General features: G+C 36.8%; 1 protein-coding gene across 3 annotated transcripts; it reads right to left on the bottom strand.

Annotated features, from left to right (window-relative positions):
• Positions 1–27445: 27445 nt before the first annotated feature.
• On the bottom strand, positions 27446–109901 carry Scn9a (sodium voltage-gated channel alpha subunit 9). Of its 3 annotated transcripts, none has more exons than XM_027420262.2 (26): positions 109644–109901; positions 107902–108020; positions 107511–107600; positions 106522–106650; positions 104947–105038; positions 103791–104003; positions 92221–92284; positions 90929–91070; positions 88992–89198; positions 85360–85647; positions 82534–82905; positions 79645–79774; positions 78475–78713; positions 76543–76716; positions 75463–75819; positions 73301–73768; positions 59013–59133; positions 49647–49801; positions 46076–46249; positions 40747–40869; positions 36347–36628; positions 35608–35661; positions 34613–34750; positions 31223–31327; positions 30639–30909; positions 27446–28638 (listed from the first exon to the last, which is right to left on the bottom strand). In XM_027420262.2, exons 1-26 carry the CDS (start codon positions 109899–109901, stop codon positions 27446–27448), a joined length of 5958 nt encoding a protein of 1985 aa, XP_027276063.1. The 3 variants fall into 3 exon arrangements, with proteins under 3 accessions (XP_027276063.1, XP_027276065.1, XP_027276064.1); XM_027420264.2 differs by having other exon boundaries at positions 82567–82905; XM_027420263.2 differs by lacking the exon at positions 104947–105038 and adding an exon at positions 104743–104834 and having other exon boundaries at positions 82567–82905.
• Between the last annotated feature and the right edge of the window lie 34278 nt (positions 109902–144179).

The following is a 144179-nucleotide window of genomic DNA, read 5'->3' as shown; positions in this document are numbered from 1 at the left end:
TACCTTATAGAAGCTTCTCAGTTTCAGGAGGTTTCATTTATTAATTGTCAATCTCAGTGTCTGTGCTACTGGTGTGTGTTCAGGAAGCAGTCTCCTGTACCAATTTGTTACAGGGTACCACCTACCTTATCTTCTAAGAGGTTCAGTGTGGCTGGATTTATGTTGAGTTCTTTGATCCATTTGGACTTTAGTTTTGTACATGGTGATAGATATAGAACAACAATGACTATGCTGGAGAGGATGTGGAGAAAGAGGAACACTCCTCCACTGCAGGTGGGAGTGCCAACTGGTACAGCCACTTTGGAAATCAGTATGGTGGTTCCTCAGCAAAATGGGAATCAATCTACCATGAGATCTAGCAATTCCACTCTTAAGCATATACCCAAAAGATGCACACTCATACAAGAAGGCATCTGCTCAACCGTGTTCATAGCAGCATTATTTGTAATAGCCAGAACCTGGAAGCACCCCATATGCACCTCTACTGAGGAATGGATGAAGAAAATGTGGTTCATTTACACAATGGAATACTACTCAGTGGAAAAAAACAACGGAATCTTGAAATTCACAGGCAAATGGATGGAACTAGAAGAAACCATCCTGAGTGAGGTAACCCAGTTCCAAAAAGACAAACATGGATATATGGATTTTAGATCTAGAGCAAAAAAGTAGCAGCCTACAATCCACACCGCCAGAGAACCTAGGAAACAAGGAGTACCCTAAGAGAGACACACGTGGTCCCCTGGAGAAGGGGAAAGAGACAAGATATCCTAAGCTAATGGGAATGGGGAGGGGGGAGGAAGTTAGAAGAAAGAGAAGGGGAGAAAAAGAGGGGAGAGGAGGACAGGAGGGAGCAGGAAGATCTAGTCAGGGGAGGAACAGAGGAGATCAAGAAAAGGGATACCATCATAGAGGAGCCATTATAGTTTTAAAGAGAATTATGGCACTAGGGAAATGTCCAGAGATCTACAAGGTCAACCCCAAATAACAATCTAAACAATAGTCTAGAAGCTACCTTAAAAGCCCCTCTCCAATAATGAGATTGATGACTACCTCATATGCCATCCTAGTACCTTCATTCAGTAGCTGATGGAAGCAGACGTAGACACTCACAGCTAAACACTGAGCTGAACTCTGGAATCCAGTTGCAGAGAGGAAGGAGTGATGAGCAAAGGGGTCAAGACCAGGCTGAAGAAACTCACAGAAACATCTGACCTGAACAAGGGATTGCTCATGGACATCAAACTGATAGCTGGAAACCAGCATAGGACTGTTCCAGATCCCCTGAAGGAGGATGTTAGTTTGGAGGTCTGGACAATCTATGGGGTCACTGGTAGTGATCAGTATTTACTCCTAGTTCTCAAATGAATTTTTGGAGCCCTCTCCTCATAGAGGGATACTCTGGCAGCCTAGACACACTGGGGAGGGTCTAGGCCCTGCTCCAAATGATATGACAGACTTTGAAGATCCCCCAAGGAAGGCCTCACCCTCCCTGGGGAGCAGAAAGGGATTGGGATTGGGGGCTTGGTGGGGGGCAGGGGAAGAGAGAAGGGAGAGGGAACTGATATTTACATGTAAAAGAAACTTGTTTCTAATTTAAATAAAAAACAGCAAAAAAAAGATGGATCTCAGAGTAATTTTTATTTGCGTTTCCCTGATGGCTAAGGATGTTGAACATGTTTTTAAGTGTTTTTTTTTTTTGCCATTTCACATTCCTCTATTGAGAATTCTTTGTTTAGATCTGTACCCCATTTTAAAAATCAGATTATTTGGTTTGTTTATGTCTATTTTTCTTGAGTTCTTTATATATTTTGAAGTTTAGTCCTCTGTTAGGTATGGAGTTGATGAAAATATTTTCCTATTCTGCAGGTTGCCATTTTGTCCTATTAATGGCATTCTTTGCCTTACAGAAACTTTTCAGTTTCATGAGGTCCAATTTAATAATTGTTGATCGTAGTTATTGGTGTTGTTGTTTTGTTCAGGAAGTTGTCTCCTGTGCCAATGCATTCAAGACTATTCCCCACTTTCTATTCTATTAGGTTCAGTGTTCCTGTTTCACATTGAGGTCTTTGATCCACTTGGACTTGAGTTTTGTGCAGAATGATAGACATGGATCTATTTATGTCTTCTACATGCCAATATCCAGTTAGATCAGCACAATTTGTTAAAGATGCTTTCTTTTTTCCATTGTATATTTCTGGCTTCTTTATCAAAAATCAGGTGTCCATAAGAATGTTCCTTTACATCTGGGTCTTCAATTCCATTGATCAGTCTCTCTTTTTATGCCAATACCATGCTGTATTTTGATTACTATAGTTCTGTAGTGCAGCTTGAAATCAGGAATGGTGGTATATCAGGAAGTTCTTTTATTGTACAGTATTGTTTTAGCTATCCTGTTTCTTTTCTTTTTGCATATGAAGTTGGGTATACTTTCAAGTTCTGTAAAGAATTATGTTGGAAATTTGATGGGGATTGCTTAAATGTGTAGATTGCTTTTGGTAAGATGACCATTTTTACTATGTTAATCCTACTGATCCATGAGCGTGGGAGACCTTTCCATCTTCTGATATATTCAATTTCTTTCTTCAAAGACTTGAAGTTCTTGTCATATAGGTCTTTTACTTGCTTGGCTGGAGTTACATCAAGATGTTTTATGTTATTTGTAGCTTTTTTTTTTGTGAAGGATGTTGCTTTCTTGATTTCTTGCTAAGCCAGATTGTCATTTGTATACAAGAGGGCTAATGATTTCTTTTTAAGTTAATCTTGTATCCAGCCACTTGGCTGAAGATTTTATCAGCTGTAGGAATTCCCTGGTAGATTTTGGGGTGACTTATGTATACTGTCATATCATCTGCAAAAGGGATACTTCGATTTCTTCCTTCCAATCTGGATCCCCTTGATCTCTTTTAGGTGTCATATTGATCTAGCTAGAAATTTGAGTACTGTATTGAATAGATATGGAGAGGGTGGACAATCTTTTTTGTTGGCACCTAGTTCTATGAATTTTCCTTTTGCTGGGTGTAGTAGTCTGGTTTGGTATTTGTGGTGTCTTAGACTCTGCAGGACATCGGTCCAGGCCTTTCTAGCTTTTAGTTTCCATTGAATAGTTGTGTGTAATTTTAACTGGTCTGCCTTTATATATTGCTTGCTCTTTTTCCCTTGCAGCTTTTAATATTCTTTGTTCTGTATGTTTAGTGTTTTGATTATTATGTGGTGAGGGAACTTTCTTTTCTAATCCAATCTTTTTGGTTTCTGTAAGCTTCTTATACCTTCATAGGTATGCCCTTCTTTAGGTTATGAAGATTTTCTTCTATGATTTTGTTAAAAATATTTTATGGGCCTTTGAACTGGGTTCCTTCTTCTTCTATTCTTGATATTATTTGATTTGGTTTTTTCATGGCGTCCTAGATTTCCTGAATGTTTTATGTCAGGAATTAAAAAAAAATTAATTCATTTTACATACCAACTACAGTTCCCCCTCACTCCCCTAGGGGAGCCTGAGGGAACTGAACTAGGCTCTCTGCATGTACGTGAGTGTCTTTGTCTGTTTGTGGGATCTCTGGCAATGGTAACAAGATCTATCCCTGGTGCTTAAGCTGGCTTTTTGGAGCCCGTTCCCTATGGTGGGATCCCTTGCTCAACCTTGATACAGGGGGGAGGGACTTGGTCCTACCTCAACTTGATGTGCCAGGCTTTGTTGACTCCCCATGGAAGGCCTTACCCTTTCTGAGGAGTTTATTTGCCATTTTCTTTGACCAATGTATTCATTTCTTGTATTATATCTTCAATGCCCAAGTTTTTCTCTTCTATTTCTTGTATTCTGTAGTTCCTATTAGCTTTCCTAGATTTTCAATTTCCAGAATTCCCTCGGTTTTGATTTTCTTTATTGCTTCTATTTCCATTTCCAGGTCTTGAATAGGTTTATTCATCTTTTTCTTTCAACCACTTGTTTTTTTTTTTCTTGGCTTTCTTTAAGGGATTTACTCATTTCATCTTTGTGGACCCTTATCTTCTTAAAGTTGATTTCAAGGTTGTTTTCTTGTGCTTCAGCTGTGTTGGAATATTCAGGGATTGCTGTAGTAGGACAGTTGGCCTCTGGTGACAACATATTACCTTGGCTGTTATTTATTGAGTTCTTATACTGTAGTCTAGTAATCTGTGTTTGGAGTAATTATAGGTCTAGGTGTTGATTTCTGAGTTTGTCTTTGTTGGGTGATTGTTTTGTTACTTGGTTTGTGTTTCCTCCTTTGTCTTCTGGTCATTGGGGCCTGGAGTTCTAGCAGCTGGTATGACCACTGGTGCAGCAGAGAGTCTCTCCATCAGAGTTGGGGGGAAGGACTTCTGGTGGCTTTTGTCCTGCAAGGGTTCTCTGCCCAAGTTGGGGGTAGATCACAATGAAGAGGAGTAGAGTGAGGATAGTGACTAGTGTCTGGTGGCACTGAGAGAGTGTAGGAGGTCCTTAGGTGGGTCACCTATATGGAGTTCTGGTGGCCTGTGTGGACTCTGGTCCCCAAGTGAGTCTCTGCCTGAGTTTGCCTTTCTGTTCTTCTGGCTGGTGTGGTATGTTTTTCTGGCTGGTGTGGCCTGCACTTGTTCTCCTGACTGGCATGGCCTGTAGTTGTTCTTTTGAGTGGCATGACCTGCACCCGAGTAGAGGATATCTGCCTGGGGTGGATAGGGATGGGACATAGCAGCAGGGTGGGTGGTGAGGTCAGAAGGGGTAGCAGTGGGTTGGGTCAACTTTGCTTCTGATTAGATTTGCTTGAAACTCTACAATTTTTAAAATTAAAATTTAATTTTATGTGAATTGGTATTTTGCATTCAAGCACATCTGTGTACCGCATTCTTTCCTGGTACTCGTAGAAGCCAGAAGAAGGCATCTTATTCCTTGTAATTGGAGTTACAAACAGTTTTAAGCTACCACATACATGCTGGGAAATGAACCTAGGTCCTCTGGAAGTTCAGCTGGTGCTCTTATCCACTGAGCCATCTCTCCAGCCTATCATTGAATAATTTTAACTGAGATACATCTTAAGTTAACTCAGTATATTTAATGTAATTTTATAAGCATTTTTACAACTATTCTTTTGGGTAAGGACACATTTGAGGATTACTGAGCAGGTCAAGGAGACCCACTTGCATGCTTAGGTAGCCTACTTGGGTGAAGAAGACAAAGCATGGGCCTACCTGGTGCCTTGTGTCACTGGGCAGTTGGGTGACATTATGGTGGGCAAAGGTATGGTGTGGTGTGGGAGAGAGAAAGAGACAGAATTGTTTGTTTCCTGTGGTCAGAGGAAGATATAAGGAGGTAAAGGCAATCAGTAGTGTGATTTGGTGGATGACTTGCTTACTGCCCAGAGGCCATATTGATAACCAGCCTAGGCTGCTAGCAGGGCCCATGTCTGGATATATAGCCCTTCTGCAGCCTTGGTCTCCATTGATATCTATCCATGGTTCCTGATAACATGAAAGGCTGAGGATAGGGCTGCTCAGATTTGGTCCCTCTCCTCATGGCTGCCATACTAGGGGGAACTGGCCCTGCCCCCAACCAGCTCCAGCACTCGGGAGAGTGGGTTGCACATTTCTCCTGGGTAGCAAAGTAGAGTTGACCCTGTTGACAGGGGTGTGGGTGAACCACTTGAGAATGTGAGTATGGGCTATTTGGCCCTTGCCCCTCATTTGCCTTATGGTGGTGTGGGTGATGGAAATATCCCCTTCCCTTCCACCCCTCACCACCTGTGGCAGTGGGAGAGCTGGCCCTGAGGTCATGAGAGTGGGAGAGCTGTCCCTGACCCTAATCAGCTGCAGCACTTTGGAGAGTGTCCCTTATACCTTACCTGGGCAGCACAGTAGAGCTGGCTGTGGTGGCGTAGGTGTGGGAGAGCTGACCCTGAACACGTGAAAGCTCCTAGCTGTATAGGATGAACTAGTTGGGTCAATGCTGGAGGGCTCACCCTGGTGGTTAGGACAGGGGAGACCTGGAGGGGTGACTAACTTTGCAACTACCCAAACCCAGAACCAGGGTTATGACCCACCCCAATATCTACCTCATTTATGATCTGCTGAAACTCTTGGAGGGGCACATCCTGCAGGCCCAAAGCTGCAGGATCTCCATGACACAGGGCAGCAACAGGATGTTCAAGAGGAGCCACAGTGAAGGCCCAGTAACTATGGTATATCAGAAACCAGAGGCCTCCAGCCAGACCAATAACTTTTAATGAACACTTGCAAGTAAAGATATATGGAAAAAGGTAAACTGTGTCACTCACTCTATCACACTATAGCTTCCATGATGATATTTTTCTTTCTGCTTTTTTCTTTTCTCTTAAGTTTTATTTTATTTTTAGTTTTTGGGGGGAGGTTGCAAGGGCAGAGGGTGGATACAATGGGATGGTAGATGAATGGGATCCAGATGCATGATGTGAAAGACACACAGTAAATAAAAGGCAAGTAAAACAAATCACATATTTTTATACCAGATTCAGTGGCAGATGTAATAAAATATATAATCTCCATAGTGAAGAACATTTTACTGTCCATCTAAAAATGGCATGTCAGACATCTGTACAAATAATAAATAAAAGCATAAAGGCTGAGTTAAAATAAAACCACAGTACAAATACAGTTTATGGCAACCATCTGGCTCATTCCCAAACCAAGGGATACAAACCCCATGATGTCAGAGGCAGCTACAGAGCACAGCTGCTGAGGCATTCTGGGTAGATCCTGGTGGAGATTATATTGAACCAAAACAGGATGGATAAGGCATCAAGTTGATGTCCCCTGATCCTTCAAAGCATGTTATACCACAGTGGCAATTGGAGAGGACATATTGTCACAGTACTGAACTGGACTGGGAAGCATGGATGCTGCCATGTGTTGACTTTCAATTTGCTCATATCATCTCACTTAATGACTCATTTGATCAGACTTCAGAGGTTTTGCTTCTCCCACTTCCGTTCAATCTGGGAATTGTCTGTTTCCAGTGACATTGATCTGTGAGTATCTCCTTGGCCATGACTTCCAAGTAGCTTATCTCTGATGGAGAGCTGCCTTTTTGAGCAACATGTCCTGGCTGCATGCCATGCTTCTCCCTGTTACAATTTCCAAAGGCTGTACTCAAATGACTGGGATGGCTGGGTGGGCAATGGCAAAGGTACTGAAGGATGACAAAGTACTGACAATATAGACAGCCAAAGGTGCAGACAGGCATACAAGGTGGTATCACAGACTGAGATTACTGTATTGAACAGGGGAATTGTGGAGGACTGAAGTGATAATGACAACTGAAGTTAGTTTGTAAATGAATAGCACCAGAATAATTAGCCTGTATTAATCCTGTTTGAAACAGGAGATAATTAAGCACCTTCAGTTGGTATTATCTTTATCAATGTTGGGCACAAAAAATATATTAATTTGTGAATGCTATGTATAATACATTGAAAATAGGAAGGCTGTGCCATAACCCAGACAAGAGGAAGTGAGAACCTTGGCTGGGATATTTACAGTGAATATAGAAATAAGAGACTGACATTGAAAGGCATAATGACATTACTTAGAGTGACAAATGGCTTTTCTTGTATTGTGTTTATACAGGATGGGTTATCACTGATGACTGTAGATTTCAGATCAAGTTCCAATAGTAGCCAACATGCCTCTCACAATTTCATTTAAACTACTTGTCAAAGGTAATCAGCTCCATTAAAATTTTTTCCTTGGCCCTTTTTAAAGCAGGTGGCTTTTGGTTTGTTCTCTTGAAATTGGATTACTTGTTTCATGTCGGGTAGAAATGAATGGTGACAGTGAGCACACTTGTCTGGTTCTAGTTCCTGATGTGATTGTCACCTGACATTTACACAAAAAGCTCTCAACTTCTCTCTTTGGGATGATGCTAGCCATGTCTTACTCTACCTTGTCTCTATTTTGCTGAGACACATTCCTTCTATCCATAACTTGTCAAGATTTATCATATCATAGACAGGTGTATAAACCTCAAAAGTTCTAATATGCTTACTGGGTTCAGACCTACTGGGGAATCTTGCTTTCTGCTAGACATTGTTTCTAGACAATATATATTTATTGGCATGTCATGGTACTTCAATTCTATTTTAGCAGGAAATTCCACAAAATGTGTCCCTGATGAGAATGAATAGTCTGTAAGAAAGTCTAAAAAACTGTGGACAAAGCAAATCTGCCTAAACTTTCAGGGGCATCAACAGCAGGATTCCTGAGGGTCCTGGGAAGAAGTACCAAGACATAAGAGTGGGGAGATGACAAAGGGTACAGAGGGGACAAAGCAGTCATATAATATATGGCAGGATTAGAAACACGAGATGACTGAACGGCTAACAAAATAAAAAAAGGATTGTCAAATAAAAGTGTAAAAGACAACTGTACTCTTTTCCTGACACATTACGCTTTTCTTTATGGAACATGAAAACTGACCTCATTCCGCCAGAATCAAATAGTGTTTTCCTGCTGCCAACTACACTTTGGATGCTGAAACTAGCTTTACGGGCCAGCAGATGGCGACATTGTACAAAATTTGAGCATTTTGAAGCTTGTAGGTCACACTAGAACCACAGTTTCTCTCTGTACTAACTTATTACCTAAAGAGTAACAATGTATTTACTTCATGTATAAAGACTAATACATTGTTATAATATCAGATGATTAACAACTGGTGGGGATGTATGGGAACAACCCGTTGCTTCTGTTTGTGGGAGGTGAGTTCTGTAAGAGAAGACACAGGTAATCTCTTTGGTTACCTTGGACCACAGGGAAACTCATGAAGCCCCGGCTTCCCTAGCACTGGGTCTATGAGCTTGAGCCACAATTGCCCCCACCCCCACTTTAACATCTTTCTTTGGAATCCTTCTACAAATAGTCAGTCTGGGAGTATATTTTGAAAACAGGAGATAATGTAATTTTTTTTCCTTATTGTCCTATGTCTAAGCACCAGTGTCATTGGAGACATTGATGCCAACCCACTGTGACTTTCCATTTCCCTTTTACATTTTTCATGTCCTTTATTTACTCTCCAGGATAATCCATTCTCAAAGACAGAGAACAGACAGAAGACAATGTCCTCTGGTTATTAAGGCCGTCATCACAGGACAATAACCTTCAGTTATTTCTCTTCAATATTTTTCCTTTCAGTCTGGACTTCTTTAAGTCTAAGTCATTAAAATTGTATGTGGTTTTTTATAAATGGAAGCAAAGAAGGGAAGAAACACTAGTATACAGTGCAGTGCCAAGATTTATTTATTTATTTATTGGTATATCCTTCTCTGAATTTCTATTTTGAGGATTTCATTCCAATGAATCATATACTCCACAGATAGGAATACATTTTGCATCATCTGTGAGAGGGGCAGTATATTTAGAAAATTGTGCTGCTATTCAGAAGCAGCTTAATGCTTGCATTTTAAAACATTATTTTTCAAAATTCTTCTGTTGTTCTTAGCTCTTTGGATTACCCTCTCTGACACACTGAAAGGTGCAGCCCCTCGTATGAAAGAGATCTGGGTTTAAGTCTTGTTTTGTTCCTTTCAGGAGGCATTCTCTGGGTCAGGTTACTAAGGTTATTTCCCCATTTCTGACATGTGACTACAAATTGATTTTGCGGGATTGTGGTATAAGAGAAGAGATAGATATAAAATGTTTCACTGCATCATTGGTGCATAGGAGATGTGTTGACTTCAGTGTGAGGGCTGGGTCGGGCAGTGGTGCAAGGCTCCTCCACACTTTATAGCTGGTGACTTCAGCTTGATTGCTTGAAATTGGCCATGGTGTATTTGCATGATCAAAATTAGCAAAATGTACATACAATAGAGCTTTATTGCCTAATATGATCAAGGACCCATGTTAGACACCCATTACGTTAAAAATTTCCTTAAATAAATATACAAATTGAAACTTCATCCTCCAGGAGAGCTGAATATTAGACATTTTCCAGCATAGCCAATGACAGAATTCATTCTTATGATTGTCTGCTGCTAAGCTAAGTTCAGAAATTATTTGTTTTTGTTTCATGAAGCAAACAAAATTAGCAAAGCCAAAACCCAGATTGGTGATATGATCAAAACATGCCCAGGAAAGCCCTTCACTGAGATTTCTGTCCAACCATGTAGGAATTTTGTTAATCTACAATTTTTCTCTTAAATTTCATTTGTGAACTATGTGCAGATATCAACTTGTAATTTCTCAGGGGATTGACCCATCAGGGATTCTGCCTTTGTGTCAAACTGCTTGAGCTCATAGCTCTAAAATTCCATCAGTGCTGGATAATTTTATGACAACTTGACACAAACTAAAGTCATTTGAGAGGAGGGAACCTCAATTAAGAAAATGCATCCATAAGATCAGGCTGTGGGCAAGCCTGTAGAGCATTTCCTTCCTTCTCCCTTCCTTCCTTCCTTCCTTCCTTCCTTCCTTCCTTCCTTCCTTCCTTCCTTCCCTCCTTCCTTCCTTCCTTCCTCTCTCCTTTCTTCTCTCCCTTCCGCTTCCTTACTACTTTTACAACCTGGCCAGTTTCCTCTCCCTCTTCCTCTCCTCCCAGTCTCCCATCCCCAAACCCTCTCTGTCCCCACCCCCAAATCCGATCCTCCTTCTGTGGAAAGGACATCCTGTGGATATCAATAAAACTGGCCATTTTCTTAATTTGTGATTGATGGGGGGAAGGCCCAGCCCATTGTGGGTAATGCTTTCCCTGGGCTGATGGTCCTGGGTTCTAAACTAAAGCAGATTGAACAAGTCATTAGGAACAAGCCAGTAAGCAGCACCCTTCCATGGCCTCTGCATTGGCTTCTGGTTCCAGGTTCCTATCCTATTTGAGTTCCTGTTCTGACATCCCTGATGATGAACAGTGATATGGAAGTATAAGCCAAATAAACCCTCTCTTCCCCAAGAAGAGAAGCTTTTGGTCATGGTGTTTCATCATGGCAATGGTACCCCTAACTAAGTCACCATCTAGCTATATGTTGAGTATCTTCTGGCTGTTTCACCATCTTGGAATGGAGATAGCTTCAACAGATCAAGTCTGTGCCTCATGGCACCACAATTACCACTGATGTGAGAATACAGAGCCATGCTAATCAAAGTACACTACGTTAAGATTATGTTAAAATGTGAGATGAAAATAAAATACTTTAATGATAAAGTAACTGGGAACATTTGGTAGGCTGATTAGGAAAGGCCTCCCAGGGGAGATATTTCTGAGCTGAAATATAAAAAGATGCTTCTGTGTTTAGAACATCCTAGGAAATCAAGGGAAAAATACTGGGAGAAGAATGGACTTGTTGGACCCAAGGACAGAAAGACCACTGCATGCAGAGCACTGTGAGTCTAAGAAGCTGAGACATGGGGCAGGATAGTTAAGTGGGGATCTGACTAGGGAAGGACTTTTAGAATACTAAGAAATTGGTCTTCATACCTAGTGACATAGGAACTTCTGAAAAACCTTAAGAAGACCCGGGGTTCACTGGGAAAGTGCTCAATCTGAATTTATAAAGATCACTTTCATTTGATGGAGAATAAGTAATAGCAAACCAAAGGGAAAGTTGAAAGATCGTTAAGTATAACACATGCTAGTACCCGAGACTAGGACAAACTTAACAGGAATGAAAGGAAATGGATATTTGGGAGATATAATTTACAGGATGCAAAGACAGCATTTGCTACTGGGTCAAAAGTCATGCAAGGAAAAGAGAATGAAAACATGTCAAGTCTTTTTCATTGCCAACTAAAGTATAGACCTGATGTGTAAATGTAGAGTAGTAGTTCATTTGTAGTGTTCTAATTTAGACCAAGCGGTGATTGAAAATCTACATATTTTTTTGCAAGTGGGAAAAAGAGCTCTTCATGTTGCCTCATTTCTTTCAAACTTTTTGCTAGGATAAATGATAATGCATTTCTGATATTTCTAAGCTCTTAGATTTCTACATATTATTAGTAACACACAATATAAGTGTAACTAGAATATAATTGTTCAACTAAATTACCCAATAATTGCCCTAATATAAAACAATTAAAATGATATTTAAATTTACAAAGGTAATTCTCATTCTTAATGAGATTCTACGAGTCTTTAGCTTTCTATTTCCTTTCTGATTTTAGCCATTTTCAGTTTCCCTTGAGAGGCCTTAGAGTATTAGAAAAAAAGAGTGAAAAAATCTTTTGAAAGTCCAAGTTTTACTGTAATAGTTTTAGTGTTATGACTTTCAGGCAGCATTCCAGGAGATTCATGGGTGAGGGATCATTTAGTGACAATCTCATGTCTAGAAACTAGGTGATCAGATAGCTTGGGGGATGGTAAAATATCTGTGCTTAAAATTTAATAAATATTCTTTGAATGAAAGATTAAACTTTCAAGCAATTAGAGATTTCCAGGAAGCAAAAGCAAGGGAGAAATAATTCAGAGAGTGGTAGGTGACCTGCAGCTCTCATTAGCCTAGAGATGTGCTTGTTACCATTGTTGTTAGTATCTTACAGAGGTATGATAAATATCTACTGCCATGACAGATAACAGATATGTATTTGAAATATGAATATGTCTTAGTCACTCTTCTGTTGCTGTGAAGAGACACCATGATCATTGAAAAGAAAGCATTTAATTAGGGACTTGCTTACAGTTTCAGAGGTTTAGTCAATTGTTATGGTAGGGAGCATGGCAGCACACACAGAGCTGGAACAGTAGTTGAGAGGTACATCCTGATGTGGAGGCAGGCAAGCAGGCAGGGAGAGAGGGAGGGAGGGATTGAGGGAGACAGAGAGAGAGAGAGAGAGAGAGAGAGAGAAGAGAGAGAGAGAGAGAGAGAGAGAGAGAGAGAGGAGAGAGAGAGAGAGAGAGAGAGAGAGAGAGAGAGAGAGAGAGAGAGAGAGAGAGAGAGAGAGAGACCAAGACAGACAGACAGACAGACAGACAGACAGACAGACAGAGATAGACAGAGAGAATGGGCCTGGCATGGGCTTTTGAAACCTCAAATCCCACACTCAGTGACACACTTTTCTCAACAAGGTCATACACACTCCAACAGGGTCACAGCTCCTAATGTTTGTAATCCTTTCAAACAATTCCACTCCCTGGTGACCAATCATTCAATTGTTTGAGCCTATGGTGGCCATTCTCATTCAAACCACCATAACATACTTAATATGTTTGGATAAACTGCACAAAGTAGGTATAAAGCTTTTCAAATATTCCAAAGTTCTCCCTTATGCTCCTTCATCAATAACCACTCAAAAGTTATCACTCTTGTGACTTCTATTTCTCTAAATAAACTTGTCATTAATATAATAAATTACTTTATAGAATATGTAATCTGCATTCTAACTTCTGCTATCATTATATTTGTGCTTTCACGTTGTTGAATATATTAAAGATTCTGTAAGCTGTTGGCTTTTCTGATGTTAGTAGCAATTTGGTTTGTTTCCTGTTTGAGACTTATTCATAAAGCCTCTAGAAACAGCCATATACTGTTTTTTATGATACACATAAACATCTATTTCTTCATATATATGTATATATAATTAGAATTTATGACCATAGACTCTATATACACACTTAGTATTATTATTGACAAACATATCAAAGTAGTTGTAGGAAGGTAAAGTCTCACATACAATATGTGGGAGTTCTTTTTTCTTTAATGATTTATTGTTTTCCTATGTGTGTGTATTCCTGTGTGAGTGAATGTCACTTGTGTGTAGATGCCCATGGGACCAGAAAAGGGTGCTGGATTCCCTGGAGATGGAGTTAATGCTGGTTGTGAGCTACCTAATGTAGGTGCTGGGCATGGAATTCTGATCCTCCGAAGATGATCTTAACCACTGAACTGTCTTTTGTACCTGGGACTTCCTTTTATTGCTGTATCCTTGAAGACGTCCTTTATTATCTGGAAGTCTTTTCAAAAATGTTCATCTGTACGGTGATATCTTGTTGATTGTTTTCCTTTGGCAAATAATTTGAAAAGAGAATATTATTTGTATCTCAATGTATTGTTAAGATGGCCTTTATGTTGCTCATTCTCTTATTTATTTCTTTAATTTCTTGGGTCTTTTAAATGCCTTTATTCATCTTTGTTGATTTTTTCCATGTGAAATATTTTCCACTATCCTATTTTAATCTCCTTGTATTTTCTTTTACTCTACTTATTTTCTTAGTGTTCTTCCTGAGAATTAACACTGACATTTTAATTTATAGCAATAAAGCTGGCATTGGGACTCAGGTCACTTAAATAGCACACAGAACTTTTGCTTTTCTTGGTCTCTTTCTGCCTCCTCCCCATTGTGCTGTTGTATAATACATATAGCAGATTTATTCATTATGAACTCATCTTTACTGATTGTGCACATTGAAAACTATTGCTTTATATACTTGGATCTTAAAATCTTTGGAAAAATAGAGGAGTTAAAAGCAAAAGTATGTATGCATATGCGCAGAATCACACACTGTAGCTCAGCCTTGCTTGAACTTATTAAATATTCTCATACTTGTGGCAATTCCCATGCCTTAGTCTTCCAAGGGCTGAGATTATAGGAATGAGGCAGTGTGTGCTGATCTCTGCTCTTTATTATTCACCTGGTGAAGTTTACCAGGGATCCTTGTTTCTTCTCATGGTTTGAAGTTACTATCCAGTACCCTTGCATTTCATCTTGGAGACCAATTGTAGTAATACTTAGGGTTGGTGAGTAGCACATTCTTTTAGTTTTTCGATATTTAAAACTGATCTATGCTTATGCTTTGTGTATAAGTTTCCTGAGCACAGGTGTCCCAGCTGAGAGTCTTCTAGCACTTTGAAATACCCTTGTGTCTTCAGACCTCCAAGATGTCTAACTTTAAGTTAGCTGCTAGTCTTATCAGATAGTCCGTGTAAGTGACAACACCTCCCTGTTTTCAAAATTTGTCTTACTTTTGTCAGTGCGATGATGGCAAGTTTGGGCAGATCTCTAATAGCTGATGTATCTCATTTAGCTTCTGGAATGTGTTCACCTGTTTTAGGAAGCTGCCAACCATCATTTCCCAAAGTGTAGCACGAGTTCTAATGAGTCTTAATAATAAAAACCTATCAGGATAAATGCTGAAAGGTCAGAGAAGTAAAGGAGCCAGCTACAGGAGAGACCTCTTACCTCTACTGATTCCTCAGACCAAAGCATTGATCCTGTCCCTATGAATCCTCATACTGAATTGAATGGCTGGCTGCTCTGCCTCTGTGATCTTTCAGCTTTCACTCGCTAGTATCTGACTCCAGGTTTTTATTATTATGACCAATCAGAACTCATGCTACATCTATTCTCTTTCTTCTGCTTCTCTTCTCCCTCTTGGGTCTACTTGTTGGCTTTCTACAGGTGCTTGCAATTCTGCTCAATTTTCCCCATGCCTTTTCTTCTAACCATTCCTCAAATTAGAGAATTCTAATTGACCTTTTAGTGTAATGGTTTCTCTCTTTTACCAGCTTATGTCTTCTTTTGAGTCACTCTCATGAAACTTTCTGTCTTAAACACGGAACCTTTCAGTAGTCACTTCATAATTTTTGTGTATATTTATGGCATTCCCTCTGTGTTGAAAACTTGTTCTGTTTCGAACCGAGCTACATTTAGTTTGTAGAACATATTTTGAATATGTTTTGAAAAAATATTTTAATTCCCCAAACAGAATTTTGAGTTTATTGCAAATATTGTCTAGGGTATAAAGAATCTGGGATTACCTGGGAGAAGGTTATACCATTGGCTGTTTATTTTTCCTTAGATCTTTGTGAGTATATGAGAACTATTAGCAGTTAATGGTCCCTGAGGTGTCCTTTCCTTCAGTAGTGAAGCCACCATTAACCATTTTGTTAAAAAAAATGTAGACACGTAAAGTAATACAGTTCAGCAGCACTGGAAATCTGTTTTGCCAGCTGTGGCTGGATTGTGCTGTTCCTTTGTTTTGTTTGCTCCTTCTGCTGTTTGCTCTTTCAGAAACTTTCTAGGGCTAAATCCAACAATCTATGGTCCTGGCATCTGCAAGTGCTCCTTCAATTCAATCAGAAGTGATAACTGAGGACAGGTACTATTTTGGGATACTTGCGGGCTGGTACTTGCAGATGGTCTTGAAGATTCCAGAAAGAGCTAGTGTTTAAAAATCTACTACAATCAGTCATCTCATTCCCTAGCCTTTCTTAAAAAAAGTCAAGTACCTATTCTTATCATCATACAAATACTTTTTCAGGTTATTGTAAACAGGCCCAGAGTAAGTCTATTTGTCCTGGCTGATTTCTGATTCAGGCTGAGAAAGGTGGCCTTGCAAATGCTTTCTTCAGAGAATGTTTAGATAGATCAAGCAGTAACACTTTTTTGGGGGGAGGGTACTGTGGGACTCCAGGCTTGTTCTGTCCTTCCAGAAGGTTGGGGACTCAGGATTTTTTCAAAGGCTATTGAGGAACCTGCTGCTCTTCCCCAAAGTCAACGACTTCCCTACAACTTTTGCATAAATAATTGCCAGAGTTCTAAAAATGCTTGAATCATTAGAATAATTTTCACTATTTATAGAGAAGAGGATTTCTGGAAGTCTTTATTCACTTATTTTCATAAGTATCTTTAAAGTCCCAATTCATCAAATAAGCATTAATTTTAAATCACTCAATTAGGAACGAGAAGATACTATAAGAAAAAGCTTTATGGGAAGTGGTAGCGTACGCCTTTAATCCAAGCAATCTGGAGATAGAGGCAGGTGGATCTCTGAGTTTGAGAGCAGCCTGGTCTATTGAGCAAGTTCCAGGACAGCAGGAACTACACAGAGAAACACTGTCTTTTTTTAAAAAAAGGCTTGTGTGTGATATTTTTATGGTAGCATCTTCTAAAATATTGTAATGAAACCTACACAGAGTATTTCTAATTTAGAACACTGGGTAAGTCTCAGGCCACATGACATCTAAAGGCGTCTATCTTCTTAAGCAGAATTCTTTCTGGCACATTAGAATAAGGAATGTCATGTGATGAATTGGAAGCCCCATGCTGGAGAAGAATTGTATGTGGAAGGAGTTGATGAACTTGCCTTTTCGACATCTAAAATACAATGAAATATAAGTACAGATAGATGTACATTTCTCTCTCTCTCTCTTTCTTCCTTCCTTTCTTTCTTTCTTTTGGTTTTTCGAGACAGGGTTTCTCTGTGTAGCTTTGGAGCCTATCCTGGCACTCGCTTTGGAGACCAGGCTGGCCTTGAACTCACAGAGATCTGCCTGCCTCTGCCTCCTGAGTGCTGGGATTAAAGGCATGCGCCACCAATGCCTGGCCCAGATGTATATTTCTATATGCAATAAAACAAGGTAACATTTATTCATTAAGGATGCAAAAACTGACTTGAAACACTCTAAGATAATTTTTTTTTCTTCAGAAGAAGTTCCTTTTTAGAAATCATAAAACAAACAGACAAACAAATAATACTCTCTAATTAAAATGCAGCCTTGCCTCTGTGGTTATTGCACATAATTATTAGCAAGGGTGTTATAAGTCATTCATTTTTCATTCATTTATAGATAAAGCAGAGAACAATTGTCCTCAAATGGAGAAGATTTTTTGTCCCCAGAAAATGCTGGCACAGTCTAGAGACACCTTTGTTGTATTATACTTACAAGAGCAATCTATTGACATTTAAATCACAGACAAGGGATGCCAGAACCGTCCACCAGGTGGCGCGCTACAACAAAAAATGGACATTCAAAAAATGGAATTCAAAGATTAGCACTATAACTATTGAAAAGTCTCAGGGCAAGATACTTAGATTAATGTAGAATTATTATTTCGCTTTTGATGTTTTTTATTTCTTTCTTATACTTAAAACTATTAAGGAAAAGTTGTAAACTCAGTCTTCACAGCTATGTTTTCTCATTTTATGAGTAGTGCAGGTCAGATCCACATAAATATTTGTGTTAGAGCCTCTTGCAGGACTAAGTTATATGAACTATCTATGCGTGAAAGTTGTCAGAACCTAACTGTATTCACTTGTCCTGGTTTTAGTAAAATATAGATAAACACAGTCAGTAGTCAATGAACTAAAAGTTCATTTACATGATTATCTGGTGTTAACAGTCCCAAAAGACTCCTTGACCACAATCTCATAGAGGGTCCACCATGACCACATACACAAAACATCTTCTGCAAACACATTTGCTCAGTAACTTTCTGTTCATCCTCACAGTGGTGCCACCCTTATCATCCCTATTATTTAAGGGCTGCTATTTTTAAAATATTATTGAATTTTCTTGATTTTTGTCTTTTAAAAACCTGTTTGCCTCAAAGTTTTTGACTATATTCATAGCACCATGGCATATGTATTTCTACTGTTATGCTTTGCTGTTCTCAAATAAATAGCAATGTTTAAAGCAAAATCTCTCTCTGATTGTTACACAGGTTGATATAGGCATGTTTTATTGTTTGAAAACAAGGTAATATGAAAGAGAGTTGTTAAGATAGAGGCACACGTAACTGGTGGTGGATCAGTATTTACCCCTAGTACACAAATGAGCTTTGGGAGCCCTCTCCACATATAGGGATACTCTCTCAGTCTAGACACACTGGGGAGGGTCTAGGCCCTGCTCCAAATGACAGCCTTTGAAGATCCCCCATGGAAGGTCTCATCCTCCCTGGGGAGCAGAAAGGGGTTGGGATAGGGGATCGGTGGGGGGCAGGGGAGGAGGAGAGGGAGAGGGAACTTAGATTGACATGTAAAATAAGCTTGTTTCTAATTTAAATAAAAAGAAAAAAGATAGAGGCACACAGAATAAGAAGTAAAATAGGCAAATTAAAGGCAAGAGAAGCAGCCATAGCTTAGGCCTTGTACTCAGAATACGGTTTATTGACAAAATAAGTACAGGCTTCATACAATCATTGCTAAGGGTTTTAAGAGCTGATCATAATTGCAACAGAAAAATATTAGTCAATTTCAAGGGAAGAAATGACACAAAAATTGAAGCACATAAATAACATTGTTGAATAAATTCTGTTCTGGCTATGTGTTTGAATAATGATTTGAAAGTGTGGTGAGTCCACGAGTTGGGATCAAGATGTTATTGTATTGTGTTCTAAAGTGGGATAAGTGATGAAAAGTGGGGCTTGTCGGGGGGGGGGGCAGTGAGTTAGGCATTGGCAATGTAAATTAGAGTCAATTAATTTATTTACATTTCAAGTGTTACATGGGTATTAGTGAAGGATCATAGATGGGCAAGGGAGGAAGAGGGTTATAAGGAAAACAGGGAGGTGGGTAGTGAAATCAACCACCAAGAAGAAAAACGTAAACTATATTGTACATACATATGCTATCATCATTACCATGGGGCTAGCAGCTTTCTCAGAAGAGAGCAGAGATGCTGCTTTCCTATGAAGGCCAAGTGAGAACGCAGGTCTCTACCAGCTCAGAGCAGAAGTCTACCTGGGTGTGATGCTAGTCAGAAGCTGGCTCTTAAGAGTCTTCCCTCATGGAGCTATTAGAAATAGCATGCTTTGTTTAAGGTGCCCAGTGTCTGGTGTTTATTGTGACACTCTGAAGTAACCAGAACAGGAACTAACATGAACACAGTAATGCTCTGGCTACTTCTGTTATTCTAAGTGCTATGTATTCTTTGCTTCTACTCAGAAGTCTCACACCTCCTTACATTGTATAATATGCTAAAGTGGTGCTTGAAGGGTTAAATATACTTTACAACCCTTCTGACACATATTGACTTGGAAACATGTTTCTGATCCATGAGTGACATTTTGGGGCACATTGTTGCAGTTCCCTTTTTGGCTTACATTTTAAGCACATTGACTGTCAGGTATATGCCATAGTCTCATTGATCTGGATAAAATATCACTTAAAGTCGCCCACTTTCTTTAGGTTCTGATTATAAATTGATGAGCTGTCTTGAAGCCAAGAACAGAATGCACTAAATGGTAGATATGAAAAGCATGGTAACCAGGGGTGAAAATCTCCCCTTTACATTTCTAAGACTGACTGACATCTGCCTTGCATGAGTTTTGTTTTGTTTTGTGAGATCAGTGCATCAATCCTTCTCTCTTCCTCCCTCCCTTCCTCCCTTCCTCCCTTTCTCCCTCCCTCCCTCCCTCCCTCCCTCCCTCCCTCCCTGTCTCTCTCATATAGAAATTTAAGAAAATGTATTTGTCTTCAATTCATCATAAAACATCATCACAAGATTAGCAGGTTAAATTTATTTTCTTTGATTGCCCATCTTTTCCAGGTAGGGATTAGCGGTAGTTGGTGTTTTCCACATGGAGACTCATGACTTCCCTTTATTTTAAAATGATCTTTGAGTATTTTATTCATGTATACAAAGAAGTATGATACCTACCCCTATCCTCCTGACACATTCTTTTATATTCCCCCCAACACTCCTCTTGCCAATTTCATGTCTTTTTAATTGTGATTGCTCATCTTAAGTAAGCACAGTCAAGATGCTCATATGTACATTGGGACCATCTACTAGAGCATGGGTGAATAACCAGTGACTGTATCCTCCACAGAGAACGAGTCTCCCTTCCATAGTAATTATCTACTGCCAATATAGGGTGAGGCACAGACATCATCTACGGCACTTGTGCTCAGATTTTGTCTGGCATGATCTTGTATAAGCAGTCGTGAGATCATGATTTCAGTAGCCAGGTTATCTCCCAGAAAATGCAGCTCACAGCACTCTTCCACGCCCCCAAGCCCTTGTGTTCTTTCTTCCTCATCTTCTCTGATGAGCTTGGTGATGATGCTGTGGTTGATACAGATATTTCATTTAGGGCTGAGCACTGAGTCTTATCTCAGCACTTTGATCAGTTAAACATCTCGCCAAGGCCTGCTGCAAAAAAGAAGCTGCTTTGTCCAAGGTGGGGAGCATAGACATAAATATTTAGAAGGCACCTCGAGAGCATGCCATTTAGCAAAATAATAGGAGAAAGTTATATCCTTGGGTCTATGACCTCCTCAACTATAGGCTGTTCACAACGATTACTATGTTGCTGCAGGTGGAGCAATTAGCTACCCTAAAAACAGGGCCTCTATTGACCAGTAGGCACATTTTGACTGTAAGCTAAGTGTTTCAGTTAGGGTTTCTATTGCATTGATAAAACTCCATGGCCCAAAGCAACTTGGGAGGAAAGATTTTATCTCAGCTTATAGTTCTTCATCATAGTCCTTCACTGAGGGAAGTCAGGGTATAAACTCTTAAAGGGCAGGGACTTGGAGACAGGAATTGATGCCAAGGCTATGGAAGAGAGATGGTTACTGTCTTGCTCCTCATGGCTTGCTCAGCCGGCTTTCTTACAGAACTCGGGACCACTAGTGAAGGGGTAGTACCATCCATAATGGGCTGGTCTTTCTACATTAATCACTAATTAAGAAAATGCACTAAATACTTGACTATAGGCCAGTCTATGGAGGCCCTTTCTCAATAGAGAATTTCTCTTCTCAAATGACTCTAGCTTGTGTCAAATTGACATGAAACTAGTATAGTTGGTATTGCAGCACATATTGCTCAGCACTGGGTAAAAACATTGATGTCTTTTCTCTGACTTCATCCTGCATAAAATAGCATTTCTAACTCTACAAAAGCTGGCCAGTGGAAAGGAAATTTCCTCTTGGGTTTGAGATTGATTTTTCTGTATCCAGAATCCAAATTGTTTGGTGTCTTTAGCAGTAGGTTCTTACCATGTAGTTACATTGGGTAAGAAAGAGCAAAGACTATATACAGTGTCATTTTGGAGATTTCTATGATCTATTTGACCAATACGGATGATATTCCGTGCCTTGTATCACAGTTTGCAAGTAATGACCTATGTCTTCTGAGAGCAACACAGTTCAGTCATGACCAGAGATTAAAGAGATATGAACAGTCATATGTAAGTCCACCAACCCACAACCCAATTAAAAATGTGGAGAGTTAGTAGAATAATTTTGAAAAGAAAGAAAAGATAAGAATACTAGGGATTGAAGGACTAAGCAGGGATGGTGACAGGGGATGTGGTGATTAAGAGGTAGGATATAAGGTCACCAATACTAAGGATATTGATTTTGCTTCTTTAAGGTGAAGTTCCTGTGTTACAGTGGCATCAAATCTCTTATATGAGTGAGATGAAACTCTGATGTAAATACATTTCATTCTCAAGTTCTGGGAAAATCACGTATTAAAGGTTTTTTATTGAACACAAGAATGGGAAAGAGAATAACTCTTGAGATTCACAAACATCTACAAGATCAACCATAAGTAAAAGAATGCTTTCATTAAACCAGAACACAGGAAACTAGGTTAAATTTAAAAGTATTTGAAAATAATTATAATTTAAGTGGAGAATGTTCTTAATATTGATGATACATATTTTCTATAAGTTCCACATTTTAATGAATTATAATACAACTTTAGAGAATTAAATTTTGATAAGAGGTATATAACTTTAAAGATATTCTGCTTTGATAAGAATACCAGAAAATGTAAGACATATTAGCAAATTCTATATTTGGAACATGTAGTATTTTTGCTCAGTTCTTCTAGATTTTTTTGGTATTCATTGGAATCTCTGATCTTCCAGCCCAAGCACATGACAAGCATTACAGAAGTTAATCTTTTCAAATAAGCTTCCCCCAGACAGATCAAACACCACTCTAAGTGCAAGTAAAGAGTGATAGAAAATCGAGCTAAGTGAAGCATGTTTGCTCTCTTGCTTGCATATGACTATCAATTATTCATATTCTTCTGTTGTGTTCGTGAGTTGCTGTCTCAGCAGAATTCCCTTCTGCTTCAGCTGATGGGTAATTCCTTCCTCCCATGAGAGAGATTGCTATGGGTTCTACATCTCATTATGCTTGTGTTATGGATTAGTGTGATTTGCAGCATGGAAGATTTGAGCTTTTCTATTGGAAGAAATTTCTGTCTATATCAATCAGCCATGTTGGATGGTTTATGACATCATTCAGTGCCTATAATTTTATTTTACAGAGTGACCATGACAAATATTATTAACATTACAGAGGTCCCTAGGAATATTTTGAAACTATGTTGCATATTATTATATTATTTCCAATGTTGAAATAGTAACACAATATAACATCTATTATTTTTACTGTGTATTACTTGAAGATCATTAAAGATATTTGATGTTCACAGCTAAAATAAAATACAGTAGTTTGTATTAATTATATAGCTAATTTTTAGAACAAATATTCACAGTTTTAAAATGACTTAAGCTTTTGTTAATGTCCATGTTTTCTGATCTTAACATGTTATTCAATTCACAAATCATAAAATACCTAAATTTGAAATATTTCTGTATGCAGCACATCACAAAATATTCATTCTTTATAGTAGAAGGCATGAAACTCTTCTGGGAAAGTATTTATACATACTCATGCAAAACAGGAAACATTGTCATTATTGAGCATGTATGTGGGCTACATTTTGGTTCTGCCTAGCATCCCTGTATAACCTAGACTCCTAAAATCCTCAGTAGCACATGGAGTACCACCCTAGTACCACTACTGAGATCAGTTCTTGTCTCTGTGTTGCCAATAATAGCGGTAATTGCTTCATGGCATTGTCTTATCCTATTCTTCCTACCTCTCATATTTTCAATGAGAACCAAGGTCCACATAGGCTAATATATCCAGGAAATTCAGAGCGTCATGGTTGGTTTAGAATTCATATTTGGCTCTTACCCTGGCACATACACTATTACCTGTCATGCATGCTATGCAGCTTCTCCGTGTCAGAACAAAAAGAAGAACAAGCACAAGTTAGTGTTGTGTGGCTAAATGTTTGCCTTTGGTCACTTCTTGTCTCAATACAAAACTCCTCGTGTAAGTGAATGAATTACTTGGGGACTCCACACTTCTCTTCCTCAACTTTTGCATGCAGGAGTCATTACAAAGAAGATGTTGCAAAGACAAAGAAAGGAGAGAAAAAGAAACAAAGGAAATAATATCAACAATTATTAGGAGTGTATGAATTTACTCCTCGAAGTACTAAGACATAAAATAAATCTGACATCATTTTATTTTGGTGACTTTTATTTTAGATTCTATTAACAGTTTTTAAGTCTCAAGTATAGCTACAATGTAATTTTTGACAAACTCAAACATTTTGAGCATTCATGAATTTTGTAAACAGCATTCATATATACATGGCTACTTATTCATTTGCTGGGAGCAATTTTTGATTTTTTTCCTTGGGAAACTAATGACAGTGAAAACATATACTTAAAAATTGATGGCTCTAAATGTAAGTTCTAAACCCTGGTCAATTAGTGACCATCCTTACTTTTCATTACTCCCATTAACATTTGATGAATTTGCTAGTTTGGACTGTTTTATTTACATATACATTTAATTTCTACTCTTACAAAACTATCAAAATTCTACAAAATCATGCTAAACATTTATGATTGCAAAATGTGACAATTTGAAATTAGAAATAGCTCACAGATTTCTTTTACTGTTTACACAGAAAAAGAGACAAAAAATAATGAGATTCTCCTGTTTCCACCCAAATTATGTGCATGGATTTGTGTTCACATATGCTTTCTTTTATTTAATGCTAATTTATATATTCCAGCTAGTCAGCATTCTATGTCAATAGGTAAAATAATTATGTAACTAGTAGCTTCAGTGGGGTGACATTTTATAATTAGTACAAACACTAGCCAATATGAAAAGGGGTGTGAGCTTGCTTTAGGCTTTTACTAAATGTTATCCTAGTGTCAAATACCATTTTTAGACTGGATGGTGGCAGTGCATGCCATTAATGTCAGCACTCGGGCAGCAGAAGCAGGCAGATCTCTAGAATTCAGGGCCAGCCTGGTCTACAGAGTGAGTTCTAGAACTGACAGGGCTATGGAGAGAAACCCTGTCTCAATACCCAAACTGCCATTTTTTAATTGATACAATGTCATAACTAGTGATTTTGAGGATAAACATACATGTATGTATAAAACTTAATATCACACTTAAAATTATATAGTTTAGAATGAAGTATGCTCAGCATGAAGTAGAAAAAAGAGAAACTTTGTAACTGTTCCTTTTTGCAATGCTAAAAAATGTGTGTTGAGAAACCAGTTGCCAATATATTTTAAATTTACATAAAAATCAGCCACTGTAAAAACATTAATAGCAAATCACAGATAATCCATACCAAACATCTGCATATACTATATCCATAAAAATATTCACAATGTAGTTACATTTTTAATGGATGCAAAATAATGAAAAACTGATCTCAAATGTTAAAGAAGACTAATTTCTTAATTGAATGTATTAAAACTTGTTACAAATGGAAGGTTTTGTGCGACTCCCCAATTAAGTTGACCAAACCTATTCTAGTCCCTTAACAGATACATAGTGCTCTACATTGTCTAGCTGAGCACTGTTTGGAATCTTCCATAGAGATTAAAAAGTAGTTCCCCAAACCAAGTTAAATGGTTAAACAAGGATGTAGGGAACTGTCAGCCTTACACTTAATTTCTTATGTCCCTTAGACAAATGTGTGCTATGAGACTCTCCTATAGGATGCTGTAGAATGCACCACAGTGTGAAAACATTCTGAGGAAGTTTTGTATAATTATATCTTTGTTTTTGTTATTCTTGTAGCTTTATTTCTTCTCTCCCTCTTTACATCCCCCAGTTGCTATGTTTCTTCATCTCTCTAGGGATGTTTAAACTTTTCTTTTTAACTGGGCAAGAAATAAAGAATACGTATTTGATTACTTATATAAATACTTTTGTGTTACTTTTGAATTTCAAAAGCAAATTGATGAAGTATGTTTTACATATTTACTTCAAAGTTTCCTTCAGAATCTTCTAAATAAAAGCCCCCTTTACTTATGTAGTTCAGCTTTTTTTCTCTGCAAAGATAATGTGTTGGAGGAAGGATTTCATCTTCTCAGAATAAAATTATGTGAGAATGTGCTAGGAACACTTGCGTTTATCAAGTGCTTTAAAAACATAAAGTAGATTTCTAGTCCTTGTTAGGCTAGTTGCAACCAGCTCAAGACAAGTGTGCTTATAAAATGATAAACCGGGGCTATTTTACTGATCAACACAAAGCATATTTCACACTGCAGATTAGAATACTAAGGAGGAAGTGATATCTATGTTTTTATTTACAGATGAAATAATGGAGGTTCAAAGGATCACTTCCACAATTAGGGAAGTTAGTGGTAATAGAGCAAGCTGATGAAACTCACTCTTTGAATGCTGCTTCATTCATACTGAACACCTGGTGGGCAGGTATTAAAAGCCTAGTGTTCCTTGTAACTTGGGAACCTGCCAAACACATTAAGGATTGTAATTAAGAGATGCAGTACATACCGTGCTCTGGTCATCTGCTCAAACAAGTGCTAGGGTATCAAGTAGCTAATTGCATTTCAGGGTACATTTCATTAAAAGGAAAGCTTAAATTTGCTTAGAAATAAATTATGACAAACCAAAACTGTGTAAGAAGATAAATGTGGCAACTGGTGTTAAGAGTTGAGTCATTAGATGTCTTATTGGGCAATTCAGATAGAATAAATGTAAGTAAATAGAGAGTTGTAAATTAATTTTTCTGTTAATAGTCTTCATGTTTTTATATTGAGAAATGTGATATGTATATATTTCAAATAATTTTTCAAGGTCTGTGGTTATTGTACATACAAAGTGGGATGTAAGAAAGACAGGCTAGCTGTTCTCAGTGAACCTCAAGTTCAAGCTAAGTAGCTGAGGTGGGAGAATCATGTGAGCACAAGATTCCAAAGATGTCCATAAATCAAGGTGAATGCTAACCTATGCAAATGCAAGTGATTTCTTAAATAAGTAGCCTACATATGTTTTCAATCCCATGACATTTTATAGAGACCTATAAATTGCTTTTGATGCAATGTAGGAGAAGTCTGAGCACCTCAAAATATAAACTCAACTCTATTTTATGGATAAAGATTCTGACTCCCTAATAATATGTTTTGACAAAACCTTCATTGCTAATTACCATCACTTTTGCAGAGAACTTCATTGCAAACCAAAGGCAAAAACTCACACTGAATTCCAAATTATAGCTAATCCCATTTGTATTTGTGTCGGTGTGCATGTATTCATGTATACCTGAATTCCTCTATTTAGATGGGGGTACATGTTGAATTAGAATCTAGAGAAAAGATATGGAGGCAAATGAGAAAATGTTCTCCAACGTTTTCTGATTTGTTAAGTGATTAAATCACCCTTGATTGCAGTAATAACTATCCCCTCCAGAGTACATTCACAATTCTAATAGAATTTTTTGCCAATGCAAAAATAGCCATGTGTCAATGCTGCCCTCTGCTCGTTGGATCAGAACTAGTGGCTGTGTGCCTTGGAGAATATTTTGATAAAAAGAGTTTGGCATATATCTCCGTGAAAGTGTCTTATTAACACCAGTGAGTCACCTTCATAGGCTGTAAACAGTAGATCAGAAATGAAGCTCTATTCCCTGCTTTCTTTCCCATCTTTCCCTTTGTCTTCCTTCTCTGTTTTGTCTGTTTCATATTTCTCTTGATCTGGCTTTGTGACACTGTCATACGAAGGCGGAGAGATGGCAGAGGCAGTTGCATCTGTCTTTTCTGGACTTGAGTTCTCGTTAACATTATCGAAAACTATATCTTCTTTATTGGGCAAGTCATCATCCCTATCTCCATCTTTTATGTATATACTTGATATATTCTTGACGTTTTGCCGAAGGCGGTACCTTCTGTAAGCACGCTGAATGATAGTAGCAGATACATCCTCTTGTTTTCGTTTTAGTGTGGTTGTAATGGGCTCATAGGACACTTTAGAAGGATTTGCAGACATAAACCTATCTTCCATCTGTGAACGAAGAGAATCCATCTCTCCACTCTCACCAAGGACACGCTTTGTAAAAGCAAATAAGATGTCCAGGCAGTGGATGCGGTCTCCGCTCACCATGGGCAGATCCATGGCAATGAGCTGGACTTTGTTTGGCTTTGCGATGAGAAGGGGAGGATCCAGGGCAGCCGCAAAGTCAGACAGCTTGCAGAACTCTATGAACTGAGTGGCATCAGGGTCGAACTTCTCCCAGACCTCATAGAACATCTCAAAGTCGTCCTCACTCAGGGGTTCAGTACTTTCTTCAGTGGCAACGCTGAAATTCTCCAGGATGACAGCGATGTACATGTTCACCACAACCAGGAAGGATATGATGATGTAGCTGACAAAGTAGAAAATCCCCACAGACGGGTTCCCACAGTCTCCTTCCACTGAACTTCCTGGATGAATTTTTTTTGGGTCACAGTCGGGAGGGGCACTGTTGAGGATGGGGGCCAGCAGTCCATCCCAGCCTGCAGAGGTGGTGATTTGGAACAGGCAGATCATGCTGTTGCCAAAAGTCTCAAAGTTGAACATGTCATTAATTCCAGCTTCCTTTTTAACATAGGCAAAGTTGGACATCCCAAAGATGGCGTAGATGAACATGACCAGGAAAAGCAGGAGGCCGATGTTGAACAGTGCGGGAAGAGACATCATCAAAGCAAAAAGCAGTGTACGGATCCCCTTGGCGCCTTTGATCAGGCGTAGGATTCGGCCAATCCTGGCCAGGCGGATGACTCGGAACAGGGTAGGGGACACAAAGTACTTCTCTATCATCTCAGCGAGAAACATTCCTATGTGGGAGGGCAAAATAAATGGAAATATTTATATATCCATGTGGCACAATGTCATGAATTTAAATATCTTCATATGCCATGCCATCTGAAATTCAGAATTGCTGTTCTATCTTGAATTCAATATTTTAACAAATAACTGCTTGTGACATTTTCCTATCTTAACTAAATTCATGGACAATTTCCTCTTTATTTGTGTCTTGAAGATGCTTTTCATTCTCTTGAGACTAAAGTTGTGTTGTGAATAGAAAGGATTATGCATGCTCAAATATCTATATCCAAGACTCAAGGTGGAGCTCAGTGCTAAAGCCATCCATAAACTAGATCCTACTCGTAAAAATCAAGAAGAAGAAATAAAGGGAGGGAGACAATTAAATAAATTGTTAAAAAATTACAAAAATTTTCTAACTTTTTTTTTAAAGATCAGGTCTGACCATGTAAGCCTTGCCCTTGGCTGGACTGGAACTTGCATGAAGACAATGGCTGGCCTGGAACTTAAAGAGATCTGCCTGCCTGTGTCTCCCCAGTGCTGAGATTAAAGGTGCGTACCACTCCAGCTGCCCCATATTTTAAATACCATCCTTTGATTTTTATGGCTGTCAAACTGAGTAAATTACTAATTGTATATTAAAATCTCCTGTTTGGTTTCTCTTAATCCCTTGAACTTTATTTTTTAAGCACTGGCACAGCTATTAGCACTGCTTTGTTTTCAGTAGTCTTATGGAAATTATAAATTAATATCATAAAACTAGTCATGGAGGTTGGAGTGATTGCTCAGAGATTTTGAGCTCTTGCTGCTCCTGCAGAGGACCTGAGTTTGATTCCCAGCATCTGTATCTGGTGGCTCACAACTGCCTGTAACTTCAGCTCCAGGGGTTCTGACACTCTCTTTTGTCTTAGGTGGTCCCCGCCCCCATACACACATGAGATACACTCACACAGATACAGACCCATACTAGGAAAAATAAATAAAAGTTTTCAGGGAGTCATAATTTCAATGATAGCCTTTGTAACCAAGCATAAGATAATATTCAATTTTTCAGTCTTTTTTGTCCTTTAGTTATTTCACAGAAGTCTTCTACAATTTACAGTAAATTTATCCTAGACAGTTTAATCTTTTTTATTATAACTTTGAATTAAAATTTTGTCCAATATATCTTCTATTTTTGGTCAACATTTCAGAAAATTAACAATGTTGGTAGGAACATTTTATAGCTTTAATTTTCTGAACTCTGTTTTTTAAAAAGTTTGAGTTTAAAAAAAATTGGAGACTGACTAGGTAGCCTAGGATGGTCTGGAACTCCACATCCTCCTGGGAAAGCCTCTTTAATGATTGGATTACAGACAGGTGGTTCTGGATTATGCAACCTTTAGCTTTTATGACTCTGTTTGATCAGCTATGAGTTTATTCCACAATTTCTTCTCTCAAGAAATTTCAATGCTAAAAATTAAATGTAACTTTAAAATATTAGGTATGTAGAGATAGAGAACAGGAAAGAGATGGTGGTGAAAGGAAAGGACATATAAAATCTGTGTTATACAGACACAGCTGTTTGCTGACAAATAACCAAATTTTATAGACTGACCAAATTTTAAGTTTTAAGGGATGAAAATGGCAGTTTAGATATTTTAAGTTTGGGATGAATTTAACTGTCAAAAATATGCTGGTATCCCTAAACCCTTTAAAGTAAAATTAATAGTGCATTCTTCATTAGCTCCCAGGATGCATCTACAGATAGATATCCATTTGCAGGTTTCTAGAAGCTGACCTGGGGACTAGTCTCCATAAGAATTCTTTTTGACAGATTCAACATTTGGCTTCCAGGGCTTGGGCTTGAACTTGAGAATGCTGACATGGAAATTTGCTTTCTTTCTAAATCTCCTCAATTCTTTCATGCTAGTAAGACTTGAAGGTAAAAACAGATCTCAAGTATGTGGACACTTCTTTGAGCCTTGTGTACTTTATCCACAATTAAAATTTGATTAATAAATGGCCTTACCTACAATGGAGAGGATCACTACCACAAAATCAAAGATGTTCCATCCAACAGTGAAGTAGTAATGTCTGAGGGAGATCAACTTCAGCACGCACTCCCCAGTGAACAGGATAATGAAGACCATATTGATCCAATACAAAACATCAGTCATGTACCGACTTTGCCCTTCTTTTTCCACCATCATGGTTACCATGTTGAGACAAATAAGAACCATGATAGTGATATCAAAAGCTTGATTTGTCACTAAGTCAAATATACATCCTTGGAATTTGTTCTGCAAAACAAACCAAAAATAATGATACAGGTTGTAGAATAAAATTCCCAAGTGTTATCTGCATATTAAAATATACAAAAGATCTGGAAGGAGATATGGGAGGGAAAATGATCAAAATTTAATGTTCAAAAATTAAATAAAAATTTTATAAAAAGAGTAGAAATATATTACAGATTTAAAATAATCTGGCAATGAACACAGGAGAATATTGCACATGTGAATGTGTGAGTGTGTGCACATGCATGCGCGTGCACACACACACACACACACACACACACACACACACACACACACACATCTGTTACATATTTACCCCTGGTCTAGGAATTGGTTTTTGTGGTTTCTTGGATCCCAGCTTCTTCATTGCATTATAATATTTCTTCTGTTCTTCTGTCATAAAGATGTCTTGACCTCCAAGGTAAAGGAATAAAAGAGACATCCATTTAAAACCAGAATCAATATGCAGTTATTTTTTCTGATTCATAAAAGGGTCAAATATTTAAATATAGAGATGAAATTCACTTTGTTATATACCTAGGAGCTATACATAAGATGTCTAAAAGGAACACTAATGTATAAACATGGGCATTTAATGTAATTTACATATGTAATATTTGCATATGTAATAATTCATATAATAATGATTACCTTTCCATATACTAACCTGTGCTATTTCAGTCTATTTGCTGAGGTATTATTTACTCTGTTAGTTTTCTTACTAGAAAATATGTCTGTTAAATAATAGATAGATTGGGAAGATGTAAAAATGTCTTTCATGCTTTTGCTGATGTTTAGGGCTCTTATCAGGAGTACAGTTCTACAACAACAATTAACATCATATTAATTTTCTATTAATTTATATTTATTTACCCATGTCATTGTTTCATTAATGGAAAAAAGAAATAACAGACAATTCTAGAAAACTATGTCTAACAATGTCAATTGTGTGTGCACTTCAAATTTTACATGAAATTACCTTCATCTTGTGTATATAACATGTCTATGAAACATAAATGGCTGTCTTTTTCTTTTGGTATTTGTCTTAAACCCATAATATCTGATATGCATGTTAATATTTAAAAATCTAAGAAAATATGACATATGACACATTTGGGGCTCCACAATTTTGAATGGAGTATGTTTTAGTATAGCTGCTATTAACCTTCCTCATAAGGATGTAGTTGTTAAAAAAGTGGTTGGGGGGTGGGTTGGGAGTGTCAGTGGGGGGGCATGGGACGATGGGAGGAAGAGGGGATGAGGGATTGATATGTAAAATAAGATTGTTTCTAAACAGAAAAAAAGAAAGTGGAAAAAAGAAAAATGACACCAAATAAAGAAGAGCAAATCTGAGAGTTAAAAAAAAAGTGGGGGGTTGTCATTACTTAGAATTCATACACAGGTGCCCACATCCATATTCATCAACCGCTTCTTTTTAGTTTTCCATTCTATAACATGATCTTATTCACTACTTACCTACTCACCTTTAGTTGTACACATGACTAACTATAAAATTGAAATGTCACAGGAATTTTTTAATGATGAAGAGAGTACTGGGAGATGATGGATTGTTGAGAGAACTGGTAAAATGGGAGTGTGTTTTCAAAGGTGTGGGGAGAGTCATAAACCGAAAGTGAAGTATTTACATTTAAAATATTTAAGAAGCTACATTGAATTCTGGATAACGCATAGGTTTTGAACCAAACTGACTTCTTCTTGTGCTTGTGGTAGTGAATTCTGTGCACTACTAACATTCCAATGCATGCGCATATGTATCTACAGATTCCAAGCTGGAATCTGAGATAATTTTCTCTGGTTATCCTACTTTTAATTCTCCAAGGGTATCTTTTCCTGTAGGTGGTACTCAAACCATAGAAACTCAGTTAATTGTCAAGAAACTTAAGACATAGATTCTATTCTCTTGCAGTCCACAACAGCCATGTAGTCATTCTTTGATAAAATGTCTCAATTGAATATGTTGCCTTTACCCATGATCTATTGTCATGGTGGGCTATTTTGGATATTATAAAAGCAGCTCAGGTGACAGGGTCTCAGCTCAGATCAAACAGGTTCTGAACTAACTCTGAACTAACCTGAATTTTTGCAGTAACAGACAGATAATTTTTTGTGGAAGCCTAGTTTCATAATCTGTGACTGAAGTAACTCTAGGTCTTTGTTTATGATGAAGCTACTCTGTAGGGTCAGATTGTACAAATTTGGTGTACTCTAACTAGAAATCATTCCTCTAGATTACACACTTGAAGCATTTATTCAGTGTCAGACACAACAAAATCCCAGTAATGTTAGTATACTGCTTGCATGTTATTCCTAGTTTGAAATGCCCTATGACATATGAACAATATTAAATTAATAAGGATTTTCAAATTGGCTTTCCCAAAGCTGCAAACATCATGAATGCTTTTATTTTTCTACATTCAAATATAAATTCCATCCTTTGACCTCCAAGTTGCTGCATGTCGTCTTATCTACCTTCAGGGGATATATCAAATATCACACACAACCGAATCTGTTTTTCTGACTGTCCCTGTGCAGTTTTATGAAATGTTCTCATTGCATTTTTCACTATTTCATATATGCAGGTTCTGAAGCTGCAGTGTAATGGATGAGATAATAGAGTAGGTTAAATATTCAATAGCAGGCACTTGAATTACTGATTCTATTTAGTCTGTATTACTTATTAGATGTCTAATTTAGAGTTAATTACTTATCCTGTTGTACCTTTCCTCCCTGGATTTTGGATATTTATTTATTTAAAACTGTTTGTATGCTGGGACTAAACCCTGGGCCTTGTGCATCTTAGGTAAGCGATTTTGTATGTCAAATCTCCAACTCCACATATTCTTTCCTAGGACATTGTAGTAATAATAAATAAGGATATAATGGTTGACCTTGTGAGTTGAATTCTATTCCGTTAAATATGTATGGAAACCCTAATTCTTACTACCCCAGAATGTCACTTTGATTACAGATATTGTTGTTGCCTAGTGTCATTTAATTAAGAGGATGTCCAAGTGGAATAGAGTAGGTTAATAATATGATATTATGATATGATAATATGATATGATACTGTCTCCTTATAGAAGGAGGAGAAAAGCATGTGATGATAGATAAGTATTAGATTTACACTGCCAAAAGACAAAGACAACCTTGATTGACAGAATCTGGGTGATACAAAGATAGATCCTCTTCTAGAGGCCTGGACAAGAGAAAGACCCCTCTGCAGCTTTGATTTTGTTATTTAGACTTCTAGGGGGAATAAATTACTGCTGTTTTAAGTCATACTCTTTTTGGTGTTTTATTATGACATTCTAATGAGACATAGGTGACCTGAACTTAGCAGCCACATCACTGTGATTGTCACTTAAGCACCTAAGACACCATGGAACAATGGTTAGCAGGAAAAGAGAATGCCTCTGAAATAAATAAAACTGATTTGAAAGTAGTTCACTGGTTTGAATTAGTGATCAATTTATTGTCCAGACCTCTATAGGAAACATCTAGAAAAATAAATGATTAATGTAATGTTTAAACTATGACAGAAAAATTTTACATAGTAAAATTATAAGATTATGCATATATGCATTGCATACTTGATCAATATTTTGAAAAATAAAATGTAAAATAACTAATTTACATCAAATTAATTATTTTTCAGTGCAGTGAAGGAAACACTTAAAATACTTATCTTCTTTTTCTGTTGGTTGAAATTGTCTATGATGACACCAATGAACAAGTTCAAAGTGAAGAATGACCCAAAGATGATAAAGATGACAAAATAAATATACATGTAGAGGTTGTACTCATATTTCGGCTGCTCATTTACCTAAGGAAAAAGTCAATAGTGTGTTGATAAAATTTGTTATTTTCACTCTCACACGAGTTGACATGACTGCTATCCTAGAAAAAGTTATTATTTCAGATGCACTGTTAAAACTTAGTAGAATCACTCTTAAACATTTATTCAGTAATAACAAGTGGTTGGTAGATGCTTACTCTGCATATTCATGCAATCTTAAAGAGATTCATAAAGGATCTGATCATATTGCAGTGCTCAATTTCAGTCTGATAGGACATGTCATCAGCTAAATGAAAGAATACCCTTAATTTCCTAATGAAACTGTAAAAGTGGTGATAACAGATTCATATTAATTTTATTGTGCTTCTATTGGTTATAAAAATATCTACTGTATTTCACACGAACGTAAACTAGCCAATAATCTTAAAGTTTGTAGGAAAATGTTTTATTTCAACATGCTTTAAAATATAAAAACAGCAAAAATATGACTAAAAATAATTGCACTTTTATTTGGATGAACTAGTATTTGCTGCTCATTGGTTACCACTACTATGCTAAGTGCTGATTGGTGGGATCCTCACAATATACCCATAAGAGAGACACTGGATTATTTCATTTTTACAGCAGATTAAATTAAGGCTAAGACAGTGAAAGAACATTGCTCAGAGGTGGTTGAAGAATTTGCGCAATATAGCAGACTCAGAATTCACATTAAGGCCCATCTCCAAATGTTATACCTAAGCCCTTGATGACAGCAGGGTTGCAGCTTTTCATTATACTTGTACATAGCCATGGCACAAATGAGAGCTGTGGTTCAAAGTCTACTGAGCTAAACTAAAGATTGTTAAATCTGAAAGCTTAGTCATAGGTTGGTCAATACTTACATTAACAGAGTCAACAGCTGCATACATAATGTCCATCCAGCCTTTAAATGTTGCCTGCAAGTACATTTATAGAATTTCAGTGTGAAGCCAGACACTAAAACCATCATAGTTTTCTCTATTTAATCTTACAATATTTACCAGTGATGTCAAATTAGTTTTGTTCTGTTTTAAAATACTGATTTAACATTAAAAGTGTGACTTTTTAAACCAGAGCATCACTTACATTTATTTCAGATATAAAAGCCATGTTAAAAAACTGTTATAGCTTTTTAAAGAAGGACATTATCTAAATTTGTTTTCCTAGTTAAGCATTTGGAAATTGTTACAAATACTTGTGAATTTTACATATGAGCTTCTACTTTACAAAAGTGGAAGAGAATTTTATCATTAGGGCAGAAAATAATTTGTCTCCGTTTCTCAAGGCTTCTCTGTGCCTCTAGGAAACACTTCTCATCCTCTCATGAGATAAATACAGGAGTCCCACAATGACTACTTGGAGGTTAATATTCTGGTGATGCAGTGATGGGGGTTCAAGTGAAAACAAACTGTCAATACTGGATTAATAAATGTAAAATTATTCAAGAAACCTGTTAGCCATGCTTACAGGGCACATGTTCTAAGAGAAAAGCAAGTCTATTTGAAAAATCACATGGCATCTTAATTTCTAGATAATAGTTCATCTAAACAATGTTTTACACCCTCCAATCTGTACCAAGTATTCATGAAAGGAATCACTTACGACTTGAAGCAGCGACAGATAACCGAGCCCAACATTATCGAAGTTCACTTTCAGATTTTTCCATCGTACATCTCCAGTAACATTCATAAGGGCAAAACACTCAGAACGGTTTGCAACTTGAGTTGTAGGAAATCGTGTCCCATCGGTAGTGTTGACACACTCATAGAACTTGCCAGCAAACAGATTGACACCCATGATGCTAAATATTAGCCAGAATATAAGACACACAAGAAGCACATTCATGATGGAAGGGATTGCTCCTATGAGTGCATTGACCACCACCTGATACCCAAAAAAGGAAAGACTAGTTAGGATCAGTAGAAAATGTCAGACATCAATACAAAATTAAAGGGTTAAGACCAACCAACCAATAAGTGCGTACTGAACAGCTGATAATGTCCAGTATTGTGCCAAGCAATACAAGGTTTGGCCTAAGCCCTGTGATTTTTGATTTACCAGCTTTGTGATTAATAAACACATTAAAGCTACCAGCATAAACAGAAAAGTGGCCAAAATGACTATGTATTTCAAATAAATGAAAAAAAGGTAAAATAAACCCCTCCAAACCTGATGCTAGTAAGACAAAGTCATAAATAGATAAATTTTAGAAATGGGAGGAACATAACCATAAATGATGAAGACTAATGCAAGTGTATATTTAGTCTCACCATCCTGGAATCACCAGCATTCAGAAGACCACTGCTAGTTTGTATTACATTGGGTTAAGGTAAGGAGTCTCTTTAGATTTGCACTCTTTAGATTGTGATGATTCTACAAAATGGAGGCAATTTTCTTGCAGTTACTTCTCTAACTCTAAAAATAACTCTCATGTAAGTGCTTGGCCAAATATAGAGAGTGCTGGCCTCAGGTGAAACAAAGAGGAGGTGCGGCTTTCCTTACTACTTCCTTCATTGCTGCTGGGCAGCATTTTCTTTGCTATTGATCCATTGAGGTCACTGCATCTATTTTCCTACACCACAACTTCTGTTGTTCTCTCTCCCTAGGTTCTCTTAATTATCTCATCCTTCAAAAACCTGTCTTTCTTCTCACCCTTAAGCTCTCCTCCACATTTGAGCACCAAGGAGCTAGAGCTCATATATTAGTGTTCACTTTTTAGTTTAACTCATTAAGCAGGATCTCAAGACACTTCCAAATGGGGACACATGTAGGGTCTCTGACTACCTATGAAATAGTCTGGAATAGAGATAGGAAACAATTCTTAAATATCTTTAGTCAGTATGGGTTGCATGATCTCTATTGCCATTTTAGCCATCGGTCACACATAAACAAAGGGCTGGACTCTGCTTCAGTAGAACTTCCTTCATAGTAATTTCTGGACCCCTCAACTGGAACAATAAGAATTACTGTGGAGAGATTGCAGAGGAGAATGGGGGTGAAGATAGGAAAAGCCTTGTGGTAGCTCTTCATGGGATTCTTTATCACTCTATAGATGATCTCCAAAAGGGCAGGGAAGAACAGGGCTAGAGTGATATTTAGAGTGACTAGTTCCTCATCAGACTTATATCCTCTCCTCGTTTCATCTATTCCCCCTACTGTGATTATTACACTGTGCCTTGCAGTCCTTAGCCCCAAGGACTTACAAACCCATTTTTTTTTAAATCAAGCTTACAGTAGCCATGCTTGGAGTGCCTATTGTCCTGTGGCTTGTGGCTTTCTTTGATAGTTATGGCTCCACAATGTTACTACACTGTGAGATCTTAAACTGTCACAGGCAGACAAGCCCATGTGACAACCCTGCAGTATTGTATACTGTTATAGAGGTTCCACAGAATGATGTTCCCCTTACCTGGGACACTTAACTCACTGGTGGGGAGGTACAGTCTATTTACCATTATACTATTCATTTTTACCAGCACAATAACTGGCACATAACTGATGTTAAAATGTGTATTAATAGGGTGACGTGAAAGGGTCCGAGCCTCAGGACTCTGAGGAAACTACATCCAAATGTTTCACTTGTATTGTTTCCTTTATCCCCCAAAGTGACTCTGCCACTTGAAGAAATACTTCTCTTTTCAGGGTGAAAATAAATATTTGGATTCTGTAAATATGTTAAAATATTTTGAATTAGATCAACTTATAAGAACATGCAAAACCACCACCACCAACAAAAAGCTTCTGTAATTGTTAGACTGGCTTTATTAGCAAGGGAAACAGTTTTCTAGGCATGAACATGTTCTTTGTTTATAGATAAGCAAGAGTTGTTGCTCAAATCCATGAGACAATCATAGGTATGAATACAATACAACATTCTACTAATGCTCAAAAAATGAACTTAGAATTAAGACCTCCTAGTACTATATATGTTCATAAAATGAAACCAGAGTTTTACATTCTTACGGTGTTTTGCTTATGAATTCTTTTGAAATAGTGATCTCTCATAGACTTGGCAATTCTCAACTATATGCACGAGCTAGTAAAAGATTATAGTTATATTTAAATAAGCAGAGCTAACAATATAAGGGCTGAAGGTCATAACATTCTCTGATGATCGTATGAGGTTGGCTAAATCCAGAATATACCATTTAGCAGGATGAGTGGACCTAGAATGGACCTCAAGAGGTGTGTGTGTTGTGTACACGTGAGCGCCCATACACATTGATGCACTGGCTATCAATGATCTAGGTTCTTAGGAAGGTGGGGCACGTATCCAATCACTGAGTTATCTCTTTACCTCTTGTTTTTCTGAGATGTGTTCTCATTACATGCCCTAGACTAGTCTTAAAATCATGATCTTCTTTTCTCAGCTATGAAAGTGGCCAGTCAGGCTGAGTTAGAAGTCTGCATTTCTAAAAGTTCCCAGGCAATGATGACAGCTTGTCAGTATCCATACATCTAAAACACAGGAGCCAGACTAGTCTCCATGTTAAGTTGCTCTGAGGTGGCAAGGAGAGGAGCAAGTGAGTAAAATGTGAGAGAGTTTTGGGTATGTGGTCTTAGATCCAAGGACTTTGGGTATGTCTTGTGCTGAACAGAGAAGGTAAATTTAAATTCAAATTCAATTTAATGGTCAGAGGTACTTGTTTTTTTTTTTTTCTAGTATTTTTTTTTATTTTATATGTACAAGAATTGAGACTAAGCCCTCTCTCATTGAACCATAAAGAAGCTAACAAGGAAAAGGTAAGAAAACAACAAAATCTCACAATGCTGACTTTAATCAGCATGTTTTACACTGTTCAAGGGATTTCCTGACCGTTAGGGAAACCATGGATGACATTGGTTCTAATAATCAACAATGAATTACAAGTAGCTGTAGCAATACTCTAGAGCAAGCTGGGCACTGACGATGTATGCTTTTAATCCCAGCACTCAGGAGGCAGAGGCAGGCGGATCTCTGTGAGTTCAAGACCAGCCTGGTCTACAAGAGCTAGTTCCAGGACAGCCTCCAAAGCCACGGAGAAACCCTGTCTCGGAAAAAAAAAGAAATACTCTAGAGCAACATCTTATCACAACGAAAAGCAAGGTGACATAGGGAGGTGGGTGGATAGTGAGGTCAGAGGCTTGTATCGACAATTTGTTGAGTAGTATACTGAAGTTGGTGAGTTGGGGATGAAAACAGGAGATAGAAGCACTCCAATGTGAGAGAATAATATAGGTTGAGGAATCAGGCAGAAATCTGAAGAAGAAGAAATGAAAGAAGAATAGCAACAAATGATGACTTATGCTGAATGTAAAAAATATAGGCATTGTCTGCTATGGATGTTATGAAGAAGTTGCTGATTTAATACAGACTATAAAACCAGGTTGATTGTAGTTACTGTTTGTGTCAGTTTTTTTCTATGGAATGACTCTTTTGTGTTTATTATACAGCATATGACAAATGAACTAAAGTCTTAGGGCTTAGATTTCTTTCAATGCAATTTTGATACAATTAAACTGATTTTGTATCATCATTGCTTTGTGCATGAAATTAGATATGATGGCTAATGTTACCTTACCTTCCTATCCTTTCTTATATTCTCTACCTAAGGTTGTTCCTTTATCAAATTGTTTTGGATATCTGATGAGGCAAATAATTGATATATATATATATATATATATATATAATATGAGAAGTAGTATCAGGGTTAATTGTGACCTCATTACTTAACTCTAGTGTAGTGAAATCTCCACTTTGAAAAAGAAAGGCCACTTAATAGGATCATGTGATTTTTTATCTATATATCTTCTATATAAAGGGAGGATTATAGTATAATTTATTACTTCACTTATTAGAAGATACTGTGTGTACTTACTATATATAAACATATCACATGTGTATGTATATGTCCATATATGTATACAGTGATAGGCCATAATAACTGCACACTGTTTCAGAACTATTTCACCATATACTTAAACAATAAGGTTTTAGATTAAGGATTTTGGTATTTTCTTACCCTCATTCCTTCAAATCTAGACAAAGCTCTTAGAGGTCTTAGTGCTCTCAAGGTTCGCAGGGATTTAATGGGACCAAGGTCTGAGTAGCCAAGAGTGTTGGCTACTAAAGTAACCAGAGATACCTGCAAAAAAAATGACATCTTCAGTAACTATTTTAGTAAAGTGCAAAACACAGAAATGAAAATTCAATTTTAAATCACACTAAGAGCAAAAAGAATGTAATTTTCCTTATAAGGTTATTTAGTCAGCCTACTAGCTCTAAAACTTACCGAAAAAAGAAGTTTTTACACTGAGCTGAATACCTGGAATCCAGTTACAAAGAGGGAGGAGTGATGAGCAAAGGGGTCAAGACCAGGCTGGAAAACCCACAGAAACGGCTGACCTGAACAAGGGGTAGCTCACGGACCCCAGATTGATAGCTGGGAAACCAACATAGGACTGTTCCAGACCCCCTGGATGTGGGTGTCAGATAGGAAGCCTGGGCAATCTATGGGGCCTCTAGTAGTGGATCAGTATTTATCCCTAGTATATGAATGGACTTTGGGAACCCATTCCATATATAGGGATACTCTCTCAGCCTAGACACATAGGGGAGGGCCTAGGCCCTGCTCCAAATGATGATAGTCTTTGAAGATCCCCCATGGAAGGCCTTACCTTCCCTGGGGAGCAGAAAGGGAATAAGATAGGGGGCCAGTGGGGACAGGGAAGGATGGGAGGAAGAGAGAACTGGGATTGACATGTAAAACAAGCTTGTTTCTAATTAGAATAAAAAGTTTTTAAAAGAAAATAGATTTCATGGAAGGTTAATCAAGAGAGGAAATAATGAAGGAATAAAGGTTACTTATTACACATAAGTAGAAACAACACATATAACTTTATATTTAATAATTACTGGTTATCTATTTGCTTTTTAATACTGAAATTTTAATTACAGCAAGGAATAAATTGTCAATTAAAATGAAACCCATGGCAAACCTAAGAGTGCTTCCAATCTTCAACAAATGGTTCTGGCATAACTGGTTGCAGATATGTAGAAGACTGCAGTTAGACCCAAGCCTATCGCCTTGCACAAAACTTAAGTCAAAATGGATCAAAGATCTCAACATAAATCCAGCTACACTGAACCTAGTAGAAGACAAAGTGGGAAATACCCTTGAATTAATTGGTACAGGAGACCACTTTCTGAACATTACACCAGTAGCACAGACGCTGAGGTCAACAATTGATAAATGGGACCTCCTGAAACTGAGAAGCTTCTGTAAAGCAAAGGAGACAGTCAGCAAGACAAAATGGCAGCTGACAGACTGGGAAAAGATATTCACCAACCCCACATCTGACAGAGGGCTGATCTCCAAAATATACAAAGAACTCAAGAAGCTAGTCTCCAAAACACCAAACAACCCAATTAAAAAGTGGGGTACAGAACTAAATAGACAATTCTCAATAGAGGAATCTAAAACAGCTGAAAGACATATAAGAAAGTGTTCAACATCCTTAGCCATCAGGGAAATGCAAATCAAAATAACTCTGAGATACCATCTTACTCCTGTCAGAATGGTAAAAATCAAAAACACCAATGATAGTTTATGCTGGAGAGGATGTGGAGAAAGGAGAACACTTCTCCACTGCTGGTGGGTGTGCCAACTTGTACAGCCACTTTGGAAATCAGTATGGTGACTCCTCAAAGAAATAGGAATCAGTCTACCACAAGATCCAGCAATTCCACTCTTAGGCATATACCCAAAAGAAGCACATTCATACAAAAGGACATATGTTCAATGATGTTCATAGCAGCACTATTTGTAATAGCCAGAAACTGGAAGCAGCCTAGATCCCCTCAACCGAAGAATGCATAGAGAAAATGTGGTACATTGACACAATTCTACTCAGCAGAATAAAACAATGGAATCTTGAAATTTGCAGGAAAATGGATGGATCTAGAATAACCATTCTGAGGGAGATAACCCAGTCACAAAAAGACAAACATGGTATGTACTCACTCATATTTGCATTTCAGACATAGAGTAAGGATTACCAGCCTACAATCCACACTGCCAAAGAAGCTAGTAAAGAAGAAACAGCTGACCTGAACATCAGGGAACTCTTGCTCCCCAGAATGATAGCATGGGACTGATCCAGACCCCAGGAACATGGGTTTCTGTGAGGAAACCTTGGACATCTACGGGACCTCCTGTAGTAGTTCAGTGCTTATACCTAGCATAGGTGTGGACTTTGGGAGCCCATTTCATATAGAGGAATACTCCTTGAGCCAAGACACACAGGGCTGGGCCTATGCCCTATCCCAAAGGATACAGTAGACTCTGATGACACCCTATGGAAGGCCTCACCATCCAGGGGGAGCAGAAAGGATATGTGATAGGTAGGGTTTTAGTTGGTGGGGGTAGGGGAGGACGGGAGGGAGAAAGGAACTGGGATTGTCATGTAAAACAATCCTGTTTCTAATTCAAATAAAAAAAGTTGAAAAAAGTATGTTAAAAGCTTAAATAGAAAAAAAAAGCTTAAATAGATCTAAATGTGAGTATAACCTGTATTTGGAAACCACCTTAAGATTTATGACTGAGATGGGAACAGTTTCAAAACAATATTGCTTATAGCCTTCAGTTTGTCAAAACTGTCACAAAGATCAATCTATAATACTTCCTGGAAAAAATTTTGAGTTATATTGAACATAGAGTGATATTAGATGATTCACTGCTTAATAATCAACCTAAATATACGATAATTTCATCATGTTAGGTCTAGTAGCCATGAAGACCACCCTAGAGCAATGTGTGCTCTTTTCATGAATTATCTCAAGAGAAAGAACACTTTCAGAAAAGAAATCAACGTCCATTTTGGAACAGAACACTGAGTTCTTCTGTGAACCAAATTCTGTATCTCTTAGTGCTTTCAGTCTGTGACTAATTTCCGTTTATTGTTTACCACAGCAGGCACTGTGTCTCAGAACAATGTCTTCAACACAGCTAATGTAATGTCAGAGACTCAGTATTTTTAGAGAGGAGTGGATTCAGGTCAATTTCTATTTCATTGTTAGAGAATACAACTTGATTGCTTACAAGTTCACTGCTCCTGCTTGAGACAGGTAAACTGCTCTGTGGAATAAATGTCCTTGTGTAGTCACTTCAGAATATTTCACTAAGTGGAATATACATTTTTAATAACCTATAGGTAGTAAGTCTCACTATTCCTCTTCTCAAGCCTAAACTGATTCAATCATGCATGCCCATTATTTCCTACTTAAGAAAAAAGGTGTGCTATCTTTTTCATAAGAAAGATTCTAAAAATATTATGTAAAAATTGAACAGTCTGTAATGAAATAGTAGAATTGTTCTTCAAACTGGAGTTGAATGTTCTCATACTGAATATGTGATAATCTAGAGAAACACTGCACTCCAGTCCTTTGCAGGGAACACATATGTATGTCCTCTCACAAATCTTTTTTTTTTAAAAAAGGATTTCTTATATTTTTTAAATTATAATCATTAACTCATTCCCTGTTTCTCCTTTTTTCCCTCTAGACTTTCTCACATTGATAAATCAGGCTGTCTCCATCTTAAGCTTAAAAGCCATCTTATAATAAAGACAAACTGGATTCATTCTCATTTATGATTAAATCTTTTTCTCAAATCTGCTTTGAGTCACCTGTAACCTTATGTACTAATGGTTCTATACTGCCTGTTCTAGGAAACAGCAATCAGTCCTTTATTTCAAATGTTATTATGACCATCTGTTATGATGACCACCTTGTTTTGACATATGTTGTTATGACATTGTTATGACCATCGTGCAACCATGCCTGTTTTTCAGGAAGTTGTTATGTTCTGTTTCTCACCTATTTGCTAAATTCCACACTTCGGAATTTGGTAAATTCCTCTATGCCTGGACTATAAAAGCCCTTATCTTATCAATGTTCAATAATGATCTCTTGAGCCCCACTTTTAGGGACATACTCTCATGCCCGTGAGGGAAAAAATCTTTTCTTAATTAATTGCTTGCTTTAATTAATTTGGCCATGATGATTTTTTGTTGGTGGTCTTTTTTCCTAGCATCTCTGGTATTAACAATATACCTCTCCTCACTTTCTTTCAAATTCATGGCCACTTTTTTGTTAGTTGTTGTGTGTGTCTTCCCAAAGTTTGTAGGAATATCAGAAACTACATCAGAAAAGCCTTATCAACATGACTGCTTAAACTTATGAGCTGAACAAAGATAACAATAAGAGATATACTAAAGTCATTTGTGGGGGGCAGGGTGCTGAAAGCTCAAGAGCCCTTAACTCTACACAAAGAACTATAGGCAACTAAGGAGATAAGAAAGGGTGGTGAGTAATAAGTATACATGTGCATGAAATTGTTAACAAACTTAAATAATAAAGAAGCAATGACAAAAATTCACCATCTCTATTTTCCTGTGCTGAATCTTCAAACTAGTGCCTCACATATGGTATAATCGAGTTCTGTCTCCAGCCCCCAAATCATTTTGTCATATATTAAAAAAATAACTTGTGAAACAAAGTATTCTTATGTATTTCTATTCAATATGACTGAGATAAATATTTCCTAGACTTTCTTTCCCTCTAACATAAAATTAGCCTTAATCCTGAATTTTAACTTAACGTTTAGTTACTATGTCAGACAACTTGAACATCTCTGCTACATCTCTGAATGTTATGTTGTAAAAATTAGCATCATTTATCCCTTAGAAACAAACATTCATCTGCTCTTTTCTACTCCTACCTCTCAAGGATCTTCTTGTCTTCCATTTTTTTTGTTAATGTTAACCAGAATGATATTCAAATCATGTGTATTTTTAAGAAGATTATTTCTTTTCAAATTATGTGTAGGTGTTTAACAACATGTATTACTCTTCACCATTTGATATAGTACTCATGTAGGCCAGAAGAGTGCATCAGAGTGTCTGTTTCAGGAGTTATGGAGGGTTGTGTGTCACTATACAAGTGCTGGGAATCATACTGGATGCCATGGAAGAGAAGCCAGTGCTGTTAACCACGGAGCTATTTCTCCAACCTCAAATCATCTATGTTTTAAAAATCACATTTATTTTGAATTTTGTGAAATATATGCAAGGATAGGTTACAAGTGTTAGACAGAGTAGTTTGGAAGTAGTTTGGCTGAAAGGTCATTGCTCTGTTCATCACAGACATATTTCCATCGGCTGCATTAATATTCTTAGAAACATCTGGTGTTAAAGTAAAATAAGATGATAAAATGATAATATAGAAAAGCATTGGTGAAAACAGAATACTTCGAATAAATAATCCTTTACAATTTATTCTTAAATACTTACATCAACAATTAAGAAGTCCAGCCAACACCAGGCATTGGTGAAATATGTTTTATACCCATAGGCCACCCATTTTAGAAGCATTTCCAAAATGAAGATGTAGGTAAATATCTTGTCGGCATACTCCAGAATAATTTTAATGGTCTTTTTCTTTTCAATGTATATATCTTCAAAAGCCTGTGAAAGCATCATTCAAATTTCAATTCTTATACAATCCAAATTTATATTTCACTTGAGAAGCAGGAAATATAATTCTGGTGGGGACATCACAGAAAACTTTCCTCTAGCTTGCATGACGTTTAGTACTAACACTATTTTTCATTGTTACCAAGGGCAGACAGACTGCAAAAGAACGAAATTACATATTACATGGAATCCTCTGAAGAATCTCTAAAACATATTCTTTTTTCTCCATTCAAATGGAAAGAATCCTGATCCTTTCAGACCTCATTTCAGAGTCAGCCCTCTTGTAAGCCTTTGTAATCCTACACACTACTTCACACCCACCCAAAGTGTTAGGAACTTCTTTTGGTTTTTTTACTCTATTTACACTCTTCAAGAACTTTTAAGTAAGTGGCAGTGATACAGTAGTCATAGGCATAAGTTCTTTGGGAAATAATTAAAATTGATTTAGAGAGTGAACTAATGGGTGTATTTAAAATGGCTGCTTATCAAAATAGAGCTGAATTACTAGAGTTTTCTCTTTTATTTGGAAGCACTAATCACCATGTTGAAAAAAATGAGAGCTAAATAACATATAACTTAGGTGATTAATGACCTAATCATCATTCTTATCCCCTCTCTCTCTCTCTCTCTCACACACACACACACACACACACAAAAAAGTTTTTAAAATGACCCTAACCCTAACCCTTAACACATTTTTTCAACTATTCACAGCAATATTGAAACAAAACACTGACTCATGTTCTGAAAGTAATCAGGCTTGAAGTGTGTGTGTGTGTGTGTGTGTGTGGTTGAGGGTGTGTCTAACTCTCAAAGCTTTCCTGTACTTCCTCAAAGTTCTAGAAGACTCATGTAAGCTGACTAAACAGAAACTGTAACTCAAAAACATGGCAAAGAAAGGATTTGGTGCCAAAGAAAAAGTTGCTCTTAGAATTGGGGTACAGGTTCAGAGTGAGGACCAGTGAGTTTTGCTGATGAGATAAGATACTCCCGTTGGGAAGACCTCACTGTGACTACCTCAGAGCCATGGCAGGACTCAGATAGATGCAAGATCTAAGCTTCCAGGGACAACTTTCTGGATGTAGATGCATAAAGACAAGGAAGGATTTGAGATATAAGTATTATTACTACTCATTTCAGGTCCCACTTGTTTATTTCTTTTTTTTTTTTTTTTTTTTTTTAGTATATTCTCCTCTGCCTAGATTAAATAAAAAGTAGTTTTGAAGTAAAATCCTTGACATTTACTATATTTGAGACATTAAGAAACATTTTAAACTCTGTATTCTATTTCTTTCTTTTTAAGTGAGGAAAATTTTATACTTTCTCAGAGTTATTTGAGAATTTAATGAGAGAAATGTACATTAAAACTATAAGACATAGTAATTATTTATTATACCATAGCTATTATTTACATTTATTTTACAAACAGTGTAATTAAAAGTTAAAGTTAACCTGGAAGCCCCATTTTTCCAAGGACAGATAACTTCCTGGAACATCAGGGGCTATGGTTCTTGGGAAATAGCAATACATTTGTTTTCACCCCCCAAACCAGTTTGTTTATACCAGACGTGGTAGATCACATGTTGGTGGGAGGTACATAGGCAGGAAACACATCAGGATGTATGCTTGCCTCTGATTAGAACTCATGGGAAATGCCGTGAATTGTGGCTTTTGCCTCTTTAAACTTCTGCAAAACGTGACTCAGTGGCCATTTCCTGGGAACCCAGAGATGGACCTGGCCAGAATCCATTCACCTGGCCAGTATTTAATTAGAATTTTCATTAAATTTGACTCAAAATTGTGGAACTGGTTTCTCTCACACAAATCTCAGGATTAACAACACGAATTTCAAAGGGTTACCTTACTTGACAAAATCCTTGAGCAAAGGCATCAACTAACTGAGACCCTTTTCCGTTCTTTATGTAATTCATTTAAGATGCTTTCTTCCAAAACATCATTTCCTTTTTTTAGACATTTTGAGCTAAAATTTCTTTAAAACTTTAACCCTTTTAACTTGTTCTCTGGTCACATATGTGTCTTAGAATACATTAAACTGGAGAGACTTTATTAGTTCTTAAGGGTATGATATATAATATTACTAGGATTCTGACTTACATTCTGGTGACACATACATTTCTAATTTTAAGAGACTAGACGTGTTAAGAAAGGCACTATTTTGTGGTTCCTGTCCACTCTCATATTATATATCAAGAATGTCAGGTCCTCAAAGACATCACAGAAATAGAAATTACAGGCTTTCTCCCTGATAGACACAGATACAAAAAATCATCAGTAAATTACTTGCAAATGTCATCCAAAAATCGTATCAAAAAGATCATCATGACCATGTTGGCTTCATCCACAGATGCAGGGTTAGTTCAACATACATAAATAGACCAATGTAATTCATCAAATGAATTAGCTCAGGCACAAACAACATGAATACCTCAGTAAATGGAGAAAAATCTTTGACAAAATTCCAAATCCCTTCATGGTAAAAGTCACGGAGGCTGGGGATGGACAGGATATCCCTCAGCATGATAAATATTAGGAATTATAAACCTTGAGTCAACATCACACTAAGTGGAGAAAAACTCAATGTGCTCCTACTAGAACCAGGAAGAACACAAGCCCACACACTCCATTCTTATACAAATAGTGTCTGAAATACCACGTAAGCAATATAGTAAGAGAAGGAAATAAAAGGGAAACCTGAAAAGAACAGGAAAAAGCATTCCCAATTGCAGATGATTATGATTCTATGTCTAGCTAAATTTGCAAACTTTGCTACAAAGCTCTGAAAGCTGAGAAGCACTTCAAACAACATGGAAGAATACAAACTGAACAGTTAAGATCAGTAGCTTTGGGGCTGGAGAGATGACTCAGTGGTTAAGAACACATACTTTTCTGGCAGAGGGCCTAAATTTTGTTCATGGCACCCACAATGGGTGACTCACAATCACCTGTAACTCCAGTTCCAATAAATCAGGTGTCCCTTTCTGGCATCTTTTGTGCTCTTTCGGTGTCTGTCTGTCTGTCTGTCTGTCTGTCTGACTATCTCTCTCTCTCTCTCTCTCTCTCTCTCTCTCTCTCTCTCTCACACACACACACACACACACACACACACAGAGAGAGAGAGAGAGAGAGAGAGAGAGAGACGAGAGAGAGAGAGAGAGAGAGAGAGAGAGAGAGAAACAGGTAAATCACAAAATAAACCTTAAGTCAGTGGCCTTTCTATATATACCAATGACAATAGTGCTAAGAAAGAAATGAGAATGAGCCCCAGACAACAGTCTAATGATTAATTTTCAGCAAAGCTTGCCATACTTACTTTTCATATTTGCATGTAAAGAGATTAGTTTATGAATCCAGTTAGTAGCTGACCTACCAGAGCTCCGCTGCTGAGCAGGATCATCAGAACAATAAAGCTTTCAAACCAGCTGTGTTCAACTATCCTGTAGCAGGTCTTCCTGATGGTCCACCAGACTTTCCCTTTCCCGGAGTCTACATTAACTTGGCAGCATGGAAATCTCCGCACACAACCTGGCAAGAAAGACATGCATAGAACACCCTAATACTCAGAGTAAGAGCTTAAAATATGTCAATAGGGGGAAACTTTCTCCCACAATCACATCATTTCTATTTTCTAATGCTGCAAGATGCTACTACCTTCTTCCATTTTCTAACTTTGATGGCATTTCTTAGTATTTGTTGATTATTTTTTTAACTCAGGATATGTTGTCATCTGTAATTTTCTGACTTCTTCATTTAAATTTAAATTACTTAATGGGAAAATTTGTGAATGACTAGAACAAACATAACACTGAAGCAAAATTAATCTCAAAGTGTTTTTTTGCTTATAGATAATATAATTTAACATCTTCTACCCCTCAATTTAAAACTTTTTGAAGGACTGGGAGTGTGGTTTAATTGATGGAGTGTTCACATAGCAAGCATGAAGCTGTGGTTGGTCCCCAGAACTGCATATAATCAGCTAGAGGTGGTGAGACTGCATACCTATAATCCATGCAAAGGGATAGGAAGTTCAATGACTTTCTTAGTAGTACTTGGAATTTGATGCTAGCCTGGTGTACATGAAAACCTGACTCAACAAGGAAAGTAAACACAAATACAAAACATATTGAGAAAAGTAATGGGAAGTCTTGAAAGTAAGATAAAAAGGCAAATATTATTAGAAGATTCAGATAAATATATTTTTGTCTGTTCTAAGGTTAAAAGATATGAATTGGGACTCTTCTATTTAGATTATCTTACTATGAAAAACCGAGGACAATTTTATTTAAAATATTTGGGCTTACTTATTCATTTTTCCATCAAGTATTTTAATGTGTTCTTGTATACAGTTTCTTCTCCACAGGGAACTGGCTTTTGATTTTACTTAGGTTAAATAGGCACAGAAATTAATGAAATAAATGGATATGCAACTAAGATCAGATATGTAGAGGTCATTTTGGAAAAATAGAAGTACACATAATCTGGCTTGTATATTGAAAAAGAGGTTGTATGAGGTTCGCTGGAAGAGGCAGAAGACTGAAATGAATCAAGTTAACAGTAGGAAAAAGAGTTTAGTTTCAGTAAAAGCCAAAGTTTGGAAGAAGGTTCCTTGCAAAGGTGCAGCAAACAGTTATTTGTGGAAATTTTAACAGTTCGCAATTATGAAATGTGATATTCTTCCTCAAAGAATTAGATCATACAGTATAGAGATTGAAGAGTGAGTGATAGGTTATAAGGAAGGAATGATATAGGCATTTAACTAGAAATCCTCAACAGTGTATGGTGCTAGTAAGTGGAAGAGAAAGCCAAAGGCATAGAGCTTATAGGGTCCTAACACCATAGCCTTGTCAACGGGAAAGAGTAACGAATATCTAAAGCAACAACAGATTCAGACATTTGTTTTGTATCATCAGCAGGATATAGTGATGAATGTCAGGAATGAAATGAACTTCATAAAAATCTGAACTGCCCTGGTGGTTGATCAGTTAGAGATGGCCAGTAAAACTTCTCAGCGTAGTTGTATGGTAGATATCTGAGGTCTGAATCTGAAGGCCAGAGGGGAAATGTGCAGCAGAAATCATTAGTACATATATGCCAGAGGTTAGAACCATTTCATGAGGTCATACAAAATAATTAAGAACATAACACATCTGGAACACTTTGTGGCAAAATCACTAAGGGGCAGGATTCAGAGGTGTGCCAGAACCATACTGGCTCATGATAACTCCCTGTGGAACTGTCAGGGACTTTTAAAGTATGTTGTCTAGAGTCACTGTTATTACAGATTAAATTATATAAACTTAGAATTCAATACTTTAAGCAGAAATTGTTAAGCGTCTGTCCCTTCTTAATTATTGTTGTTCACCAAATATTAATGAGGCTGCATGTGGCTTTTCCTTTTGAATGGTGGAATGCATCACACTAGGTGGCTTCTATGTGGCTTCTATGTATCTTACACTCAGCAAGGTCACAGCAATGGTTTGAAACTAGTCTGGCAAAAGCCTTTACACAAGGAAAACCATCGTAGGTCATTGGTGGGGATGTGTGTGTGTGTGTGTGTGTGTGTGTGTGTGTGTGTGTGTGTGTGTGTGCACGTGCGTGTGTTCATATAAGAAAATGGTGGAAAAGTTAATGAAGTAGATAAACAGTGAGCATATGTTGTGTTTATGGAGATTAATCGCGGACAGCAGAAATCACTGAGAAATACTTTCTCATTATTCAGCCTCCATTGTGTGGTTAGTAAAAATTGCTCAAACCATTAATATAGGAGTGGAATTATGTTTGTTTCAGTAACTAATATAAATGATACTGACTGGTTTCCATGAGCTGTATTTGCTCATCTATTGTAATTATAGGCAGCTGGCAGAATTTAACAGCAGCATTCTGTAAGACAGTTACATATGTAGAATGTGTGATAACATAAGTTACATATAATAGTATTATCAGTCAATTTTCTACTTATTAATAACAGAAATTCTTATACTAAAATGTTGTGTGTAATCATATTATTTTTCTCTTAGACAACCAGTTGCTAAACTTCACCTGAATACCACTGGGACCAGTGCAAGGAGGAGACAGATTGGGAGTGGCAAGTGGTGTTCATGGAAAGCCAAGAGGCAGGGGTGGAGAGGAGATGGACAGGCAAAGAGAAATCTGAACATGACAGGCCATCAAGATAATCATTACAAAGTCTGAAAACTTATTAAAATGTTCAAGTTGTTAAAAAATAAGTAAATAACCAGAATTACTTGAAAGATAAGAATTGTTGGAGAAAAGTTAACTGTAGTCAAGATTTGATTTCTCAGATGTACTTTTTTATTTTTTCCTTTTTAAAATTTAAATTGGAATTTAAATATATATATGATTGTTTCTAATTAATATATATATTATATATATTATATAATTTATATATATATATATTATATATATATATAATTTATATATATATCAATCCCAGTTCCCTCTCCCTCCCATTCTCCCATGCCCCCCCCCACACTGATCCCCATCCCACCCCTCTTCTGCTCCATAGAAATGGTGAGGCCTTCTATGGATCATCAAAGTCTGTCACATCATTTGGGGCAGGGCCTAGGCCCTCCCCAATGGAGATTTTTTTTTCCAGTCTTAAAATTAGAAGAAATGTTGTTTTTTATGACTACAGAAAGAAAAAAACACTCTGCATTGTAATTAGAAAAGTAAGGAAAGTTTTGTCTGAGGCAAGGCCTCACAAATACTGTCCCTAGGGTATATCACACCACAGAGAATTTCTCTTTTATTTGAGCCAGGAGTGCTCAGTAGCCTGCCTGACTTTCATGCAAAGGCAAATCCCTAGGGAATTCCAAACTAGCTGGTTAGTAAGGTTATCACACCTTCTCTTTAGAATGACTATCAATTAAATGTAAACACTACAGTGACTCTAAACAGTCTAATGAGTCCCAGAGGAGCTTCATGCCTTTGTCTTTTGGATGGGTTCATTAGTCAGCTTTTGTGATGCATTACATAAAGTCTAGGCTGGGTTTCATCATGTTAAGCCAATGATCCCTTATAACAAAGAAACTATACAAAGACAGATGACTCAAGCATATTACAGTATGATCAACATATCAATATAAAACTGATTAGGAAAACAAGCTGTTTAATACTGTCATTAAAAAATGTCGACATGTCCTAATAAATGTTTCATTCATAATTTCCTTTCAAAATAAAGAAAATAAAAGACTGAACAGAGTTGCTTATTCTATTAATAAAGTGAGAATTGGTTATGAATTATTTGTACAAAGAACTGATGAACTGAGAATATTTTAAGGAGAAGATTAAACTGTCTCCACCTACCACATTAACTGAAGTCCCATGAGTTTTAAAAAAAGCTACACTTTAACTCAGATTCTGATGATATAATTTCTTAATCAAATAACTCCAAAGGAGTACATTATAGAACAAGTAGTTATGTCATACCCATAACTAATTGTCATACTCAGAATTAATTGATTGCTAAGACATTAAAGATAGTAAAGAACATCATGACACCAAGGAAGGTGTCAGAAGCCTTGAGTTACAAATCTACAAACAGAACTAATGAAAGGCATAGTATAAGAGAGGAAAAAGTGAAACAAAAGAAAGACAGAAGGCAATCGGTAAAACATATCAGCAAGGTGTCAGGAAGAAGCAGAAAGAATCAATAGCTTCAAGGTAAGGAACAGCAAAAACCAAACAAGGAACACCCCCTCTCCCAAAACAAACCAAGCAAACAAAAAAACCCACCCATCTTTGGTTAAAGCCCCAGTTTAATTTAGCATCTCTCATGTTTCCTTTGATTTTTCTGTTGACTGTCTCAGTAGAATATTTGCTCAATATATGGGCCAAATATTACCTCAAATTGGCATTAGTTCTATCTCACCTCTTGTAATTTGTAGGAGTCCACTGGAAACAGTGAAAAGTGGCATGTTCTCTATTTCTGATTCTGGGAAACATACTCTTCTTAAATTTCTTTCAGTCCTGATCAAAAATTACCTTTATAATAAAAGCCTCTGGAGCCTCTGTTATTTACATAACAGGTCCCTAGCTCTTTCTTAGTAGTCACTCTCCTCTTTTGATATATCTACAACCAGATCCTTGGTTATATGTGTGGCGTTTTATTCATCTCTGTCTTATTGCAGTGACAAGAAGTGACCTGATGTATAGTAGGCATTTACTACTTGTTTATTGATTGAAGACATGATTGAGTGAATAAGTCATTCAGACGCTGAGCAAATTGGGTTCCCTGTGTGGTAGACTGAGTGAGCCTCATACAGCAACAAGTCATGGCAGCAGAATGGACTCCAGTGGAAGTCACTCCAAGATATAATTAGAGATATCTTCTCTCAGTCAACTTTCATGGGTCCAGGCCCAGTTAATTTGAAAATGTGTTTCCATAACATTATTTTTTTTACAAATGTTCTAATTTTTTTCTGCTGTAACAGTAGTTGTCTTTTTATTAGTTCAAATTAGGAACAAGCTTGTTTCACTTGTCAATCCCTTCTCCCTCTCCCTCCCCTCAAAAACACCCCTCCTACCTCACCCCGACCTAACCCCCACCCCATCCACCCTCCACTCCCCAGGCTGGGTAGGGTGCTCAAAGGTAGGCTCCGCAAAGTCCACCACTCTTGGGTATATACCCAAATAATGCACATTCATACAACAAGGACATATGTTCAACCATGTTCATAGCAGCATTGTTTGTAATAGCCAGAACCTGGAAGCAACCTAGATGCCCCTCAACTGAAGAATGGATAGAGAAAATGTGGTACATTTATACAATGGAGTACTACTCAGCAGAAAAAAGCAATAGAATCTTGAAATTTGCAGGCAAATGAATGGAACTAGAAGAAAACATCTGAGTGAGGTAACCCAGTCACAAAAAGACAAACATGGTATGTACTCACTCATATATGAATTTTAGACATAGAGCAAAGGATTACCAGCCTAAAAACAACTTTTATAATGTTCTGAGAAGGATAACATCTATAGATGGAAGCAGTTTGATTAATCCATTGTAAAGAGAGAGCTTAAAAGTGTTTTCTAAAAATTTTCTCTGGCTTAAAAAGTTAAACTGTTTGATTAGCTCAATTTTATTCTGGTTATATTCATATTTTAAGTAAGCATCATTCCTAAACTGCACAGGGGACATCTTGACAGAAATTGTACAGATTTATTTTTTTAAGGTTGTTAAATAGCTTGTTAAGACAGAAGCCATACATTTGGGTGAAATTCCTTTTTGTTTTGGTTTGTTCTAAGACAAAGGCTCCTGTAACCCAGGCTACATGAAATTAAGCTTTGAACTCCTGATCCTTTTGCCATCATCTCCCAATTACTGGATTGCAAACACCTAGCAACTTGCCTGGGAGAATGAAAACTTTAAATATTTTTAACCTAACATTTCTTAAGAGAAATCCATGTCTTTGCTCACAGCATGAATCCCTGAAAACACAAAATGTATTGACAGGTTATAATTCTCTTTTGTTTCTCATATAAAATAAAGTTAATGAGTCTTTAAAGAAAATCCAAGTATTGCTGTAGAGTAGATACCTTTATTTTCCAGTCACTTTGCTTAATGCACAAATGCCCTAGGAGACTTCTTAAGAAAACAGTGGAGCCTAAAAACAAGTCAGTGATTTCTAACAAGAACATTGGTGGTGATCCATGTGCATCAGTGGCATTGGTATTAGCATAGTTTCCATGCAGTATTGTTTAACTACATGAAAACTTTTTAAAAAGTGAAAACAAAAACAAGATAATTATTCTGTTAATTAATTCATAAGCATTATGTCATTTGAAGACTTCAATAGTTACATAATAAGTATGTTATTACTAATTTGTTTAAATATGAAATTGCATATTTTAAAAATATGCTCACTCTCAGAGGCAGTTAAGAATGAGCCAGTTAGACCTCAGGGATACTAGGGTCAAAGTTTGTGCCTTACATTGTTAGACTGTACTGTTTTCTGGCCTTAGTTTGTGGTTTTACTTAGGTCATATAATTAGATAGCACTGTATGCTTTCCTCAAACACTATATATTCTTTTTAATTTGAGTACAATCCCTGGAAAATTACATGAGTACTACGAAGTTTTGTTGTGAAATATTTGCTTAACTATGCAAACATGAGCTGCATTTATTTAACTATGTGAAGACACATTTCCTTTGTTTATATTGCAGAATATTTGTTTATGTAAAGATATATTGCTTTTGTTTAATTATGTAAGGATATCTATCTGCTTTACCTTGCCTGCCTAAGGCATCTGATTGGTCTCATAAGAAGCTAGATGGTCAATAACAAGGGAAGAGGTATAAGTGGAACTTCTGGGCAGGGAGAGTAAGTAGGATGAGGAATTTATTTTGTGGGAAGAAGGAAAAGAGGCGCCATGGAGATGCCAGGGGCCAGCCAGTCAGACAAGGAGGATGCAAGAAAATAGGGTATACAGAATGAAAGAAAGATAAAAAGCCTCAAGGCAAAATGTAGATGAATAGAAACAGGTTAAAATAAGCTAAAAGAACTAGGGGAACAAGCCTAAACGAAGGCCAGGCATTCATAATTAATAACAAGTCTCCATGCCTTTATTTGGGAGATGGTGAAAGCCCAATGAAAATTCCAACTACACAGTTTAGTATGGCAGAAAATGAAAAAGGAGTAAGTTGGCTTATTGTTAGAAGTAAACAGAAAACTGCAGTCACAATACACTGTAAGAAAACCATCTATTTTCAGCAAAAGAAAAAACAGAGGGGAAGTCGGAGTAGAAAGACAGGTCAAATATAGCAGAGTTTCCATATACAGTTAGGGATTTCAGGTTTTGATTTGATTGCTCAAGAAATCCCTTAATTTTGTATGCCTCAGAATCCCCTCTGATTTGGGTCTACCTCCGTGTTTCTATGAACTACAGACTGAAAGAGACTGAGGCTTCAAAGTAGTTTATTGGGTAGGACATGATGTTATTAAATGAGTTAAAGACTGGAAGATGTAGATATATAAGGAAGTGCATATCAGTTTTCATTTTTAGATATGTATATATTAAATTTTATAAACTTTATTATTAAAAACTTGAAAATAAAAGCACTAAATACCAAAATTAACTAGGCTCAAAGTCTACACAACTCAATGTCTATAGAGTTAGAATATGTATTCAGAATGGCAGCTAGGGAACTTCAGTTTCAATTTTATATTTTACTGTCGAATATATTTTAAGTCCTTATTCATTACCAAAACTGAAAAGGAAATCATGGCAGAATTCAAAGTAGGAAAGCTACTAGCTTTGTACCTCTTTCATAACTGTGATCATTACCTGCATTCAGTCCTTCTTCACTGCCTTATACTTAGCCCTTCTTGTCCTCTATATTAATGTTATACTCTCTCCACATTCTCATTTATTTACATTTATCCATATATTATTGGCTAAATTCTGCATATGAGGGAGAATATGAAGTTGTTTTCTTTCTTCAACTCGATGGATGACTTCACTTAGTATTACACATTCTAAGTCTATCCATTTTTCTGTGAATTTTTAAACTTTATTTTTATTTTGTCTTTATATATATATAATACACACACACACACATAGACACACACATATGTGTGTGTATGTCTGTGTGTGTATAATCCTAGTGTTTTCACAGTGAATAAAGCAGCAATAACGTGGGGTTGCAAATATATCTATTAGAGGGTAGTCTCTTGGTATATGCCCAGCTTGAGATGTTTTTAAGAATATTTGAGATGACCAGCATGGTCTTGGTAAGCAGATTTAGTTCTCAAAAGTAAGGCCAAAGATACATATATAAACTTAAGGGAATAACAGGACAGAAATTCTCATCTGAGCCACAATCATAGTTTAAGCCTCTCGGCTTTCAGCATTTTGGTATGCACATAACATAGCCATCAAAAGAAAAACACTATAACTCTCAGAGAAATAGAAGAAAAACAATGGGGGGATGCTATGTATCTTCTGAATCTATGGTAGAGATGAATTTTGAGAGACAACTGTAAACCATATCAAATTATTTACCACATATTAATGAATCATTCTAATGATTGATTAAGAAGAAAAAGACCCTAGCAACACCTGTCCCATTAATTTGCATCTTGATGTCTTGACTAGTTTTTAAGTCAAATTGAGTCATCTAAGAAGTGAGAACCTCAATTGAGAAAATGCGTCAATACAATTCAGCTGTGGTCAAGGTTGTGGAAGCATTTTCTTAATTAGTGATTAATATGAGAGGGCTGCAGCTCATTGTAGGTGGTGCCATCTCTGGGCTTGGGGTCCTGGATTCTATAAGAAAGCAGGGTGACCAAGCCACGAGTAGCAAGCCAGTAAGCATCACTCCTCTATTGACTGCATCAGCTCCGGACCTACGAATTCCTGCCCTGAATCCCCTCAGTGGTGGAGTGTGATGTGGAACTCTAAGCTAAAATGTTCCCTCCCTCAATTTTCTTTTGGTCATGGTATTTCATCACAGCAGTAGAAACTTAACTAAGACATCTAGTAATATGAATTAAGGCTCCAAAGTGAGAAGTGTCCACATCCTACACTAGTAGATACACTGATGTTGGAAATTACTGTCAATAGATGTCATACATACAGGGGCTCTTTGATAGAGAGCCACGCTCAGAAGAACAGGGACCCCCCCTTTTTTGTAAATAGTTCCTGGTTAGCATTATGTACTAAGACAAAACTCAAAAACAGTAGTGACTGTGAGAGTTCTAGTTTTTCCCTTACCGTCTGTAAAACATGCTTCTGGCTCATCCGCATTCACAGACTCAGCTTCTGCTTCTTCTCCTTCTCCCGGCAGAGGGTTATCAACTGTGCTACACTCCGAGGAACTTGATCGGTTCCGTCTCTAAAAAGGAATTCACCATCCCCACCAAACATGTCATTTAGTGAACGTCCAAATAAGACATTTAAGCCTCATTTAATGACTAGTCATGCAAAGTGTCATGAAAAAATGTTTAACAGTATGATAACCATAAAAACACAGAAACACATGTTGAGGTCAAGTTACCCTATGGCGCACCTATAACTGATCATTCTATCTACACATCCTGCCAAAAAATAAATTTCATAACGCTAGTAAGTAAACATTTGGACATTATTTTCCATATTTATTATTATCTTATGTTGAATACTGACTCTGTGAAGTTATTCTTTGGAGATAACTGACCTCTGGGAAACATTAATACACAAGGGTCAAGTTGCTACTACCTTGTGACTAAAAGGACAGGGCTGATTGTTGCTATAAAAAGATTTTAAGGAGTTGGGATTTTAAAAATTGTCCAATATTATCCCAATATGCTCTATTTACTTTTGGAATAGAATAGGTAGCAGGATGCTATAGATAGAAAGTCTCTATAAACAAGACAAATATAAAAGGTAAACCACATTGGAATCCAAATGTTAAAGACCATACCAACACCACCCATTTTAATCTTAGATTTTACTGCACAGAGGAGAAGATCATAAAGTATTATTTTTCAAGGCAAAACAGTGGCTACTTAAGGGAGCACCACATGCAAATGCTGAAACAAAAATTCAAAGGAATTAAACATGGCAGACTCACACATGAGAGCAATGACCTCATCATTATGATCATTCTGCTGATCATAATGCAGACAAGTTCCCCTCCCAGACTTTATGATCAAGTAGTATGTCTGCACATACACATACATACACAGAAGTTTCCAAATATTGTACAGGTCAAATTCCTAATATTGGTTTGTAGAGGGTACAGCATCTCACAAGGGAAGAGTTCATTTCTCATCCTCATTTGCCAAATGATATGAATATGGAAAGCTTCTACTTATCATGACAGTGCTTCACTTATAAAGATTAGAACTGAAATTTGGGAGGATAGTTTAAGCAAATTAAGGTACTAAAATGAAAAAAAATGCTTTCAATAATTCTTTTGTTAATAAATTTGTATTAATATCATAGGTTTAATCTAAAGTAATAGATTTTAAAATGGGCTTTGAAGTTCTTTTTATATGTACTGCATTGAGTTCTATATATTGCTATAATAATCACATATTAGTCATCAGTCAAAGCAGCATTGGTATGTTCTACAGATGGATTATTGGTGGTCCTTTTTTTATAAGCAGAGAGAAGAATTAGAAACATCTTATTAATGAATACTTCAGTAGATATGCTATTCCTATAAAGTTAATGCTTTCATTATTAATGTCAGTTATAAAGGACATCAGTACATAATCATGTTTAAAGGTGGATTGTAAAAAGTGGTTAAATTAATCTAAAATGCCTTAAAGTAAGAAATAGAAATATTAATTAATTGATGATAGCATATTTAGTATCATATTGAGCTTACTGAGGTGTTGGGGGAGGGGAAAACATGATCAGAGTATATTGAATGAAAAATTAATTTCAATAAAAAGAACATTAATAAAGGCTTATCCCAAGTTTTGAACATTCTGCATGAATTTAGGCTTCAAATAAAACACAGTCTAGAAAATAATAGTTATTAGAAGACAAGATGATTAGTGTTTTATATCATAGTTACCCTGTGAAGCAAAATTTTGTGCTATATCTAAATTATTACAATTACCTGATACTCTCAGTTCTTGACCTCAAAGTTGCAGTGAACTGTCACCAAGGAAACAACAAGACCATGATTCTATGGAAAACCACCTATCTTCCACCCCTGTGACAAAATCCCTGGCCCTCATTTGGACACAAGGCAATGGGAAGAGTTACTGACAAGAATATAAAACTGCCACGTTTTGAGTCAAGATATTAACAATAGTGTAGTTAGAACAGTTTTCCCTCAGTAGGTAGCCACTTTTAAATAAAACTACCCTCATTTGCATTTTGACAGAATTTGAAAGCATATTTACTATCACTATGTTGAGCTTACTGAGGTGCTGGCAGAAGGGAAACCATGATCAGAACACACTGTATGAAAAAATTAGTTTCAATAAAAAGAGAATTAGTAAATATTTATGCAGTTGCATTCTGAGCAAGTAAATCTTAAGGTTAATTTATGTAGCATTTTTTTCTATTGCAATGCCTTTTGAAAGATTTTGATTTTATGTTAAACAGAGGTTGACTCAGAAATAATCACTACAGAGTATTGTTGTTCACTGGAATAAAAATTATATTGACCTCTGAAATGAATTGAAATTAATACATATACCAACTCAAATTATTGTGGTCAATATTTAACCTTACAATGGATGTATTATTTATCCACACAGTAACTCATTATGTACTTTATAGATATACATATATATATTCAGCTTTTGTAAACTAACATTTCATAGGGTCATATAAAATACCTTTAAATATAAAGGGTAATGCTTATAAGTTTTATCTTGAAGTAAAATTTACTTAATAATTACAGAAAGCATCTCTAAATTTAAACACTGATATTTGTTTATTTATTTTTATTATGCAGAAAGATCATTCCAGCCTTTTCCTTATTTTCTATCATCTTAGTTATTTTACTTTTCATAGTATTTATTACTTTTAAAGTTTTCTTTGTAGTTAAATTGAAAAATGAATCAAATAATCAATTAGCAATTTAATGTTATTTCAATTTTATTATAATATGTGAGTGATATAGTTTCTCAATAATTTGCTTGTTTGTAACCAAAGATATTTTTTATATATAAATTAAATGAAGTGAACACAGAATCAAGGTTGACTCACTCTGACTATGCCAGTTAGCCTTCCTTCCTTCTATTACTTTGACTATAAGTGTATCTTAACAGTATTTTTTTATTTCTGTGAAAATAATGCACTTGATTCAAAATTATCCAAAGATAAAAGTCATCTCCACCTTCTTCTTGACTCAACTCCCTTGAGATAAGCAATGTGGAACCTACATCTACATCTACATTTCTGTCTCTATCATGCCTATCTATCATCTCTATCTTTTTTGTGTCTTTTCATATGTTTTTTTTCTGTATCTATAAAACTTAGTGGTCAGGAAACCGTCTTTATCAGTACTGTAAATTTGTATATGTTAAACATGCGTCATGTTGAAAGAAAAAAAACACCCATTGTTGATCATAGACACATTTATTACCTTTAAACCTTAACACAGACATTAGCACCAAAAGACTACTTCATGCTAGAAGGAACGACAGTCAGTACTGTGAGGATTCAGGCATTATGCTGGCCTGCCCCTGTCACCTGGCAGAAGGCACTCAGGCAGTACCCTGGTCAGCCCAGGTGCAAAGGACCCCTTTAGGAGAAACACCCCCACCCACTTAAGCTCTTTCCCGCTCTCTTTCTCTTACTCTTTCCCGCTGTTCCCCTGGGGCACCCAGGATTTTTCCTGTCTCCCTCTTCTCTTCTGTCCTCTCTCTGTCTCTGTGCTTCTTTACCTCTTTTCTCTTTACTCCCCCCTTCCCTTTCTAATAAAAGTTCACCAAGCTCTGTCTGCCTGGTGTGTTTGTCCCCGCCTCGCCTGCTATGGAAAGTTCCCTTCGCGCTTTATTATAACAAGTGCCACTTGACTCTTTAGTGTTCCATAAATCCCAAGTATGAATATCTACATTCAGCAACCTTTAACTCAAAAGCAGAAAACCACGAAAGACATAGCTTGCACTGTAGAAAACACAGAACTCGACAACAGCATTTCTCAGAGTATTTCTGATACAGGAAACATCCCAGAAATGCTACATTTATAATATTTACACATCACAAATCTATTTGCCTCACACAAGAAAAGAAATGTTGTTCAGGTAGCAGGGCCTGAAAAATTCATTTTACCCTAATATGAAAACAGTGGGATGTAAAGGAAAGTGGGATGTAGGTTGAGAGAAACAAATAGAAAAGAAAAGCCTGGTTTTATAAGGCATATGTGTGTGGATTTTATAAAGCACATTACTCATAAGCTAAGCTCCATTATTAGATACAATCTAAATTCTTAGATGACAAAGCTGAGAATCCATATGAATCATTAAGGATAAAATAATGAAGTTCAGAATAAACCATCAAAGGTCAATCTAAAGCACACTTCATCTGTCTTTCAGTTTTTATGGCTTTCCACTGCTGTTCTTCCTTCCAGAACAAAGCAAACCTCACTTCCTGCAGCCCTTATGAACCAAATGCTCTGTGACACTGTTGCCCCTGCTATCATCTTGAGCAGAATAGTTTCTTTATCAGGCTTAAAGTTTTGTGTCTTCAGTTTTCTTCTGGTCACCAATAAAATGCTCAAGATTATAATTATTTTCAGTAAGCTGATGCCACAAATACTATATATACTATTAGAAACTGAAAAGTTAATAGAATCATCCTGTCTAGATGTTGTTGTTTGGATATATTGAAAATTGCAGTAAATATTACTTAACATTTTAATCATAAGCAACAAATCCCCTGCTTTTTCACTAATCTGATGCAAGGATTCCCTTTTATTTTATTATTTTCTGTTTTAATTTTCCTCATTTTTGTTTTCAGAAAGCCTTGTTGGCTTGTCAGTGAGCAGCCTTTTACTCAATGTTAATGACTTAGCAGTAGTAACTCACACAGTCAACACAGCATGTAATTTCAGATGTTAAAGTTAATGAGGGCAGCCTTAGGCATTGTCAAGATTTAAAATAAAGCCAATGACTTCACTGAGTCCTGAGTTTCTTCAACATCTTCTACAAGGACATTCCATATCCAATATACAACAAATGATACAGCTAAATGGTGAGATCTTGGCTAAAAACAAGAACACACAAAAACAGCATTTGGAAACACAAGGAGTTTGAAGGCTGCATATTCCTTTATCGGATCTAGTAGTGTTATCTTTGGGCTTTATTATAACTAAAAGAGAAGGGGCATTCCCTGATAAGGTTTCCAAGGCTTCTGTGTGCTGTCATAGAATGGCCATGATGACTATTGATAGAAAACATTCTAAAAGCATTTAGTAAGCATTATCACAACTGACACCTGTTGAAAAATTCTAATTGGGTTAGCAAGAATTTAAGCTAAGCAAATATGAAGACAGAATGTGAGTCTGAGTGTAGATTCAAAACCTCAAGCCTCTTTATATATATCATTCAGAAACTTAAAACAAATCATAAAGGAAAAACAAATAATCTGCATCATTTTTATAATTTTGTTGTTCCCTAAATGGAGATCAGGATGGGAAAATTCCAAAGACTAGAATGATTATCAATTTTCTCAATATGTGAATTTCTAATATTGAAAGCACAATGTAGAACACAAAGTTTTCATACATGAAAAATTTCTTCCCTCCAAACCTTTGTATAGGTGCTTCTGTCAAAACACCACATTCCAAAGAATCCTGTACAAGTGAATGTCTCCTTTACTTTGTCAGCATTTTGAATCATTAATCTATCTATCTATCTATCTATCTATCTATCTATCTATCTATCTATCTATCTATCCATCCATCCATCCATCCATCCATCCATCCATCCATCTACACGTATGTGTGTGTGTCTGTATTTGAACTTGTTAGTGCAGTGTTTACAGAGGACAGAACAGGGTGTCAAATCGCCCAAGTTGGAGTTGTAGGCAATTGTAAGGAGCCTGACATGGGTGCTTGGAACTGAACAGAGATCCTCTGGAAGAGAAGCAAGCACTCTTAAACACTGAACAACCTCTCCAGACCCAAAAATATCATTTTGATATGTATTGCATTTTCTCTAAGAATAGTTTGGCAAAAATTTATGAATTCACAATATAAACATATGTACAACATGTATATTTATGTGTACATATATACATATAAATCTATGAGAATTTTCTGAACTATTATATGCTCTGCAATATCTGTATAAGTGCTATTTTATACATGTATATTTTTATTCATGGTCTATTTGGAGGATCATCATTCTGTTGTGAAATAGTTTTCTTCAAGATCAACTTCAAGTCACTAGCAACTGAAAAAGGAAAATACTTCTTTTAACCATTAACAATAAATTCATGTACACAGAACACTAACACATCAGATTTTTTTGCTGTTGATTTTTTTCCTTGTAAATTGTTAGTGTCATTGTCCCTAGAATGTGACTGTTTCAGGACAACATTTTGCTTTCTTCACTTAACAATGGACAACAAATAATACAAACATTTCAACATGACACAAAAAGTGAAAATATGAACTGGATTATAAAAAAGGCAAGATTCTTAATATGGCTTTATTAATCAGTCCTTCAAAGATTATACTAAAATTAATAAATTTTACTCGATGTCAGAGCAACATATTTTTCTAGTATAAGTTTTAGAAAATTTAGATAAAGCAGCCTATATTATTGTTCATAATCTTGGCAAAAGAGTCTATATCTTACTGAAACAGCTATAGTGGTCTGTTCCAAAGAAGTAGAGGGAATTCTGTGTGGAACCGGAAATGTACTTTCATCAGTGAGTGATATTACTTCCTGAATTAAATGAAACATTTCAATCACTGATTTCTCATTGATAGGCATAGCTTATTAAAATTTACTCCATGGTGTTTAAGAAACATGTTTTATCTAAGTTTTTGAATTGATTATAAAAATAAAGTGCTAGTTATTACTAAGTCATTTCAAAATTAGTCAAAATTTAGACTTGCAAGTTGTGTATGCTGGTTCTGCTCTTACTTTCCTAGATATGTTCTCTGAAGGCAGCCAAATGCAGTCTTAGTTTTCTTATCTTTGAATACAGAGCTGGAAAAATTAATCTTTCCTATGATTTTAATGCTAATCTCTAAAATATTCCTCCCACTAAGTTTTGGTTCAATAAAATGTTAATCTACTCCATTTAAAGCTGAGAGTAGTTTTTATTTGAAATTTGATTTCAAATGTCTTTTACTACTTTATCTTACTTTTATAATCCATCCATTAGCATCACATAGGTCATGCATTTGAAATCAGTTCAGAACATGGAAGATATACCGAGAGTAATCAAGAAAGTCACAAAAAATGATGGAATAACCCCAGTGACATGCTGTGACAGAAATTCGTCGATGGAACAATAGTATGTTTTTCTAGTTTCTTGCAATGGGTCAGGCAGAGAGATTTCATACTGAACAACATGCAAGACACTGAAGAAGTATCATATATGTATATGCTTTAGGTAACCTGTGTAAAAGTGGTCACATATGTCTTTGCGTAGTTAAAGCACAGAGCTGTATCCTGGGGAGTTCCACTGTGGTTTTACCCCTGCAGAAGTGAGAAGGTTAGGTTCTGAAGTTGAGAAAGGCAGCATGAGGAAGCAGTCAACTGTGACTTAAAGTGTGTAAGGTCTTATACCTGCAAGCCGAAACTTAGTATCTATGTATTCACCATTAGGTAATATATTTGGAACACACAAAAAGAAATGTCATTCAAGTAGACATAAAAATAATCATAGTTTGATAATTCTGCTGTTCAGCAAATGAACATGCACACTATCATATACTAAGCAATTTTTCATATCTGTCGTTCAATATAATCAATGTTTTAAAAATAGGTTATATACACTGTGGACTGTGTGAGAGTAATAGTATATAGTTTGAGAAAAATACTCTTAAAATAAACATTTTCCCATTTATTTTTAGTTGTCATGTTTTAATAACTTCAAGAGTTTAAACAACACAGCAAGAAAGTAGTACTTCCAAACATATGAAATCATGAAGAATAGGAAATTTTGATTTAGATATTCCAGACCAATATTTTATTGCCCAGTAAAGATGGAAAGATTTTTTCAAAGAGTTTGGAACCAATCTGAGAAAAAGAAATGATCCCAGCTCAATTTTCTAGAATTGTGGCTGACTTTAGGGAACTAATGCATAAAGAACAGAATGAAAGCCCAGCACCCCCAGCACGGTGAAATTTGGGTAGTTGAGAGCATTTCTGGTAAGGACGATTATACTCTACAAAGTTCAATACTAAGTGAAAATGTAAACTGCCCTTTAATGAAAGGATGAGAAAAAACTTCGATAAAATCTAAAGAGATACAGATTTAATAACAATGAAAAAATTACAGTAAGTTGCTATAAAATATTTAACTTTGATGATGGTTTACATTTAAGTAAGTTTTTATCAAATCAATAAAGTGAATGCATTTCATATCAGGCATGCACTTCATGTTTTCTTCAGAGACAGTGGCTTTCAGACTTAAATACTGAAGAGCTGAATGAGAGGAGGGATAAATGAGTGGATTGGGTAAGTGATATGAGTTCTTGGTCGCTGTCCTGCGATTTCCTTCTGTGGCAGTCGGCCAGTGAATTTACCATTGTGTGTCAGGGTTTGGCTTCAGGGCCACCTCTCCAAGTCTAAAGACATGTATCCATTATTTTGGAGGTCCTCAGTGGGATAGGATAGTAGGATCCGTTATAAAATGTGCTACTCTGCCTGTGTTGCAATGGTGTGCTGCTTTATCACACTTATAAATTGTCAGGTTAAAATTATTTCATTATTTTAATCAGTTATTGCTTAATGTTTACCTTTAGAGTACATTGACTTATATTGAAAACTTGGAAATCAAATACTTAAAAGGTTCAAAGTATTTAATGACTGTAACTTATGAAAGAAGTCTTAATGCTGGGCACATGGTCATAGAAAATATTAGTCTTGTTCCCTGTGGTATATGATTTCAAGTACTGGATGACATAATTTTAGTTAGTTGCACAATGTTTAGGCAATTAAAATGAATATAATATTTGTATATTAAAGTTTTCTTTTCATTTTCTTTATGTTATATTGAAATATATAAAACTGAATTTTGGGATATAAAAAATGATCAGATATTTGCTGTTCCTTGTCCTAAACTTCATATACCCTTATTTTGTGTATTCTTTTATTCACAAAGTAAATTCAACTTTTTACCCTAGTAACTTCATACTGTTTTTTTGTATAACAAGACACGATATGGGAAATACATTTCCCCCAATTGTGTCCATTATCTATGTCTGCTAGAGCATAGTATTACTTTGCCAATCAGTTTCATGCTTCCTTGTAATAATGCAAACCTTCACGAAGAGAAAAGAGAAATTGCAAAGCTGATGTTCTGGATTTCAGGGATGTTTCTGTATCACATGTTAATCTCATCATTAAGCTTGAGAGGTCAGGGTAAGAATTCTAGAGTTATCCCAGCAGTATGCTTCTTAGAACACATTATCAGGTGTGACGACAAGGGCCTGAATTTGGTCTAGAGGAGTTTGCAATATTTATTAATAATTCACACGAAAGTAGAGTCATATTGTCATAACACATGATTACCCTTTATTCTAATATATAATCATAAATGTATATTGTGCTATATGTAGGGTACACAAATATTATTAAATGAAAGATCAGAGTTAATTGTCTGGGAGTAAGGCTTGTTATAAGTTAATGAATTTAAGCCAGCAAAATATAGTGTTTAAGAATGATTATGGAACTGGGGGTTGGTGGTGCACGGCTTTAATCCCAGCACTCCTGGAGCCAGAGGCAGGTGGATCTCTGCATGTTCGAGGTCAACCTAATTTACATAGTGAGTTCCGGGACAGGCTCCAAAGCTACACAGAAAAACCCTGCCTTGAAACCTCTCCTCCCAAATAATGATAATGATTATGAAGGTGCAATCTAAGCAAGTAAATCAGAATTGATGATTCATTTGCAATTAGAAGTACAATGTCAGACACCCAGTGAATCAACAAATGACAAATTTCATATAACAATTCAAATAAAATATTTGATCCTGAGTTTCACTGTTTCAGGGGGCTGGTAGAAGGCCATTTTATTCCTATTTATTGTCTTGCCTTTCTGTGGCATGTAGGACTGAGATTAAGAATTGGCATTCAGACAGAAGTTTCCAGAAACACCTACAGGAAACATACTTTATTAGTCTTTTGGAATCTCAGTCATCTACAAATATGGCCATCATATCTACTATCTAGGGTGAAGAAAAATATGTACTGGATAAATCAGATTGGCTGGTATATGCATTTCCTCTTCTTTAAGTGTGTTTTCTCCCTCCCAACCTCCCTCCTGGCATCCACCTCTCAGGTGTCACAGGAGATCACATGGCTCTCTTGTCCATGGGTGCTGGAGTGTATAGATGCTGTGGAGTGATGGCCAGATCCTCTTTTTTTGGTGAACCCCTCATTGATTTGGCTTCCAGAAAGTTTGGCTACCAAAAGCTGAATTCTCTGAAAACCTGCAATGTCGCGTTCCTTCTCTTGGAAGACAGTAGGAGCCTGCATCTTGTTACCAGTCTGGAACTGGCCAGACCTCCCTGCTTTCTGTTGAGACTACTCCAAGAACTATGCTAGTACTAGAGATTCTGAAGGAGCAGGTGAGATGGCTGTTACAAATGCAGCAGCCTAGTGTGTCCTTTACTGTGGTGCTTCACACATCTTCTTGTGCCGTGTTTCCTGAGAACATTCTCCATCAGGTAATCCCATAACTTTCTCTCTATGAATGACTCTAATGATTGACACAAAGAAGCATACATGATTTCAACCTTTCTGCACTGTTGACTCCTCTTTTTTCCTTTAGGCTTGTGTTTCTAGATACCTACCATACAACTTCATTTGGAGGCAGAAGAGAAGTCTCAAAGTGTAGTCTATAAATTGCCTAGCTCCTAAAATTTAACTGCTTTCTGTATATTTTACTTGATCATTTTCCTTGATTTTGTATTTTTGGCTTTTTGAGGCAGGGTTTCTCTGTGTATTATTGGCTGCCCTGGAACTCTCACTGTAAATGATACTGGCCTTGAATTCAGAGACCCACCTATTTGTGCCTCCCAAGTGCTAGGATTAAAAGCATTCATGACTCCCACCAACCTGGTTTGCCTTCTGTATACTTTAATGCCATAATTACATATCCCCCCTTTTAAAGTCAAATATACAAAGTGTATCTACCTAGCAAAAAAGGAAAAAAAATGTTTAGTCACCCTGGTACCTTTTTGTGTTTCTTTATTTGGAATAGTCTTTGACAACACGTAGTCTTGTTAGATGAGGTTAAAACCATGGCTCTCATGAATCATTACAGAGGACAGTCCTCTGTAATGGAAGAAGACAAAGAAGTTCATGGTGGACACTACATTACAGCAGAATTAGGTTGTGGAGATGCTAGTGAAAGTGGAGATTGCCCTCACCTACCATATGGCTTAGAAACAGCAGAGTGGGTGGGGGCTTTCCCTAGAGCTTTCAGATGGATGGTGGCTCTGACAGTATCTTAATTCCAGATCTCTGGAGTCAAGAACTATCCAAGAATATGATCTGAATTACTGAGTGTGTCTCTGAAGCTCTTGAATATCAGTACACCATTAAAACAGTACAAGAGCTCACACATCTTCATTCAGAGCTCTTTATACTTTAACTTGCTGGTTACACCACACAGTAGGGTTTTGTAGCTGAGAGAAAGTAAGATTGTTTTTCTCTTTCAGCAGTTCAGCCCAATTCCTGGAACATTGTAAACTGAAATATTTGTTTATTGAGTGAATGACTACATTTTTTGCTCCATCTGAGATTATAAAGAGGAAGCAACTCACTGCTGATGGGAATTGTCTGTGGGTTTGATAGTGCTTCCAGGATACTTGCAGGGCTTGCAACACCTAAGGAGTCTGAGTGAGAACCATCGGTCCAGTGTCTATGTTCTGAGATGTAGTGACAGTTTTAGTCACCCGAGTATACTGTAGATGACAGTGTGTCTTTTCTGACCCAGAGGTGGACTGTGTCTTTCGAATAATGTGCCCATAACTGACTAAGATACTTTGCCAAGTCATTCTTTGGAAGGATATTTCACTATGGACTATTTTTGACTTGAATGCTGTACTCATTTAATTGTTTTCCATCACTGCTTGTGTGAGAGGTGACACAAAAAAAGGATTAAAATGTCTCTATGAAACATACTGGAAACAGGCTACAGCCCACAAAGGGCAGGGATTTGGGGAAATGAGGGCAAGACGGAGAGGTTTCAGAGGTCAGAGGTATTCTTTCCCTCTGGTCAAAATGTAGGTTCTGAAATAGGCAACTGCTGAAATACGTGGCATGAAACCAGAAGTTTTTTTGTATTAGGTACAGTCTGATTAGAGTCATCAATTCTCATTAGGAATGTGCTGACATTTAAGGGTAGAAAATGAAGACACTTCCAAGGGAGGGAATAAACAACTGGGAATCTGGAAGGGCAAGTGGGAACCTCAGATTATGTTGATTATATCGGAGAAGATTTGCATGAAAGAGAGGCATACTTCAGACAAATACAGTCTGTGTTCCTCAGCTCCTAACTGAAGAACAAGGCACAGGTTGAAGAGTCATCCCAGGAACATTTTAATCTAGAAAAACTGAAGCAAAAGTGCCCAGAGTTTTCACAGTGGACCAGGGTCAGAATTGTGATATGCTAGGAATACAGACATAACTTGGGCTGTCATTTCTCAAAAGATGTATGCCTACCTTGCTTGGGGAAACAAAAATAGATTTTGTCAGTGATGAAGGCAACCCACACAATTTCAGCCACTGGCTTTGAATGAAAGAAAAATGACCAGGTTAAAACAAAAATCCTCTGGGCTGTTAATAAGCAACTTCAAGTTGCTTTGGTTGGTTTTCCTTCTTTTAAATTTCTTTGACAACTAGGATTTTAGGCTTATTTTAGAGAGTTATTGCCTTCCAGGCAATTCTTCCATTGTCTTAGGAGGAAACTTGTTGAGTTAATTTCCTTTTCTATAAGAGACTAAATTCAGAAATATGCCATTGACAAGATGTTTATGCAGGTGGATTTTCTGCAAACTGAAATTAGTACTTTTTTCTATTGCTTTCTCCATGTAAAAAGATTATAAATATATAAAGGCTTTTTATACGGACTTGGTCATCAGACAGAAATGAATTTCTCTGTTTACTTAGTGGTATATATATATATATATATATATATATATATATTCATATTTACTCAATAAATGATTACCATGACATATATGTACTACATTGACTATTTTTGTGTATATATGTATGTGACTGTGAATTGCTTATTATTATGCTATGTAACCTTTTTGATATATTGACTATAAATTCATGGATGGTAAGTCTTAATAGGTTTAAACAGATTGATGATACTTGATAAACAACCAATAATTTCTATTATGACTAAAATAGGAAAATTATAAAACTATCACAGGGAATCATTTTAAATAGTAATTAGTGATGGATTTTGGTTATTGTATTTGACACAAATGAAATGTAATTCAGCATACACACCAAGTTGCTTAGACATACATAGACTGAGGTGGGAAAAGAAGATGCAAATGTGTTTTTTAGAATTTTTGTTCTTAGCTCACAGCACCATTTAATGTTGCCCCAAATTTCTCAAGAAATGAAAATCTAAATCTAAATAATAAATCAAGGAGAGGCATAAAATTATATAGAACTCAAAATTAGATGAGTTTCTGTCAACTAGAGCAGAGATTATGAACGACTCAACAGGTAGCTGAAGAGCTTTGCATACATTCACATAAGCTGTGATTTAGGTGCTAATGACTCTACAGAAGAATTTAAGATTCAGATTTTAAACATGTCCACAGAATTCGTCCACAGAAGGAAATCTCAAGCAAAGTGACACAGGTAGAAAATGCTATGGCTTACAGGGAAAATTGCTTGGTATTGGGAAGACTTTGCAGGAGAGCAGGAGGAAGTAGTGGTAGTCAAAGCTGCTTGAGTCTCTAGGATGAAGTTTTACAGAAACCAAGGATGACTCTATTACCAGAAGCACATGATTAGGAATGAACTGAAGTGAAATTAGTTTTCATACATGGAGTAGGTGAGAAATGGAGGCAGAAGGACTAGTTGTAGCTGCCAGGTAGTGAGTATAAAGGTAAGAATAATGGAGATGACAAGTGAATTCGACGGGGTGTAGACTGTCTGTGGCAACAAGAAAGGGACTAAGGATGGGAAGGTCAGATGTTAGCTAAGCAGATTTAAATCAATCATTAAGAATGGAGCAAGAAAAATATTATCTGAATGATCAGTAAGCTGTTTGAAATGACACACACATGCAAACCCTCTCTCTCAGCATATCCGTTAGACCCAAGAACACCAGACATCTCAAATGTTGGTTCATCTACAAACTGTTAGTGCAACAATATTTGAGCAGTGGCCTTACCTCTTTGCTGTAGTCGCTATCTGAGTCACTACTAAGTTCTTCAGTGTTCATATTTTCCAAATCAGATTCCCCAGGTGCAATTGGCACTGTCACCGTGAGGCTGGGATTATGAATAAAGGACTGGTAATCATTTTCATCCATAAAACTTTTGTCTATACTGCTCCCAAAGGCACTCATTTTATCCCTCTCTTTGTGATCTTTGCTCATCTCAGCAAGTGTACGGTTTGCGATATAGTTTTCTTTTTTGTTGTTTGGATCTACTGTTCGTTTTGTATCCTTGGAGCCCTTTGGCTTTTTGGAAAATGATTTTAGGATAAGTTCACGTAATGTCCGTTTTACATAATTTATTCCTCTTTTAATTCTGGCCACTGCAATCTGCAGGTTGTTTGCATCGGTGTCTTCTTCAATTGCTGTAAGATTGTCAGAACTAAATGAACTCAGTAATAAAGCCAGAAACAGGTTCAGGACCTATATCAGGGTAGATGGGGGTGGGGATAAACAGGGACACAGGAGATACAAAGAAGCATACTTTTCAGAAATATAGGTCACAATAGAAACCCACAATGACAAAAAGGTAAAGCACCTTGTCATGTACTTGTAAGAATTCTCTCCATATGCAGACATGGGGCTTGGGCAGCAGGGGTTAGCAATCAATGCTCCTGATGAATTGAGGAGCAGAGAATCATGCCATTTGTCAGTTTGTTTTTGTTCTGGCATGTGATCCAGTCAAGTCAAGTTCCATTTAATGAATCTCAAAGGTTCTCTTCACTCACCTCTGATTACCACTTGCGTTTATGGGAAGCAAATTATGTGCAGAAATTAGACTATTGTCATTGTGCTGACCATTCAGGTCAAGATTTAAGCACATTGAACTCAATTCATTCAAGACAGTGAAACTGATTGGCTGCCTTTATAGAGTATCACTTAGGTCCTGGATGAAGTGGCCAAGGAGGTTAGGGCAATTTGCATCCTTGAAGCAAGGTCTTTTTTGAAAGGAAAGTCATTTCTGCCTTTCCTTTCTGAAATAAGTATCTAAGTGAATTTTTCACAGAGGGCAGAAGACATGTAAATTGTTTTAAAAGTTTTACATGAGAGTCATAAGCATAACTGAATGAAAATTAAATATAGGTGTCTTCAAGGCCCTAATTATCTAATTATCTGGATGGAATTGAGTGGTAAAAAGGAAAAAGATGACCGCTTAAAAGTGCTTGCTACTTCCTGGCTGAAATCCTGTGAGCTGCCAGACTCCACATGCCCTCTTTGCCATTATGGGCTGTAACTGTTAAAATGGAGCCCAAATAGATCTTTCATTCTTTAAATGCTTATGCCAGGTGTCTGTTACAGTATTGCAAAGTCTGGCTAATACAGAATCATAGAAAACAATTTGAGTAATTGCCAAGAACTGTTAGGTACTTTAAAGCTGTTGTCTTTTTAGTATTTTATTGAGAACATATGTTTGTGTTTTACTAGGAATATCAATGAAATACTACAAAGATCTACTTCAAATTAGTGCCTCTCTTTAAACATTGATCATGAATGCAGCCATAGGAAAAATATAAATGATAGCTGGCCAGTGGTGGTGCATGCCTTTAATCCTAGCACTTGGGAGGCAAAGGCAGGTGGATCTCTGTGAGTTCAAGTCCAGCATGGACTACAGAGTGAGTGGACAATAAGTTGAACTTCACATGATGTACATATGTCATAAAATATTCTTCATTTATTCTTTTTGAACATTATAAAATTTGAAAATCCTTCTAACTCAAAGGGGCATACAGAGGCAAGGACTCTGAGCTTTGCCCAGTTGCTAGTTTTAGAAATATAAGGACCAATAGCAATGTTCTCATTTGCCTTCTTCTACTAGTTTGTGGTCATTATTTAATCATGCATTATTTACCACCGTAGCTTCATATTTGAAGACATTTCATGTTTTAAGAAGTTTGAAAATCACAGATTTCATCCATATGATAAAACTATCAAAATGAGAGAATAAAGTAAGACTTTTTCTAGAAGGTAAATTTGGAAAATATAAATATAGATTTTTTCTGACAAAGGAGGTTAAAGATGTTATTTTGTCTTTTAAAAGAGTTAATTTTAAAATTACAAAATAACATCTCAAAGTAATTATAATAGACAATTTAAATGTATTAATAGCTCTTACATACCACAAGGTTACCAATCACCATGACCATCATGTAAACAATAAGGCACATTGCTTGGCCAGCAACCTCCATGCAGTCCCACATGGTCTCTATCCATTCTCCACACAACACTCGGAACACGATCAGGAAGGAATGGAAGAAGTCATTCATGTGCCAGCGCGGGAGCTTGCAATCCTCATTGATTTTACAGACACACTCCTTGTAGCTTTTTCCAAACAGCTGCATGCCGACCACGGCAAAAATGAAGACAATGATGGCCAACACCAGGGTCAGGTTTCCCAGTGCGCCCACCGAATTGCCAATGATCTTAATGAGCATATTCAGTGTGGGCCAGGATTTTGCCAATTTGAAGACTCGCAGCTAAAAACAAAGTTTAGTATTATTCATAAACAGAATTCAGTGTTTCTACTCTTGATTTTGTTTTAAGTATACATTGTAATTCATATTCCATGTTACTATGATCTAGCTAAAGGCAATGTTTTTCTTTCATCGGTCTTTAATACTCCTGTTGTTTTATAATTACCATAATAATGGCTGTGTATAATCTGAAAAGAAAGTTGTCGTTTTAGTTGAGGATTTTGAAAGCAACTTATTTGAATGTTAGTTGTTTCAGAACTGGTAGCCCAAACTTAATTTTACTTTCTAGCACTTTTAATATTTTTTAGACTGCATAGTTGTTTGGGTGACAAAGATTTAAACTTTAGCTATTAAATCCATAAAGCTATGGGCATACTATATGCATAAATTTTCAACTCATAATATTCTTACTGTAAGATACATCATTATATATCAGATTAAAAGTGTTTCTATCATATTAGAATACACCTTAAAACAAAACAGATCATAATTTTAAGTTCCTAACTTAACATGCAGTTCTAACCCATTACAATGGCATCTAAGTGCCATTGTAAATGAATGGACTTACTTTTTTAAGTGTTAGATTTGATATTGCCTTTGATTCAACTTCTAAAAATTTTAAATAATAATACTATGGAGTAAAAACAAAAACAAATAAATAAAAACCAAAAGAAACCTGATATCCCTATATTATAGAATATAATAGTATCTTTAGCTTCTACTTACCAATCTGAATGACCGCAGGACTGATAATCCTTCCACATCTGCTAGGAAAAGCTCTACCAAACTTAATGTTACAATTAGGCTGTCAAAAATATTCCACCCTACTTGAAAATACTCATAAGGATCCATGGCTATTAACTTCAGTACCATTTCAGCTGCGAAGATCCCTGTAAATATCTAAAATGAAACAACATTTTTCTGTTATTGGAAAGTTCAAAGTCAACTTGATGATGACAATGACTATTAACTTAGTAGTGGCCATGTCCCATATAATGTGCTCGATACTTCAAAAGTGGCTATTGTCTTGCTTCCTCCTTTAGAGGAGACATAGATTTTTTTTTTATAGTTTTCATATAAAGATAAAAAACTTAAAAAGTTCTAGTTATCTTGTCAGTTTTCATCTTCAGAGACAGTATTTAAAAGGATATTATTAAAATTCCAGAGATATAAGTTTTGACAACTGACTAATGATTCTTTTGTTAATACATGTTTCTTCTTTCCTTCCTTCCTTCCTTCCTTCCTTCCTTCCTTCCTTCCTTCCTTCCTGCCTGCCTGCCTGCCTCTCTCCTTCCCTCCCTCCCTCCCTCCTCCCTCCTTCCCTCCCTCCTCCCTTTCTACCTCCCTTCCTTTCCTTCTTTCTCTATCACACCAACCTATGTGATATCTGTTATCATCTATTTGGTTAACTGTCTTGTGCCTATCATTTATTTATCATCTATCTATCTATCTATCTATCTATCTATCTATCTATCTATCGTCATTTAGCATCTGTATCTACAATCATCTATATATCTATCTGATAATCTATTATTTATCTACCCATCATTTATACAATTTTCTCTCTATCATCTATGTATCTATTTAATCTATTTACTTTTGTATCTATTTATTATTTATATATCTGACCATCTCTTTATTACATATCTATTTATCTATCAGATATCTACTAAGATATTGAAAATTTAATGCATTCTCCTTTTCTATTCTTTCTACTCATAGAGTCATAAAGGACATGTTGACTCGACTTTTGAAGGTTTACAAGGGCAGAAGAAAAATGTTCAACCTACATGGGACATATAAAGTTAGATATGTAGAGCACTGACTCACAGACTGTATTATAACACACCATTAAGTCATGACACAGGTATAAAAAGGCTCAAAGATGTAACATAAATGTTTTTGCTTGTGACTCCTTGTGGCAGTTTGTCTCAAAAGAATTTCGATAAACAAAAATGGTTCAGAGGGAAGTGGTGAGACCATTAAAAAAATCACGAAAACATTAGCAGGGAGCTCTCTACTCTGGGGTTGTGGTGGTAGAGATGAGACAAGTTAGGGCCTCTGAGGTCATGTGCTACAGTAAACTTAGAAAGAGAGCACTGATTTCCATGATCTAGGCCTCCATTAGAAAGCACACACTTCTGCCTATACCAATGAGAAATAGAAAGAAACAAGAAAAAAATAATGCAGAAAGCTCTGGATATTTGTTCAAAGCCCTAATTATTAGGAGACTGAATCTGGGTTCAAACTGAAATCTTTGAAATTATAAAGTTTTGGATACATCAGTACCACTATTTCAGAATAATACACACACCCATAGTGTTTCTAAAAACATGTCAAGTATGTATTCACTCAGAAAGTTAAATGTATTATTAAAATCATTTAAAACTTTAAAATGTTGACAGATATTTTGGCAGTTAAAATCCATTGTATTTCCTGAAATGATAACACCCATGAAAGTAGTATTGCTACTTGTGGGAATCAACACTAATGAATACGTATCTTCAAATAGTATAAAATCAGAAGCTTGGCTTTGTAGCTAGATTCATATGGTAAATTCAATATCTGCACAATTAGCAGTAGACGCCCCAGTTTCAAAAACTAAAGGAGATGGCAAGATGACACCCAAAGGGAGAGGGTTGTGGGAACACAACTCACCAGGTTCCCCACAGCAAGTACATTTTTGAACTCATCAGTCATTGGGTGGTGCTCCATAGCCATAAACAACGTGTTTAGAACTATGCAAATAGTAATTGCAAGATCTACAAAAGGATCCATTACAATAAAATAGATGAACTTTTTGAATTTTATCCAATATGGAGAACAATTCCAGATTAAAAATGTGTGAGCAAATCTGTACCACCAAGGTGGACATTTTTGTCTAGATTCTTCAAGTTCTGGGGAAAAAAAAAACAAAAAAGCATGAAATCATTCATTGGTATAGTTTAATCACTTCCAAGTATAAATAAGAAATAAAATCTAATATTTAAACAAATGTTGTGGTTTAAGTTTTGTAGAAAAGTGCTATTTCTTTGACAGCCCAGAAGATTATATAAAAGCCTTGTACCACATATTTGTTGGTGAGATGAAGCAGAAGAAGGCATTAGTGACCAAATGAAGACATATGGGCACCTGTCAGATAAGTATACACTAGCGTGGTGCTGAGGAGAAGGCTCAGAAGGCTTGCCATGTCATGAGAACCTTAATTCTGATCCCCAGAATCTAGGCAAAACCTGGGCACTGCTGTTCATGCTAGTAACCCAAACACTGGGGAGGTGGAGGCAAGAGAATCATTAGGCTTGGTGGTCAGATAGTTTGGTTGAATCAGTGATCTCCAGGTTTAGTGAGTGACCACATCCCCAAAATTACATGAGGAACAGTAGAGAAAGACCTTCACTGTCAACCCACAAATACACACATACACAAGTGCACATAAACCTCCCCAACACATGGTTTTCATTACTATTGATAAAATATCATTTTTGCATGAAAGTTACTGTTTATTAAAATTTTACATACATTATTCTACATTTACATATACCTAAATTATATGTAAATTTTGGTGACGTTTCTTAGTAAAGGTAACCTCCTTCTTATTTGAATGAACAAACACATTAAAAGGGTTTAATGGAATACAATGCCATATAAATTTAGGTGTTCATGAGATTTTAACTTCTCTTTCATAAAATCATTTCTTTTTAGTTGTTCTTTTTCTCCTTTAATATGCTTTGAATTATTCTTAGTAAACTTCACCAGTCTCTTTAAAGGTAATTATAGCTTATATTAATTTTATTTAAGAATCCATAAGCCAAAATTTTTATCACATACCTTCCACAGTATTAGTCAGAATGCTTGCTCTGCTCATTGCTCTTTGCCTGAGATGCGGGTCATTCAACATGTCCTCAGACAGGAAGTAAGAACTGGAGAGTCTTTTTTTGCGCATTTGATTGGTTGTACCCTAAAGGGGAAAAAGGTGACTAATTACAGTCTTGAGAACATAATTCTAATGTAGCATAGTAGAAATAATATCTGGCTGGGGTATCTATAATTAATATTTAAAAGTAGAGATTAGATTACTAGATTCAAATGATGACTCTGCTAGTTACTAGTTATATGCAAGAGGAAGGTTATTTAATGCCTCCATTATTAGTAAAATGCATAGAGCAAAAGGTCTTGCTTTATATTCTTGTTTGAGGGTTAAGAAATAGCTGTTCTCATTATAGCACTATTGTGTTCTCTCTGCATATACAACTTAATCAAATATTTAACAAGGGAAAACCATACATAAAAACAACCAGACAAGAATTGTAGAGGTGTGTAACAAAGGGGTAAAGTCAAATGCTCTAATTTCAGTAATTATCATGCCCCTTTGTTTATTGTGATACCAACATTAATGGAAACTACTTTAAGATTTTTTTCTTAGGGCTGAAATAATATTTCATAACACTTTGTGTCGATAGTGTTAAGTGACTCAGTTTGAAAAAGATATTTAACAGTGATGGCAACATAGCAGCATGGAGAGTACAGGCTCTGTCTCAAAGAGGTGATCACAGTCTAAAAACCACAGCTCTAAAAACCATCTACATGCAGTAATTTGAACTGAGGCATGCCAGGCATATTCATGTTTAAGTGAAAATACTTGTTTTACAAGCATGCCAGCAGCTTGAGAAAACAAACAAACAAAAATACTACACTGGTCTTCTAAAGTACATACCCACACACTATATATATATATATATATATATATATATATATATATATATATGAAGAATTATATAATCCTATAGCTGCCAGGCACTAGCATGTATGTGCTATGTGATAGTAGATACTTTACCAACACACACACACACACACAGGTATATATACATATATATGTTAATAGTTCATTTAGTCATATAATTATAAGGATGTAAAGTTGAATATAGTCATGTATATATGCATATCAAAATATAGACATGTATACATAATCACACACACACACACACACACACACACACACCACACACACACACACACATATATATATATATATATATATATATATATATATGGGGCATATAATGCTCTATTTTCTCTGCTATAACTCTCTTTTTTCCTAAAATAAAAAAGAATTTGACTACAATTTCTTTTTCATGTCGGCATGTCTATAGTGCACAGATTTTATTGTTTGTCATGCAATAGTAGATGAATACATGTAAGCTGTGCATTATGCCAGACTTCTAAGATGATCACATTTGTAATTCGTCAGGTTTTATAATTCAACTCTTTTGATTTTTGGTTTTGATTTTCCTCTGGTAAAAAGTCAATTCTTAAATATTTCTTTTAAAAATGTTAAATCACCTACAAATATGACATAAATTGCATAACATTTTACAGATTACACCATCATTGAAATATAAAGCTTAAGTGTCATTTCATAGAGATGTAACATGCTACTTCACAAGAAGAAAACAAGTTTAACAGAAAGGCTTAAGCTGCATCATGCAAGCATAGAGGTTGCTGAGTTACCCCAGAGCACATGCAGATTTGTTTTCAAACTGAAATGTGTGTGTGTGGCCATGACTTTGATGGAACGTTATTCTCACTTCAAATACTACCCAGTTTGATAATGCAAACATATAACTGAATAGCATATGATAGAAATATGCTGGGTTAATGACAGTCCTTGCTGACATTTGGTAATGTAGCATAACATAATCAGTGGGCAAAATATGTATCCTTGAAACTCCAGGAACCAGAGAAATCTGATTTTCAAGTCTAATGAGACCCTTTTTAAAGGGTTCAGTGATTCCAAGATGCTGGGAATTGTTATGTGAGAATAGCTACATTTTCAAATTTATGTTTAATTGTTCCCGATATTTTTTATTAATAGACTTCAGGAAAGCATATTTTAAATGAAAGTGATACATTTCATTTGCTTAGAGGAATAAGTGTAGACATTCTAAATTGCATACAAGTTTAGAAGCCTAACGTCCCTTGGAGATGCAGTGGGGATGGAGGTTAAGAGCATACCCTTAGGACACAGGACCTTTGTGGAAATGCCAGAGCTGCTCCTGAGCTATGGTTACATGTGAACATTCCGGTTTATTTCTCCTGTTTGCAGTGATAATAATATGTCATCTCATACAGATGTTGCAAACGGATCCAGGTTTCTTTACAAAAGTGAGACCTATCTACTAATAATGGCAGTCTACTCAATATGCTGTAGGCATAAATGTTTTCTAAATTGATGATTTTCAACCAGTAATCAAATATAAATAAATGTATCCCTTTGCCAGCATGGGATTTAAAATATCTTTGTTTATTTAAGATTTATGTTTAAATTTTCAATTGTGGGTTTGTGTGTTTATTTTGTTACGCACATGCGAACGCAGTACCCACTGACGCCAGAAGAGAGCGCCATATCCCCCGGAGCCAGTGTTCCACAATAGTTTATTTGTGAGCTGCCTGACTTGGGTGCTGTGCCATAGGGTCCTTATTCACTGAGCTATCTCTCTAGCCCATAAAATATCTTTGAATGAGGTGATTACAACACCTAACATGGGGATTGAGCTGTGAATTAAAGTCATGTTTTCACAGAGGAGACATCATCAAATGCAGAGCCATTCACAGGCTAGAGAGCAGACCACCGCCCGCCCCCTCCCCTTCCAGCAGAGACACTGACTGATGAACGACTCAAGAGCCCAGCCATGCCTGAGCTATGGAAAACATCCTTACGCTGTCGTCGGAAGTTGCCTTATCTATTATCACCTCTGGAAGAAGCTGTCCATTGGGGACCATGAGGGCTGAGGGTCCATCAACAAGCGACACCACGCCATTGCAGTCCACCGCACTGTGCATCTTCCCGTTCACCGACAGCATTTGGGGGGACCTACTGGCCTGGCTGATGTTACTGCTGCGTCGCTCCCGGGGTCTGTGAGGCACAAATAGTGAACCTCGTCTGCTCTCATTGTCTCCAAAAATGCTATGCTCATCATCAGCGAATTCGGTCTCAGATCCTAGATCTCTTCCTCGACCCTTAAAACTGAAGAGACTCGTTCTGCTGCTGCGCCTTGCGGAAAACAAGGAGCCGCGAATGCTGAGGGGTGACTGGAAAAAACAAGACAGAAAGTGTCTGTTGGAGTGTCTACAGATAAGAGCAGGTTTCGTGAAATTATCAGTACATCTTTAGCTTGAGACCACTGATGCTGTGTTTTCCTAAAAGAACCATATTTAAAAGGAAAACAAGTCAACAGAAAGACCAATTATAGCAAATAAAGACTGCAATAATTAGATGACACCATACCCAGAAGCTGGAAAAGTACCTGTCTGGTTCTAATACTAAAACTCATCCACCATAAGGTCTGGGGAACACATCAGTTTATATGCTTTAAAGGAAGCAATAATTAATGAAATTAAGAGACAGGGACTATTACAACTTTGGGGGTGTGCTCCCTAGGGAACAAGGGAAAATTGTCACCTTTATATGATTCCTATCCAGGGTAAACTGTTTCCATAAATGAAAATCCAGGGCAGATTATTTAGAAGTACTAAATTCAATAAGCATTAGTACTTACTATATTAAAGACAAGTGGCAGGCAATGACAAGGTTTTCACCTTAGAACAAGTCTGGTCTCCCTCTTGTCTTTCCTTGTATTAGTATCAAGAGGATTCTAGCTGTCTTTCCTAGATTGTGGACAAGGATCGACTTTCTTTTTCTTCTGTGCCTCACACCTAAGTAACAGAAGCTGGAAACTTCAAACTGTGGTGAAGATGACAATGGCAGCAGTCCTGGGCCATGCATGGAATATCAGACGGTGGGGGGGGGGATACAGAGGACAGAGGAAGGTGTGTCGGAGTATGGGAGTAGGGAGCTTGAGCTAAAAGGGGACGAGGGGGTACTGCTGTGACAGGAGAAATTAATGAGGAAAATTATCAGTAAGAAGCAGACTGGGCTGGGGACATAGCTAAGTTGGTAGTGTGCTTTGATGGGGATGCCCTTCTGTATATATGTTTCTCTTATTGGTTGATGAATAAAACACTGATTGTTCAGTAGCCAGGCAGGAAGTATAGGTGGGGGTACTAGACAAGGAGAATTCTGGGCAAAAAAAAGGCAGAGAGGACTGTGAAAGGAGACACTATGTAGCCACCGACAGAATAACAGGTCTGGGCATTTTCTGGTAAGCCAAGACTACATGGAGATACATAGTTTAATAGAAATGAGTTAGTAATTAAGAGAGAGCTAGCCTAAAAGAAGCTTGAGCCATTGGGCAAACAGTTTATAATTAATATAAACCTCTATATGTTTATTTGGGATTAAATGGCTGCGGGACTAGGTGAGACAGAAACTCCTTTTACAGCGTTTGCCTGGTATGCATATAATGTCGTTGGTTCAAATCACAGCACTTTATCGGGCATGGTGACCAGTAACTATAATCTTAGCACCAAAAAGGCAGAAGGAGGAAGATCATGAGTTCAAGGTCATTCTTGGCTATATAGAGAGCCAGTCTTGAAAACAGAAATGAAATAAAACAAAAATTTTAAAAATGTGCACTAAGTATTTGAGGCAGGGAAGGAGTGAGAGTCCTCAGGTGATAGTGAACATCAGAGCTAGGGAAATGAAGAGTCCAGGAGCACGGAGGAAGCCATGAAGCTGAAGCCAAAGGCAATGTGTGATCTAAGATGTGACTCTGGTTCTTCAGTGTTTATTCAATAGAGTGACCCAACCCTGCTGGACTGTGTAATGTGTAAATGTTTAGTAGCTCTGGAGTCAGGCTCATCTCATGAGTTGGCAGGGGGACCTGGGTGTGGAGGTTTCAGTGTAAAAAACAAGAAAGTGAGAGGGAAAATCCACAGAGAGGAATTTGTTTACTAGTCCACCAAAAGCATCTGTGCTTGGAGTGGAGGATGCCATAGGCATGGGCAAAATTCTACACTGGCTGCTGGTCTACTGGGCTGAAGAAGGTAGAGGCACTAGTTTAAGATGGCCTCCCTCCCTCTCTTCCTCCCCCCTTCCTTTTTTCCTTCCTTCCTTTCCTCCTCGACTCCTCTTGCTATTATCATGAATGAAGTGTTAAAAACATTGACTAAAATACAACTATGAAAATTAATCTGTGGAGTGAAGAATCTCTTCATTCCTACAATAGTTTGCAGGAACATTTTATTTTAGAAAAAATGTTTCACTGGGTGGCGGTGGCACAGGCCTGTAATCTCAGCACTTGGGAGGCAGAGGCAGCTGGATCTCTGAGTTCAAGGCCAGCCTGGTCTACAGAGTGACTTCCAGGGCCACCAAGACTGTCCTGAAAAACCAAAAAAGAAAGAAAGAAGGGAAAATGTTTCGTAGAGAAGATATGGCAATCCTGAAACAACAGCAATTTATGAAAACGGCAACATAACTGATAAAACCCATATACATCTCTCTTTTTTCCATAAACGCCCAAGCAAAGGCAGCGTTTTAGGTAAAACATGGTGGTGAAGCCTCTTCCTTTCCTGGACCCTGACTCCAGAGTTAAATCTTGTGCTGCCTTTTGGCTGAGAAGCCTCGTCTGGTGGCGCCAAAAGTACCTGGTTAGGTGTGGACAGCCTCTTCTCCCGGGCGCGGTGGTGTCCTTCTACACCGAGATGGAAACTTTTCTTTCGGATGCTTTCCTCTGACTCTGACTTGGACAGTTTTTCATCATCGCCCTTTTCTTCGCCACTGGAGATCTTCTTCTGGTTCTTTTTCTTCCTTCTGTTTCTTCTCTCCTTGGCACTCTTTGAGCTCAGCCTGGAGGTTTCTGAAGAACTCTCCGAGAGACCCATCATCCTGCTCCGCCCAATACTAGTGTATTCAGCAGCAGCTGCAGCGATCGCCTGTTGGACCAAGACAATTCCAGCATTTAAGTAATTTCCAAATCTTGAAAAAACAAGCCAGAGGGTACTCAGCCTGTGCATGCAGTTACAATTCTTATTCAGGGGGTGACCTCTGTTTTGTTGCATTTTGAGCAGTCAGCATATGAAGCATATTCTCTTCCTCCCACACATCATAATCAAGTTCCAGTATCTTTGCAACTCAACCCTTATACGTTGTGAACTTCCTTAGAATTAAGCAAATTGAAGTATTCTGTGTTGAAGTTTTACAGGTAGCTTTGCAATATAAAATTCACATAATTCTTTCAGCCTAGATACACTGAGGAGGGTCTAGGCCCTGCCCCAAATTATGTGACAGATTTTATGATCCCCCATAGAAGGGGTGGGGTGGGAGGATCGGGGTGGGGAGGATGGTAGGGAGAGGGAACTGGGATTGATATGTAAAATAAGATTGTTTATAATTTAAATAAAATTTGTATGTAATAAAACAAAATGCAAAAAACCTCACATAAATTGTGTTCTAAGATCAGTTTGCAGACAAGGTAAGCAACTCAATGTCACCAATGGAATCAGGCACCCTATAGCTTAGTGACAGTGGTGTATCTGAAAATGAAAATAAGTTATTAAGGAAATAGTGTGTCAAGAAAAATTGTAAGGTCAATGACCCTCAGGGTTTGGTGTGATATCAAAACTGAGTTGTACCAGAGACAGAAGGTACCTATATCATCTCACTGGAAAAAATGTGCTTTAAAAATAGAATAACAGTACTAGGTTCCACTCTAAGGTTAGGACTTCCCCAGTTATTTTACTAGATGACATGTTGCTAAGTTGTCTGCTAAATATTTATGTTTGTACCCATGTACCTGGGCTGTCCTCAGCCTTGGTCATAGAGTCTTATTTTGCAGTAGGAAACAGTTGACAGAGAAATGCATGATTGGTCTAAGTACTGAGAATAAGAAATTCAGTGCTCAGTCCTAAAGGGGACATCCATCAACACCCTCCCCACCCCCACACAGCCAGGCTCAGGGGAAATCACGGTAAAGGAGGAAACAATAATGAAAGAACCAGATAATGGGGATTAGAGCTTTGAAATACCGACTTCTAGGCATGATGTGGCTATTAACACTCAAGAACCCAGAGCACCTGAGGTTTACATGCACAAGCTCTGTACAAGAGCAAGCCAACCAAAATTCAGGCAGAGATGGGGAAGGTGATCTCTGGGCCCTACCCCTTACTGAGGTGCTTGCTACTGGCAGTTGATGGTATCTGGGACAGGGAGAATCATTTTTCTTGGTGTGTACGGCCATTGGTAGTTTTCCCATGGTTAAGGGGATAGCCACATAATTATGAATTTATGGCCATTACTAATCAGACATAATGGGTTATCAAAAATACAAGAAATTGGGAGGGGTAGGGTGGGAGAGTTAGAGTGGGTATGAGTGAATATGAATATTTCATTGTATACATGTATGAAATTCTCAACACTAAAGGAAAATTACTTTTAAAAAAACTAGAAAAAAGGCCGGGCATTGGTGGCACATGCCTTTAGTCCCAGCATTTGGGAGGCAGACAGGCAGATCTCTGTGAGTTCAAGACCAGCCTGGTCTACAAGTTCTAGGACAGCCTCCAAAGCCACAGAGAAACCCTGTCTTGAAACAAAACAAAACAAAACAAAAAACCCAAACAAACAACAACAACAACAAAAACTAGAAAAAAGATTGACAAATAAGATGTAAAGGAAAAGTAGAAAAGTACCTTCAATCTTACCCTCAAAAAGGAGTTGTGGTAATATTTCTCCAGGTCACTTATGTATTTGTATAACATTTAAGCTGCGATTGTATCCTATCTATCATTCCATCCACTATTATTTTAGCAGCATTTTCCTCATTACAGAATTTTCTCAAAAATACATAATTATATGGATGAGTACAATGTTAAGACACTAAAGGTATCATAATCCTATTATTTGGTTTTGGATGCTCTGACAATGTGTTATATTTCTGAATTTTAACATTATTAAAATGCTGCACTACACATATTTGTGCATCAGTGTTTCTCCTCATCATAGATTATTGGCCTGGTTCTACAGTCATTTAAGACATCAATTACACCCGATCACCTGACAGGTTTTAATACTTTTCCTAAACATTTGAGATTATCTGTCTTTGTACAGGTCCTCCCAGCCTTTTCTACTGGTTTGCCTTCACAGAGTTATTAGACACCTGTGCCTTACTTGGAAGTGGTCACAATCATTAGTGTGCCTGTCTTAATCTGAAAGTTTATTATATTAGCAAAAGTTAATTAACATTTTTTCATCTCTAAATTGTTGACTATCCTTAGTGCCATAGTTACATTTTCTTACAAGTATGAGGTTCACTTCACAAGATGGAATCCAATCCATGCCTGGTACTATCTACTAAGTTAAAAACCCATGACTTTGGAGGTCTTCAGCCCTATGTGGAACTTACTAATGCTAATTAGCTGAATTGACATGGTCACAAGCTGCCTTCTAGATAGGTATTTTTATTGCTATCAGCAAATGGCAGTGGAAGTTGGTGAGTGAATTGCATGGCTCCTCAAAACACCAAGAATAAGCAGCAGCTACTGAGCTGTACACAGCCCTCAAGAAGGCATTCATATCACTCTCTCCAAGGGTCTGGAAACAATGTTGAAGTGGAGACAGGAAGAATGTAATAGCAAGAAGATAGGGATAAGGGATATGAAATTTTGTGATATACATATGACACAACCAATGCAAACATGACATGGCAACAGAGGCTGCAACGAATGGGCTTGCATAAGACTAGACCTGTCAATTACATATAGGGAGGGTCCATGTGGTTCTACTCCCTGATGAATTATAAACTACTGATGGATTCTGGAGGAGAGGCAGCTATTGTCTTCAGTCTTGACCCACTGATTAGCTCAAGTGGCTCAAGTGAATAGTAGCAAAGCCATGGACACTGACAACTCTGGTTAAACTCAGTGAGTTAGAAAAAGAAAGAAAAGCCATGGCTGTGGGAAAGGGAATTCTAAGGGGGTACTGTAGGGTAATAAGGTGGGAGGGATGTAAGAGAGGGTTAGGGTAACAATGATCAGAATATATTATCTGTGTATGAAATTGCAAAGGAAAAGCTATTATTGCTGAAAATGTACACAATTCTTGTATTTTGTAAACTGTCATGCTGACTCATTCTGGGTGGTAGAATCATAAACTTCTCAAAACATCTGTTATGAAACTGGAGATGATTATGGCAGGTGTCAGTTCAGGCTCTATTTAGAGTTCATTCCTTCTAGCACATTAGGAACAAAAGGATGTGATTATATTTGTAATGACAAATACTTACCTCAGCTTCTTCCTGCTCTTTTTTGAGTCGGTCTAACATCTGCTGAAATTCTAATTCTTTCTGTTTTGCTTCTTCAATGTTGGCCTGGTTCTGCTCTTCATATGCCATGGCTACCACAGCCAGGATCAGGTTTATCAGGTAAAAGGAGCCCAGGAAAATCACCACGACAAAGAAAATCATGTAGGTTTTGCCAGCAGCACGTAAAGTCTGGGGGTAGGGAGTGAAATTGTTATTTTAATAATACAAAAATATTACTAGTTTACTAGTTTTTCACTGGGGTTCATAATAAAGAACATACAAATCAGATATTTTGTATAATTTCATGTTATAGAAGTATAAATGAAAATAATATATTTGAAGAAAGTCAGTATTAAACAAACTTTTTTAATATTATAAAAGATATAGCAATGTTATATCCTGGCACTAAGGTTTGATTCTTCATTAGTATTAAATATAATAATATAGCAATCCCTCATTTTTCACATTTCTTAAATTACTGGTAACTTTAGCTCCCAGGATGTCTTTTAATTTTTTAGAGAGGCCCCTTATTGTTACAATCTTATTCTTTCCTTTTTAAAGCATAGATTATCATTTTAAACTTTGATGCAGACAGATTGCCCAATTGATTGAATTTATCTATTGACCTTATGGATATTTATTTTTACCTAGTATCACCATTAATAATTTTAAGTGCAATTTATCTTCTGCTCTCTATAAAATTTTTAGATTAATTCAAAATAGTATAGTGATGTTACTGAAACTTATCTACCTCTGAAATTTCTAGTGTTTTAGTTACTCAATTCCATGTTCTACCACTCTGTTGTACTTATTATTTTTCTCTTGAATAAATTCCTAGAAGTGGAATTACTAGGTCAATGGAAACATTTGTTTTGATTTTCATTAGCTTTCTACAAAGGTAATTAACTACCAGTGTGTGAGAAAGTCTAGCTTCCAAACCTTATCTTAAATATGACCATCTTTCGACTTCCCTTTGTAAAATTATATGTCAGTGTTTTTATTTATGTGACCTTAATTTTGAGCTAAGATAACACCCTTTCATATATCTATAAAGCTGGGGACTGCTATGGTGGTCCACAACTGTGGCCCTGGATACTCTGGAAGATGAAGAAAGAGGACCATGTGAGCCCAGCAGCATAGCATTCTAAGACTCTGTTTCTCCCCCCAAATTATTTCTATTACTTTAATTTCCTACTTTCCTATTTTATATATTTCTTATAACTTTTATACTATTCACAGAAGTAAATATAAAAGAGGCCAAAAGAAGTTCCTGTAGAAATTCCGAGAAAAGAAATTCATGGTTACAAGGAATAATAGAATTATCATTTCAAACACTTCCCTTTTTAGATTGTGTGCTGAGAATAAATAATAAATCCATAGAGACTCTATGTCAAGCACCTCATAACCATGCTAGGGTAGATGGCCATGTGATGGAACAGTATAGCAGATTGATGCTGTAAGCTGAGGAATGTTTAAAGGGTCATGAAGTCAAAAGGAAGAAGTAGTTGACAAGGGAGAGGAAAGTTTGGAGAAGACATGAGTATTTAATTGTAAATAAAGGTTCAACAATAAACTGTGGTGGGCACAGTACAGGAGAGTCTCACAGAATCAGACAGCCCATTCCTGTGAAGGAAGTGGTGACTGTGCAAAGGCAGCTCAAGAAACTGTGATATTCTCTGCTCTTTATGTCAGACCTTACCAGGTAATATACAAAGAAAGGCCTAAAAATTAACATTGCTCAGAACAGAGAAAAAATTATTTATGATCTAAGAACTATCTGTTCTACTACTAGTAGGATAAATGATCTCTAACACAGAAATAAAGTGGAAACAACAGTAACTAAATAGCTCAGAAGATAGAAAACAATGTATACTAGGCATTGACAGCCTTCAGAGAAGGATGATTCTGTTGACACCCACCTGTTGGTAAAGGTTCTCCCAGTAGTCTTGAGTCATTAGCCGAAACAAGGCTAAGAAGGCCCAGCTGAAAGTGTCAAAGCTTGTGTAGCCATAATCAGGGTTTCTGCCAGCCTTCACACACTCATACCCTTCTGGACACTGACTGCAGATGAAAAAGGATATTACAGGACAGAATACGTTCATCATGTAGCTAAGCAGCACTATAGCAGTGGTAAGTTCAAGATTCACTTTAGAGTCTCAGTGTTGCAGAACAACTAAGAGCATGTAATCTTCGATCAGAATGGACATTGCATCCCATTCAACTATTGACTAGTTGCCCATTTTTCCAAGTTACTTAAATTCTCAAAGGTACACTTTCCTCCACTGGAAATAGCAAAATGACTTATCTCCAAAACATAAAGATTTGACTTTGAATAATAACATGATTAACCCACTCCATGCTCATAGAACCATTTAGTAAATGGTAGATTGCAAATGCAACATATTCATCAACTCAAATCAATAAGGTTTGCTATGAAGACCTCTGGCAAAATGGCTTCTCTGAGTTATTCTCAGAGTGAATTAGAACCAAGGACAGCCATGACACGTTTGCGAATGCTTTCAAAGATCTGTGGCTGTAAACCTTTTCTCTTCCTAAAACTAGAAGATGGATTTTTAGCCTCCTTAGATGAATAGGGTGTTTTTAAGGGTTTTGTGGAGAAGCAAAACTGTTGATTCTGAGGTTGGCAGTTTCCAGAGTCTGATAAAGAGATTCCTTGATGTGACACAGAGTAGGAACAAAGTTTCCATGCAATCTGAGTGTGGTGTATGGAGAAATCAAAATGGTGTTTGCATATATAGAAGGTTTTCAAAATATCTTTACCCTAGTCCACAGGACCCTGTGTAGATTGATCAGAACAGTATACTCTGTTACCTATGAGTCATATTGAATTAGGCAACGGAGAACTTTGAGATGGAAAGAAATTTTGCTATTCTTCTTTCCAAGGACAAAAGCCTAAACCAGCCAACTAACATTTAATAGGCTTTTAGGAAGTAATTCTTGCATATCCCAAGATTCTATGACTGCTATTTTGCTTTGATTCAAGTTTACCTCATGTTCTGTCTTGCTTTCAAGCTCATGCATAAACTATAAACATTTTAAAATCTGTTCATTGTTAGATAAGATGAGCAAAATCAATGGAATGAAATTTACAAAAATTGTAATATAGATTTAAGAGTGCTCATCAGCAACCAAATTGAGCATGAGATTTTTCTTTTGCAATTAAACTGAAAGCATAGAAAATGTTACTTACCCAGAATCTGTGCTGAAACCACAAAGGAGAGCATCTTTGGTTCCCTCCAAGTAATAAAAATATTCTGTTTAGGAAGAATTTGAACAATATAGCATTACAGGATGTAAGCTCAAAGAGTCATGTGGCAAGTAATTTAATGGGTATAGACCCATATGCAAACATATTAGGTCTGATCACTGGTAATGAATATTTATATGTTTTTATATTCTCATATATTATTCATAAAATATCTACTTACAGCATTTTATGTACCAGTGAATGATTGTGAAGACAAAAATGATAAAATGTCACTAGCTTTGCATAGTTTCCTTTATCTAGTGCATATGGATGTTGGTGTATGTAGGAAAACAATTAAGTAAATAATATGTGTAGTAATTTCAGATAGTAGCTGGTTTGGGTCTTCATTGTTGCCACTCTAGTGTTGAAGGCTTGTTCTTCAGTGCACAAAGTCAGAGTCAGTCATCCTTGGGATGTTATTGATTGAATCAAAATGGCTCTAAAACTCATGAATGGATTAATGCATATGGGACAGGTCTTAACAGGATATTGAGAAGCAACAGAGAACTAACTATGAAGGTCAGGCATAGTTGGAGCAAGAATGTAAGTTGCTGGGGATATTCTCTCGAAGGATACATTTTGTCCTTGGTTTCTTCCTGTCTTCTTTCTCTTTGTGTTTCCTGGCTACCATGAGATGAGCAGTTTCTTTGGCTGTTATTGTAATGTGCTCATTATCGTAATGCTCTGCCTTACCACAAATTAGAAACAACAGAGCTAAGTAACCATGGACTAAAACTTCTGAAACGTTGAGCTAAATTGACTTTTTCTCATTTAATCTGATTTATTCATACATTTTCAAAAAGAAATAGAGAGTTATAACTGCTTTGATAGGGCAAGTCCTTCTGTGTATGTTTATCTTATTGGTTGTTGAATAAAGTACTGTTGGCCAATGAAGAAGCAAGTTAGGCGGGACTAGGAGTCAAAGAGAATTCTGGGAAATGTAGTAAAGATAAGTCTTGTGGTCCAGGCAGGAAGTGACATAGCAGGCAGACTCAGAATATAAGCAAGAAATCGCTCTCTTTCTCTTCCTCTTCCTCTTCCTCTTGATCTCTGCTCTGGAGCCGCCAAGTGATCTCCTCAAGTCAGGACGCATTCTGCCAGTGTCTCCATAAGTCAAGTCTTATGATTATGGTTGATAACCAAGACTGAGCTAGCAGATAAGGAATCCTAGTCATTGGCCAAGCATTTGAAACTAATATAAATCTCTGTGTATTATTTGTGACCCTAATGTGGCAGGTGGAACTCAGGTGGCTTGGCAGAAAGCCACTCATATTTTTCACCTTAGACTTTTCCTGGTGCCCTTTGCACCCATTTTTCATTGTATAATTTTCCTGGTTTCTTCATCATTCAATTTTAAGACTTCCTGCTATGACTGGAAGGCAACTCAATTTTTCAAATTACATAAAGGACTATAGAAGCTTATATCATCACTCCCAAATATTAATAGTTTTTTATTAATGTGTATTAATTCTATAAAATAATAAATTTCTCTATGACATTTATGTACATGCATATAATACCATTTTTTAAAAGGGCTCAAATTCCCATTTGGTTCAATTCAACAACAACAAAAAATGTAATAGGACTTTTGTAGTGATAATGGAATTAAGACTTTGAAGTTGTATATTCTTCTACTTGTGTATTGCTTCTATGGATTTCTATGCAATGAAATCACCTAACTGCTTTAGCTGCTGCACTTGTGAATTGTAGTTATAAATACTCATGGAGTTCTTAAGTGATTCATAGATTACTTTGCAAATCGAGCAATAACAAATTTCCACATGTACTAGTCATTGAAGGACAAGCACTACCATCATTAAGCTATCATTTAATTTCAAAGGAAATTAACTACCGCCTCACACATCAGCTTCCTGTTTTATTTACAAGATACAAGCAAAACTGGAAAACATCCTACTTAGTGAGATTTAATAAATATCTTTGAAAAAAAATCCTGTGCTTCATCAATGTTGAGTCTGGCAATGTAAAGAAAGTCAAGGTAAGATGCAATTTTCTATCCCTTTTATTAATATTTATTTATTTGCTTTGGGGTTTTGATGTAAGGTTTTGCCATGTATTCTAGGTTTACATAAAACTTCATGTAACCCAATCTTGTATCAAGCTCTTGTCCTCCTATCTGTCTCCTAAATGTGCAGGCTATAGAGATGGGCTACTACATCTGAGTCCTTTGATGTCACCTTTCACACACGAACCTACCTGATAGTTCACTGAGGTAAGATTGCCTAGTGGTTAGCCATGAAACTTAAACTGAATATCCATCAGTCATTGAGGAGCTGGATCATAGGAAAAGGCATTGGAGCTACCTAAACTCTCACACTTCCAGGCTTCCATTTAATTCAGTAGGCATGATGAAAGGCCTAGCAATGCAGGTAGCTCATTTTGCTCTTATAGAGCACATTACAATCATTTCTAACCAGCCACTGAATGTGTAGTGTAATTGGCCCCAAGAGAATATAATTTTAATATCTAAACGAAAGGAGAACTGCCCTGGAAAGAGAAAGTAATCATTGTATGAAATCTAAAATAAATGATTCTGAAAGTGATTTATTAACTGATATAATCATGACTCATTAATTTAACCACAGTTACACCCTGAGAGTTGAAAATACCTTCCTGCTGCTGTCTACTCTCTCCATATCTCTTCAATATTGTACTTGAAATTCTAGCTAAAGCAATAAGACAACAAAAGGAGATTAAGGGAATATAAATTGAAAAAGAAGAAGTCAAATTTCACTATTTGCAGATGATAGGTTACATAAGTCACCCAAAAATTCTACCAGAGAACTCCTACAGCTGATAAACACATTCAGCAAAGTGGCAGGATACAAGGTTATCTAAAAAAATCAGTAGCCCTACTATATACTGATGATAAATGGGCTAAGAAAGAAATCAGAGAAGCATCATCCTTTACAATAGCCACAAACAACATAAAATATATCAGGGTAACACTAAACAAACAAGTGAAAGACCTGTATAGTAAGAACTTTGAGTCTTTAAAGAAAGAAATTAAAGAAGATACAAGAAAATGAAAAGATGTCTCATGCTCTTGAATCCACAGGATCAACATAGTAAAAAGGGCAATCTTGCCAAAGCAATCTACAGATTCAATGCAATCGCCATCAAAATACCAGTGCAATTCTTCCCAGACCTTGAAGAACAATACTCAACTATATATAGAAAAACAAGAGACTCAGGATAGCCAAAACAACTCTGTACAATAAAGAAACTTCTGGAGGCCTCATCATCCCTGACTTCAAGCTCTATAATAGAGCTATAGCCCTGAAAACAGCTTGGTATTGGCACAAAAATAGACAGGTAGAGCAATGGAATCCAATTGAAAACCATGATATTAACCTACACACCTACAAACACCTGATTTTTGACAAAGAAGCTAAATTTATACAATGGTAAAAAGAAAGCATCTTCAACAAATGGTGCTGGCATAACTGGATGCTGACATGTAGAATACTGCAGATAGATCCATATGTATTGTCATGCACAAAACAAAAGTCCAAATGGATGAAAGACCTCAACATATATCCAGCCACATTGAACTTTTAGAAGAGAAGATGGGAGGTACCCTTGAAAGAATTGGTACAGGAGACAGCTTCCTGAACATAACACCAGTAGCACAGACATTGAGATCAACAATTAATAAATGGGACTTCCTGAAACTGAGAAGCTTCTGTAAGACCAAGGACACAGTCAATAAGACAAAACAGCAGCCCAAAGAATGGGAAAAGATAATCACCAACTCCACATCTGACAGGGGCATAATTTCCAAAATATATAAAGAAATCAAGAAGCTAGTTTCCAAAACATCAAATAATCCAATTAAAAAATGGTGTACAGAACTAAATAGAGAATTCTCAATAGAGGAATCTAAAATGCTTGGAAGACACTTAAGAAAGTGCTCAACATCCTTAGCCATTAGGGAAATGAAATTCTAAACAACCCTGAGATACCATCTTACTCCTGTCAGAATGGCTAAAATCACAAATACCAATGACAGCTTATGCTGGAGAGGATGTGAGAAAGGGGAGCATTCCTCCACTGCTGGTGGGAGTACAAACTCATACAGCCACTTTGGAAATCAGTCTACCACAAGATCCAGCAATCCGACTCTTAGGCATATACCCAAAAGATGCACATTCATACAACAAGGACATCTGTTCAACTATGTTCATAGCAGCATTATTTGTAATAGCCAGAACCTAGAAGCAACCTTAGATGCCCTTCAACTGAAGAATGGATAAAGAAAATGTGGTACGTTTACACAATGGAGGAAAAAAAAAGGAATCTTGAAATTCACAGGCAAATGGGACTTGAAGAAGCCATCCTGAGTGAGGTAATCCAGTCATAAAAAGACAAACATCATATGTACTCACTCAGATAATGATTGTAGACATAGACAAAAGGATTACCAGCAGTTTTTCTTTCCTTTTCTTTCTTTCTTTCTTTTTTTAAAGAAGAAAGAGTTTATTTGGCTTATGGTCCCAAAGGGATACATGACCATCTTGGCAGGGAAATGTGGCGCTAAGGGGCAGGCATGGTGGAGGATGAGGAAGCTGGGAGCTCAGATCCTGAACCACAAGCTTGAAGCACAAAGAGCCAATTGGAAATGGCTGTAATGGCTGTAGGCTTTTAAATCTCACAGCCCACATCCAGTGACACACTTCCTCTGACAAGGTCACACCTCTTAAGCCTCCCCAAAAAGCACCTGCAAATGGGGACCAAATCTAACAGTTTTTCTACAGGATTAAGAAAGCATTTGAAGGCTATTGTGTTCATGGCTCCTGTGGGGACTTCTGCACTAGTCATCTCCTTAGGAATGTTAATCACCTGTTGCATCAGTTCTCAAGATATAGCAAGTACTCTTACTTTCCCTCCTTTCTTTGTCTGCTTACATCTATGGACTCTCATTTCATCTTCCTTTGGTAGTGTTTCAGTGTCCACACATCTTTCTGTTTATTGAAGTAATCTAGCAGAATTCCAATGTATACTAGTACCAATTTTCCAAACTGGCTAACAAATGATTAAATTTTGGAGGAGAAATTCTCATAGCTATTGAACAATGACATTTCAAATAACTGAACTTCTTTATCAAATTAACATTCAAAATAGAATTGGTCATCCAGTCCCTAATTTGATCTTGTGGTATGCTTTTCTCAAAACCCTCTGCATATTTCACCTTCCTTTTGCAATATACTTCTCAACTCATCATCCCATCGTCTATATTCCTGGAGGAAAGAACAGCCACTGAGTTTGAGCTTAATCACACTTCCACTGACTCTAAAGACTACTCATTTTCACAGTCTTTAGTGAAGAAGAGGCTGCCCTCTGTTTTTTATATTCACATTCTCAAATACTTCTTCCTATCTCTCATGCATTAATACATTCTCTCTATCTCTCTTGCCCTAATATCTATATATTACCTTCCACCCATTTCTATCTCTAGGACAAAAATCCCTATAAAAATCCACAGTGCAAATGGGAACCATGCCCCTTCATTTAGATACCCTTTACAGCTCAACTGTCTATGTACACTACTCTTTTTTTGAGTTTTTTATTTGAATTAGAAACAAGATTATTTTACATGTCAATTCCAGTTCCCTCTCCCTCCCATCTTCCATTGCCCCCAACTAACACCCTACCTATCCCATACTCTTTCTGCTCCCCAGGGAGGGAGAAGTCTCATAGGGGGTCTTCTGAGTCTGTCTACATGAGTATCCCTCCATGTGGATGGGCTCCCAAAGTCCATTCCTATGCTAGGGATAAGTACTGATCTACAACAAGGGGCCCAATAGATTTCTGAGGCCTCCTCACTGGCACCCATGTTTATGGGGTCTGGATCAGTCCCATGCTCGTTTCCCAGCTATCAGTCTGGGGACCAAGAGCTCTCCCTTGTTCAGGTCAGCTGTTTCTGTGGGTTTCACCAGCCTGGTCTTGACCCCTTTGCTCATCCCTCCTCCTTCTCTGCAACTGAATTACAGTTCAGTTCAGTGTTTAGCTGTGGGTGTCTGCTTCTACATCCACCTGCTGCTGGATGAAGGCTAGTTTATTTCTAGACTTCTTCCTCAACTTTAAAATTCCCTCAGTATGACTTTATACCATGGGCACATTTTCTCATGAACATCTTTGATGACTTCCATGTTGTTCAAATAATGAAAATTTCACTAAAAATAAGTGATTGTTGAGTGCGCAGTCATAAATGAAACATACATATGTTTTATATGATTGTTTTATATTTGTGTGATGACCTTAAATATAAAACGTATTTAGTGCTAAATGTGAGCATAAGTTTTTAGAAAGTGAAGACATAGCTTTGTATATTGTTCCAAGGAAGATTTGTTTTACTGTTTGTGCCTTAAGATCCTCCGTGCCATTTCAGTATGATAAGTCTCAGCTTACAGAAACTTCATTTGTTTCCTGTGCAGTAAATGTGTTTTCTAGATTTTAATTTTTGTTTTTTTTTTAACTTTTGTTTTGGCTTTAAGCATCTGACTTGGCTTTGGTTTTTGTGTCATATGTAGCTCAGGGTGGCCTAGACTATGTTTTCCTAAGATAATCTTGAATTCCTGATCTTTCTGTCTATCTCCCAGGTGCTGGGATGGTAGTTATATAACACCACCTCTGGCTGTTTGGGATTGTTGTCTGTGGGGTGAGTTGGTTGCTTGGTTGGTTGTTTGGTTTGTTGGTTGGTTGGTTGGTTGGTTTGTTGGTTGGTTGATTGGTTGGTTGGTTGGTTGGTTTAATGTAGCCCTGGCTGGCCTGGAACTCAGTATATGGGCCAGAATGTCCTTGAGTTTGACACAATCCATTTCTGCCTCCCAAGTGCTGGGATTCTAGGCTTGCCCACTAAACCCAGCTGTTCTGATATGCGTTGGTGAGGGCCAGCCAATCATGTAGTTTCTTGGCTGAAGGAGAATATTAAAAGAGGTTGTTGTTTCGAGTTTTATACTTTAAATTTTTGATACCTGGTGGCTTTTTATAATATTTAGACAAACATATATTATGCTCTCAAATAATAGGTTATTTGAAATATATAGTATTGAAAAAAGTATGTATACTCATTTCTGTTCTACCCTTATATAATAAGTAGTTCTGTTTAAGCTTTGTTTTTGACCTGTCTGGAGAAGGCATGTCTTCTTCCTTGTCACCTGTCTGAGGTGTTTGTGAGTTTCCATATCTATCCAAGTAAGGCTTTCAGAGCTGAGAAGTGCAGTGTGCTGCACTCCACTACAGACCTATTGTTTTCATTGGTGATCTTCACAATGAAAAGAATGTCTTCTATTTTCTTATTCTCAGTTCAGCTACAGTATATTAGTGCTTATGTTTTGATTAAATTCATCTCTTACATAGTTTAATTTTTAAAATTTCTATCTAGTGTCTTTCAAACCTTACTTGACTAACTGGTTAATTTTAAATTTTGCCCACTCCCCCCCCCCCCCCCGAGCTCAAAAACATAAGCTTTACTGTGTGAACATATTTTATTCTGTAATGGGACTAAGACTGTAAACCTTTTTATAGTAGCATGGCTAGTTGTCTCAAACTGAGAAATAATAATAGTATAGGACAAATAGCTAAAGAACTATTAAGATCATGGGGGTCCCATAGAAAATAGACATTGTGAAAGAAATTTTATGCATGATAAATGTGGCTAAGATTAGAGGGGAATTACTTATATTTTTCTAAAATTTTAACCAACTTCTAAAATCTGTACTGGCTCACTAAGTGAAAGCATTTGTGCTTTCTTGGATTTTTGGCATATTATTATTCATTCATTTATTAATCTTTTTAATTTCAATTTTTTTGAGAGAAGGACCAATTGGTCATCTTAGAATTGTGTTTGCCTTTATATAAAGAAAGATAAAGAATTGCCTTGATTTACAAAGTGCCCAAATAGTGCTGTCAGGTATTAGGTAATTCTTGGCTTGCTTTTAGTTTTGTCTCTTTGGCTACATTATTAGAATGTGTTTTAGAAATCCCACAATTTGCCAAGATATCAATGTATTTGTCATAACATTGATTAAACGGGTAAGAATTCTTCATCACTAATGATTATGAACTCAATATACTTTATAAAACTAACTTCACAACATTAAGCAAAATGATTAATTAAACATCAATAAAAGTCTTTTCATGTTTTCATCTAGCTCAGATGGGCAGCACTAAAATTGTTAAGATATTTCCTTTGACCCACACCAAATGGTGGGTGATATCTAGTCAGACAAATACTGTTTTGTGCCTAATTTGGAGAAAATAAATAAGTATTTAAAATAAAGTAAATCTGGTGTTAAATGTGGACATTTTGAGTAGCTTCCTAATTCATACTAAGACCTGTTTCCATTCTTAAAATGGCACTATGTGACTTGCTCACACCGTAGTAGAGCAAAGTGATTTTAAAAAACAAAATTAGGAAATATGAAGAAAATTGTTCAAATTGCAAATGTTGTCTTCACTTTAGGGTTAAATTTTCAGAATCACGTATTTGGAATCTTCATTTAAATATAATAGTAGTCAAAACCTGTAGATGATTTTGTAGTTAAATTATATCAGAAATTGGATAATACATCATCAAAATGGAAAGTCTGAAACAAATGTATACCCTTAATTCCTTAATAGTTGGTAGCCTGTAACCATACAGTGATTCAGCATTGGAACCATAAATTCCATGCTTTCTTGCTGGCAACTTCCAAGTCATCCTACAGGGAACAACGTGTGACACCTTTTCTGGGTGTATTTTATCTTTAGAGGATTTAGTGATTTAATTATCATTACATCACATCCATGAAAAACTTTTTGTTTCAATGAATGGCCAATATTCATAATGAATTCTAAAACTATAGCTGTCAGTACATAGCCAACAGGCAACTGAGCATTAGTATATTCATCTAAATTTTACCAGTAGGCATATAACCCTCTATGTGGATATATTTGCATGGAACATTCCTTCCCTAGTTGAGCATACATATAAATACATTCATTACCTGTGTCTCCAATATTGACTACAATAGATAACTCTACTGTAAAGGTCATAATTGCTCAGCCAGCTTCTTTAAGTAAGAAGATTGCTTTGAACTACATGTTGGTAAGCAAGTAACTAACACCTAATACACTTCAATAAATATATTTGGAATGGTAGAACTTCAGTTTCAAGATAAAGAAAACACTGTGTCTGGGGATATAACTCAGTGGGTAGTGATTTTAGCTAACATATGTTGAGGTCCTGGGTTCAATCTCCAGGTAATAAAAATAAGTAAGGAATAAACAAGAGATATGAGAAGTATAAGAAATAAAAAACAATCACATTTAAAGATAGACTATGTTTAGGTCATTATTGTACATTAGACTTTGATCTGTTCAGTTGTGGGAAATTCTATTACACAATATGCATCAATGTCTTGCTATTTTCTTATAGACATAAAAATAATTTCCTTTATATTCTACATTCTCTCAAAAGTCTTACTTTTCTCTACGCAGTGATCAATTATAAGTGAAATGATCTTGCTGTATTAAAATTAATAAAAAACAATGAGTGCAGAAAGGAATATTAAGGTTATCAGAAGTTGGGAATTCTGAATCCCAAATTGAGGCTAATCAATCCTGCTGGCATGGTGAAGTAAAGAGACATCAGTGCCCATGATTTTCATTAAACTCTGAAAAATTAGGAGTTGAGTAAAAGGGAAAAGTGTTAAATTAAATTTGGCCTGATGCTATCTCCATACACAAAGAACAGTAACCAAATGTACAGAAATAAGCTATCCCTAAATACATCTTTATAGCAAGCAGCTTAGTCTTGACCAATCAGAGCAGCTGGTCCTCACTTAATCACCACCATGAATCACCTGATCAGGCCATGCGCATGTGATGCAAATGCTAACCTGTAACCCATAAGCTGTTTTTCTAAGTAATGACTTTTTTTTTCTGTCTGCAAATAGTGGCTTCCTAATTGATGGACTGAGCTGTCTGAACCTCTTCTCTTTCCCCAGTCAGTTGGATTCATGAATCATTCTTTGCTCAAACAAATTCTAATAAAAATGTGTTTGAAGATTTTCTTCTATTCTAACCAAGATCTGAAAGACATTTAAGTTATGAACTCAGAATAGGTTAAGACTTGGAGTAAAAAGAATGCTAATGGCACAAGTGTGCAAGAAGTTAAATTTAGGTAAGGATTGCAAATTGAACTTTTAAAAAATGAATATAAATGTGGACATTATTGTATTCATCACTTCTGTAGTAAACAAATTAAGAAATGGTATTTTCCAGAAATTGAAAATGGAAGATATTGATTATAAAAATAAGAAACTGGAAAATCATAGAATAATGAAAGTGATAATTAATAACAAACTGTGATAGTAATGAAGTACATATTACATAGTTTACTGTGGAATGTGTAGTTTTCCTCCCATTAGCCCTGTCCAAACTCTTTGTTTACTCACACTCTTTCACTATTTCAGATAGGCTTGGTTTGCTTTTACATCACCAGTGAGTATTTAAAAACATCTAGACAAAGTAAACTCACTGCTCCCTAAGGGAATTCCAATTTCTTTTTGGCAAAAGGGATTTAAGCTGGTAAGGTTTCATGTTTTCTGAGATCATATTGGAATTTTATATCCTAAGTTACTTAGGCAATGTCACACAGAAACTATCCAGGTGTCAAGATGGAAAAAGCCTTGACTTCAATTTTGCTTATTGCTCATCAATAGCTCCCGTGAAAAATACTCTAAGGGGAAACCATCTAGTGAACACGCAGTTTGTGTGTTATGAGATGTTTGACATATGGTTTCTGAATCGAGATGACTTCTGAGATTATGTGTAGATCATCTTGTAATAATGGAGAGATTCCTCTGAATTATTATTTGCAGACTCCATCAATCATAAACAAGAATACTATCAGGAATAGCTACAAAGCCTATCAAATTTATCATTATTTATAAGAATGACATTGATTAAATATCACTATTGTATGAATGGTGATGATAAAACTAAGTTGTTTTGTTTTATAAAACCCTACATAAATATTATGAACAGTCAAATGTCTCAATAGTGATAGTTCTATCATTATTATCATTAATTTAACTATAAGATATTATAGCTCTAAGTATAATCTAAATAAAAATAGAATTGCATCGCATATTACACCATTTATCTTAATGTTTTTATAAAAATAAAACTATAGAAAAAATTCATATTGTATACATAGATGCAATGGTTAGTGAGAGTCATAGTCCCTAACAACTTGAATCTTCATTTTGAAGGAATTTGTTGTTCAGGACCTAGTCCAGCTTTCTACAAAGAATCACTAGAAGGCCAAAGAAAAGAAAGACTTATATCAATTCTACCATGTTAAAATTCATACAATGACAATTTTATTGTATATTTGAATACCTTCAAAATAATTAAAATCCAAGTACCCATGCATTGTTAGAAGAGAGTCGAGCTTTTGGTGTTATTTCTACCTGATAGCAACTATCAGTAAGGGGCATTCTTACTTTTCAGTTCCTCTTCACTCTCAACAGTATTCATGATGCTTTCTAATGTTTCATTGTCTTCCAGTTCCTTCCTGAAACATTTATGCTTCAGGTTTCCCATGAACAGCTGTAGTCCAATTAATGCAAAGACACTGAGACAGAACACAGTGAGGATCATGACATCAGACAGCTTTTTCACAGACTGGATCAGGGCCCCCACGATGGTCTTCAGGCCTGAAAGTGTAGGGGAGAAAAGTGCATTCACAATGACATAAAGGCTCTGAGACACAAATTGAAACACAAGCTTTACTAGAAAAGCATGCATTATGTCAAGTCAGTGGCATTAAATAATTGAAACCAGAGAAGTCTTCTGGTTCAAAAGTGTGAATCTGCACAATTTGTTTCCATGAACTACAAGTGGTTAAAACTAGTAAAATATTCCCAAAGAATCTTTGGATTTATTAGTTAAATATGGTGGTTGCTGAAACCGTGGCCACACTCACAAACATAATTTTTGTAATGCCTAATTCAGTAAATGTTGGTCAAACAAACCACATCTACATAATGATACTAAAAATGTAAGAAACTGAAAGGAGCACAGAATGACAACATATACTGAACTAATTTTCAGTTAAGAAGCAGTCTGTTGAAAGAGACAAAAGAGTGTCATGCAATATCCACATGCAGATATTTCTTATCTTCTTAACTATATGAAGTTCTGATTAGTTGAAATTTTCCTTCCTGAAAAAGTGGAAATCAGCCCTTTGGCAGAAGGAAAAATTTCAAGTGGAGATGTGAGCCAAGTGGTCATCTGCCTTCTCCAAGACCCATGCAGCTGGTTAAACTCAAGGGCTGACTTTTTAATAAAGATTATAATACAAAACAGAAGAAATGCAATTTGGTTTGAACTATAGAAGGAAATTCTTTTCTCCATAAGGTCAAAGTCAGCCCCTGTGTTTAACCCCACTCTCACCTGGAATGACTGAAATTGTTTTCAATGCTCGGAGAACTCTGAACGTTCTCAACGCTGAGACATTGCCCAGGTCCACAAACTCTGTCACATATCTGTAATAGGGGAGTTTATACACAAACACAGTGACAACACACACACAGACAAAGAAAACTCCCAAACAGCTGGAGTTGAGTGGCCTAATGCTCCACACCAATCACTTCTTACCTGGGATTACAGAAATAGTTTTCAAAGCTCTCAAGACTCTGAAAGTTCGAAGAGCTGAAACATTGCCTAGGTTTACAAATTCTGTTAAATACCTGTAGAATTAAATCAGAGTTATTCAGAATCTAGGTAGAATCTATAATACTTACCCGTGCTGTTACTCAGAGTATTTTCTATAAGTAGTTTGGCAAGTCTTTTTCTGTCCTAAATTTGACCTAATGTATATGATTTGAATCATTTGACAAAAGTCCAAATATTGTATTTTAATGTGGTTCATATACTTAAAAAATCAGATACTTCCATCATCAGCTTAGTGTAGCAATACAGAGTTTTAATATCCTTTAAAATGTTGACAGCACTACACTAAGGAAAAGAAGCCAAACACAGCTAATTCCATTCAGATGAAATGTTCATCATTGGACATATCCATAGAGCAAAAACAACATAGTGTTTTCAATAGTCTGTATTATGAGGTGACTAATAATCAATAAAGGATTTCTTTTTTGGAATGAGTGAAATATTCTCAGTTTAGATAGTAGTAATGGCTGTACAGTTTGCAAATATACTAGATAACACTGAATTGTTTACTTAAAAGTGATGAATTTCATGATACACAGGTTATAACAACAGAGAATGGGGAGCCATGAGAAGGGTACCCATATTGCCATTTTCTTATTCACAGGAGACAATGGAGCTACAGCTTCTCTATTGGAGGAAACCTGATAAGTAAGGAGGTGGGCAGGGATGAGGGAACCCAAGACTAGAAATCTAAGAACCTTGGGAATTGTCAAAATGGTCTCAGATTAGACATTGATTACTTTTAGAATCCAAGATAACAGAGGAAATTATCTAGGGTGGAGACTTTAAAAAAGGTTTCTGACAAGTGAATTTGCAAAAAGATACAAATACCTTAAAATTATACTCAAAGTAGACTGTGGAGCACATGGAATAACTATACAATACATTGAGGAAAGCGTGTGGTGACAGCTCAGGTAAGAATATTTAACTTTCTATTTTAATATACTTATTAGCTCATGAATACAGGCATTGTGCTTACTATTAGAGTCCTTAGTCTTTAGTGAGCATTGTGAGTGCTTCTCACACACTTTTTAGTTTTTAAATAAAATCTTAAGAAAAATGTGTACCTAATTAACACTGTACACATACATGTATAATTCATGCCCATTCAAGTCCTGGGCAGGAAGAAAGATAATCTTTACATTAAACATGTTTTGAGTAGAAAACACTTTCTGAAAAAAATATGAATGTGAATAAGTCACTTTTTTTTGTTTTTTTGAGACAAGTTTCTCTGTGTAGCTTTGGAGCCTATTCTAGCACTCGCTCTGGAGACCAGGCTGGCCTTGAATTCACAGAGATCTGCCTGCCTCTGCTTCCAGAGTTCTGGGATTAAAGGCGTGCGCCACCAATGCCTGGCTATAAGTAGCTTTTATACAAGTCCATTTACCTTTAAATATAGCCTTTGCATGCAAGGTAAATCAGTCTCCAAAAGTTATTTTACAGGAATATTATTCTGAGACTTTCATAAATTTTCCAGTTCAGAAAATTGAGAGTACTTACGCAAAAACAATGACAATAAAATCCAGCCAGTTCCAAGGGTCACGGAGGAAGGTGAATTCTCCCACGCAAAAGCCTCTTGCAAGGATTTTTATGAGTGATTCAAAAGTATATATCCCAGTAAAAGTGTATCTAAAGAAAATAATTCATTGAAATGTTATGTGTGGAAAGAATAACATCTCATTAAAATTTTTACAGTTTATTATCCCTGATTAATAAAAGGTAGGCATCTCTTGGAAGCTGCTGGTGTATGGATCACCACACCTCAATGACCATACTACATAAAGGATTTCCAGGAACTCTTAAAATGGCATTGTTGTGGGTATCAGTTAGAAGGCCTGGGAAGTCTATGGGACCTCTGACGGTGGAACCAGTATTTATCCCTAATGCACAAATGGACTTTGGGAGCCCATTCCCCATGGATGGACACTCTTTTAGCATAGATACACAAGGGAGGGCCTAGGCTTTGCCCCAAATGATGTGACAGACTTTAATGATCCCCATGGAAGGCCTCACCTTCCCTGGGGAATGGATGGGGGTGTCAGTGTGGGGCATGGGAGGATGGGAGGGAGAGGGAACTGGGATTGTTATGTAAAGTGAGATTGTTTCTAAATTAAATAAAAAGATTTTAAAAATGGCATTGCCACAGAAGACACAGATACTTAAAGGACTGAGAACATGGGTGTTAGATCTGTCTAGACAAACTCAATAGAGCCTAATATAACCAGTAACATGAGCTACATATCATGTTTCTGAACAGGAAAGGAGATATGACAAGTTCATACTTCAGAAACACTGTAGCATCTCATGATTCAAACCTATTTCCAATGAGTTAACATGGAGGAAAGAAAGAACTGGAAGAACATTGTATGCATGAGAAGACAAACTACCTTGTTTATAGACTCACTTAACTTGTCAACTTCTGGTAGGAAAAAAGAAAGGATGAAGATGATCATTTAACTCTCCTTTAAAATATACTGATGCACACTTACTCCACATTTTTGGTCCATTCTGGAGGGTTGCTCATGGTCATGAATATGCAGTTTGTCAGAATGGTGCACATGATCAGCATGCTGAATAAAGTAGTTCCAGTCAAGGAATATGGGACAACCACACAAGGAAGAGCTGATGATGACATTGGTTGAAATGAAAACACAACTTTTCTTCAGAAAATAATCGAAATGGATGCACAGATCACTCTTTTGGCTCTTTGAATAAAATCAACATATTCTAAAACACTAGTAAGACCACCCTGTCATTCTCGTTTGAGAATCTATTAGAATCTATAAAGATCTTTCAAGGTGCAGAAGAGCCCATGTCCAGGTGTGAGTATATGATCAAACCTAACATCCTGATGTACTGCTTAGGCTTTGGAAAGGATATGAATGCACTAAAATCTTAATAGATATTCTTCTTAGCGGACTGAAGGGGGACAGCATGTACAAAGCAGGAGTGGCGTTGAAACGGAAGATTGCTTTCCCTTTGTTCAATACTATAAAAGTCTGAAGGAGGAAAAATAAACAGGATGAAATCCTACTTTCAACATTTCCGTCTAGCATATTTCTATGAGTAGTTAATACCTTCGTATCATAGTGCAGGGCAGAAGAAATGCTGCCATGGGACTTTACAAGCAGTTTGAATGCATGGAAGCAGGTGTCAGTCACTTTAGCCAATGAACTACACGGCTGCTAAATGAAGAATTCACACACACACACACACACACACACACACATACACAAAGGTAAATGACATTTCCCATAAATTTTGTACTTAGTTAAACAAATAAACAAATGATAACCACAAAATATTAAAATAATCCAAGGCTAGGAACTCAGAAACACTAAGTCTGAGTAACATCATGATTTTCTGCACTTAGAAGGCAAAATACTTGTGTTCTCTAGAAGGCAGTGATATTTTTTCCTTTTGTTGTCTGCTTACTAAGTTTCACATATGTTTACAAACAGTCTTCCAACAATAAATATTTTTCACTAAATTGGGGAGATAAGCTCATAAGCCTGTGGGTTTTTTTTGTATGGGAAACTTTTTTTTTGTTTGTTTTTAGGTGAACATTGTCTTAACCAACTAGCTTTGTACATAAGCATAGGGAGGAATTGTGTTATAAAAGGCCAAGAAAGGAGTCAAAACAAACATGAAAACCACTGTGTTATTACAATCTTAGCAAGTTCAAGTTACACTGCAGTTGAAATTTTAAAAAAATGAATAGAATGACCTTTTTGGTTTAAATTTCTTTTTCTTTTTATTGAAAATAGATTTTTTCCTAACATAGTGTATACTGATGACCATTGTCCCTCTCTCTCCTCTTCCCAGTTCCTTCCTTCCTCCCCTGGAATCCAATCCCATTCTGTCTTTCATTAGAAAACAAATAGGCTACTAAGGGGTAATAATTGAAGTTAGCATTATTCCTTTGTGATGAAACCTTAAAGGAATTTTAAAATCAACACACATAGGAGCTAAATATTACTGTTACTAGCTGGCAAGATGGCTTAGCAGGTACAGGCATTTTCTACCAAGCTTGATGATAATTTAGTTGATTCTTAGGCTTCACATAGTAGAAGCAGAGAACTAACTCCCATCAAGTTGGGACTTCATCCGTGCACCCTACATACTAAAGAAGTATAAAAAATTATAGGTGTAACTATAAAATTATAGGCGATGTGTTCATCATGCCATACCTAAAAGGCAGACTTTCTTTTATTCAATTTTTATTTCATTTTACATTCCAATCACAGTTCTCCCTCCCAACCCTTCTCTCAACCCCCTTGCCTCCTTCCATCCCCCCTCAAGTTCCCCCTAGCCTACCCCCAGTTTACTCCTCCTCATGGGTAAAGGCTCCCATGAGAAGTCAACAAAGTCTAGTACAATAGGTTGTAGCAGGGCCAGGCCACTCTAAAAGGCAGACTTTCTGTTGAATATGTTGAAAAAAATTAATCAAATAAGCATGCCAATTCCATTATCAGTTATAATAAAATACTAGAAAAAGTACATATTCTCAACATCCTAATATGTATTTAATTAAGGCTAGTAATAGGAAGTCATTAAGTTTCATATATCTTTGTATGGAATGAAGTCAACAGAAACCTGACCCTGAAGTCTCACTAACTTACTTTCTTGTCTGCATAGTATGGGTCCAGGTCCTCCAGGGGCTCCGACACCATCCCAGGGGGAATGTCTCCATAGATGAAGGGCAGCTGTTTGCCAGCTTCCAAGTCACTGCTGGGCTTGGGACCTTCTTCATCATCTTCTTTCTTTTCATCTTTGTGTTCCTTGGCTTTTTCTTCAGAAATGCGTTGCTCAATAAGGGCAAGAGACTGTTTTGTGAAGTAGACAAAGCTCTGAGGTCCTGGAGGAGGCAGCATCGCCATCTTTTCATCCTGTATATTTTATTTCCTCTTTATCTCTTTACCTAAGAGGCCTGGGTAAAAAAAAAAAAAAGAAGTGAAAATGTAATTACATGGATTCTAGAGAAGATAATTTAAAAACTAATGTCAACAAACTCTAGTCTAGGGTGTATTTGGTGGCAATGATTGTTATTGATAGCCAATCTGATGGGATCTACAGCTGCCTAGGAGACAGGACCCTGCACTCAACTGTGAGGGATTATATACATCGGGTTAGCCTATGGATATGACTAGGAGGGTGTATCTAGATTTGATTAACTAAAGTAGAAGACCTGCTTTAGATGTAAGCAGCTCCATTTCATGGTCTGGGATCCAGGACTTTATAAAAAGGAGAAAACTAACCAAACCCCAACATTCACTACTCTGAGCTTCCCGATTATGGACACAGTGTGACCAACTTCCACAAGGTCATTCTTCTATGACTTGTCAGCCATGGCAGACCATACCCTTGAACAGTGAGTGAGCCAAATTAAACCTGCCTTTCCTTAGAGCTTGCTTCTTGTCAGGTGTTAGTTACAGTAAAAAGAAAGTAACTAATGGACTGGTAGAGTACTTCTTTTCATGCATAAGAGCTTGGCTCTGAAATTCAAATCCAAACAAATAAGAATACAACAACAGATTCAAGCATAAGAGGTGATGTATATGTAAACTCAAACTATGAAGTAACCACTGCTGGGCAAGAAGTACCGTTACTTCTTGTTTAAAATGTTTGCTTCTAACAGTTCTAAAGTGAACAAAAATTATAATTTCTAGAGAAAATATTTTGAGTCCTCTTTATTACTCATCTATCTATCTATCTATCTATCTATCTATCTATCTATCTATCTATCTATCTATGTTGTTTATGATCTAATAAAGCTTGTCTAGAGATCAATATGCAAAGCTAGCCACAGCCAGAGACCAAACTATGGTGGCACAAAACTTTGATCCCAGGACTCAGGAAACAAAGGCAGATGAATCTCTGTGAGTTCAAAGCCACCCTGTGCTACATGAGAGTGAATCAGTCTAAAAGAGAAACAGAGTTCACACCTTTAATTCTAGGACTAGGGAGGTGAAGACATGAGTAATAAGGCTTGTCAGAGAGAGGAATATGAGGTGGGAGGAGACAGGAGCTCACAGGGTTGCAGTCTGAGAATTTGTGATGGCAGGATATCTCCTTTCAGTCTGAAGATTTCATAGAGGTATGTGGTAATATATTATTTATGATTTAATAAAGATTGCCTGAAGGATCAGAGTGCAAAGACAGCCACACTAGTTAGTATAGAATCTGGGTGGTGGTGGCACACACCTTTAATCCCAGGACTCAGGAGACAGAGACAGATGTATCTCTCTGAGTTCAAGGCCACCCAGTGCTCCATAAGAGTGAATCAATAAAAAAGAGAATTAGAGCTCCTGCCTTTAATCCCAGCACCAGAGATTATATAAGGAGCTCAGTGAAGTCTCAAAAATAGTCTAGGATTCGGAGACTTGGTGGAGAGCAGTGCAGTCTGGAGATGCCATCTGAGGTTCAGTGGATTACTCCTTTGGTCTGAACATTGGTAGAAGTGAGAACTCTATAGTGGCTGGCTGTTTTGCTTATCTGATCTTCAGCTTGACCCCAATGTTTGTCCTGGGTTTTATTAATTGTGCTACAGAGGTAAGAACTATCTAGTGGCTTGGATGCTTTGCTTTTCTGATCTTCAGCTTGAACCCCAATATCATCTATCTCTGATATATATATATATATATATATATATATATATATATATAGTTGTTCAATGCTTGTCAAATGAAGTAACACTGTCCCTATTGTCAGCTACAATCAAGGTCAAAAGTTATTTAAAAAGAAAATAGATTTTTCTCTGGTACTGGTGTTGATATTGAATTACTGAATGTGACTTCCCAGAGCATATCTCTGTATTTTCAGATGAAAAGTGAAATGTACAGGAATTGTTTGGGAACACGTACTTGAGTCATGAAGTATGCTTTTCTCAGGACTTTAATGGTCACATAAATATTGATTTGTTATCCATACCAAGAATCAGAAAAGGCCTCATTGTGCTCAGCATGGTGGCTCACCACCATAATGCCAGAGCTTCAGAGGCAAAGGCAGAAAATCTTAAGTTCAAGCCCAACCTGGGGTCGAATACACTGTCTGAAAAAGTGAAAACAAACCAAAACAACAACAAACAATACATGGTGTTTTAAGGGATTTCACCACATTCACAAGGGTAAATTAAGAAGAGTTGCTATATTCTACTCTTTTCCCCAAAGACTAATATAAACTGCATGTGAATTGTAGTAATGACCATAGTAAGTATATAAATGCAGGAAGAGATTGTTGAAACTATTTTTTGGGGGAATCCCAAAATTCCCGTTCCCCTGGCAAAACCAATAAGCTCCAATTGGGACAAAGTGTATTGTTTTTCTCCTCAAGTACTGGGGCATATTGCAAGTGAACTGGCTAAAAAGCAATGCCCTAAGTTTACATAATTGAAAATGGCATCTTCAATATATCCAGAGATATCAGAGTGAGGTATGATTTGTCTATAACTACAGCTGTTTCAAACTTCCCTCACTCTGCTGGATGACTAAATAAGGACATGTAGAAATTGTAGGTTTCTTCAAAAAAAGTTTAGAAACAACACAACTAGTTTTTAATGTAATTTGTTTCAAAGTTTGTAGAACAATCTCAACTTTTGTGAGGAGTGCTTTTTGTGGTTTATGAGGTAGTTGACACACCATGGTGCACTTCACATTTCCTTTCTAAACTGTAACTCATCTTTATTTACAGGATGTGTCTCACTGAATGCTACATCTTCACATTTCATTATATCATATATTTATAGGTGGGAGAGTTAGGAGAAAATATAACTTTGGCTTCAGCAAGCTTGAAAAGGCACACTATCCACTCCAAAGACAGACTTTTCTCCACTGTAATAAAGACAAATGTTACTAGCATAAGTAGCTTGCAATATCTTTTCTACTCTCATAAGGAAATACAAATGAGTTATAAATACATGTCAGAAGATAATCACAGGCCAATAGAATGCTCTATATAGTTCTGGTTGTGGCACGAAATTTTATATTTCTGACACAAATGGTTGCTCTTTCTGTATTTGCTTGCTACAGCTGAGACTGAATAGCATCATACAAGCAGAGACAAATTTTACAAGATGGAATATACTGAAAGTCATGCAATGTTGTATTTGGAAATAACGTATTTCTACTTATACATTCCAAATTACAAAACTGCATAATCATGAATAAAGAAGAATGGCCACACACAGCTAATATTATTACTGTTTGTGAAGACAACATAAGTAATTAATTAAGAGTACTAGCTCTGAGTTGACTCTTTGATACAGTATGTAGAATTGTCATCACTGAACTACTGACATGATTTAAGATGTTGTTGGCTTAATTGAATTTATATTCATTTAATTTGAGAAGTAAGCCCATGAGTAAAATTGCTACGAATTCCTGAGATAACCTACAGCATTTGTGGGACACATACAGGCAGAGGTCCCCAGCCTCTACTGAGTTTCAGTGGGCTCTTGATGAACCTTACTGAATTACTAATGATTATGCATATTCTGAAGTAGGCAGAGTCTTCTCTTATCTCTCTCTCTCAATAATTACTTGACAAAAGTCTGTGTAAATTGACACATGTCCTGACCTGTGATGTCTATGCTCTTCCATTGTTCTAGAGTCTTATGTTTTTTCTCTTCCCTTCATTTCTCCTCCCTTTTCTTCCATCTCTTTTGGTCTCTCTGTGTCTATGTATTTGTCTGGCTATCTATCATCTATCACTTTCAATGTCCATGCATATCCTCAACACAGAAATTTCTGAATAGCCAAATGCCATACAAAATAGCAGGTAGGCAAATATACGGTGCATTAATGTTTGCAGCTTAATAGGCAATATTTTCTTGATGAAGGACAAGTGAAAGGAGATATTACAAACCAATCTAACATCCTTTTCTGGGAAACAGCATCATATTGATAGAGATGGGATTTCATCATCTTCATCTATGCTGAGATAGTGAAATTTTACTTTGTTTTATTAATAAGACCAGTTTCAAGAAAATCAGGTCTAGTTGGCCTCTGAGTGTCATTGGAAATTACAATACAACAGTCTTGTGAAATGGTTGGGTGTTAGGGTTCAAATGGGCAACATAACTAAAAATATAATCGTCAGCAAACTCAAAGGTATCAGTGATGGAATAGAGCTTGTTGGGTTCTACAGCTGCTTCCAGCCTTCCTTCCTGTTAGATGAGTATGTACAGTTTCATCACTAAGGCATCCAGTTTCAGAATGGATATTTCTGAGCAAAGATTTGAATACATCTTTAAGATAAAAATCTAATGACAATGAAAATATAAAAGTGCAGAAACTCTTTTTTAAGTTGATTTAACCTTAGGTGTGTGGGTACTTTGCCTGCAGGCATATTGTGTATATTGCACATGCAGTGCCCTCAGATCTGGAAATGGAGTTACAGATTATTGTGAATCAACATGTAGGTGCTGGAACTGGAACCCAGGTCCTGTGGAAGAACAACCAGTGCTCTTAATTACTGAGCCATAACTAGTGGCTCTTTAAAATGTTAAATAAAAGACATAATTGACAGAGAAAAAAAGTAAGACCCATATAATATTGAAGGTTGGAAGGCATTTAGAGAAATTAAAGAAAATATAATAAAAATGATAGATTAAAGTGTTTCCTCAATAAAGTATTAATATAATAGTATATTAACAAACAAAACTCAACAAAGAACAAAATGACTATAAATACACAAATAGGAAATCAACATTTCAAGTTATCTATGTCAAACTAAAGTATGATAAGCAAAATGCAGTTTTTAATTTATGAAAGGAATTACTAAAATAATAATGATATTTGAGATGAAATGTCTAAATATTAATAAACAAAGTACAGAGCTGTTTGCATAGATATTTTGCAGGTCTAGCAAAAGTCTTAAATACATTGGCTGATATATCTTACTAAATGCTTTCCCTTCTAGGAATTTATCCAAAACCAATAATGTCAAATTCCTCCTTACAATTACGAAGATGTTATTGAAATGTTTTTATACTAACTAAAATTGTAATCAATACAAAAGTCAGAATTTATTAAATAAGAAAATGAACATATAAGGAATAAACCTGAACAGCTTTTGAAGAAAGCTTGCTTTCACAGACAAATGGTTTGTAAACAGTTTTTAGTGGATAATTGATGAAATGCAATTCACATCAACACATTTTAAAATGAAAATGTAAATGTACAGAAGTACATTCAGTACATAATGTGTTTAATAAAAGCAACCCCTGCTCTGCAATTAGAAATTATTATTTTACAAAACTTATTACATTTATTTAAGTGTGTATGTGTTTCCTTAATAAAATATTGAAATCATGTTATACCTCACATGGTGTGGGGTGGGCCACAACCTTGGGAGTCAGCATTCTCTTTCCCTCATGTGGGTCCTGAAGATCAAATTCAGGTTGTCAGGTTTGATGGAGAGCAGCTTTACTCTCTGAGCAATCTTACCAAGCTAATTATGAGCAATAAGGTTATTCCTGTTAATTTATTTATACTTTTGTCTTAAATACTTTATACCATAAAATGCCATGGTCATTTCAAAAATGATACATACTTTTAAACAAAGTATTTTGATCTCATTTTTTTAAAGCAAATAAACCAATATTTGTTACTACCATGTTTAAACGTTACTTTGAATAAAAAGGTTTATGGGGGATGTCCTTCTGTATATATGTTTCTCTTATTGATTGATTAATAAAACAGTGTCTGACCAATAGAGGCAGGAAGATAGGTGGGACTAGGAGAACAGGAAAATTTTTGTAGAGGTAGGCAGATGCACCTTGGGCAGATGCCATGAAAGGACAGAAAAGACCAGAAAATAAAGGACACACTAGGCTTTCTCTGGTAAGATAAAACCATGTAGAAATACATAGATTAGTAGTTATGAGTTAATAATTAAGACAGAGCTAGCCAGTAAGAAGCACAAGCCATTGGTCAGCAGTTTTATAACTAATGTAGTGTCTCTGTGTGTTCATTTGGGGCTGAAGCAGCAGGACCTGGTAGGAGAATCAACAAACATGGAAAGAACAAAATAAAACAAGTTGGTTAACCCAAGGATTGTCTACTCAACAATGTTTCAGGAAATACTTTCAATACTTTCGAATATCACCCCTTCTCTATTCAACTATGAAGCAGTGTGAAGTACCCCTAAACTGAACTGGAAAACAAACTTCAGAATGAGTAAAATTGGGAGTTGTCCAAACATAGAGTAAATCACAATATGGAATGGAGTTTGACCAGTCAATGAAATTAAAGAAGAGAAGGTCTCATTAAGTTCAATGTATTCTTCAAGTAACAAAATTTAAATGAGTATTTTCTTTCTTTTTTTTGGTCAAACAACCTTATTAATTATGATCATGGAAAACATTTTTATGAATTAACAAGAGTATCAGCTTATCATTCTGCCACCTTGCTACTTACTAATGCCTACAGGAAATATAAGTGTAGTTACTGAACAAGCAGATAGGTGTATATGAACATATCATATTGCCACTGGAATAATGAGAAAGTGAGCATAAGCTGGGGGATAAAAGAATGATGTATAAGAAAAAACAGAAGAGATGATGTTCTAATCTTTAACCAAGTTATGGTGGTTTGAATGATCAACAGCCTATACAATCCTTGGCATCAGAACACTTGATCCCCAGTTGGTGGCAATGTTTGGGTACATTTAGGAAATGTGACTTTGCAACTGTATAAGCTATACCATGTAGGAATGGACTTTGTGAGTTTAAAGACTCCTGTCATTTCTAGTTCATGCTCTGATTCCTGTTTTTAATTCAAGATAGGAGCTCTTAGCATCTTATTCCGGGAATCATGCTTGCTACAATCTGCCATATATCTCTACAACTTCAGACTGTTATTCTCTGGAGCCATAAATCTCCCCCAAACCTTTTCATCTATAAACTTCATTGGTCACTGTGTTTTATTACAGCAATAGAAAAAAACAACAAATACACAGTGGAAATAGAAAGAGAGGTTCAGACATATTCTATTGGAAAGTATGAATCCAAGAAGTAAAATTAAGATAAATACAGTTTAAATGGATGAGAACTTGAAAGTGGGGTAAAAAGCAAATTGCACAAGTAAATACATACTGTATTGTTCAAGCTATAAAATTAGAAAATGATATTTAAAGCTAATGAAAATGAAAGAGCATCATAGTCCTAACAGATGTGAAGAAAATTGAAAAAGTTAGGAACAGAATGGATAGAGGTATGAGACAGTGCTTTGAGCTCATTACCATGGGTATTTCTTAATTTTACAATACTAATTAGAAGAAAAAATAGGGTATAAATCATAGAGATATCCCGAACCCCTACCTTGAGCCAAAGAAGCCAATAGTCAGCTTCTAGTGTAGAAAAGAACCATCACCTGCTTTGGACCCTCAAAGTTCTGACTGCTTCATGTGTTCCAAAGTTATCTATTCAGAACACCTAAAACTATTTGGGGATAAGTGGTCAACAATTTGCAACTTATTTTATTATTATATGCCAAGAGAAGGAAGTGATACATGGAATATTTTTCTCTTGTCTCAGCTTAGGAGAACACTGGACAGTGTACTAGTTGTGAGCTGTGGCTGGGCAGTGGGATGTACATCTTTTCACAATATCAAATGACCTAGTAACCCTTATTAATTCTCATATGATGGGATTCTGTGCACAGGCACTCTACCTTACAATAAACTAAGAATTTTTAGTCTGGAATTAATGTGAGCATGTACAAACTAATGAAGGTTTTTTATTAGTCAAAATAGAAGAAATTTGCTTTAAAGATAAGTTTTTAAATTTTGTTTTATTTGAAGAACACACCAAATAGAAGCTTAAAATTATTCATTTAAAAGTTGGAATGGGTAAACATAATATTATACCCAATATAGATGGTTGGCAATAATAATCATCTTAAATACAAATATTTAGAACTCTATCATTTATTTCATCATTGGGCAAAAGAAAGGTTGGAATATGGGAAATGTTTGGAGGGAGGGAGAGAGGGAAAGAGAGTGAGAGAGAATGTTTGGAGGCTAGAAGGAAGATGATAGGTGACCCAAAAGGAGAGGCGAGAATGATAAAACAAAAGAGTAAATTACTACTTCCCATTTTCTCTACTATGAGGTTCAGTGTGGCTGGATTAATTTTAAGCTCTTTGATCCATTTAGACTTGAGTTTTGGGCAAGACAATAGATATGGATCTGTGGACACAGGAGGACATTTCCTAAATATAATGCCAGTAGCACAGACACTGAAAGCATTATTAAATAAATGGAACCTCCTGAAATGGAGAAGCTTTTAGCCAAAAGACATTCAGTAAGAAAAAATGACAGGCTACAGAATGGGAAATTATTTTCACCAATCCCACATCTGACAGCTGACTGATCTCCAAAATATACATAGAACTCAAGAAGCTAGACTTCAAAATACTAAGTAATCCAATTAAAAGTGGAGTACAGATCTAAACAATTCTTAACAGAAGAATCTCAAGTGGCTAAGAGACACTTAAGGAATTGCTTAGTATCCTTAGCCATCAGGGAAATCAAAATGAATCTGAGATACCACCTTACACCAGTCAGAATGGCTAAGATCAAAAATACCAACATCAGCTTATGCTGGAGAGGATGTAGAGTAAGGGGAACACTCCTCCTTTGCTGGTGGGAATGCAAACTTGTACAACCACTTTGGAAATCAGTATGTCGGTTTCTCAGAAAACTGGGAATCAATCAACCTCAAGACCCAGCAATACCACTCTTAGGGATATACTTGAAGGACACATATTCATACAACAAGGACATCTGTTTAACTATGTTCATAGCAACATTATTCATAATAGCTAGAACCTGGAAACAACCTAGATGCCTCTCAACCAAAGAATGGAAAAGGAAAATATGGTACATTTGCACAATGGAGTACTACTGCACAGAGGAAAAAAATGAAATATTGAAATTTGCAGGCAAATGTATGGAACTAGAAAACCCAGAACTGGAAGGACAAACATGATATGTACTCACTTGTAAGTGGATATTAGACATAAAGGAAAGGAAAACCAGTCTATAGTCCATGTCTTCAGTGAATCTAGGTAACAAGGAGAACCCTAAGAGAGACATACATGGATCCCGCTAGGAAAGGGAAATAGACAAGATCTGAGAACATTGGAAGCATGGTGAGGGGGGACAGAGAAAAGGAGGTGGAAGCTGGGTGTGGAGAAGAGGAGGGGTGAAGAGAACAGGAGGGGATGAGATGATCTGGCTGGGGGTAGGGCAGAGAGGGAGAGCATGGAAAGAGATATCTTGATTGAGGGAGTCATTATGGGGTTAACGAGAAACCTGGCACTAAGGAAATTCCTGGGAATCCACAAAGATGATCCCAGCTAAGACCCTAAGCATTAGTGAAGAGGGTTCCTGAACTGGCTTTCCCCTGTAATTAGATTGGTGACTACTTGAATTATCATCATAGAACCTTCATCCAGAAACTAATGGAAAAGAAAAAGAGATCCATAGCTAAGCACTGGGCCGAGCTTTCAGTTGCAGAGCGGGAGGAGTGATAAAACAAGCAAAGTTGTCAAGATCAGTTTGGCATATCCACAGAAACAGCTGACCTGAGTTAGTGGGAGCACACTGAATATTGATTGGCACCCGGGGACACTGCATGGGACCAAACTAGACCAATGAATATGGGTGACAGTTTTGTGGCTCGGACACAATGGGGCCACTGACGAAGTAGGACGAAGATTTAACCGTAGTGCTTGAACAGGCATTTTGGAGCTCATTCTCTTTGGAGAGATACCTTGCTCACCTAGATGTAGGGGGGTGGGCCTTGGTCCTGCCTCCAAGAGATGTGCCAGATTTCCTTGACTCTCCATGGGAGGCCTTACCCTCTCTGAGGAGTGGATGGTGGTGGAGTGGGGGGAAAGTGGGGAGAGCAGGAGGAGAGGAGGGAATGGGAACTGGGATTGGCATGTAAAATGAGAAAACACTGTTTTAAAATAAAAATGATAAAAGAGTAATAAAATATACATGCTCCCCTAGAATTTACAGCAGTTACACAGCAAAAAAGCAAAGTAAGATTTTCAGCATATTAATTTTTATTTTAATTCAGTCATGATTTCATCACCTTCAGCAAACCTGCTTTTGAATCTTTCTCTCTTATATTCAAGACATATAATGCTCACCTCAGAGAATTCTACATAGTCAATCATCTCTCAGATCTGTCAGCTCTAATATAACCTCAGACAATCTGCTGCAAAGAAATGAGCAAGGACAAGGAAGAACCATTGCTGTGGTAAACTAACCTGGAGGTATATTTTCCTTTCTAGCATTTATTTTAGAAAGATGAATTGTGAATTGCCAACTTTCAGCAGTAGATGACAAAATTTCCTGCCAAAGCAAAGATAGTAAAAGAAAAATTTATTTTTTATCAGCCCCAGAAATAAAGATAAGACTTATTTCATTTTTGTTTTATTTTAATACATATTTTATTTTGATAATTTCATATTTTAGTGTTATATTTGCATCATTTATTCCCTCTCATTCTTCTTTTCAACTCCTCTTATGTCCTCCTGACTCTTTCTCAAATTCATGACCTCTTATTCTTTAATTATTATTGTTTTACATAGTCATACACACACACACATACACACATACTTATGAATATAACCTTATAAGTTCACTTAGTGTCCCCATGTTTATGTGTTTAGGTCTGTGACTGCTTGAGATTGGATCATCTATCAGGAGGCCCATCTCTAGAACAGACATTCTCAGCAGTTGTTAATTACCTGCAGTTTTATAAATACACACACACACACACACACACACACACACACACACAAATACACACACACACACACACACACACACACACATTTTCACTTTACATTGAATTCTATAAGTTTATTTCTAAATTTCAAGTACTCATGAAATACTGACTATTTGGCTCAGCATCATATCATTTATACAACAGGGTTAAATGCTCACAACAGTTTGTTTACCTTGAAGTCTGCATGATTAGATTATAAAGTCCACAATGTATCAGAGCTCACAGACAAACAATTAATTATCTTGACTTCCATGGTCACAATCTTGGCCCTATTGTTCTGAGCTGTGGCTCAATGCACATGATATTATTACTTTAAACTGAAATTTTCTAATTAGAAAGATGGAATTAATAATCACACTGTCAAACTAATGTTTCATATGGGATATTGAATTGTAAAGTATCTAGCAGTGTTTGTCACCTGAAGGCACTTTTACAAGAAGCTTTTAGCACTGTGAACTCAACTCAAGTCTCCATTTTAACCTATTGATAAAATCTATTAACCATATTCATTTTGAAAGACTTTAGTTTATAATAGTTTCTTGGCTTTTTAAACACAAAACATTTTAGGTTTCTCTAAAGTAGTAAATGCGAATTAATGTTACAACTTTAGAAGAATCTTGGAGCTGGAAAATACGAGATTTGCATTTTGGATTTACCACTCACTAGCCTTGAAAACTTGATTCAAAATACACAACTTCTCTTTGGCAAAAATAAAACCAAGAAGGACTAAGAATATCGAGGTTACTTCATAAAAATGCCACTGTAGACATTAATCACATGGGGCACTTAGTCAGTGGCTCCATTTTATTCAGGTAAATTCTCATCATTTTGGATTTTATTTGAAGATAGTGTAAATTTTGTTAATTAGAACAAAGTATGTGGCTTAGGGAATGTCATTATGATTTTTGGCTCTTTTAAAAATCATAATCAATATTTCTAAACTCAAAGGGAAGTGAATTCCAACACTTGATTCTTCTTCTGAGAAGTATTTAAGTGTCACTAATGGAGCCTCTGAACAGATGACAGAAGATCCTCTCCTGCAAACAGAGAGATGTCTCAGGTCTCTGCCGTCTTTGGAGAGCCTTAGGGACTCTGTTGTCTGGAATAGATATTGTTCTGAAAACCTAAAAGGAGTAAAAAATCAGAGGCAGCTGACAGTGTGAAATTCCATTTGATGAGATTTGTTTAGTTTTGGGGGTGCTCTAGTCTTCTTGTAGAGAGAACATTCATGAGAGAATCCCCCTAGATGTTGACATTCCAAATTGTGACTCTCTCAGAAATTATGGAAGTGAATCTCTATACTAATTCTTACCCTAGTGATAGGATTGGGAAAATGTGAGCTGTGTTTGCCCATTATCACAGCTAGTAAAGTTCTCACTGGGTCTATCATTTTGACCACATAGAAGGCACCTCATGGTAGAAATTCAAATTGTAATTATCAAATGTTTTATCAGAACTCTATTGTGTTCAGATAGGTTGATCCACATTATGTGCATATCATTGGTGATTTCCAGTTTGTTTTGTAATGAATATTATCAGCATATGTCCTACATATAATGTCTATTCTTTAACATGGGGCTTTCTTTCAAAATCTTTCTCAGAAATTTAAACAGCAAGTTTTGTTTGACAGTTTTCCATTTTTTTTGCCTCTGTAGTTATAACTTTAGGGTAAAGACAACATGAGTCCATTATTTCAGTTATTTCAAAATAGTTATTAGTGTGCAACTGCATTGGGAGCTCAGAATATTTTATACACCCTTCCCCACCATGCCCAGTGAGTTTCTTACCTGTGGTAACTTACATTGCATTTATATTAAATCAGCCCAACAAACCAAATTAAAAAATCTTTCAAATAGGACCAAGAAGCATGAATAAATAAAAAGAAAGTAAAAAAAACCCTTTAAATATCTCGATAGAATTAGTTCGAAATTATAAAAGGTGGAAATGTAAAAAATAAAAGAAAAATTTAGCTCTTTTATTGATTCTCACTGCTGCCAAATAAAACAATGCTCTGAAAATGTCACTTTTTTAGAAACAGTGTTGCTTCTCACCAGGCAAAATTCTGACTGAACTTCATTTTTGAAGCAATTTCAAGCATCATGAAATCTTCACAAGCATTTTTTAAGGGTCTTAAATTAAATCAGAGTTAATATCAATGAAGATAACCTAACTTGATAGCATGTACCATGAATACGAGGTGATGGTGTGTACTTTGTTAGTGTTGCACTCCACATCAACTTTTAATATAGATCTATCAAGAGAAACGTATCAGGAAAGCCCAATTCAAGACTAGGCCACGAGTGATAGATTATATACAGTGACTGTCAAAGTGACAAGATACAGAGTCACCTTCAATAAGTGTCTATGGGGGATTTTCTGATTTAGGTCACCAGAGGAAGGAAGATTCACCTCCACTGCCATAAACAGGAGCAAGTGAGCTGAGGACCAGTATTCATCCTCTCCTTCCCAACCATAGAAGCAACATGGCCAGCAAGTTCAAGCTCTCAAGACACTGATTTTCCTAACCTGCTTTGTGAGCCACAATCAATTCTTCCTTCCTGAATATCCTTTTGTCCAGCACTTGATCACAACAAGAAAAGCAACCAATTCAGAAAATTGTTACTGTGAAGTTTGTCATCATAAATGTGGCAATGTTGTTCTTAGGCCTTTGGAACTAGTTCACAGGGGGAATGTGGAATAGTTTGTACTTTGTGTGAGCGAAGCCCTTGAGCACAGAGCCGAGAGAAATGGGCCATTCTTTTGGAAGCTTGGAAGACAGTAATGTCAGAGAAACATAGGCAGTGGAGACTTATATCCTGAGGTTTTAGAGGGGGAAAGAACTCTACTTGGAAATGGACTCAGGCACAGTTGGGTGATAGTCTGGCTAAGAATCTGGCTTCATTCTGTCCTTGTTCTGAGAAATCAAAAGAGGCTGAATTTAAAGGAAATGACTAGTTTGTTTGCGGAGGAAATTTCATGACAGAAACATATTCGGGATGTATCACAGTTACTTCTCATTTCTTTTGTCCATGTCCAGAATGATAGGGGAGGAGGGAAGAGAGAGAGCAAGACAGAGAGTGAGAGAGCAACATCAAGAGAGTGAGAGAGCAAGTGAGTAAGGGAGAGAGAAGAGAGAGAACACAAAACACAGGATAAAAGACAAGAAAAATGTGAACTTTGGCAAGGCATGTCGTGTGAACAAGTTTGAAAACTAGCACTCTGTAGTGGACCTACAGAAAAAGGTTGGGTGAGGCCCCGGAGATGGGAAGCCAGTACAGAGAAGTCAACAAAATGAGAGGATAACTAACATTAAAGACCTTTAGAAAAAGTTATACACACACCTACTGTATAAACTCTCTAAAACACATACACACATATATAAAATATCATCAACAATAGAGTTAAGCTATCTGAGACAGACAATGCCTCTACTGAGCATCACAGAATAACAAATAAAAAACTCAGTGCTTGAGATGAGCTATCTCTTTGTGGGGTTCTTGGCTCTAAGCTTTCTCCAAACATTACAGGCTATTGTCAATGCTATAGGTTACCACTAGAACTTGACCTTAAGACCCTATTGCTCAAGACAAATCAAATATGAGTCATAAAATCTGGAGTAAGGAAGCTAGTACTCATCTGGAAACATTGTGTGCTCTGGCTAGATAGATTTTATAATGTTGGAAAATGCTACTGTATTTGACAGGGTTATAAAAAAAACAAAGACAACACAAAGTTCAGTGGACAGGGAAAAACTTTTTGTGAGGAGTTGGGGGTGAACTTGGAGAGATATACTGTACAAAATTCCTAAGGATCTAATAAAAAGGATTTTTTTGTCTCTTGGAAAAGATTTGTTTGTCTATTTTGCCTTGACAGCATCATTTCTGATGGCTGTGTAATGAGGTCAGAATATCCCATGGTGGTACATGCCTCCAACCCATCACTCAAGGTAAAATAGGGAGATCATGAAGTCAGGAAAACTTGTAATATATAGCAAGTTTGAGGCAAGCCTGGGTTACATAATACCATGTTTCAAAAAAATTAAGCAAACAAATGAACACCCAAAATCTTGCAGTTAATGTATCATATTTATACAATTGGGTTCATCATTACACTTATTAAAAGTGTATCTGTGATAAGTGAGTAATAACCGGAACTGCTGTTCATTAAGACAAGGTGCATTTAATATAGAATCTCATATTTTATAACTGTTAATTAAGTTACCATGAGTTACAATTAATATAGAAATTATGTACTTTATGTCATATAAAATTGCATTGCTTTGATCAATAGAAGATCCATTAGAAATGGTGATCAATTTTTTTAAGTCTTTAGATTGGTAAGATAATTTTCTATAAATGCACCCTCATGGGTCAGGAATGAGCTTTCATCTTATAAACAGAACTTGACTGGAGTCACAGTGTCTGAGCACTAATTACACTTGAGAGTCGCATGGCTCAGTGGGTTAAAGAGGGTGTGGTAAGCGATTGTGTTTTCTTGTTTTTACTTTTAGAATATGAACAGCTTAACTCATTTGTGGTAAACATAGGAAATAATTTGAAGATGCTAAATAAGAGCCTCATTACACAGCCATCAGAAATGATTCTGTCAAGACACAAACACCACTGTTTGGGTTTTATTGATTTGGGAGCTGGAGTAACTCAATTGACAGAATGACATTTGACTCAGAAATCCTCCTTTTCCAGAAATCCAAGTGCCTGTTGACATTGTCATGGCAGAGTGACAGCTCCGATGTGATTGTCAAGGATACACTAACAGATGGATCACAAACACAAAGGTCTCTTTGTCAGTACTGTATCTAAAAATTCTCTTCATCCCTTCACATCTTTTCTATTTGTGATATGGAAAATACAATGACAGTGAAAGCATTGTGGAAGACCAGAAATGCAATGTTCCATTTTGGTAACACTATGGAATGAGAACTAAAAACACAGATGGCGCTTGACACTCTCTGTACACACCATACCAAAGGAAACACAAGCCTCGGCACCCAATTGCAATAGCAAAATTATGAAATCACTGTTTATCTTTATCTAGTGGGGTTTCCTCTTTTACATACTATAAAGTAAGGCACTATCTATAAAACAAATGATGAAGTCAGTTATACCAAGATGTTTGGACAACATTGGGCCATCACCAGAAACATGTTATAGAGGCACACTGTGGCCTAGAATCAGGTCACTGATGACACTGCCCTGTGTGACCTCAGCTAGCCAGCTTCTGTGAATCCCAGTCTTTCTTCCCCTTCACTCTCCATGTTTTTGATATTTTTATCAATAATTTAGGATAGAATAAAAATGATAAATCTTGGGGGTTGGGGATTTAGCTCAGTGGAGTGTTTGCCTAGGAAGCACAAGGCCCTGAGTTTGATCCTGAGCTCTGGAAAATAAAACAAACAAACAAACAAACAAACAAACAAACAATAATAGACTTCATCATGGCATATTCATATATATTGTCTATGTTATTATACTTTGTTCCTTGTCATCCCCCTACCCCACTGACTTTCTCTACACCCCTCCCCAACTCCAATTTTCCACCCCCAGCTACTCCCAAGTTCTGCATTATTACATATGTTGTATTAGCCTCTGTGTTTCCCAACTCCATCAACATACCTTCCTTCTCATGATCCTCTTTCTAGTTCCATGACATACACATGTGTATAAAAATGCATATATATGCCGGACGGCGGTGGCGCATGCCTTTAATCCCAGCACTCAGGAGGCAGAGGCAAGTGGATCTCTGTGAGTTCGAGGCCAGCCTGGTCTACAGAGTGAGTTCCAGGACAGTCTCCATTAAGTGTGTGTCTTATTGAACAGGAAGAAGAAATGAGACTCTCAGTTATTTTTGTTGCAAATTTATGGAAAAGATTTAAGTGAGGAATTGAACAATTCCTTTGAGACTGACTTCATATGTGAACTTTCTTGGTGACAAATACAGGAATTGTTAAACAGATGGGAAGAAAGAGGAAAGATCAAGGTAATTGCTTAGATAAGTTTGCAGATTATAAGCACTATCGATTAATTCTGTGTTACCCATAATACATTGGTGTCACATTGGGGAAAAAGATAAAAGCACTTCCCCTTGGAGTTATTTAACTAATAAATAAATAAATAAATAAATAAATAAATAAATAAATGTTTCATATATGAGAAAAATCAGGTAGTGTTTCTCTTTCTGGGTCTTTTTTTTTAAAATTCACTTAATGATACAATTTCCAGTTGCATCTGTTTTTCTGCAAATGTCATTATTTCATCTTTTTAAATGGTTGAATAAAAGTCAACTGCATTTATACTGTATTTTCTTTATTCATTAATCTGTTGACAATTTTAGGCTTGTTTCATGATTGTTGTGAGTCATACAAATAAAAAAAAATAAATGTTCAAGTGAAAGCATAAAAATCTTACATCTACAAAAGTGGCCCTAGTGAAGACTCCTAGCAATAGGGAATATGGAACCTGAATTGGCCATCTTCTGTGACAAGGCAAAGCTTCCAGTGGAAGGATTAGGACATCAAGACAGCCACAAGGCCTTTGAACTACAATCTGCCCTGACTGCCAGATATGCTGGGGTAAAGATGGAGCAGAATTTATGGGAGTGACCAAAAAATGACTGGTCCAACTTGAGACTGAAGACATGAGAAAGAGCCTGTGCCTCCTGACACTGCCTGGAGGGCCAGGACCCAGAGGCTGGATAGCCCAGAGACCTAGGACTGGCAAACCATGACTGGCAAAAAAGTCAATGAAATTATTCCTGGAATCACCAGGAAAAACAATATAACTTTGCTTATCAAATAACCACCTGTCTTTACCATAGACTTGACCATTATGATTCACCAGGATGGTAATTTCAGTTAGAGTAATTCTTCCTTACCATCTTGGACACTAGCTCCTCATTATCCCTCATCAGCACCATTGGAATGTTGCCTGATAGATGGTAATACTCCACAAACAACATTTAAAAAAATACACTTTACTGTGTATATTTAAAGTACTCTACAAGGAGGTTTGGAATGCAAATAGACATTTAAAAGGTCAGTATCATGTCTCAAAACATCACATCCAGAAAGCTAGGTATATTTTTTGTTGTTTTTCTTTTACTCTTCTTTTAGTGTGTGTGTGTGTGTGTGTGTGTGTGTGTGTGTGTGTGTGTGTGTGTGGCAAATTTTGTTTTAAATAGTCTGCTAAGTACCAAATCTAAAGCCAGATGCTGGAGACACAAGACACAAATACAAAGGAAGCTTTCTTAGTCCCTTTCTCCTGGGGCTTACTCTCTGCTGGGGAATGTGGGCAGGTAAACAATCACAGAGATCTTGCCACCTGGGAGCAGCCAGAGTACCCAGAAAAGACACCCAACCTGGACCCTGGAAGGAAGACCCAGTCAGGGGGAGTGGAGAATTCAGCTGGGCCTTGTTTGCAGCAACCTGTCTCCTTTTATGATGCCTCCTTGCTACAGTTGTTCCACATCTGCTTTGTGCCTCAAGCTTTCCCTTCGTCTTCAGGCTTGTCTCTCATCTAATTATCCTCGGTGATCTCAATTTTCCAAACAACAAACAAGTCATCTCAGCTGTGTGTTATCATGGAATACGAAATGAGTCTTTAGAGTCTATTTCTAGGCATCTGTAATCTCAGACTCCCCTAGTATAAGAAATAAGACTTTGCCCAAAGCTTATTTCATTTGTAAAGATGAAATAACTTAAGTGACTTGGAGATAATGTCGTCAACTGAAGACTAACTTACAGGGGTCAGTTCTATTTGTTCACCATGTGGGTTCGAGGAATCAAGCTTGGAGGCAAGTGTCATTACCAACTGAGCCATCTGGCCAGCCCCAGCCCCCAATGACTCCTAACATATACTTTTAGCAATACCTTAAACCAGTCTGCAGGAGAGTTTTAGATAGATAAACCTGTGGAAGTGTCTGTGTGTGTTCATACTAAATGTTGTCACTAAGTCAATATTACTATGGCAGAGAAGTAGATTTAATTGCCACACTCCTCTAATTCATGGAACTGATATGTGACTACAGGAAATTTAGGGTTTATTGACAGTACAGGGTTCAGTAAATGAATCATACCTCATCTGCCTTGTCTTATGTAAATGAGACATCTGACCAACTTGTATGGGAATATTAAGGAGGGAGAGAGTGCTGACTATGGTTGTCTGTTGGGTAGCTGCCTGGAAGGATGCTAAATATCCTACTAAAAATGCTGTCTCACCCTGGCAAAGAATGAGAAGGCTCCAATCCTGCTGGTTGAGAAGTTAGGCTTAGATAAATTATACATGTGGCCCTTTTACACTTGATACTGCCATAATGCAAGTTTCATATTCAATTCTCATTGCTTGCTTGGTCTAGTTTCCTGGTATATAGTGAATATAAGTCAGATTTCAACAGAATATGATGGGCTGGAATATTTTAGGTATGGAAAACACAAGCTGGGATGCCTGCTTACAAATCTATTTTCTTTTTTTAATTTTCTATTAATTTTTTCATTTATTTTATATACTAATCACAGTTTCCTATCCCTTTTCTCCTTCCATTCTCTCCCTCCTATGTACCCTTCCTCCCCCAGCATCCATTCCTCCTCAGGTTCCTTTCAGAGAGAGGCAGGCTCCCAAGGGAGTCAGCAAAGCATTGCATATCAAGTTGAGGCAGGAAAAAACTCCTCCCCTATATCAAGGCTGGAGGAGGCATCCAGAATGGGGAAAAGGTTCCCCAATACCAGCTCAAGTGCAAAACACAGGTCCTGATCCCACTGCTAGGAGCCCCACAAACAGAGCAAGCTACACAACTGTCAGACACCTGTGGAGGGCCTACGTGGGACCAATTCAGGCTCCCTAGTTGTTGAAACAGACTCTGAGAGTTCCCATAAATACAGATCAGTTGTCTCTGTGAGTTTCCCCCATCATGCCCTTGACCACTCTGACTCATACAATCCCTCCTCCCTCTCTTCAACAACAAATCTAATTTCTAACATGCCTCAATTTACTCATCTACAAAATGGGTATACAATGTGGGTGTCAGTGAGGAGGCCTCGTAAATATATGGGGCCTCTTGTAGTAGATCAGTACTTATCCCTAGCATAGAAATGGACTTTGGAAGTCCATTTCACATAGAGAGATACTCCCTCAGCCTAGACACATGGGGGACCACCTAGGCCCTATCCCAAAGGATATGACAGATTCTGAAGACCCCCACCTGGAAGGCCTCACTCTCCTTGGGGAACAGAAATGGTATTGGATAAGTAGGGTGTTAGTGGGGGTAGGGGAGGAGGGGAGGGAGAGGGAACAGGTATTGACATGTAAAACAATCTTGTTTCTAATTCAAATAAAAATAAAAAAATAAAAAGCAAATAGGACAGAGAGTTAAATGTTTGTGCACATAAATCACTTAAAACTGTACTTGGGCCAAGAAGACCTCAACAAATGCCTATTTTTATCATTATTTTAGTTTACTTCTACTAAGACAACAACTGTTATTAACCAAACAGAGGGAACAAAGTGAAGAACAATGCATGGCAACCTACAAAGCAAGGCAAGGGGATGAGAGCTCTGTGGAATACTGGGGAGCCCTCTGCTCATCATCTACTGCAGGTTGCTGGTAAAGTGTTACAGATCTTCTTCTTCAACCAAATATTCTCAGCAATTTCGCAGTAATTCATGAAGCTGAGGACATCCATCTAAATATAATGAGATGTATCCCACATAGAGCAGGGGTAGGAGTTGTCCTCCTGAGAAGCTACCTATTTCTCGTGAGCCTCTTTCAGTTGTAATAATTCTCTATCAAAAGAAGATTCCATTTATGAGTCACTTCATTAAGGAGGCTGGAGTAAGATGACATGATTGCACACTTGTACCTCTCCCAGGTTACAATTCTCAGCCAATTTTACCTTCCAATATCCTTTATGTGTGAATGATAATAAGTGGTACTATCATAGACCATCTGCTGCACATGTGTACAACAGTACTTGCTATGCTTTCGGCATCTCCTAACTCTTCTCTACAATCTTTGATTTTATTTTATATTTTTATAATGTATACATATGTATATGGTGGTAATCCCAGGCATTCACAACCAGATGCTGGGGGAGGGCATCTTTTATTTTTTCTATTGATTTTCATGTTATTTTTTGAGACAAGGTATCTCAATAAAAGTAATGCTCACTGTTTTGGTGGGGGTGGCTGGCCAGTGAGCTCAGGGGATCTGCCTGTGTCTGCCATACAATGTTGGATGTGTGGCATGTGTCCCAATTTTTTAACCCATAATTATATGTGGGTTCTGGGAATCTGAATTTAGATACTTTTGCAGTCACAGAAAGTTTTCTTGCCCACGCATCTCCTCAGCCACCAATCTTTGATTCTTATTTATTTTTATTTGTAGGTAGGTGTTGTGTGTGTGTGTGTGTGTGTGTGTGTGTGTGTGTGTGTGTGTGTGTGGTGTTGGGTGTGGGTGTGTGTGAAAGAAGAGATCATTTCCTGGAATTAGAGTTACAGTCAATTGTGCACTGTCCTGTATGCAAGAGGGGAACTGAATTCTGGTCCTTTTCAAGAACAGTATGGCATTTTAACTGCTAAGCACTCTCTCCATTGCCTAAACTTTTAAAAAAGCAATATTTACTTTGTAATAACTTTAGTTATTCAAGATGTGACTAAAGAGAGTATATAAATTCCTTAAAATGCTATATACCATTTTTATAACATTGCCTCTTATGTAGAAATAGCCTAATTATCAAGAGTAAGAGATAAGTATTAGCAATCCATTGTTACTCTGGTTGAAAGCTTTACCTGAACTTCACTAGTTTATCTTTGTATTTAATTGTTCTATCTTGCTAGTTTCTTGGTGTGTGTGTGTGTGTGTGTGTGTGTGTGTGTGTGTAACAAGTCTTTGTTTTCACCACTTGGATACTTTTAAAGGCAAGCAGTTTTGTGAAATAGTTCTCACTCTGGATGTGTATATTTGTTTTTCATCTTATGAAAAGGTTTAGAAATTTTGGTAGGAGTATTGTAGAAATCCATATCTTACGTGCATTATATAATGTATCTAATGCACTCTGTCAGCCATGTTACTGAAGATGCTGATGTTAGTAACTGGATTTAATCATGAACTTCCAGCTTCCTTCCTTGTCTTTGCAATGAGTGTTATGAAGTATTTTTGAGAAGATAGTCTGAGATTGTGGATATTTAGTTTCTCCTCAGATTTTGTTTTGAATTTCAGAACTAATGGTGTTGGATTTGATCTGCAAAATCCTCTGTATCTCAGAAGCCATTGTTAACATGGACAAGGTGACTTAGTAATATATTGGCACAAGTGATAATTACCACTCCTAAGGAAATAGAACTAGTAGATTAACTGAAGACTGAATTGCCAAGAAGACGGAAAAGCCACAGTTACTATTTTTTTCAAGAGTCTTGAAGCTCCTTGATCTACCAAGCAAGAGTTTGTGCCACATAAATCCATTGGTGGCAGAAAGGAGCAGGATGGCTAGGAATGTCAGGTTTAAAGTAGATGCCATGCCAGGAGACATAGTTTTTTCTTTTCTGGGTAAAGTGACCCTTTAAGTCAATAATTCTTCTTTTTTCTTGGCAACATCACCAACATTTGGAGTCAATTAGGTTTGGAAGAAAGGAACACTTCACATTTTGTCTTTTGTTTCTCTCTATGCCCAGGAAACTGAATTTACTTAATCTCTTCTGGTTCAGACATTTTCTTGAGACCTTAATATCTTCTGTGGAAACATTTTAAATGTCTGTCACTTTTGCCAGACAAGGATCTACAAAGTCTATTTTATATCCTACATACATCACAATGTCTACACAGATTGTTGATGCTATTTAAAACTTATTAACCCCCAAATAGTTTTCTAATCAAATTATTTGCATGGTATATTACATGCATCAAGAGTTAAATAGGTATCTTATTCAACCATGGAAGCACTACATAATTCTTATATGGAAACATCCTCTGAATTCCTGTCAAATGACTTCTAAACACAATTTGTATAGCACAACCAGCAACCTAACAATGGTGTATAAATGAACTTCCACAGTGCAAATCACCCACCACCAACCTAACCATGGTGTATAATAAACACACTTGTACAGTGCAAACCACCAGCAACCTAACAATGGTATATAAACATACTTCTACAGGGCAAACCATCAGCCATCTGTAAGAATTTTCCTTTCCATGTAGAGCTTAAAGAGAAAAAGGCATCAGATTAGCATTAATGTTAAAATATTTATAGACTAATGTTCATTTTAGAGAAGCAAAGTGCAAAACACAGGATCCTTCAGTCAATAATGCCCATCTTAATGTAGTAGAGAAAATGTCTTGTGAGCCTCAGTCATTTATATTCATGGTCTGCCTCACACTTTTATTACCTCTGAGACCCTGAGCAGGTCCCCCAGCTTGCCCTAGTGCCGGTTACCTCATATAAAATTTTGATGACAATCTCTAACATGCTTTTCTTGTCTACAATGTTCATTTAAATCACTGATTTTTCTCAAGTTTTAAATGAATCAGAATTTGTTTTCAGTAAAAGTAACAGTGCCTATAAATGGTTATTTAATAAGTTATCATTATTTCATAATAAGCCTACTTTTTGAAAAATAACAAAATAAAATATCTATAAATTTCATTAATTATTTGGAACAAAACAGGAAATGCATATTTTGATATCTATTACCCAGTCCTTTTGTATATGGAAATTCTGGGTAACCAGTTGCCTATGAGTTGGATATGCTTTGTTCTAGAAAAGTTAATATGACAAAGGCTCACTCACCAACAGGGTGGTTTATAAAATGGCAGAACCTTAAGAGATGTGGGTAGTAATTAAGTCACTATATGCTGCCTTTAGAAAGGATTAATGTACTTGGCAGGACCCCTCTTTCTTTAAGAGTAAGTTATAATACAGCTCACACCTATGATCCCAGCATTTAGGAGATTACAGCAGGAGGACCACAAATTTGAGGCTGGCTTGGGCTACATAACAAAGTCTGTTCTCATAAGAAGACTATTGAAAGAGAAAAAGAAGAGGTTATCATAACAAGAGCAAACATGATCCCTGACTTCTAGACATCGTTTTTTTTTTTTTTCTTTTCTGCATCTCTTTCATGTGCTTCCATTGTTTCCCACTGCACTGCACTGTGCTTTCTTGACTCAGCCCAGGAGGGACTTCCACTAGATATTGAATCAATGGGACCAGCTTATCTTAAACTTTCAGCATCTAAAACTGTAAGCTATATAAACAGCTTTCTTAAAAGACCTTGTGCAATTACTTTGTTGTGGTAGAGAATAATGATTTAAGGAAAATTAGGAAACTACATTGTCCAGCTCTCCTCATGAGTCAAGATGAAACTAGCTCAGGCTAGAGGAACTTGAGAAGAGTTACATAGAATGCCATATAATGCCTGAAAAGGTGGAAGGTAACCTCCTGCCACCTCAAATTTAAATATTAGGACTCTGATCATTATTTTGGACTGCAAGATAACTGTCAGGTTGGAGAACAAATGAGATAGATTATTTGGGTCCTTTTGTGACTTTGTGCTGTCAAACTAGTCAACCCACCGCAGACATTCATTGAAGCATTTATTAAATGCTTCTTTAAATTACTCTCCATTTAGTTGGAGAAAGGTGGAAAAACTAGTGAAAATATTTAAAAAACAAATCAAATTTTAAATAGGACATTTTTATAACAAACTTCAGTCATTCAAACACCACTACTCTCCCAGCTCCATCCTTCTCCCACTGAGACACTTCTTCCCAGAAAGTCCCTCTCCCACCTTCCTGTCTTATTTGTGTGTGGTACTCTGAGTTTAATTAGCATTTCAGCCAAGCCAGGGTGAAAGGCTGTGCACTGCAGGAAAGGAGTCCTCTCAGAGGCTACACCACTGAAAAAAAATGAAAACCACTTCCCCAACAACCATTAACTTCCAGTAGTCCCTCAGGGAAGGGTGTGGTGTCAGGGGCTCCTCTCTTATCCCTGATGAATGTTGACTGAGCCAATCACATTGAGGTCTATGCAGATAACCACAGCTGCAATAAATTCATTTTTGAAATGGTTGTGTTACATCCAGAAGACTTCTTTTGCTGCATTTCTTCTTATCCAGAGGCTCTTACATTCTTTCTGCCCATTCTTCTACAATGTTCTCAATGACTAGAAGTGAATGATGTAGCTGTTCCATTTAGGACCAGGAATGCCACCATCAACTATTCTCTGCTCTTTGGCCATATTTTAATAAACTTATAAAATAGAGGGCTATAAAACAATCCCATACTCAAAAAAAAAAACAATCCCATCTTCAAAGAACTTGAATACAATCATAAATCAGGAAAGGATCCTAATGTTGGCACTATTTATAGGAAGCCCAGAAGCATAGAAAAACAACAAATTTTACTTGGAAGGGAATCGATGGATTACACCCATGAACCAGAGATGATCTATTTCCTTCCCAATCCCCACCCCACTTGCTCTCTCTTTGTAGTCCAGACAGGCTTCAAACTCATGATCTTCTTCCTGTGCCCTCACCTCCTCTTCACTTCTGAGTATTGCGTCCTAGAATTATAAGTCTGCACTATCACCCCCTGCTAAAGGTAATAGATAACTAAGAAAACCACATTGCACATATAGATAGCAGTCAACTTCTCATATATAAAAAAATTAAAGCGATTGTTCTTCTGTCTCCCATGTGATGATTAATCTTGGCTGTCAACTTGATGGTGTTTACACTCACCAAGAAACTTATGTCTGGGCCTCTCTGTGTAGAACCAGACAGATCAGGTCATTTGTAGTGTGGACTCCCAGTATTGCTATGGATGGTATTACCTCATGAGATGGGGTCCAAGTATGAATAAAAAGGAGTAGACAAGTTGAACACAAGCAATAATCACTGCTTGCTTCCTGGCTGTGGCCACAACATGACCAGCCACCTCCAACTTATTCTTCCCTGGAATTCCTCTGGAATTGTCAACCAAAATTAATTTACTAAGTTGCTTTTTCCTGGCATTTTTCAGGGCAATGAAATAAATAATGTACCACTCAAATCTATTTTATGGCCTAGAAATGAAAATCCAAATACTCTAAGACTACATTAATTACTCCCTACTGAGGTTCAATAACTATTAACCATCTTGATTTGATATGCAAATCTCAGCCTGCAATTTTCAAACTCATTGTTCTGAAAGGACAATAAAGTCAATATTAAAATTTAACCATCAGCCTTTTTAGATGAGGAAATCTGTTAAAATGCACCATACATTTTTTAAAGGAAAACACTAAACAATGTTTTACGAGCCCTTTGTAATTTCCCATGGCCAAATGTAAGTTAAAGAATCAACTATTCCCATCTTGAGTCTATTTCAAGCATGAATGATCTTATTTCATATTCATGCTGAGGCCCATCATTTGGTATCACAGTGTTGTTAAGGTTACAACAATGAAGTCTTTTAATGGGGCCCAGATGCAATGTATGAAGCTTTCAGGTGGGAACCAACAGAGTGGAAAAGCTGTTCAATGTTCTAGAAAGTTCTGTTCAGAAACTTTTGATCTTGACAAGCAATGAAAACTCTGCTTAGGGGTAATGTTTTCTAATATTCTTCATTCTGTCTTCACTGTTTACTTCGATGTGTGCCAGTAAGACCAAATCTACACTCTACAGCACACTAATCCTACTGGAAACCACTTCTGTACTTAAGGAACACTTAAAAGAAATTGAAGTTAAGCTTTTCAACCCACTTGCCTGGAAACAGGTGTCATTTAGGTTATAGGCTTTGTCTAAGCTAAGAGGGTCATAGGTAATTCAGCAATAGCGAAAGCTAAGATCTACTCTTTTCCATCCAGTATAGAAAAATACATAAATACAACACCAGGGAAGGAATTTCTCTGTGTTTAGGAGTCCATAGCCTGGAATATTTACTTGTCATGAAGGTCTTGGCACCTGAATCACTGAAAATTTTTCCTGTGTAGGAAATATGACTCATTTGGTTTTATTCAACAGAACTGAGTTTAGAAATTCAATCAGTGACTAACTTGTTTGGTGAGCTGTTCTTGTAATTAAATAAAACAATCCCTAGAAATTTAATCAAATAATGCCTGCCCATCAGGAATCTAGAAGCCACACTTTGTCAGTTTGTTTAAGCCAAATTTCTGGCTCACTGCTCTTTAAAAATAAAATTTAACATGACAGGCAAGTTGTTCTTAACTTCCTTAAGGGCACGGGCAAGTAATCACAACCCTCTGATGCCTAATGTGGTACAGAAAAGACCCCTTACATACGTAATAGCCTTCTAAACACAGTGACATAATCTCTAATTTACATCTTCCTCTCTTTAATTGAAAGCTATGCAGAAATGATGCAAAGGCTTTGAGAAGGAAACACATTTTCTTATAATTATGTCAAAATGCAACATATATCTGTACTTTTATATGTTCTTGCCCCTAAGTGTAATAACTTAGTAAGATTAATGAGAAGTTCCAATCTGTTAACTTTCACACAAAGCCTTTGAGATTAAAACAAATAAACTCATTTAAAAACAAAACATTGAGTTTTGTATCTAAACTAGTTCCTGTCCCATAAGTCTCTTAATCATAATGCTTAGCATTACAAAGGAGAGTTACTTATTAGTGTAAAAAAATCACTTTTAACTGGCTGGAGACAGCTTAGTGGCTGAGTACTTGCCTAACACATGCAAGGCCTTGGATTTTATCCTAAGCACTGCTAAAAGTCAAAACACAAACATAACATCAAAGGACCTTAACATGATATGTCAAAATTTAAATCAGATAATATCTGTGAAATAAAATGATAGTAAGGAAATCAAATGAGAACCTTGCTATATAAATATACACAGTATTCCCTCAACATTCTCTTAAATTGAAGCCTACTATCTAGGAGGCTGCATGCTACAGCTGGAGAATCAGAAGTCCAACGGTGACTCTGAATCAGATGTGTAAACATCCACAGCCATATAACCTCTCAGATGCTTGAGAACTCTGCAGCCCATGAGACTATGGTTGGGGCTGGTATGCTTAGATGACTTCTTGGAAAGAAGGCAGCCCATTCTCTTGGATCCTTCTGTTTCTGCCTTCCGGCACTAAGATTATAAGCATACGCCACAATACCCAACTTTTAAAAATGTGGCTTCTGGGGGATCAAACTCAGGTTCCTGTGCTTGCAAAGCAAACACTTTGCCAGTTGAGCTATAGTTCCAGCCCATAAGAATCTTTTCTGAAGCCTCTTCTCCCTCTAATGCATTCTGACAATGGCCAGTCGCTGTCTTTAAGAGTGTTGCATTTTCTGTATCTCCAGGATCCAAGTGCTTGGTATTCTTCAACTAATATGAACTTTGCTGTTTTAAATTTTCTTTTAATCTCATTATAGAGGAAGGGCATCAATGGCATCTTCTCCACCACTGCCTGGATTCTTAGTTGGGGTCATCCCTGGAGATCCCCTAACATTTCCCCTGTGCCAGATCTCTCTCCATACCTGTACTGTCTCCCTCTATCAAGGCATCTCCTTTCTTGCCCTCCTCTATTCCTTCCCTGTCTCAGTCCTCTTGTTATCATACCCCTGCCACTGTGCTCCCACTTTGCTCAGGGGTATTTGTCCCCCTCCCCTTCTTCGAGGGACTATGCAATCTTCTCTTGGGGTCCTCCTTATTTCCTACTCCTCTGGCAGTGTGGATTGTAGACTAGTAATCTTTTGCTCTTCGTCTAAAAATCATATATGAGTGAATACATACCATGTTTATCTTTTTTTGTGACTGGGTTACTTCACTCAGGATGGTTTCTTCTAGTTCCATCCATTTGCCTGCAAATTTCAAGATTCCATTGTTTTTTTCTGCTGAGTAGTATTCCATTCTGTAAATGTACCACATTTTCTCAATCCATTCTTCAGTTGAGGAACATCTAGGTTGCTTCCAGATTCTGGCTATTATAAATAATGCTATGAACATAGTTGAACATATTTATGAATGTGCATTCTTTGGGTACATGCCCAAGAGAGGAATTGCTGGATCTTGAGGTAGCCTGATTCCCATTTTTCTGAGAAACTGCCATACTGATTTTCAATTGATATCTATGTTGGTTACCATTACTAGAGCTTTCATCCAGTAGCTGTTCAGAAACAGGCACCTACATAGGAGCACTGAACCATAGTCCTGGAAACCAGTTGTAGATAGGGAGGAGGGATGAGCAAGAGGAGCCAAGATAGTGCTGCAGAAACCCTAAGAAACAGTTGACCTGATCTAGTGAGAGTATGGAGACCCTAGTCACAGAGCTGGGAAAACAGCATTGGACAGAACCAAGCCCTCTTCATGTGGGTGCCAGCTAGGAGGTCAAAACAGTCTATGGGACCTCTAACAGTGGAGCCAGTCTTTAACCCGAGAACACAAATGGAGTTTGGGAGCCCATTCCCTACGGAGGGATACTATTGCAGCCCAGATACAGCAAGAAGGGCCTAGGCCATCCCCAAAATGATATGACAGACTTTGAAAGGTCCCTCATGGAAGGCCTCAATATCCCTGGGGGGAGTTGGGGTGTGGATTGGGGGGGTGTGGTGGGGAACATGGGAGGATGGGAGGGTGAGGGAATGGGGAAGATGAATATGTAAATATGAGTAATTAAGGAACTTAAATAAAAACATAATAAAAACAAATATTACAAATTTTCTATTAAAAAAGAAAGAACTCAGCCATTCCTTTTCATTCTATAATATCACAGCCATAGGAATAGAAAACACATGACAAATATGTCTCCACAATGAAATTGAAGACAAAATGTTTCAAATAATATGAAGTAAACAGAACAGACTTTGGGAACTTTTTTATCTTTGAATGTTTTACTTTAATAAAATATAGTTTACTGCTTGAGTTTTTTTTTTCTTTCAAACTTGGCTTGTTAACAGCAGTGCAGGTGCATTTACTAAATAGTGTTCTCATTGATCCTTCTAGTTCAGTCTTAATCTCTCTCTCTCTCTCTCTCTCTCTCTCTCTCTCTCTCTCTCTCTCTCTTACCATTGTTGGTTATCTGTTTTTATACAGTAAAAATAAAGTTTCTGGTTATTTGCATGCATTTCTTGATATGCTCCTCTTTATCAAGAATTATTGGCTGTATTACATTTTTCTAATGGTCTTTGTATTATTTGATGACTTTGATATATTACTATATTGGCTGTGGAATTATTTCCTTAGGAAACATTTCATAATTATTTTGCCTTTTCCTGAAAGCAACTAGAACTTTGACTACTGAACATGAAAAATAAGAAGTTTTTATTGTTCATGAATGTGGTAGAATAGCATTTTTACAGAAAAATAAAAACACTTAACAATAATGAACATTCCTACCTATATATAACATCATTTTAGCTTATTTGCCTTCATAGCTTCTTTACATACTTAAGCTCTGAAGAAAAAAAATGAATAGACTTAAAAATGTCAACATCAGGCTTTAATATTTATAAAATTCATTGTTGCCCAGCAAGTCCTATTCTAGTAAAAATGAAGCTCAGACTTGAGATCAATTCTTGATCTTTGAGCTCCAGTAGTCAGGATCCACCACTTCATATTCCTTAGGATGGAATAACTAGACAGGGCAGACATAATTTGAGAAACAAAGAAAGAAAGAAAGAAAGAAAGAAAGAAAGAAAGAAAGAAAGAAAGAAAGAAGCAAAGGAAGAAGAAAAGAAAGAAGGAAAAGAAGGAAGAATGCAGGAGTAAAATAAAAAGAAAGGAAACAAGCACCAACTCACCAGTCTACATAAATATCTACTTGAGTGTCTTGGTTTTAAGATTTTACAGGGGAATAAGGTAAAAACTCCAGGGAATTGACTAGCCTTGGTTTGTGAACAAAGTCTTAGCTCACAATTGCTATGGGAAAAATTATAGATCCAATTACAAAAAAGTCTAGAAGGTTTCCTATAATTAGTGGCGGTTGCACTGCTTTTGTTCATGATACAGTGCAGAGAGGAGAAGAGGAATAACAAGGGACCTGAGTTGCTGTTTCCTTCCCATATTATTGTCTTATTGCTTTTCCACTAATAGTTTGTGTCTCAAGGAAGCTGAGCCATAATCATTCCATCAATAACATTAACTTGTCATTTCAGTCAGGAACTGTGAGGACAAGCTAGGCTTCAGCAGTGAGAATACTAGGACCTATTATATTGCTTTGTAAATATGCTTTCATCATAATATGACCAAGGAACAGGAAGTGTATCAGACATGCACTCTAGTGTGTGTCATCAAAATTTATCAGATAATAGTAGAGTAATAGTTGTGTTCTGTGTTGTTCCAGTCATTTGTGTTGATACTGTCCACTGGAAAAATGTCATTCAAGTACTGAAGAAAAATGTATTTTTACATTTCCTTAAGAAGATAGTAACATATGGCCACATTTCCAAACCTTACCCTTAAGTGTCTCAAACTTCATAACTTCAATTATAGTATCATGCATTTGAAAGTTTATTAGTGTCAGTAATTTTAATCCTTTATACTTAGCAAGAAAATAATTAAAAATATAAATTGAGCATGCCCTAATAGATGAATATGCATTCTCTAAATTAAGCCTCAATAATACACATAGCATATCTTTGTTTCAAGTGTGCAAAATGGAAAAATTTAAAGACAGAATGTAGAATTATTCTGTTCTATAGCTCATTTGAGGTATAAAAATTTAACTGTGGTTATCCTAGAGTATGCTTTCAAATATTTAGACACTATTTAAAGTTCAGCTAATGAATCAGTTGCCAAACTATAGAGAAAATGTAGTTTGTATGTACCTGTATGTAAAGGTAACCTGTATCTTTACAATGAAAAATGATTTTAGCAAACAGAGATGACTGGATTCTAGAATTGACATTTTCAACATAATACTAATTTTAATGTTCTCCTGACTAACCATTGTGGCATATATAAAATTGAGTAAGTAATATAGTGCAGATGAGAAATCTCATTTAAGTTCAATGATGGTTAGCTATATTTTGTTGTTGAAGTGAAAATATCACATAATTTTTGTCATATACCTCCCTAGTTTTATAGAACAAAAGTATAGATTTGTTTCAACTCAATTAGATTTCTTAATGGTGCTTTATTACAAAAAGAAAACAAGGCATATAGACATCATCTAAAGAAGTGCTGCAATCTTATGTAACATTACATAAACCAATGTTTCTTTTTTCATTTTTATTTAAAATAGAAACTAGATTGTTTTACATGTCAATCCCAGTTCCTTCTCCCTCCCCTCCTCCCCTGCCCCCCACTAACACCCTACCTATCCCATACCCTTTCTGCTCCCTAGGGAGGATGAGGCATTCCATGGGGGAATCTTCAGTGTCTGTCATATCTTTTGGGATAGGGTCTAGCCCCCCCCATGTGTCTAGGTTGAGGGAGTATCCCTCTATGTGAAATGGACTCCCACAGTCCATTCTTGTGCTAGGGATAAATACTGATCTACTACAAGAGGTCCCATAGATTTCTGAGGCCTCCTCATTGACACCCATGTTCCTGGGGTCTGGATCAGTCCTATGCTGGTTTTCCAGATATCATTCTGAGGACCATGAGATGCCTCTTCTTCAGATCAGCTGTTTCTGTGGGTTTCACCAGCGTGGTCTTGATCCCTTTGCTCATGACTCCTCCCTCTCTGCAACTGGATTCCAGCTCAGTTCAGTGTTTAGCTGTGGGTGTCTGCTTCTACTTCTATCAGCTGCTGGAGAAGGCTCTATGATCGCATAATTTAGTCATCAATCTCATTATCAGGGAAAGGCATTTAAGGTAGCCACCCCATTGATGCTTAAATTGTTAGTTGGTGTCAACCTTGTAGATCTCTGGACATTTCCCTAGTGCCTGATTTCTCTTTAAAACTATAATGGTTCCCTCTATTATGGTATCTGTTATCTTGTTCTCCTATGTTCTTCCTCCAACTCAACCTTCCTGCTCCCTCATGTCCTCCTCACCCCTCCTCTTCTCCCCTCCTGCTAAGTTCCCAATTTGCTCAGGAGATCTTGTCCCTTTCCCCTTCTCCGGGGGATCATGTAAGTCTCTCTTAGGGTCCTCCATGTTTCCTAGCTTCTCTGTCAGTGTGGGTTGTAGGCTGGTAATCCTTTCTCTATGTCTAAAATCCATATATGAGTGAGTACATATCATGTTTCTCTTTTTTGTGACTGCAAACCAATGTTTATAATTCTTTTTTGATTTATTGATTTTGTTTTATGTGTATGAGTATTTTGCCTTCATGGATGTATGTGCAGCATATAGATGTCTAATGACCACTGAAATCAGAAGAAGGTACTAGATCCCCTGGAGCTGAAACAATGGATGGTTTTTGGCTTCCAGATGGGTGCTGGAACTTGAACATGGGTCCTCATCAATAGCAACAATACTCTAAACCACTGAGTCACCTCTCCATCCAAAACACCTCTCCAATGTTTTTACAGAACTGGGAATGTCTGTGTTTTAAATACAAATTCCTGATTTGTATAAAATACCTGTCAGATGTTTGTTCTGGAAATGGAAAAAAATTCTTTTTCAAGGGTTTCTATATTTATGTGAAACACACTTAAGAGGAAGTCTTCGAATTGGAGAGAAATAATATAGTGTTAGGCACTATGAAGTAGACAAACCTTGACTTCCATTCCAACTCTATCATTTCCTGGTCATGTGAGGCAGCATGTATTTACATCTCTAAACCCCAGATTTCCTAAACAGTAAAGATGACAACATTGCCCATCTTCCCTATCTGTTTGTCACACTGGGTTGTGCATAGTAATATTCTACTTAACTATGAAGGCTTTATAATAGAAATAATTGAAGAAGTCAAAATATCCTCAACATGTACAAGACCTTAAAATGCTGTCAACCCTATGCTTATGAGAGACAAGTAGGTAGAATCCTACATAATTAATACATTTCCTTGTGTTGTGGTGACCCCCAACCATAAAATTATTTTCATTGTTACTTCATAACTGTAATTTTGCTACTGCTGTGAATCATACTGTAAACATAACTGTGCTTTCTTATGGTTTTAGGTGACCCCTATGAACCCCACGGGGTCATGATCCACAGCTTGATAACCACTGGTTTAGAAGAACATGTGTTTTAGGAGAAAATAACAAATGTTCCTTTAGCCATTCATCCTATGTATTATCTCCAGCAGCATCTTGTACCAGCCAGCCAAACTAGCATGACACAGAGAAGTAGTTAGCTGAAAAAAAATCTATTAGCCTTGCCACATTTCTCAGAATAAATGAACATATTAATCTTTTTAATGTCATAAGGCTCTGTTTAAAGTTAATAACAATAAACTGCTAAAGAAAAGATACAAACTGTCACCTAGGATTTAACACAAATG

The sequence above is a fragment of the Cricetulus griseus genome, chromosome 6 (assembly GCF_003668045.3).
Source record: "Cricetulus griseus strain 17A/GY chromosome 6, alternate assembly CriGri-PICRH-1.0, whole genome shotgun sequence".
In the NCBI taxonomy this organism is placed as follows: domain Eukaryota; kingdom Metazoa; phylum Chordata; class Mammalia; order Rodentia; family Cricetidae; genus Cricetulus; species Cricetulus griseus.
This window is presented reverse-complemented; position numbering and strand designations above follow the sequence as displayed.

Excerpts from the sequence above, each read along its gene's own strand:
- Scn9a (XM_027420262.2), bottom strand. The coding sequence starts at position 109,901 with ATGGCGATGCTGCCTCCTCCAGGACCTCAGAGCTTTGTCTACTTCACA. Across the intron at positions 73,769-75,462 it reads TGGTGATTGGTAACCTTGTG|GTCCTGAACCTGTTTCTGGC; the intron begins GTATGTAAGAGC and ends ACCCTGATATAG. Across the intron at positions 46,250-49,646 it reads TGCTCAGCAGCGGAGCTCTG|GCTTTTGAAGATATATACAT; the intron begins GTAGGTCAGCTA and ends ATGCTTTCACAG.